The sequence below is a fragment of the Pleurodeles waltl genome, chromosome 8 (assembly GCF_031143425.1).
Source record: "Pleurodeles waltl isolate 20211129_DDA chromosome 8, aPleWal1.hap1.20221129, whole genome shotgun sequence".
NCBI lineage: Eukaryota > Metazoa > Chordata > Amphibia > Caudata > Salamandridae > Pleurodeles > Pleurodeles waltl.
This window is the reverse complement of record NC_090447.1, coordinates 91,567,141-91,711,319: the sequence shown is the minus strand read 5'-3', so window position 1 is coordinate 91,711,319 and position 144,179 is coordinate 91,567,141.

The window sequence follows — 144,179 nt, the reverse complement described above, 5'->3', positions numbered from 1 at the left end:
CGGCGGAAACAGACTACGAACGGGAAAACGCTCACCTCTACACACTCCACGAGGAATCTGGACAGCATGGAACCAGAACTACACATCCTACCAGCTATTGTCTACCTGCTCCTCTACCAGGAGCACGAACGCCGGCGCAGAAGACAACGGTGAGTACTGCACCTACGACACAGGGGAGGGGGGAGGCAAAAAATTACGGGGACACACATACGCCACACACCCACCCCCACCCTCACCCACTACAACACACACATCAATGCAGAGCAACAAGTCAGAGTGACACCCCCCAACCCCCCCGGAAGAATGCAAAGACAAAATAAAATGATCATTAAAAATGAAGTATATTATAGCATAATTGAAGTTAAGTGAAATATGAAATATATAAATAAAATATATTACATCATGAACAATATATACATAGGTCAAAAGTCCGGCCCATATTGGCTATCATCCATTGTTCGTGGGCCAATGGGCCTAAACACATGGGCCAAGCCCACACACGAGACCCGATTCCATTGGAGAGAACACTGCAGGGGCATCAGATAGTAAAACTACAGGCACCTCAGGGGGAAGGGAAGGGGGGGGGGCACCTCAGCCAGTTGAGTCCACGACGCCAGATGAAGGGCCCAGTGGAGCGGTGCTTGACAGGAAGGGCCCAGCGGAGCGGTGCTTGACAGGAAGGGCCCAGCGGAGCAGTTCAGAGACGGCGGTGCCCAGCGGAGCGGTGCTTGACAGGAAGGGCCCAGCAGAGCGGTGCTTGACAGGAAGGGCCCAGCGGAGCGGTGCTTGAGATGAAGGGCCCAGCGGAGCGGTGCTTGACAGGAAGGGCCCAGCGGAGCGGTGCCTGACAGGAAGGGCCCAGCGGAGCGGTGCTTGACAGGAAGGGCCCAGCGGAGCGGTGCTTGACAGGAAGGGCCCAGCGGAGTGGTGCTTGACAGGAAGGGCCCAGCGGAGCGGTGCCTGACAGGAAGGGCCCAGCGGAGCGGTGCTTGACAGGAAGGGCCCAGCGGAGCGGTGCTTGACAGGAAGGGCCAAGCGGAGAGGTGCTTGAGATGAAGGGCCCAGCGGAGCGGTGCTTGACAGGAAGGGCCCTGTTCAGCGGTGCTTGTCTTGAAGGGCCCTGTTCAGCGGTGCTTGTCACGGCGGGGCCCTGTTCAGCGGTGCTTGTCACGGCGGGGCCCTGTTCGGCGGTGCTTGTCACGGCGGGGCCCTGTTCGGCGGTGCTTGTCACGGCGGGGCCCTGTTCAGCGGTGCTTGTCACGGCGGGCCCTGTTCGGCGGTGCTTGTCACGGTGGGGCCCTGTTCAGCGGTGCTTGTCACGGCGGGTCCCAGTTCGGCGGTGCTTGTCACGGCGGGGCCCTGTTCAGCGGTGCTTGTCACAGCAGGGCCCTGTTCAGCGGTGCTTGTCACGGCGGGGCCCTGTTCAGCGGTGCTTGTCTTGAAGGGCCCTGTTCAGCGGTGCTTGTCACGGCGAGGCCCTGTTCAGCGGTGTTTGTCACGGCGGGGCCCTGTTCAGCGGTGCTTGTCACGGCGGGGCCCAGTTCGGCGGTGCTTGTCACGGCGGGCCCTGTTCAGCGGTGCTTGTCACGGCGGGGCCCTGTTCAGCGGTGCTTGTCACGGCGGGGCCCTGTTCAGCGGTGCTTGTCTTGAAGGGCCCTGTTCAGCGGTGCTTGTCACGGCGGGGCCCTGTTCAGCGGTGCTTGTCACGGCGGGCCCTGTTCAGCGGTGCTTGTCACGGCGGGGCCCAGTTCGGCGGTGCTTGTCACAGCGGGGCCCTGTTCAGCGGTGCTTGTCACGGCGGGGCCCTGTTCAGCGGTGCTTGTCACGCCGGGGCCCTGTTCAGCGGTGCTTGTCACGGCGGGGCCCTGTTCAGCGGTGCTTGTCTTGAAGGGCACTGTTCAGCGGTGCTTGTCACGGCGGGCCCTGTTCAGCGGTGCTTGTCACGGCGGGGCCCTGTTCAGCGGTGCTTGTCACGGCGGGGCCCTGTTCAGCGGTGCTTGACATGTGTTCCCAGGGAACCAGATCGGGCCAATATTTTCCGCTCAGTCGCCATCCGACCTTTCGCTTGCGGGGCCCTCCTGTGCTGGAGTCCTGGGCCCGTGGGTGTCCTCCTTCACACCCGAAATGGGGCTGGTGGGGCCCTCCTGGGCAGCTCGCCTGCTGCCGGACTTGTCCGCCCTGCTGCCCTTGCCCTCCTTCGACGATTCTCTGGGGCCCTTGCCTCCCTTTGTGGATGTGCCAGGTGACGGTGCCAGGGTAGTGCCTTTGGGGGCTGACGTCTCTGGCCTCTCGCACCGGCCCTTCCCTTTTTTAGTTTTTTTCCCAGGGGGTGGGCTGGCTGTCCCCTTGCTGCTGGCCGATGTTGCTGCCCTAGAAGCTGGTGGACTCCAATAGCACTGGACTATGGTCCTTGTAGGTGCAGGGCTTGTGGTGGCTGAGGTGCTGTTTGGACTCTTACGAGATGGAGGAGGTGGGTCAGGTGATGCAAAGAGGTTAATTTTGGAGAGGAAAAACTTTTTAGGAGCAGTGGGAAGGGTAGGTGCAGTGGGTATGGGAGTGGAGGAAGAGGATGTGGTTGTAGGAGAGTCAAGTGTGCTGTCTTTGGGTGCAGGTGCTTGTGACGGAGGCTGTCGTGAGGTGGATGGCTGTTGGGTGGGTGGCTGCCTGCGTTTGTGTGGTTTGGAAGAGGGGGTGACAGACACACTGGGAGAGGACACAGGGGACGTGTAAATGGCAGTGGGGGTGGTGACTGCACGTGTGCGGAGTGTTCTGGTGGGTGTGCTGGTGATGGACGTACTGGCTGATGGTGGTGTGCATGCAGGTGTGAGTGGAGACGTCACAGGGAGGGCGGAGGGAGACGAGGAGGAGGGGGACACAGAGGAGGCAGTGGCTGTTGACATGTCTGCATGTGGATGTTGCATGTGTGAATGCTTGTGTGATCTGTGGTGCTTATGTCTGGATGAGCTGCCCTTGGGTGTTGATGTGTGTGCAGGCTGGTCTGTAGGTGTGGCTGGGATAGGCAGAGGAACAGGGGAGTGGGACTGGGATGAGGAAATTGGAGGGGGGAGGCAGGAGACAGGGACAATGGCTGCCGTCAGTGCTGAGGCCAGAGCATTGAACGATCGCTGATGGGCAGCCTGGTATGCATTGCTCCGGTGCACCTCCCTTTCTACACCCTGGATGGCATTCAAAAGGGTAGACTACCCAACAATGAGCGTCTGGAGGAGGTCAATGATCTCCTCACTGAGGGCAGCAGGGGTAACTGGGGCAGGGCCTGAGGTGCCTGGGGCGAAGGAGATGCCCGCCTTCCTGGCCGAGCGGGCACGGGGCGAACGCTGAGGGGCTGCTTGGAGGTCGGAGCTGGTGCGCTGGGTGGCGGCTGTACCTGTTGGAGCGGTGGGCACGGATGTTGCCGTCACCACAAGGGAGCTCCCTTCCGAGGACGTGTCTGTGTCGCTGACGTCTCCACGGGTCCCCGTTGTGGAGCTCCCCTCGCCCTCCGTCTCACTGGTGAACTCGGAGTCGGTTGCATGGCCCTCCGGGGCCATGTGAGATGCAGCTCCCTCGTGCTCCGATGCCACTTCTCCTCCGCCTGATGATGCTAATGCACACATGAACAGGAAGACCAAAAGAAAGGGGGGGGGAGAAAAAATGACATGTTGAGTGCATGCATTGGCGACACCGTTGGCGGAGAGGACAGACACAGAAGCCCCCTGCACTACGCCGCGCTCTCGGTGTACACCACTCAATTATTGTGACTTGGCCTACAAGCCTATGGACGACAACTGCACACATAGGTGACCCAGGGCCATGGATAGCTGTACTTAGCACCTTACAGAGGTGGGGGGCGGGGGCACAGGGCCATGCCTTACGGAGGGGCCCAGCCTACAGAAATCGCCCTGGCCTAGAGATACCCACAGCCCTCCTCCCCCACCCAGACACCTCCACTGTGCGCTAACATAGCAGAATGTGCTGGTACTCACCCCCTTGTGTCTGCTGTGATGTCCTCACGCGCCCATCCAAATTGGGGTAGGCCACCGCCAGGATCCGGGACATCAGGGGGGTCAATTGACGGGAGCCACCCCTCCTATGTTGGGAGGCCATCCCCAGCAGAGCCTCCGCGGTCTTCCTGCTCCCGCGGCGGATGTCCTCCCACCTCTTGCGGCAGTGGGTGCCCGGTCTGTTGTGGACCCCCAGGGTCCGGACGTCCTTGGCGATGGCACGCCAAATGTCGATCTTCTGATGGGCGCTGACCTATGTGACATGGACAGGGTGGGAAAATAAATATCATCATTTTCTGCATGGTCGATGTGAGTGGCCCCCCTCCCCAACCTTGCCATATGGCACATGCTCTCATCTGTCGTGCGATGCATGCCTCATTCGCTCCCCTCCCCACCATCTTTCATCCACCCCACTCAACACAGGCATTGCCCACAAAGCATGGTCCCAGTGTACTTACCTGTTGGTCTGGAGGACCGTAGAGTAGCGCATACTGGGGGAGGACCCCATCAACAAGTTTCTCCAATTCCTCAGATGTGAAGGCAGGGGCCCTTTCCCCAGTCGCAGCAGCCATTGTATCTTCCAGACCGAGGTCACAGCAGCACTTGCAGTATAGATCCTCTCCTGTGGATGATCAGGTCTCGAGTGATTAAGCAGATAGAAAATGGCAGTCACGCCCGCGGCGGTGCGTACCGCGGCGGTGCGTACTGCGACCGCCGGCGCACATCGTCATTGGCTCCTGAGACCCATAGGGTTCAATGTTAACCAATGCTGCTTTGCGCCACGGTCTTCGACCGCCTACCGCCACGGTGTGCCACGCCAGCGCATTGACCTCACATCCCATTGTCACACTTCACAGGTCAGGCAGCCGCCATTTCAAGGGCCCACATGGCTTAATTTCTACTGCGTCACACAGGCCTAGGGCTTGCATTGCCACTCATACAAGCCATTCAATGCATAGCGAATCGTGTTCTGTGCAAGCTGTGGTTACGTACCTGTGGGTTGCTTGACTCTGTGCTCCATGTTGTCCTTCCTAGGCACCGTCCGCTGGGACTTGCGAGGAGATGGAGGAATGTTTCCGTGTACAGACCGCTGGTGGACCTGTCGACAATGGAAGAAAGACATGTCATACTGACATACAGACTTGCCGAGCCACTATACAGGAACTGTGTGCCCAGCTGGAGCCAGACCTGATGTCCCCCATTCGCCAACCCACAGGGATTCCCCCTCTGGTGCAGGTTCTGTCAGTGGATCATTCCAAACAACAGTGGCCATATCATCAGGGATGTCTCAGCCTATGTTTTCTAAGGTTTTGTCCAGAGTGTTGTCTGCCCTGATGAAATACATGCGGAGCTACATTGTTTTCCCTGAGGTGGGCGATTTGGCTACAGTGAAGGGTGATTTCTATGCCCTTGGCCATATCCCCAACATCATTGGTGCCATTGATGGGACCCATGTGGCTTTGGTTCCCCCCAGTGAAAGTGAGCAGGTGTACAGGAAGAGAAAAAGTTAGCATTCGATGAATGTCCAGGTGGTCTGTTTGGCTGACCAGTACATCTCCCATGTAAATGCCAAGTTCCCTGGGTCAGTGCATGACGCGTACATCATGTGAAATAGCAGCATCCCTTATGTGATGGAACAGCTACAGAGACACCGTGTGTGGCTAATTGGTGACTCTGGTTACCCCAACCTGTCGTGGCTACTGACCCCAGTGAGGAATCCCAGGACAAGGGCAGATGAACGGTACAATGAGGCCCATGGGCGTACTAGGAGGGTGGTCGAGCGGACCTTCGGCCTCCTGAAGGCCAGGTTTAGGTGCCTGCATATGACAGGTGGATCCCTAATGTACTCACCAAAGAAGGTGTGCCATATCATCGTGGCCTGCTGTATGCTTCACAACCTGGCTTTGCGACGCCAGGTGCCTTTCCTGCAGGAGGATGGTCCAGATGGTGGTGTTGTAGCAGCTGTGGAGCCTGTGGAGAGTGAAGAGGAGGAAGACGACGGGGACGTCACAGACAACAGGGACACAGTGATACAACAGTATTTTCAGTAGCACACAGGTACGAATCAACCCCGCCATTTTACATTTACTTAAAGTCTCCTGCCTCTCTACTGTCTGTGTTTCCCCCCAGTTCCTGTTAACTGAGTTGTGACTTTCCCTTCCGTTTTCAGAGCTGTGGGCCCCACTGCGTGACCTCTGCTTTGTTTGCCCATGGACTACAGCTGTGTGACAGTGGTATGTTGTCATCACAATGTAACTGAACATTTTGGCACCGTTATGTCTAATACATTTGTTCAAAATACAAGCAGACTCCAGATTTTTTAAGTGCAATAAGTGATTTTATTAAAGTGCAAAATTTAGGGACATGATTGTAAAACGGTGATGGGTGATGGTGGAGTAATGTCGATGGCAGAGTCCAGTTTTTAGTCTCACAGGTGCATTGTCCATATGCCTGTGGAAGGATGGAGCAGGGGCAGTTTAAGTTTGGACAGGGTGACAATGTGGGACAGTGGGATGACATCAGGGGTATCGTTTGCTGGCGGGGGTCTTGGCATCCTACTCTGTCTTCTTCTGAGATCTCAGGTACCGCTTGCGGGGTGGTTCTTCTTCTGCAGGAGGTGGGGTTCTGGTGGCCTGTCGTTGTGTGGGGGCCTCCTGTCCACTAGCGCCGGCGGAGGTGGTAGCCTGGTCTGGGTCCATGCTAGTGACAGGGGCCCTTTGTGGTGCCACATGGTCCCGCAATGTGGTGACTATCTGGTTAAGGGCCACGACGATGGTCCCCATTGCGGAACTAATGTTTCTCAGTTCCTCTCTGAACCCCATGTACTGTTCCTCCTGCAGTACCTGGATCTCCTGGAACCTGGCCAGTACCGTAGCCATCGTCTCCTGGGAGCGGTGGTATGCTCCCATGATGGAGGAGAGGGCCTCTTGGAGAGTCGGTTCCCTGGGCCTGTCCCCCCCCTGTCGCACAGCAGCCCTCCCAGTTCCCCTGTTTCCCTGGGCCTCTGTCCCCTGGACTGTGTGCCCACTACCACTGCCCCCAGGTCCCTGTTGTTGTTGGGGTGGTGGGTCAACCTGGGTGCCCTGTAGTGGTGGACACACCGCTGATTGACGTGTCCTGGAGACAGAGGCATGGGTCCGCTGGGTGGGAGCTTTGCTGGTGTTCCCAGAGGGGGTTAGGTCTGCTGTAGCCTGTGGCTGTCTATGGGGAACCGACTGTCCCGAGGTCCCCGATGGTTCGGGCTGGTCATCTGGGTCCAGGGAGACAGAGCTGCTGTCATCCCTGGGGGCCTCTTCTGGGGGTGGGACATCTCTGGACCCTCCTGGGCAGTGTGGTGGCGTTCGGGTCCTGCAGGGGTATAAGAGTATGGTTATTGCTTCGGTGTGTGCCATTTCGTGTAATGGGTGGGTGGCCGTGTACCCCAGTGCTGGCATTCCCTTGTGGGGGCTTTTGTGACGGTGGCTTGTGGGGGAGATGGGTATGTGCAGTGGGCATGCTTTGGTGATGGGTGTCCATGCTTTGGGGACGCATGCAGGGCTAGGTTTTGGGATGGGTGGGTTGTGATGGTGAGCCATTTGCAAGGAGTTGGTGTGATGAGGGTGGGGGTGAGGGTGGGGGTATGATTTGGCATGCAGGTGTGGTGGGGGGAATGAAGTAGTAAAGATTTGACTTACCGGAGTCCATTCCTCCGCCTACTCCTGCGAGGCCCTCAGGATGCAGGATGTGCAAGACTTCCTCCTCCCATGCTGTGAATTCTGGGGGAGTAAGTGGGGGTCCGCCGCCAGTCCGCTGTACCGCAATGTTGTGCCTTGATACCATGGAACGCACCTTCCCCCGTAGGTCGTTCCACCGCTTCCTGATGTCGTTCCGATTTCGTGGATGCTGTCCCACAGCGTTGACCCTGTCCACTATTCTTTGCCATAGCTCCATCTTCCTGGCAATGGTGGTGTGCTGCACCTGTGTCCCGAAGAGCTGGGGCTCTACCCGAACTATTTCCTCCACCATGACCCTGAGTTCTGCGTCAGAGAACCTGGGGTGTCTTTGGGGTGCCATGGGGTGGTGTGGATGAGGTGAGGGGTGGTGTATGTGTTGTAGAGTGTGGTGAGTGTGGTGGTGTATGGTGTTTTGTGCTTGGATATTGTGTGGATGATGTTGTGATTTGCCTCTGTGTGGTGGTCTACTCTATTCTGTGCTGTCTCTCTCTGTCCTTCAGTCGCAATTGTGGTCGTAAGGGTTTGTGGGTGATGTGGGTGTGTGTTTTATATTGTATTGGGTGTGTGGGAGTGGTGTGTGTATGTGTCTCAGGTGTGTGTATTTTGAATTGTCCAATGTGGTAGTGTTTTGTAAAGGTGTGTGTATTTTGACCGCGGCAGTGTGTACCGCCATTGGAATACCGCGGTTGAAAGACCGCTGCGGGATTTGTGGGTCGGAATGGCATGGGCGTATTTCTGTTGGCATCGCCAGTTTTTCGCTGGCCGTTGCTGTGGCGGAATTTTGTTGATGTCGGGTTTTTGGCGGTTTGCCAGTTGCGGGTCAGAATGACCGTGGCGGTTTACCGCGGCTGTGTTATGGCGGTCTACTGACCGGCGGTAAGCACCTTTTACCGCCGAGGTCAGAATGACCCCCTTTATCTCTTCCCCAATGGAAATTACACTTGTTAACATTTAAAAAGGTAATCCCAAAGATTTCAGATGGGAAAGATAGGCCTTGCTGTAGTGAAACAAGACTTTGAGTGACATGTATAAATTATGAGTACATGTCCTGCCTTTTAAATACATCGCAGCCTGTCCTCTAGGTTGTCCAGGGCCCAAATTAGGGTTGACCTATATGTATACATATTTAAATTTGAGGCCTGACAAAAGACTTATTTTGCCAGGTCGAAATGGCAGTGTAAACTGCACACACAACCTCTGAAATAGTAGGCCTGAGACAGGGTTAAATGGCTACTTAAGTGGGTGGCACAACCAATGATACAGGCCCACTAGAAGCATTTAATTTACAGGCCCTGGGCACATGAAGCACACTTTACTAGTAAATTAAGTATGCCATTTGGGGATGATCCAACATTGCCATTGTATAGGAGAGAAAGCACACATACTTTAGCACAGATTAGAAGTGGTAAAGTGCACAGATGCCCAATACCAGCAAAAACAAGGTTCAAAACGTCGGGGGAAGACCATACTAAGGCTGTCAGGCCTAAGAGTATTCATACTGAAAATCAAGACCAAGGAAGCTTTTGCTCTTTTACTCTGCTGGAGGTGTCTGTCCTCTCAGTGCTCTTTGTAGGACACCTGCCTTATCGTTTGACAGGTGTACCGCCCCAGTCAAACTCTACACCTGCCACTGTCTGCAGCAGGCACCAGGCACTTGGAGCCAGAAGCAAGAGCACCACGGAGATAGCCCCCACCTCACCTCGTAAGTGAAAAAAATAATTGGAGCTGTGGCATTTTACCCCCAGCCCAAAGGCCTCCCATTTACTATACACTTCTCAAGTTTCTTCACAGTACTAGATAAGAGTCGATCTCAACAGGACCTTCTTTACTCTGCCAAGCCTATTTCATTGGCTGTGATTTCACTAGATAGTAGACAGGGGCAGTGAAAATCTTGTTCATCCATTCATACAAATAACTAATTAGATTATAAAGCATTTGTCTATTTTGGATTATTATTACTGCACATCAGCATCAAATCAGTCTTACTTCACAACTCAGCAATTGTCATGAAGTGCAACTGTTGTGAGGGTACCTTAGCAGCTTTTTATGGGAATGTTATTTTCGTCATAGACCTGCAGCCTCTGCCCTTTAGCCTAGTTGCAAATAATTGTATACATTTTAATTTTCTGAGCGGTAGCTCTCTTCTTCGGTGATGTTTTATTTTCCTTTATCTTGTATACTTCTAGCACAGAAACGGTTTTCATTTTTTGCACTTCTGTGCTCTGTTCAAGGCTGTCTCCAATACGTTGCCGGCACAAAGTGGGGCACCGCAGTCTCTGCCATTTCACAGAAACATGCGTGTTTTACATTAAGGCAGTTTTCTTAGAATATTAGCAATTTTAATAGAAAAGATCTCTGTGCCCCTATATGTTAGAGGGAAATTTCAAGCCAAAACCATTGCCGACGCATGCTGTCGCTCCATTGCAGCTGTCTGCTGAGACTTGATTTTTTTCTCTGTCTTAATGAGAGAGGATGCTTAGTAGACTAACAGCCCTCTTCGCTACTACCAAATCCAGGTATGGAAGATGATGCCTTACTAGGGATTTTGAAGGGCAGATTAGGACTAACACTGCTGTGCTCTAATATAGTACATAGGAATTCAAACACTATGACACTACTTTGACCCTTTGGTGTGACTTTTCTTATGTTTCACTCTCTTTGCCACTGCATTATTTTGATTATGTTTTATCATCCTAATCATTGAAGTACATGCTATTTTGTCTAGAGCACAATTGATTCAATAAAGTATATTGGACCAATCTTTGCTTCTATTTGTCTTTGCATGTGTAAGACAAATGTAACTGGGAGAAAAGGATGAGATCTGTTGCACCACGAATCCCCTGAGAAGTCAGAATGTCATGTGCATGGCTGCTACAAATCACCACCACTTCCAGGTGAAGGTGAGGTACTGCTAGCTGGCCAAAAGGGTTAGGCCGATAGTTATCACAAGGTGTGGAATTGGATTAAATTCCCCACAGCCTGCTGGTGCTGCCACCCAAATCTAGCAATCTCATTAGTACAATGAGAGCCAACACCTCACAACTAACTTAAAGTTGCCCTCAGGGAAACATTTCCTTTAGTTTAATGCACTTTAAGGTCAAACATTTGGGTTTGGAATTTTTTCAAAGTATTTTATGCCATCTCCTTGAGCAGAGGGAATTTTCCATTTCTCAGATTCTTCCTTTCTCCTGTCACAGGATGCCAGTAATTGCAAAGAATAGTCCAGGAATCTGCTGTCTGATTGTTTTAGATTGTGAGTTTGATATTGTAATTAATTCCTGTGTACATATTAGCATTAGCAATGTACATATCTGGAGCTTTTCTGAGATATAATAGATTGTTCACTCTATTGACTCCTATAGTTGTAAACATTTTGCTATAACTAGGCCACTGTTTGACCTTTTTGAATACAACTGATCATCGCATGTGTATGCGTTTAGGTGGAGATATTTCTTGACATATTTCTTTATTGTCTGGGCTAGTTCAGCGAGAGTCTTTGCTTCTGACCCTCTCATTTCCAATCTGAATGACAGTTTAGGAACCAAATATTGACACAGTATTTCAGCCTTTTGTGTAGGCCTGAGGGGTAGAATGTCCAGCTTGTTTGCTCGTTCTGTTAGCATTTCATTTATTTTGTTGTTCTTAGTATGGCCTGTGTGAAGAACAAAGTTCAGTACAAGGTATCTCTCACTGTCACCTGAGTGTATGTTATTGGTGTTAGGTTTTTCAAATTCCTATAGTTTGCAATTATGCACCAGAATTTTGTTTTTGTGGCATCAAATGAAGAAGCCTTGTTTCTTTTTGATAATAATTTTGGACTAGTTAATTTGCTGAATTTTTTAACGATCTTCAAGTTAGTTCTCATGCCATCTCATGTGTTACTGAGTACTGGTATGTTATTTGCAAAGGATACAGCTATAATTTGTTCAATAAGTCCATCTGAGCTAAAGGTAGAGCCCATGTAATCTTTCTAAAGATCACACATTAGAGGGTCCCCCCTTCTTTATCCCAATGCACCCTGAGAGGGACTGGGGCAGTTGACAGGGGAAGGTATAAAGCCCCACAACCATGGATAAGCTGCAGGGGGGTGTAACACTCTCCGCTGGAGTGGTAAGCCACTTCCCATTCTGAAGATTCCCAGCTGACCCAGAGCTGATCATGGTGCACAGCCAGGAGGAAGTGTGTCCTGTGGGCATGGGGAACACCCAGAAGGCAGTCCACAGAGGGGATCCACCCTCCTGGGCAACCAACCTTCCCACTCTGTTTAATTTCCAGGGCAGACTGCACAGACCATAGCCTGTTTATCTCTTGATGGTTTGGCTCTCTCTTGAACTCTTTCTTCACTTGCAGTTCTTATTGGATATCGGTCTTGTGCCTATATTTAGCCTTAGATGGAGTTTATCATTCACTTCGGGCTGCATTTCCAAGCAACCTGACTCCAAGGAGAACCATTTCCGGGGGCTACTAGTGTTCATGGAGAGAGCCTCAATCAGAATGATTTTGGCCCCTTAAGTAACACCAAATAGTCATTCTGCTCTATACCACATTTCCTAACCCTACTGCCAGGCAGAGATTCGGTGCTGGGCTCATCCCTCCTCACTCACAGTTACTGAAGGGACCCTGGTTTGTTTCTTTTCCTCTGCTTACTTATATGCTTAAATTCAGCAGGTCAGGCCAGGGGCATTTTCTCCTCCCACCCCTTGAAGCAGTTCACACTGGCCTCAAGGGGCATGGCATCTCTAACAAGGGAAGCCAGGGTACCCTTGTGGTGTCAGCACCTTTTCATCCAGGTTACCCTGCCAACCAATTTAGAAAGGTGAAGCTAGTTTCACAGCCATAGGCAACACTGCTTGCGCTGCTTTTGTGTCAAAAAATGGTGCTAATGCGGCGCAAAAAAGGTATAAATCAGGCCCTAAGTTCCTGGAAATACAGTACAGAGGTAATATGGTAAGTCGACTTATTAAGTTATATTTCCGATTGGTTCAACTAAATTCTTCAAATGTTGGCATATTAAATAGGTAAATGCGTCAATTTGACACCCAAACAAAAGGACATGCTGTACTGATGGCCCCACTGACGGACAAAGCTCCATCTTAAATCGCCATGAAGGAAGAAAACCACACCAATTGCTTGGTGAAACAGAAATAATCAGTTTGTAGAAATAATGCAAACCTCTCCTAGACTAATCTAAATCAATGCCTGCATGGCTAAATACAAGACTCTGAATTTATAAGTAAAACCTGGCTTATCCAACAGTACCAGCAAACTAGGTGCCGTTCTAAGTGTGGAAAGACGCCGGGATCCTCCATCCAATATGTATATGTATCATTATCATAGACAACGGACAACTGTGCCCGTGGAACATAGTCCTACATAAATGTGGTGGCCATCTTGACACATATTAGACATGAGAGTAGTCAGTGTTATAAAACATAAACCTCTCCTAAATAAACCTAAATCAATGCCTCCATGTCTAAATACATGACTCTTCATTTATATGTAAAAGTGAGCTTAAACAACAGTATGGAAATGAGGTGGTGTCTTAAATGTGGAAAGACGCCGAGATCGTCCGTCAAATATGTATAGGAATCACTGTTATTGAAAACAGACAAATGTATCCATAAATCATAGTATTCCGTAACTGTAGAGGCCATCTTAACACGTTAGACATTGAAAGTAGTGAATGTCATCAAAAGACTAAAACAGATTAGTAGTATATGAGATCTGGACATATAATCTGAAATTAAAATCCATCAAAAGAAATAAATGATGATTAAAGCTCCATCTAATTAATGGGTTGAAAACAAAAAATCCAGTGTAAATGACTACTATGTTTGTAGTGACACAGTGCACTGTCGGCCGGCTTTAGGTAATAAACTATAGTTGTGTCAAGATATCTTGAGCCATCACATATTCACAAACTGGTGTGTAAAGTCGAAAGTCATGTAAGACACTAGACAGAACTGGCTCAATGTCCTGCAACTTCCGGACACACGAGAGAGACGAGAGAGAGACGAGAGAGACGAGAGACGAGAGAGGAGCTCAGGCGTACGGCGCTGGTGCCGGGTGGCTCGCGTCGCGGTTGGCTCACCGCGAGTGCAAGTGTGAGCGCGAGGTGCGCGGCGTCCGGCGTCCAGCACACACGGTCTGGGGGCTGCTAGCCGCTCCCCGTGTTAGCAGGAGAAACAGCCGCGGGAAGCCGGGAAGCTGAGAAGCCGAGTGAGCACGGTCCGGGGGGCAGAAGCTGCTGGCAGGGGGGAGCAGCTTCCGCGAGCAGGCGGGTGCGACCAGGGCTGCTGCCTGTTTTTCACCAGCGCCGTCACGCTGTCACGGTGCGGACTACGGCGTGGTCTGGACACTAAGTAAGCCAGTAAGCCAGAAAGGAGCACCAGAGGAGTACCGGAGTCCCAGAGCACGAGAGGAGCACTAGAGGGGTACCAGAGGAGCTTGGAGTTGCTGCCCTGCCCTGCCCTGCCATCACATGGACTAGGACTCAAGACAACGTTTGATTAAAGATGTAATATGTGTGTAAAGAAAATATTGTGATAAAGTAAAGAAGCAAGAGCCACCACCAAGTTGTAAAATAAGACAAAATTATGACAATAAATAAAAACTGATTGGAATAGGCATTTTTAAACCTATTTGTTGTTGTACTGAATGGTCAAGAAAACCAGATACACACTTTATTGACAGATCAAAGTAATCGTACAGTATGTAATCACCGAACATTATTGGACCATTTAAAAAAAAAATATATTTAGCAGAGCATTTAAGATAATGACAAAATTGATTCACGGAAAAACATGTAACTCCCTATCAGTGTTGAGACCTTTATCAACTATCAACTATGTCTCCTCCCTCGCATCATTGGTAACACGTGATATTCCGTGGAACCCAATCCCAATGACTTCTGAACTTGTATGCACAGAGTTGTAGTGGGTTACCAAGGGGTAGTTGGAATTGTTATTTTTTATAGCTCTGACATTTTCTTGAATGCATTCCTTAAAAGGATGGATAGTGCTCCTACATAGATCAAACCACATTTACATACAAAACAGTATACTGTAAATTTGCTGTTACAATTGATAAACTGTTGTATGGAAAACACATGTGCAAAGTTGTAAGAAAAATCAACTGTCTTATCCATAGCAAATTGACAAACATGACAACACATGCATTTGTAAAAGCCTGCAAGTTGGGGCAGGAATTATTAGTGGTCTGTTCCTGTGTTGTGGAACCAATATAACTGGGACATAGCCTATTTCTTAAAGTCACCCCACCACTGTAGGTAATCTGGGATTTGTCATTTACACATTTGCGCAAAGTTTTGTATAGTAAGAGCAGGTGCCAATGACATTTTAGAATACGATATATAGCAGAACTCAGTGCATTGAATCTTGTAATAAGTGTCATACAATTATCTTTGGACTGTTTGCCAGTCTTATGGGTCAGAAAAGATTCCGGTGAGGTGTTTGTGATCCTGTTTTTGGCTTTGGATAGAACGAGGTCAGTGTACCCCCTCTGATGGAATCATTGTTGCAATACGGCCAACTCCTGGGCAAAAAAGAGATTGTCACTACAGTTGTGACGTATCCTGATTATCTCCCCAATGGGACAGCATTGATCTGAGTAGAAGGATGTGCACCGTGAGCATGTAGAACAGAATTACATGCCGTAGACATCCTGTAGGAGTCTGGACATAATTTGGGAACCCTCATTGTACAAGACAAGATCAAGGAACTCATTTTATTTCAAATTCACATGTTGGGGGAAACTAATGTTGTATTGGTTGTCATTGAAATTATTAAACAAACACTCCAATTTCATTGAGCCCCCTGTCCGGATGACTATTATGTCATCAATATATCTGCCCCAATACAAAATGTGTTCTGATAGTTCATAGGGATATGACGACTAAGGATGATGCTTTTCAAAGTGACCCATGTATAAAATAGCATATAACGGTGAAAATGTGGCTACCATAGCAACGCCCTGTATCTGTTTGTACCATTTCCCATTATGTAAAAACACATTGGTGGTCATTACAACCCTGGCGGTCGGTGTTAAAGCGGCGGTAAAACCGCCAACAGGTCGGCAGACAAAAATTGGAATCACAACAGTGGCGGAAACTGCCAACATAGACAGCCACTTTAACACTCCAACCGCCAAGGCGGTACAAACAAACAACGTGGCGGTAACCACCAACAGACAGGTGAAGGACAATGTACCGCCCACAGAATTGCAACAGTCCAATCCGCCACCTTTTCCTGGGCGGATTCACCGTGAACAAAAACACGGCGGAAACAGGACTTGGAAGGGAAAACGCTCACCTCTACACACCCCACGAGGAATCAGGATGCCATGGAACCTGAGCTCCAGATACTGCCAGCCTTTATCTTCCTGATTCTCTACCAGGAACAACAAAGACGGCGGCGAAGACCACGGTGAGTACTGCACCTACGATACAGGAGAGGGGGAGGGAAAAGAGAGTGACACACACACTCAACTCTCAACACCCCCACCCTCACCCACGACAACACACACACTAATACATCATGATACATTACAGTTACACCCACAACCCCCCTGGAAGAATGCAAGGACAAAAGGAAATGAGGTGAATGATTGCAATATATTCAAATAGATGAATCAAAAATATATACATATATAAAGATATTCACACTATAAACAAATATATACACCAAGAATACAAGTCCAAGAGATTCCACCATCATAGTCTGTGGAGCACCGGGCCCAAAATGCATGGGCGAGGCCCACACTCAATACCCGAACAAGACAGAGAGAACACTGCTGGGGCATCAGATAGAAATAAAACAGGCACCTCACGGGGCAGGGAAGGGGGAGCACCTCAGCCGGATGAGTGCACGACGCCAGATGCACAAGGCGGCTCCATGCCCACTGCTTTATCCTGGGGAGTGCAAAGCCACAGTCTCTCAAGTCTCTTCAGTGGGTGGGTTGCCCACTGCTTTATCGTGGGGAGTGCAACGCCACAGTCTCTCAAGTCTCTCCATTGGGTGGTTTGCCCACTGCTTTATCCAGGGGAGTGCAAAGCCACAGTCTCTCAAGTCTCTCCAGTGGGTGGCTTTATTACTGCTTTATCATGGGGAGTGCAAAGCCACAGTCTCTCAAATCTCTACAGTGGGTCGGTTGCCCACTGCTTTATCCAGGGGAGTGCAAAGCCACAGTCTCTCAAGTCTCTACAGTGGGTGGGTTGGCCACTGCTGCATCCTGGGGAGTGCAAAGCCACAGTCTCTCTAGTCTCTCCAGTGGGTGGTTTGCCCACTGCTTTATCCTGTGGAGTGCACAGCCACAGTTTCTCAAGTCTCTCCAGTGGGTGGTTTGCCCACTGCTTTATCCTGGGGAGTGCAAAGCCACAGTCTCTCGAGTGGATAACAGTCTCCACTGGTTCTGGAGGGGGTTTTGTGCCCAGAGTGCTTCATCCTGCCAAGGACTGAGGTAGTGGATGGATCTCTCCACTGGTTCTGGAGGGGGCTTTGTGCCCAGAGTGCTTCATCCTGCCAAGGACTGAGGTAGTGGATGTCATTCTCCACTGGTTCTGGAGGGGGCTTTGTGCCCAGAGTGCTTCATCCTGCCAAGGACTGAAGTAGTGGATGGATCTCTCCACTGGTTCTGGAGGGGGCTTTGTGCCCAGAGTGCTTCATCCTGCTTGTGGCGGCCTCCGTAGCGTCGGAATCTTTGTCGCTCACTGGCCTGCGGTGCTTGTTGCGGCAGTGTCCTGTTCAACAGTGCTGGTGGCGGCGGTGTCCTTGGCAGCGGTGCTGGTGGCGGCGGTGTCCTGTTCAGCGGTGCTGGTGGCGGCGGTGTCCTGTTCAGAGGTGCTCGTGGCTGCGTGTCCTTGGCAGTGTTGCTGGTGCCGGCGGTGTCCTTGGCAGCGGTGTTGGGGGCGGCGGTGTCCTTGGCAGCGGTGCTTGTTGCGGTCTTGTCCGCCGTGCAGGTTTTCCCAGACTTGCCGGTTTTACTGCGCCCCTTCCCCACCTTGGATGGTGGTGCAGCTGTCTCCACACTCCCAACTGTACCCCTGGGAGCGGTTTTGGTGGCAGATTTTTTCCTCTCTCCCGCCGGGCACTGGCCAACTTTTTATGCTTTTGAGGTGGGGGACTGTCCATGCTCTGGCTCCTTGCCACACTGGCTGCCCTGCTGCCTGGCGCACTCCAGAAGCCAGTTACTACTGGCATCACTGTTCCCGCAGATGTTGTGGCTGAGGCGCTGAGTTGGGACCTGGAGAGGCGGGCCCTAGGAGACTGAAGGGGTGGGGGAGGTGAGGGAAAGAGGTCAAAGTTGGACAGGAAAAGTTTTTGGGCCCACTGGGACGGGTAGATGGAGGGGGTTTGGGAGCGGAGGAAGAGGTAGTGGTTGTAGGAGGTGTACGTTTGCTGACTTTGGGTGAAGTTGCATGGGCTGGAGGCTGTCATGAGGTGGATGGCTGTTGGGTGGGTGCTTGTCTGCGTTTGTGTACCTTGGGAGGTGGGCTCACAGACACACTAGGAGAGGACACAGGGGATGTATGAATGGTAGTGGGGGTGGTGAGTGCACATGAGCTGGGTGTGGTGGTGGGTGTGCTGGTGATGGAGGTAGTGGCTGACGATGTAGTGCATGCAGGTGTGAGTGGAGATGAGACAGGGAGGGAGGAGGGAGAAGAGGAAGAGGGGGACACAGTGGAGGCAGTGGATTTTGGTATGTCTGCATGTGTATGATGCTTGCGTGAGTGCCTGTGGGATGTGTGGTGCTAATGTTTGCCTGAGCTTCCCTTGTGTGTTGACGTGTGTGCATGCTGGTCTGATGGTGTGCTTGGGATAGGCTGAGGTACAGGGGTTTGGGTCTGGGTGGAGGAAGTTGGAGGGGGAGGCTAGAGACAGGGACAATGGCTGCCATCAGTGCTGAGGCCAGAGTCTGAAAAGCTCGCTGTTGGGCTGCCTGACCAGAATGAATGCCCTCCAGGTATACATTGGTTTGCTGCAACTGCCTCTCTACACCCTGGATGGCATTCAAAATGGTGGACTGCCCAACAGTGAGGGACCTGAGGAGGTCAATGGCCTCCTCACTGAGGGCAGCAGGGCTGACAGGGGCAGAGCCTGCGGTGCCTGGGGCGAAGGAGATGCCCACCCTCCTTGGTGAGCGGCCAGAGGGCAAACGCTGAGGGGCTGCTGGAAGGGCGGTGCTGGTAGGGGGGGTGGCCGCTGTACCTGTAGATGCAGAGGGCACAGATGGGCCCACCACCACAAGGGAGCTCCCATCAGAGGAGGAGTCCATATCTCTGGTCTCAGCTCCTGTCCCCGCAGTGGAGCTCCCCTCGCCCTCCGCCCCACTGGTGAATTCAGACTCCGTTGTGTCGCCCTCCAGGGCCATGTGGGATGCGACTCCCTCCTGCTCCGGTGCCACTGCTCCTCCACCTGATGATGATAATGCACACAAGAACAGGGAGACCCCAAAAAGGGGGGGGAGACAGAAGAAAGACATGTTGAGTGCATGCAATACTGCTACAGTTGGCAGACACTACAGACACAGAACCCCCCTGCACTACGCCGTGCACTTGGAGTTCCCTAATCAATCACAGGGACATGGGTTGCAAGGGTATGCCCGATTGCTGCACACATGGATGTCACAAGAGCCTGACTAGGTGTAGTGGCTCTGTACACAGGTGGGGTGGGGTGGGGTGGGGTGCCACAGGGCCTGCCTTCAGAAGAGACCTTGCCTACTAAACTCGCCCTGGCCTAGGGGAACCCACAGCCCACCTCCCCCACCCAGACACTTACAATGCACGCTGAATCAGCTGAATAAGAGTGTACTCACCCCCTTGTGGCTGCTGTGATGCCCTCAAGCGCCCATCCAACTCTGGGTACGCCACCACCAGGATCCGGAACATCATGGGGGTCATGGTGCGACGGGCACCCCTCCCACGTTGGGAGGCCATCCCCAGCTAGGCCTCTGCCGTCTTCTTGCTCCAGCGGCAAATGTCCTCCCATCTTTTCCAGCAGTGGGTGCTCCGTCTGTGGTAGACCCCCAGGGTCCGGACTTCCTTGGCGATGGCACGCCAAATGTCATTCTTCTGGTGGGCGCTGACCTACAGGAATAGTACAGGGGAAAAGGAGAAGATATAACCGTCTGCACCGTCACAGTCATTGGCCCGCATCCCTACCCTTGCCATTGACGCACATGCACTCACCGTCGTTTCATGCACTCCTCATTCCCCCCCCCTATCTTTCATCCACACCACTCCAAACAGCCATTGCCCATACAGCATGCTCACAGTGTACTCACCTGTTTGTCTGGAGGACCGTAGAGTAGCGTGTACTGGGGGAGGACCCCATCCACTAGTTTCTCCAACTCCTCCTTGCTGAAGGCAGGGGCCCTTTCCCCAGACACACGAGCCATTGTCTCTTCCAGACTGAGGTCCCAGCAGCACTTGCAGTGTAGGTCATCTCCTGTCGAAGATCAGGTATCAAGTGATTGAACAGAGAGAAAATGGCAGTCACGTCTGCGGCGGTGTGTACCGTCACCGCCGGCATACATCGTCATTGGCTCCTGGGACCCATAGGGTCGAATGTTAACCAATGCAGGATTGCGCCGCGGTCTTCGACCGCCTACCGCAACGGTGTACAACGCCAGTGCAGTTACCTCATATCCCCTTGTCCCACTTTACAGGTCAGGCAGCTGCCATTTCAGGGGCCCACATGGCATTATTTTGGACTACGTCACACATATCTGGGACTTGCTTAAACACTAATACAGCCATATGTTGATTTGCAAACATTTTCCGATTAAGTTGTGTTTACATACCTCAGAGTTGGTTGACTCTCTGCTCGCTGAAGGCAACGTCTGCTGGGGCAGGTGAGGAGATGGCGGCATCCTCCGGTGTACAGACCGCTGGTGGACCTGTCAACAATGGAGGAGCGACATGTGATCATCACCTACAGACTTGATCGTACCACAATCCTGGAACTGTGTGCCCAGTTGGAGCCAGACCTGATGTCAGCTATCCGCTATCCCACAGGAATCCCCCCTCTAGTGCAGGTGCTGTCAGTACTCCATTTCCTAGCAAGTGGGTCTTTTCAAACAACAGTGGCCATAGTATCAGGGATGTCCCAGCCTATGTTTTCCAACATGTTGTCCAGAGTGTTGTCTGCCCTTCTGAAACACATGCAGAGCTACATAGTTTTCCCTCAGGTGGAGGATTTGCCTACAGTGAAAGGTGACTTCTATGGCCTGGGACATATCCCTAACATCAAAGGTGCCATTGATGGGACACATGTGACCTTGGTCCCCCCACGCAGGGGTTAACAGGTGTTCAGAAACCGGAAGAGTTACCATTCGATGAATGCGGTGTGTATGGTGTGTTTGGCCAACTAGTACATCTCCCATGTGAATGCCAAATTCCCTGGCTCAGTGCATGACACTTACATTCTAAGGAATAGCAGCACCCCTTATGTGATGGGGCAACTCCAGAGGCACCATGTGTGGCTATTAGGTGAGGAGATGGACCCTATACAGTGTGAATAGGTGTCTGGGTCTGGGGATGTCCCTATGAGTTAGTGTGTGTCTAACAGTTGTCCCTCACCATTTGCAGGTGACTCTGGTTACCCCAACCTGTCATGGCAACTGACCCCTGTGAGGAATCCCAGGACAAGGGCAGAGTAACGCTACAATGAGGCCCATGGGTGAACTAAGAGGCTTATAGAGAGGACCTTTGGCCTCCTGAAGGCCAGGTTCCGGTGCCTCCATATGACAGGTAGTTCCCTATTCTACTCACAAAAGAAGGTGTGCCAGATCATCGTGGCCTGCTGTATGCTTCACAGCTTGGCTTTGCGACGACAGGTGCCTTTTCTGCAGGAGGATGGTCCAGATGGAGGTGTTGTGGCAGCTGTGGAGCCTGTGGACAGTGAAGACGAGGAAGCAGAAGAAGAGGTCATAGACAACGGGAACACGGTGATCCACCAATTCTTCCAGTGAGACACAGGTAAGAAGACAACACTGCCTGCTACATCTGATTTAATTCTACTACCTCTCATCTGTCTGTCATTTTCACCCAGTGTATGGTCACTGAGTTTTCACTTTCCCTTACGATTTCACAGATGTGGGTCCCACTGTGTGACATCTGCTTTGTTTCTGCATGGACTAGAGCTGTGTGACATAGGTATGTTGACAGTACAATGGACATTGCTATTTTCCTTAGTTATTGCAAATACACAATTGTGAAAGCACAGACTGACTCCAGATTGTTTTGTGATTTAAGGGTGTTTATTTAAGTGCTAAATAGTGGAGGGGGTTGTAAAATGGTCAGGGGTGAGGGTGGAGGAATGTCCATGGCAGAGTCCAGTCTATTAGTCTCACAGGTGCATTGTCCAAAGGGGCATAGGAAGTGGAGCTGGGGCAGTTTAAGGATGGATAGGGTGACAAAGTGGGACAGAAGGATGACATTCAGGGGGGTCTCATTTCTTGGCGGGGGTCATGGCATTGTTCTCTGCCTTTGTCCTGGATCTCAGGGACCGCTTGTGGGGTGGTTCTCCATCTGCAGGGGGTGGGGTGCTGGTGTCGTGGTCCTGTGGCGGTGCCTACTGTCCATTAGCGCCGGCGGAGGTGGTGGGAAGTTCATCGTCCAGGCTAGTGTCAGGGGGCCCTTGTTGTGCCACAGTGTCCGTCCTGGTGTTGATGAGTTCCTTCAGCATCCCTACAAAGGTGCCCAGGGTGGAATTGATGGATTTTAGTTCCTCCCTGAAGCCCAGATACGGTTCCTCCTGCAGCCGCTGGGTCTCCTGAAATTTGGCCAGTACCGTTGACATAGTCTCCTGGGAATGGGGTAGGCTCCCATGATGTTGGAGAGGGCCTCGTGGAGAGTGGGTTCCCTGGGCCTGTCCTCCCCCTGTCGCACAGCAGCCCTCCCAGCTCCCCTGTGTGCCTGGGCCTCTGTCCCCTGAACCGTGTGCCCACTGCCACTGCCCCAGGTCCCTGGTGCTGTTGGGGTGGTGGGTTAGCCTGGGTTCTCTGTAGTGGTGGACACACTGCTGATTGACGTGTCTTGGGGACAGAGGGATGGGCACGCTGGGTGGGTGCTGTGCTGGTGTTTCCAGAGGGGGGAAGCTCTGTAGTGGCCTGTGCCAGTGTGAGGGGAACTGACTGTCCCGAGGTCCCAGATGGGCCGGGCTGGTCATCTAGATCCAGTTGTACAGAGCTGCTGTCATCACTGTTGGCCTGTTCTGTGGGTGGAGTGGACATGTCTGGACCCTCCTGTCCGGTGACGTTGGGTAGGGGTCCTGCAGGGGTGTAAAGGCATGATTATTGCATCTGTGTGTGCCATGGTGTGCAATGGGTGGGTGACCCTGTACCCCAGTACTTGCATTCCTGTGTAGGACCTTGGGTGATAATGGTTTAGGGGGGTGTATGGGTATGCGCAGTAGACATGCTTTGGTGATGGGTGTCCATGCTTTGGTGTTACATGCAGAGCTTGGGTTTGGGATGTGTGGTTTGTGATATTGGGACATACGTGAGGAGTTGGAGTGATGGGGGTGAGGGCGAGGGTGGGGGTATGTGATAGCATGCAGGTGGGTGGGGGATGAAGTAGTGAAAGATTTGCCTTACCAGAGTCCATTCCTCCAGCTACTCCTGTGAGGCCCTCATGTTGCAGTATAGCCAAGACCTGCTCCTCCCATGTAGTGAGTTCTGGGGGAGGAGGTGGGGGTCCTCCGCCAGTCATCTGAACCGCAAGGTGGTGTCTTGAGACCACGGAACGCACCTTCCCCCGTAGGTCGTTCCACCTCTTCCTGATGTCATCCCGTGTTCTTGGGTGCTATCCCACTGTGTTGACCCTGTCCACGATTCTTTGACATAGCTCCATCTTCCTAGCTATGGTGGTGTGTTGCACCTGTGATCCGAATAGCTGTGGCTCTACCCAGATGATTTCCTCCACCGTGACACTGAGTTCCTCCTCAGAGAACCTGGAGTGTCTTTGCGGGGCCATGGGGTGGTGTGGGTGATGTGTGGGGTGGTGTGTGTTGTGATGTGTGGGGTGATATTTAGAGGTGTGTTGTGTGAGGTGCATGGATGTTGTGTGAGTGATGGTGTAGGGTGCTTTTGGATGCTATTGTTCTTTCTGGTGGTGTCTCTCTCTGGCCTTCTGTCACAATTGTTGACAGAAGGGTTTGTGGGTGATGTGGGTGTGTGTTTTATATTGTATTGGATGTGTGGGAGTGGTGTGTGTATGTGTATCAGGTGTGTGTATTTCGAATTGTCCAATGTGGATGTGTTTTGTAAATGTGTGTGTATTTTGAGCGCGGCGGTGTGTACCGCCAATGGAATACCGCAGTTGAAAGACTGCCACGTGGATTCGTGGGTCGTGATAGTGTGGGCGTATTCCTGTTGGCGTGACGGTGGAGGTTTTGTTATCGCCAGTTTATCACTGACCTTTGGTGTGGCAGACTTGTATGGGTGTCTGGATTTTGGCGGATTCCAAGCTGTGGGTCATAATGACTGAGGGGGAATTCCGCGGCCGCAGCGGTGTTTGGCGGTCTTCTGCAGGGCGGTAAGTGGCTTTTACCGCCAATGTTGTAATGACCCCCATTGTTCTTTAAAACCAGTCTGGTTAGGTCAATGAGCATCTCTGTATGTTCAAAGAGTGTAGCTCTCTGTAGGAAGGAGTGGAAGCAAGAACGGACATATACATCTCACAAGTATAGAGAGAGTTAACATCTAGTGTAACAAAACTGCAGTCAGTTGCCCATTCAACATCCTCCAGCTGACACAGTAAGTCCTTGGTATCACGGATCTATGAAGGCAAATTCTGTACAAAGGGCTGCAAATATATGTCAATTAATTCTGAAATGTGTTCTGTTGGTGAACCTATACAAGAGATAAATGGCTTCCCTGGTTGAAATTGGCCTGGTTTATGTATTTTAGGTAAAATGTAGATACACTGTGCACATGTTGTTGTGTTCAACATATACCTATATTCCAAATTGAAAATAATGCATAAGTCTCTCCAATGCATCAATTTCTTACTGATGATGTTTGTAATAGAACTGAGAGGATTAGTGGGAAGTATTACCTTACTCTAATTGGACTGATCTGAATTGGACTCATCTGAATTACTGAATAAAAGTAGACTGTTCAGGAGTGCTGCTGAATCTCTAGGATCATACACTGCCACGCAAGACAGGTCACTCCTCAATTACTCAAAATCAAGGTGGGCCAGGATCAGATATGAGATGGCCTAGGTGGCTGGGTCTTTTGGCATGCCAAACTGGGGAGGCACTGCAATTCGTTAACCCCCTAGGTACATGTTGGATGACTATGGATTCCATCTCAGGAGGGATGTCTTGCACATCACATACCTCCCAGAGATCCCAGGGCATCACCCATCCGTCTCTCATGTGTCAGTTGGGTCCTCCCAGGTGGAAGAGCCTGTTCCAGTGCCCAGCAGCCACAGACCACTCCACTGGGCAGTATGCATGAGGGAAGGGCAGGGCCTTGTGCTTGAGAGGTGGCCAACTGTTCAGGCTGTCTATGTCAGTCGCTCCAGCCACGCCACCATTAATGATCCTTCCTCAGGTTCATCTATGGCAGTGGTCTTCAAACTTTTTAATGCCCTACCCCCAACCCCAGTGGAAAAAAAAGTATCGCCACCCCCTACCAATTTTTCACAATTGTTCTGATAAATTGGCAATGTTTAAATATATGTTGACACATCCAAACATTGCGGTTGAGTTATGTTACTGTTTTAAAAATGCAATCAAATACCTGATGCCAAACATACTATTCAGGTCAGGCAGGCCTTACTTATGTGTAAAAATATCCACAGTGTGATTATTAGACGTGGGGGTTTTCAAGAGTATTTGGCATCCCTTCTCTTTTGACACATATACTCCCAGCTTGAATATACATGACAAAACATGTTAGTGATGTCCCATTGCAGGGCAGTTTACTGATGCTCATTTTGTTCATCTTAAAACAATGCCCTCTTATCAGCATAATGCTTCTTTTGCCCAGAGCCTGGCGCCCCCCACCCAGGGATTACTTGAGGATCTCATGGGGGGCTGACCCCCAGTTTGAAGACCCCTGACCTATGGAAACCACGTTATGACTTTCACTTCTTCTAGATAGTCAAGTTTGATTGTCTTTGCACTCTGTCAGAGCTGTAGTGTTGGAAAATGGGTTATTGGTAAGGGCAGGTAAGTACCTACACTTAGCAATAGGCCACTAACCTCCACTTAGGTCCAGTTAGGTCTCAGTAAATTAAACCCAGCTCAACCCTTGGTAGCTTGGCAACGAGCGACTTAACTTAGGAGACCGAGTGTAAAGCATTAAAATATCACAAAACAGCAATTAAATAAAACACAGGAAACAGTTTAAAAATCCTAAATCAATTTATAACAATAGATTATATTTTTATCTTTAAAATGACACCAAAACGAATACAATCGGATAAGGGGAACCGGAGATATGAATTTTTAAAGAATTATTATTTTCTAGCGTCTAGAAACAAAAAGCGCCAATCGGGTCATCTGGTCGCACTTCGACCGGGACAAAGTCGAAGTTTAACGCTGACCACGATGGAGCCCGGCTCGGCTACAGCCCGCGGGAGGCCTTGGTCAAAAGTTTACCTTCGGGCTTAGTCGTTTTTCTGAACATTTTCTTCAGCGGGACAAACCTGCCAGTCCAATCCGACCTCCTGGAACTCTTCCTCGGATACGGATCGCAGGAGTCCTCGTAAAGACCTTCGGATGTAGTCGTTTTTTCGAGGTGAAAATCCTTCGACCGGGACAAACCTGGATCTTGATCCGACGTCCTTGGAGCCCTCCTCGGATACGCTGGCTAGGAGGTCCCGGTCAACTTCCTACGTTCGGACGTATTTTTTTTTTTTTGAGATTTTCTTCACCGGGACGAACCTGCAAGTCAGGCCGGGTCGCAGCAGTTGAGGCAAGCTGGCTAGAGTTGCTGTGGCGGGTCGGTCCCTCTATGGAGCTTTTTCCCAAAAGTTTCTCCAAACTTCTGGATCTTCTTCCAGATGTTCTTTTAAGGCTCTTTTGGGGTCCACAGCTCACCCCAAGGTTCCAGGAGCTCTGAGATGCTCCTTGGGGGTGTGGACTACAACTCCTAGAATGCACCTGGCGCAAACTCGTTTTTGGTCAATGGACAGTGGTCAGCTGGTTGGTTTCTTCAGGAGTTGGTGCAGGGACTCTGGTTAGCAATTTTTCACCTGTAGCAAACAGGGAGTCCCTCCTTGAACCAGTTGAAGTCAGGCAAAGTCCTTCTTGTGGTGAAGCCCAAGTGTGCAGCTGGTGCAGTCCTTCAGAGTGCAGGGTCCAGGTGCAGGCCAGGGGTCCAGCAGGGCAGTCCTTCTTCTTCTGTAGTTCTTCCTGGTAGGGATCTGGTAGGGAACTGAGGTGTGGGTGCTGGTCTGCCAGTTTTATCCCTGCTCCTGGGTGAAAAACAGGGGGGTCCTGGTTCTCCAATCAGGTGCAGGGTCCTTCCCCCTGTGATGACCACTTCCTGGGAAGTGTGGCAAAAATAAATCCCAGGGAGCAACATTCCTCAAAAATCCATCATGGCTGAAAGTGATTTTTGGAGGTTAAATCTGGCTGAGCCCACCCACTGGTGTGGCTAAAATTCCTAAACACACCCCTCTCTTGCCCTCTCCTAATCTAATCAAGGGGGCACCTAATTGTCTGGGCTTGCAGGATGTGGGGATGTTGCTGGTTTGCTCCAAATGTCCTTCTCTGCCTTTGAAGACCAGTTTGGCAGCCCTCCCCTTCCTGCCTCACCATCTGCTGAGGGGAGATCTCCTACCACAGGCACATCTCTTTGTGTGAAGCCAGGCCACTTCACACCTCATCAAGGAAGCCTGGCCAGGCTGCCAGAGGCTGGCCAATCAGAGCACAGCAGCAAAAACACTGCAGGGCTGAAGTTGGCAACTTTTCAGGTAAAGTTTAAAATTCTTTACCTGAACAAGTTATATTAAATTCAACAACAGGAAGTTGTGGGGTTTATTATAACAATTAATTTGATACCAAACTTTTGGTATCTGTTACTTAAGGGGACTTTTAACATTAAAATAAATTCTAGCCTATGGAGGCCATTCACTACAACGAGGAAAAAACTAATTTGGCTGTTTTACCTCACCAGGGCTTATACAACTATTTTTATAGGGTCCCTGCTTATAGTTCCATGGCACCCAGCCCTAGGGGCACATAGGGCACACCTTAGGGGTGACTTACATGTAGAAATAAGGTAGTTTAAGACTTTGGAACTACTTTTAATTCCAAAGTCGAATTTGCATATAACTTTAATTTAAAAGCAGCCAACAAGGCAGGCCTGCCTTTAAAATGACACTGGGCACCTCAGCAGTGGGTGCACTACCTATTCTGGGGTCCCTAAACCTACATGCCCTACCATATACTAGGGACTTATAGGTAGGTTGACTTAGCCAATTATAATTAGCCTAATTTGCATACTGAATTTACAAAGAGCACAGGCCCTGGGACTGGTTAGCAATACCCAGGGCACCATCGGAGTCAGGAAAACACCAGCAAAAAGTGGAAAATGGGGGCAAAAAGTTAGGGGTCCTCTGCAATCAGCCCTGTTCTCTCACATGTAGCCAACCCTGACGGAGCTGATGTGAGGACCTCACTAAGGCATCCAACTGGTAATAGAGACGGGCGATGTGTAAAAAGGGCACGGCTTTAATCAACTCAAGCTTATCACCCTTGCTTACTTAGAATTCCTCATTCATAGGAAATAATTACAATCCCCAAAACAAACGGGGCTCAGCAATCAAATACAAGATGTCAAACATACTATTCAGGTCAGGCAGGCCTTACTGACGTGTAAAAATATCCACAGTGTGATTATTAGAAGTGGGGGTTTTCAAGAGTATTTGGCATCCCTTCTCGTTTGACACTCCCAGCATGAATATACATGACAAAACATGTTAGTGATGTCCCATTGCAGGGCAGTGTACTGATGCTAATTTTTTTCATCTTAAAACAGTACCCTCTTTTCAGCATAATGCTTCTTTTGGCGAGAGCCTGGTGCACCCCCCCGGGACTACTTGAGGCCCCCATAGGGGGGCTGCCCCCCAGTTTGAAGACCCCTGATCTATGGAAACTTCACTATGACTTTCACTTCTTCTAGATAGTCAAGTTTGATTGTCTTTGCACTCTGTCAGAGCTGTAGCCAATCCCGACAGAACTGATGTGAGGACCTTACTAAGGCATCCAACTGGTTGTAGAGACGGGCGACGTGTACAAAGGGCACGGCCTAAATCAACTCAAGCTTATCACCCTTGTTTACTTAGAATTCCTCATTCATAGGAAATAATCACATTCCCAAAAACAAACGGGGTTCAGCCGACTCCTCATAACTGTTGGCACAGGGTAGACACAAGCTGATCCATTCAGTGTAACACATGTGCCAGCCCATACATCTAAGGGCACCTCAGACCTGTGCTCAGTCTCTTGTGCCTGAATGCCACTTGTCCCTCTGAAAAGTTGAACGCCAACCACTGGGGGAGTCACTTAACTAGTTAGCAAGGAGGATTCACGTTTGTTATTCAAATTAACTAAACAAACCACTCCACTAACTAAGAATGGGCATGCACCACTGCCACAGAATGAAGAAAGCACTATCAATCCTTTCCAGGTTATGTTTCCCGTGTTTAGTCAAACTAAGCCCCAAGCTCCACACCAGGTGATGCCCTTCTATCAATTCCTCTAAGTTTCAGCTTTGCAACCATACTTCCAACAGAACTCAAATACTTTGATTTCCCGGAAGCTGCTTAGCAGGTCATGGGAATAACTCTGTTGGATTGATAGTTGGCATAATTTATGGTAAGAGCTACAGTGGTATCTGATCGCCTTTGAACCTACGACTTTCACTCTTGGTTAATCAATACATTTTTGACAAATGCTTTTATTTTGGTTCGTCTTACACTGGTCCGCAAATTTCACCTCTGGAAGAACAATGTAAATGCTCCCTGCCGTCCCTCTTAATCATACCATTATCAATAAAGATGGTCAATTGGTAGGAAAAAATATTATCTCTACTTCACATACAATGAGACTGTACATCTGTCATTGGTGATGCAATTTAATTATTTATCTTAATAATATCCACTGAAAGATGGCCGCCATGAAGAGATTACTTTATTCATTCTAAGATGGCCGACACAGAAAGGAAACAGTTTAACTTCCGTGTTTCACCATCTCCTCGGTAACATGAGGATTTGGCGTCCTGGGCGGACGAAAGAGGACAATCCATATCGGGCAGACCGCACTTGCACTAAGTAAGTAGGTAGCAAGTGTAAATGTAACTTTTTACACAGATTTGATGCACCGGCAAAATGATGTGTGGTATTCTTCATTTTTTGGCACCAGCAGGTTCAGGATCATTATGTATATAAAAAAATCAACATACTATAAAGATGAAATGGAATATAGAGAAGCATCTTTGTGGCCCGGGGTGAGTACTGTAAGAGGCATTATTTCTTCCTCGCAGCCCGTGGTAATAGTTAAATACTTCCGCTGTTCTTTTTTAAAAAAAATCTGTTTATTGTTTTTGTCAAATGCTTTACAGTGGGGTAAACATAACAGCAAATTATTATGCCGAGTCAGCTTACATCTAGGACACCACTTCTGTCTTCATGATGCATCAACAGATCTCTTGATCAACATTCAAAAGAAAAGGACTAACAATGAAACGCCATTTAAAAGAATAGTTGCTCGCCGGTAGTCCCAACACATGTCCGGGGGTGTGAAGGGGAGTGACAAGGAGGGAGGTGGGGGTAGATTATGGGAACATACGCTTTATCCTAGCTGGAGTAAGATATGTCTGGTGTAGGTAATTAAATTGAGTGCAACGAAAATGGCCATTTTGTGACACTTCTCGTGTAGTTGCGAGCGCTGTGTTCCAAGTTTGCGCAGGGAAAGGTGAAAGCCAGGCCACCTGGTCTTTGCCAGTGTCTGGGCCTCCTCTGGGTGGCCTTGTAATATCTTATATATCCAGGAAATATCGGATTGCGCACCCGGACCCAGCAGTAGATCATGGAGGACCGTTGGTGTGTGTGGCTCATTATTGCCGTTCCCCCATGTATTGCGCACCATCTGTTGCAGTGCCCTGTGTGTGAGAAATTCGCCCCTGCCCAAATCGAACGTGTTTGTCAGTGTCTCGTATGGTAGGAGGTGTCCTTCCCCAAATATACCTCTGATTGTTTGCACACCCTTTGCGACCCAGGCGGTTAATTTAAACTGCCCTTTTTATTCTGTTTGTTCCGGGGGTGGCGAGCAATGGGATTCGAGGTGAGTACAGGGGGGTCTGTCCATTCGTCATCACATATCGGCGCCACACCCATTCCGCCACTCCCATCAGGATGTTGCTGTGGGACGGTGGGCTTTCTCGGCCGATGAGCCAACTTAATACTTCAGAGTGTCCCAGCTAGGTATTTACCCCTTGTCCCTCCGAACCATTTGGGTTACACATCCAGTCCATAATCCAGTGTATCTGTGCCGCTGCATAGTACAATTCAAACTGCGGCGCACCCATCCCCCCCTTTCCAGTGGCAGATAAGTCTTGGCTAGGGCCACTCGGCGGCGCCCCCCGCTCCATATCAAGTCTATCAGCAGGCTGGATAGGGGTGCAAAGTAATTCCTTGGGAGCTTAAGTGGCAAAGCCGAGAAATAATACAAGACTCGAGGTAGTATGATCATTTTAGCTATTGCTACTCTCCCAAAGTGAGAGTGGAAGTGAGCACCAGAAGGGCATTGAGCCTCTTATAGATCTAATCGTCCGGTCTAAGTTCCCCTCTCTGAGATCCAGTTCGTCGTGGTATATTTGCACCCCTAAATATTTGAAGGTGGTGTGACACCACTGTAAGTTGTGCATGGAGAGTGTTTCTCTCTGGGGGCTCGGGATCAGTTGCATCGGAAACAGACATGATTTCAACCAGTTTACTCTTAGGTCAGATAGGCCCCCAAATGTATCTAGTAGTCGTAGTAAGTCCGGTAGAGATTCAGAACGATTGCGTAAGTCTATTAGTGCGTCATCCGCATATAGGGAGATAATTTTGTATTCACTTCCGTCAAGAATACCCCAGTGCGGAGCCGCGAATCGCAATCGCGCCGCGAGTAGTTCAATTGCCAGTACAAACAGGAGTGGTGATAGGGGGCAACCTTGTCTGGTGCCTCTGCCTATTGCGAACCCCTCAGAAATAATCCCGCCTGTCTTCACTCTTGCTTTCGGGTCTGCATAAAGAGTTGCTACCCATCGCATAAATGTATTTCCGAATCTCATGTGTTTCAGGGCTTCCATCAAGAATGGCAAGCCCAGCGTGTCAAATGCTTTTTCTACATCTAGTGAGACCGCCGTTAGTGAATGGTCTAATTCTGGGGTCTCAGCTATAATCCTTAGGAGGCACCTGATATTTGTGAAGGTGCTGCGGCCGGGTATGAAACCGGATTGATCCGGGTGAACTAATATCGGCATCAGTGGAAGGAGACGATTTGCTAGCACCTTCCCCAACAATTTGCAGTTGGAATTTAACAAAGACAGGGGCCGGTAGGACCGGACATTTATGGGGTCGCGACCTTTTTTATGGAGGGTTACTATTATTGCTTCAAGTTGTGATTCCGGGAGACAACCCCGTCCATATGCCTCTTGTAGCATTTCCAGGTATGGCGTTAACGTCTGTGCTGAGAAAGTTTGATAATACTCTGCCGGGAGACCGTCCCCCCCGGGGCTTTATTATGGGCCATTTGTCTCAGGGCTTGCTGGATCTCGTCCATTGCTATGGGTTTCTCCAAATCGGTTAATTGTGTTTCCGTCAAACTAGTTAATTGAGATGTCTGGAAAAATTCCCTCATCTGATCCACGGGCGGGTGGGCCCGCCTTGTACAGAATGGCATAGTATTGTCTAAAGGCCTCATTTATCTCCAGCTGTGTATTGACTATGTTTCCTGCATCTAAGCGGATGGTGTTTATGGTGGAGGGTTGTTGTTTGCCTTTCACCAGCCAGGATAATAATCTGCTGGAGCGGTCCCCCTCGGCATGAATTCGCACCGCGTAGTGTCGGTAGCCAAATTTCCTTAAGCGCATCAGTCTCGACCCATTGTTTTTTTAATCCAGTCATATCACTCATGTCTTCTCTGCCCGTCTCCACCCTCCTCACCACCTCCCGCAACTCATCCTCAATACTGTGCAGCTCCGCGGTCAACGTGCGTCGGACTCCGCCAGACGCCGACATACACAAACCTGGTACTACCACTTTGTGTCTGTCCCACTCAACCGCCCGCAGTGATGGCGACTTTGTATTTATTTTAAAGTATGAGTCTATTCCATCTGCCAACTCGGCTCGGAAGGGGGAATCTCGCAGCAGGGAAAGCTGCAAGCGCCAGGTACGAGTGCGTGTAATCAACCTACCCCATCGCACTGCGGCAACCATCGGGCAGTGGTCTGATGTAGTTTTAGCCAGGTATGATGCCCTGTCCAGGAATTGAGTAAGTTCGCTTGAGCATAGTAACAAATCTATCCGGGTGTGAAGTTGGTGCACCGGGGAGAAGAAGGAGTATTCTCTGTCTGTGGGGTGTAGGCTCCTCCATACATCGTGGAGTCTCCTCTCTATCAGCCAGGATCGCAGCGCTTGGGAGAGTCTTCTACTATGGGCGCCCTCAAGCGGAGGGTGGGATCTATCTATGGTTACGTCTGACACGCAATGGAAATCCCCTCCCCAGATGCTGGGTATTGACGGATCCCATGACAGAGCTGCGTAAGTGGACAGTAAGAAATCTCCCTGTTTAGTATTGGGTGCACATATTCCCGTTATAGCCAGTTTTTTACCATATAATTCTCCTATCAAGTGAACGTATCTGTCATCCATGTCTATTTGTGTGTGCTTAACTGTATAGGGGACCCCAGGGGCTATCCATACCAACACCCCTCTTGCGTATGCCGATGTTTTAGTGCCATATATCCTTCACGACCTCTTCCTGCCAATGCTACCCAGTTCATCAGCTTTGAGGTGGGTCTCTTGGAGTATTGCTATGTGTATTACATGGCGCTTAAGGTAATTGCATATTCTGCAGCATTTGGCGGTATTAGCCATTCCTTTCACATTCCAAGTTAAAATATTATATATAGCCATGGCATTAGATTTACTTTGCGCCTTAGTACCCCCTGTCAGACATGAACCCCCCACGTCTCGGGCCTCCCCCGGTCTTCCCCCCATCCGAGCATGATATGGCGTGTGTAGAAAAGGCATAAGGGTGCAATAAAACTTACAATAACCAAAACAACATTGAACTGTGTAGCACAACCGGTGCCAACAAATACGTTAATCCAGTCAAGGTCCATTCCGTAACCCATGTGTGTGTAGAGGCATGGTCGGGGAGAATCTGGGTCGAGGAGTGATCGTGGACCATATGAATAGTCATGTTTCCCTGACAGCCTCGGTCGCCCAGCCTCCCGGCCGCGTCCGGCCCCTTAGAGTGAGAACTGAACCAGTTTCCATTTCCGGGTCCTGGTCTGGCCCCAACCTGACCAGGGGGGTGTAGCATATTCAAGTCGCTGTTCTCAGGTAGCCACTGCAGCGCTGGTCTTTTCGGAGCCATTTATGTCTCATAGTATTCCTTTATGTTACTGAGAGCTCAAGACTTCGGTATTTCCGAGTCTACATGCGTTGTTACAAATGTCATCAGCTGTGCGTGGTGTCAGGGCGGGGCCAAATATAAGTGCCAAATCTGTGTCCCTGATTTCATTTCTGGACAGTGTTTGCGCTGGCGTGAATATATTTGCCTCTTTTAAGGCTTGTGCCTGTTTGTCCGCGGCCTGTGATTTTGATGGGCGTTTTTTTCTTCCGTCAAGGACGTTGTTCCAGCCAGTCCCCATTTCCATCAGCCTCTTCTACTGGGTCCACTAGGCCCTTGGCGTGTAACCATGTCCAATACATCTTCCGCTGATGGGAAAAAGAGGGTTCTATCTCCGTCCACCACTCTTAATCGGGCCGGTAACAAGAGGGAGTAAGTCATGTTCTTGTCTCGAAGCACTTGTTTCACTTTGGCAAAAGTGGCACGCTTGCGCTGGACTTCCACTGTGTAATCTGGATATGCTGTGACCTCGTTGTTCTCCATGCGGACAGGACACTGAGTCCGGAAGCCTTGTAAAACTTGATCTCTGTCACGATAATTTAAGAATCTTGCAATCAGCGGTTGGGGCGGAGCACCAGGCCAGGGCAGTCCGCCCGGGATCCGGTGAGCTCATTCTACTACCAGCATCTGTTATACGCTTTGGAGTAACACTGTGTCCTTTAGCCATCGCTCCAGGAAGAGTTCAGCATTGGGAAGCTCCGCTCGTTCAGGTATACCCAGGAACCTGACATTGTTCCTGCGTGATCTGCCTTCTGCATCCTCAGCTCTGCGTTGTAGTAGCGTTATTTCAGTTTCCATTCGTCTGATTTGAGCTTTCATTTCAGATATATCAGGTTGGGTCGTTTCGAGTGTCCATTCAGTGATGGTGACTCTGCCCGCCAGTTTCCGATGATCCGCACGGAGGAGATTAACTTCCAGCACCACCAAGTCTATTTTCCCTTCTAATGAGGTCTTAGTGTCCAGTACCACCTGCAGCACCTTGTTGAATTACGCTGACTGAGTGGCCAAAGTTTCGGACATCCTGTGTAGAGCGCAAGCTTTAAATCCCGGTTCCTCCTCAGAGGGAGGGGTCCCTGTGATGGTGTGTGCCCTCAGTGGCTTTGGTTTAACCATAATTGCTCGTGACGTATCTGCCTTGACTGCTGAGTAAAGCGCCAGCTGGCCAGTTCCTGTCGTATGTTGCAGTCCGCCCAGGTTTCACGGCAGGGCGCAGGGCCCTCCCCGGGCGTTTTCTTCCTAACCCGTTCCTGCGGTGTCTGTCCTCCCCTCCTCTCCCGCCCCACTGGGGCTCCATGCATGCCAGTCACCAACGCGGCTGCCCCCGTGGAGAGAGTGGGGGTGATAATTCCAGCATTATTAGATGGCAATGGCCGGGGGGACTGCTATGCCTGTTGCATTTTAGGTTTATTAGTGCTTGGGCCGATCTGCAGCTTGTCCGGCGTCCCTTCATGCCGCTGTGCGGTCCGAGGCTAACCGCTCGCTCAAGAGCTGGTGTCGTTGGGCCCCCCAGTCCTGCCCACTGGTGTTTGATTGAGGTACTGGGGGGGCAGGGGCAGAATCAAGGTCTCTTCCAGTGGGGCCGCGTTCAGCAGAGCACAGGTAGAACAAGAAGGGGGGGAGGTGAGAGATCTCAACCCCTCTTCGCCATCAGAGAGAGGGCCCCATTTAGCTTACTTGGGGATGTTCTTGCTTACTATGTTTCTCCGCGGTTGATCCTGACTGCTCTGCTGGTTTCCCCCGGGACCAGACTCGATTTTTCCTGCCTCTTGCAGTCCCTTTGGGTGCTCAGTTATCCAGGGGGGGAACACCCACAGGGCATTCCATTAGCAAGGCTGCTCACCTGCTCCTCTGCTCCTCTATTCGGTCGGGCGATCTGACCTCAGTCACTCGTGCGAGCTCTGCAGCGCCGGCGCGCGGGGTCCGCTTCTATTTTCAGCAAGTCTCCCGGGGTTCCGGACCTGCCCCGGCTGCAGCCCAGTCTTGTTCCTTTCCCTCCGGCCGCAGGTTGTCTGAGGGCTCAGCGATCTCCTCTCTGGCGGATTCTGCGGTCTCTGGTGAGGGGGGAGGCAGATCTGCCCGCGTCCGACGCTCGGACCTAGCGGGGGTTCGAAACTCCTCTTTCGGGTCTTTTCATATGTCGGGAGTGACACCGGTAGCGTTGGTGACTCCCGGGGGCTCCGCGCCACCGAGGTGAGCGTCCAGAAGACCTCAGGGACGGAGATTTGGGCAAATTAGTGATGGGCCGCAAGCGGAGCTCGAACTAAGCATCCGCTCCGGCCGCCATCTTAACCACGCCCCAATACTTCCGCTATTCTTTAATATTCACTGGCAGCCATGCACAGTTTGAGTCCACATTGAATTCTGAGAACGGTGTGGGAGCATGGAATCTTTCTCCTAAGTCACCAATTTAAATATATGTCATAGAGTGTTCTTTCTTTTGGTGTTTTAAAAAACAGTTGCACCGTTTTTCGCTTGTTTTAAATTGTTGCACCAAACTCTTGTGCACTTGATGTCTACTTTGAGGTGAAGGGTACTATCAGAGTCTGGACTCGATAGTTTAGAGTAACAGGATTGTTTGTATCTAATAGGTTTGGCTCTCTCCATTAGTCCTGAAGAGGCCCATAGGTGAAAGGGGCCAAAACGCGCCGACTGCCTTTACATCAAGAGGTTGCAATGAAAAGTGAATTCATCCTTTAAGGATTTTCTAGTACAGTTCTCTTTCTTTCCCTTGAAGTAGGGATACAAGTAAAATCGATTGAGGACTGGGATAAGTTAGACAACCATCTTTGATATGCGGATTCTCGGTTGAGTTATAATTTGGCACTGCATGGTTTCATGAATAAAGGAGAGGAATGTTGGACTACCAACCTATGAATACTAAGGGACTACTAATTTATGTGCAATGTGGAATAGGTTTTGTTTGTTTTGCTCAATGTTGATAGCAATGTGTGTATTTCTTTATTTTTATTGTATAGATTATCGTAACTGTTGGGAATGACATAAGTGATTGAATTATTAGCAATTAAGTTGCATCACCAATGACAAATGTACAGTCGCATTGTATGTGAAGTAGAGATATTATTTTTTCCTACCAATTGACCATCTTTATTGATAATGGTTTGATTTTACCCAGGTCTGGTAGGGTAATTGGGGTAGACCCCCTCCTGTTTGAGTGTTCCTCTTAATCATGGCATAAGTTCTATAAATCAACAGAATAGAACCGAGTCTTATTTCATTATTCTTAGCTGAAGTATTCAAACAACCACCCTGTTTTTCACAGTAACCGCTTCTGACTCTCAGCACACTCAGTCAAGAACATCAAAGAGGCACTGAGAGGCAGGGGCAGGTGATACACACCCTAGGGCAGACCACTATTTTGATCCCAAGGTCCAACTACAAGCTGAAGCAACTTTGATATACACTATTGGAGCTAGAATTACCGTGGCTGCTGGCATCGGCCTTGCTCAGAAATGGATCCTCATTAAAGGATTTAAAGTGTACTCAATCAAATTATTGTACCTCAAAAGAGTTCCATAAGTAACAGAGGGAGATATCGAAGGAACCATAACTGATTTAATGAGCCATTCACAGTTACATTGTACCGGCTATGTGTACTTGCACATGCATGGCTTAATCTTTGAGACAAGCTGATGCTACTGGCATGATAAACCAGATAGCGGCACCTGCTGAATGGGACAAGGAGTTTTGTGCCCATCTTGGACTGTTGTTCAAACCTCCTGAGAGCCTGCTTTGGGGGCCCCTGCTTGCCTGCACCGTCGGGCTTTGCCTAGTCCATATCAACAGAAGGGAGAGACAGGCCAAGGAGTAGCCTGAGCAATACACAGGGGTGCAAGGGCAACTGGGGCCACCCCAGGGAACAAGTCGTTCCAAACTACTGGAAACGCACTGGATGAAGAAGGGCAATGGGCAGGCACAAGGAACGCAGAACACCAGGCAGGCACCAGGACAAGCAGCACACAACCCTGTCAACTCTGGTAAGATCACTTCACAAGCTGCCAGGGGAGTAAAAGCTCAGTGTTTGAAACAACATGCAAGGCTGGCCAAGCAGTCTATCCTTTAATAGACCAAGGCCCATATGTATACTTTTTTAGCACCGCATTTGCCTCATTTTTTGACGCAAAATCGGCGCAAACTTACAAAATACAATGGTATTTTGTACGTTTGCGGTGATTTTACGTCAAAAAATGACGCAAATGCGGCACTAAAAAAGTATAAATAGGGGCCCAAGTGTGCCAAAACGATCAGAGTGTTGTGCTGGTTTAAACTCCCTTGAGCAGATTGCTCTACACGGAGGTGTCACCTTTGCATCCCTGCCTGCTCTCCAGGAAGGGCCCATCAGACATGACGAGAAGGCAGCAACAGACCCAGGTCCCTGGGACACTGAGTTGGGTGGTCCCAGGCCCTTACCGCACCCGAGAGAAAGACCAGAGGAAAAAGGTGTCCCTCACACCTTGTCTTTAATAATCCAGAGGAAGGCTAACTGCCTTTCTTGTTATCTATGCACACTGAGTGAAAATAGTCCATTGGAACGAACACAAACAGCATTCTGGAGCCCTAGCTGGGCTTAGAGAGTCAAATGAACCTTCATCTGGACTTCCAGGTCAGCCTGACCATTGCAATCAGGGTACACCCTCAAGCTCAAAGAATCAATTGAGCCCTCTTTGGGACTTCCAGGGCAGGCCAGTCTGGGTATGCCATAGGAATGCATGGGGCACACTCAGGTATCCAGGGCTCGGAGGAACCAGATGCCTGGACCTGGCAGAAGGCCATCGGGCTGCACCATGTCTTATGAAATAGGATTCATTTTGTCCTTAAAGGAGACTGGGATTCTGAGGCCCAGCATCTCAGCACTCATGCTGGATCATCAAGAGGCTTTAGGGGGGCCTTTCGGATCTCTGACTGCAGGGCCAGCTAGGGCTCTGATCCATGGCCCAGTCACAGCTTCTCAATCCAGACACTCTGGTGAAGACTGCCCGGTGCCTGCAGGACCCCCTCCCAGGCATTTTGTGACATGGCATTGCCTATGGTGGCTTCCATCCCAGGTTCAGCAAGAACTGTAACCCAGGGTCTGGTCTCAGCTTCTTGAACCAGACACAGGGAAGGCATACCAGTACTTGCAGGACCCTATCCCAGAAATTTTTCAAAATGGCAGCCTGGAGAAGGGAGCTCAGGGCCATGGGCGTCCACTCTCAGGTAAGCCAGAGGACTGTCCTAAAGCCTGATCAGAGCTTCCAAACCCAGACAGGTAGGGGATGCCTCCCATTGCCTGTGAGATGCTATCCTGGGCACTTTGTGACATCATGAGTGAGAAAAGGGAGCCCATGGCCAGAGCTTCACACCACAGGGTAAGCCAGAGCTCGTACCCAGGGCCCGGGTTGAACTTCTTATCCTGGACATGCAGGAGGCCTCCCCGGACCTGCAGATCCCTGTCCTGGTCTCCAAGTAACATGGCGGGCCATGGAATGAAGTCCAGTTCAGGTGGCTTCCTTCCCCGTGCCTACTGGAGATCTAATTGGTGCCTAGTCAGAGCTTCTTATTCGTGCCAAGCAGGTGGGCCTTCTCGGGATGAGGGGTTTCTACCCCCAGGACAACCAGAGCTCTGACCTGTGGCCTCATCAGAGCGTCTGAACCCAGTGAACCATAATAAACAGAGGAGCCCTCTCTGAGCCAGCAGTACCTTGTTCTGGGAACTTTGTGACATGGTAGGCTAGAGAAGGGAGCCAAAGGTTGGTGACTTCAACCTCCAGACCAGCCCAGGCTCTGAGTCGGGGCCTGATCAGAGCTTCCCCGGAAGGCCATCCCGCTCTTTGCAGCACTGTAGGCCAGAGAAGGGAGCCCAGGGCCAGGGGCTTCCACCCCAGGGCAAGTGGGAACTCTGACCCTGGGGCCCAGTCATAGCTTCTTATCCTGGGCAAGAAGTGACACCTTCCTGAGCTTCTGGATCTCCATCCTAGGCACTTTGAGACCAATGGGCTGAGGATCAGAACCCAGGATGGAATCAGTTCTACTTCCGGATTAGCTGGAGGACTTACCAGGAGCCCGTCAGTGCATCTGAACTCAAACAACCAGCGAGACTCCCCTGGGCCTGTGGGACCCATCCCTGGGTACTTTGTGACACATAAAGCCAGAGAAGGGACGCCAAGGGCTTGACCTTCCAACCCTGCTGCCAGCTGGAGCTTTAACCCAAGGCCTGATCAGAGCTTCTGAACCTGGACAAAAGGGGAATACCTCCAGGTGCCTGCAGGGCCCTGTCCCACACTTTGCCATATTGCAGGCTGGAGAAGGGAACCCAGAGCTGTGAGTTTCCACCCCCAGGCAAGCAGGAGCTTTGACCCAGGTCCCTGTCAGAGCTTTTTATTCCAGACAAGCAGAGGAGGCCTTCTTTGGTCTGCAGGTCTATAGCCCATTCACCTTGAGACTCACAGGCTGGAGAATGGAGCCCAGGGCCGTGAACCTCCACTCCTGTGTTAGCCAGAGTTCTGAACAGACAAGCAGAGGAGACCTCATGGTTCGAGCTGGAACCCATCCTGCATTTTTGCCACATGGCATTCTGGCGAAGAGCAGGGAGCCTCCCCCCAGACCTGCAGGAGTTCTGACCTTGGGCCTGGTCATAACTTCTTGTCCCGGGTAAGCATGGGAGTCTTTGGCAGGTCTGTGGGTCCCTGACACTGGGCAAGTCATTGTCACAGTCGCAAGACAATCATACTTACCACTGCGACTCACTATTAGGAAGGGACTCCCTTGGCACGCCCCTTCTCACAGCGACTCCCAAACCCATTTTGTGATTCAGTAAATAGATTACTGAATTGTAAAATGCGGTTTGTACATTGGAAAACGCTTTTTTTGTCACAAATGGCTTGATTGTGGGAATTGGGCCATTTGTAACCAAGAAAAAGTTGTGTGCATCTGCCCCTTAGTTACCTTAGGTACTTTAAAAGCATTCCAATGCCATGTGTGTGCCCCTGAAAGTTAAAGCTTAGGAAGCTGCATTAGTAAATACATAATCTTAGCAGTGTGGAGGGTAAGCACTTTTTTGTGGAAGCACACAATTTCTGTCCAATCAAAGCTAGTACTTCACATTCCCAACATGTGGGTAGACCTAAAGCCCCTCTCTACTGATACTTACATATTGTCTGGAGACAGATTTGTTATCAAGCCAGACCATAAAACTTTGCATACTATTCAGCAAGTCCCAGAAATTAGGGAGACAGCATTACATGTATCAAATGTCAAGAGTTGAACTAGAAATCATTCACATTCCATAAAACTGTTAAATGTTTGGATTTCTCTTCCATTTCTAATTTATGTTACTCATACACAATTGTGGATGACTTAGGACTGATCAAAATATTTTATTTTATTTTGCCATGTGTTGTAAATGCTTTTTACCAATGCAGTACAGTATCCACGTTACTGTGAAGCATGGCCAAAGAAAACTAAACGTAAAGCCTATGATGTACCCACCCACTTCTGTTTTTTAGGCATGTGCACCACGGATGCTAGCTCCTACAAAATAAAACGTGTTTTTTTCTCCTTCTATTTACGGATCCTAGTTAGATTGGTAAATAAAAAGAAAAAATAACACAAACATTTTGTATTTTTGTGAAAGCACATGGAGGGAAGCAACATGGGGAGGCAGTACCAACAAGAGGGGACAGAAAAAATATAAGAAGGAGGAACCAACAAAGGGTGAGGCAGAGGGTCAAAGGAGTCAAGCAATATGGAACTGGGGGAAATCATAGAGGGGAGAAGGCAGCGCAGGGGAGAAAGAACACTAGGGCAGTTCTTCATGGTGGGGGTGGGAAGGAGAACTTGGGCAGAGACAGCAACAGAGAGGGCAGAGGGGGGAAGACAGATAAGCTAGAGAGACAGCTAAAAAACATATGCACCCTCCTGGACTATGTAAGACAAAAAACAGGTGGTTCCATAAAAGTGAGCAGTGGAGGGACACATTTAAATTGGTAATGCTCCAGGGCAAGGACAGACAACTGAGTTTGTATATTTCTATAGTAAATAGGAAATGGTACTAGAGAACTTAGAATGTATTGTAGGGTGGTTCTAAATATATATATATATATATATATACATATATATATATATATATGAAAGTTGCCATGTCTTTTCCAGCAGCGTGGCACACAGAGACGGAGTCACGACCCCCAATAAATCAAGGAACAAACATTTGAACACCCGGGTGAGCCGTGTTGACTCCCCCCGGACGTAAAAATGAGTCTCCGTCACAAAGGTAAGCTGAAATTGGGAATTTATTGGTGTGGTAAAACCCAACGCGATTCGGAAACAAAGTTTTCTTGTTCACGGGTAATAGAACCATTCATTCAAACATTTAAATACACCAAGTGTAAAGTGCAAAACCCCAAAGACATTCAATTGCACTGAAAACAGACTAAAGCACAACAACAATAGGTTTAACCTGAAACATGTTGGCCATCTTAAAGTGACTTAAACAAATAACTAAAAACACAATCCCTGTTCGGAAGCAAAATATTTGACAACAAAATTATGGCAAACATCCTTATAGTAAATATCTTTATATAACTATTCATAAGAATCCACTCAACATGTCACCAAGCCCCAATAAGGCCTCTATACTCAATTAAATACATGAAAAAAGAGATTATAATGAGACAGTTGTCTATTACCCACTACATAGATGTGAAGCATAACAAAATCTGATCATGTACATTTTATAATCATATAAATGTATTCATATTTCATATATTTCTCTCCCCAGTATGAAATAAGTTGCAATGGGCTAATAACAAAGTGTTCCAGCAAAGTTCAGTCACCAACCACGATGACCAATGTTACAATGATTTTTATATTTATAAAAGGGTATAATAGCTCTTTTGCCTCTTCTGAACATGGGACTAAAAGTTCTTATTAATCTTCAGTATTCAATACACCCCCATTAAATACACCTATGAAATGTGAATAAAAATGAAATCACGATTAAAAAAAGATTTGCACTACAAATACTGCTATACACTAAAAAGATTTAAAATATACCGCATCAAACAATAGTTGACAAAAGATGAAACAATGTTTAAGGCCCTTAATCACCTATATGTATTGCCAATTCCTCGTCCATATTAAGGCCTACAGGTTGGAAAGTATTCATGCCTATTATTAATCTAGATTCAAGTCTCCTCAATTCCAATACTCCACCTCTTTCCTTTACTGGAACTTGATCCAAAACAACAAATTTTAACAAGTCAGCCCTTTGGCCATGGAAGTCCCTAAAATGTCTGGCCACTGGATAACTTTTGTCACTTTGACAAATGGCCCTCATGTGTTTAAAAAGCCCATTTTTTTGCAGCATGAATGGTGCTGTCTATATAAGATTAGTTGCAAGGACAAATTAAGGTGTAAATGCAATGATCTGACATACACTATAATGTTCTTGATTACAAAAGGTGTGGAAATATTAGGAAATTAAACTTTCTTAGTATTGCTACTATGTCTGCAAGCCTTGCACCTGCCACAGACATAGAATCCCTGGACTGGATTCTTAACTTGAGGTTGCGGTGTCAAACACTTGCTAAGGAAATCATTCAAAGAAGCATTTCTTCTAAAGGTAAAACGCAGGAACTCATCTAATGTTTTAGAGAAAGTTTCATCTGTTTTTAAACAGGCCAATATTTTCTAAATATCTTTCTCACCTCATTACTACTACTGTTATATGTAGTGATAAATCTAATGGGTTGTTTCGCTTGTGGGCTCAAATTTTTCTTTATCAATAAATTGGGTCTGCTAATTTGAGACACCCTCGCAATGACTTTATCAATGGCACACCTCTTGTAACCTCTTTGAAGGAATCTTTGAGTCATGATCCTAATTTCACAAAGAAAAGCCGCATCAGAACTACAATTGTGGCGAGCCCGTAATAGTTCACCGTATGGAGCGCATTGTATCAAATTCTTAGAATGACTGCTGCTCGCAGGGAGTAAACTGCTACCAGCAGTATCCTTACGGTAAAGAGTACTAGTCAATTTGTTATCCTCTTTACTGATCCGAACATACAAAAAAATCAATAGAACTGGAATCAATCTGGCTCGAGAATTTTAACCCCTTCGCTGCCAGGCCTTTTCCCCCTCCTGTGCCAGGCCTTTTTTTGCCTATTTGGGGCAGTTCGCGCTTAGGCCCTCATAACTTTTTGTCCACATAAGCTAACCAAGCCAAATTTGCGTCCTTTTTTTCCAACATCCTAGGGATTCTAGAGGTACCCAGACTTTGTGGGTTCCCTTGAAGGAGGCCAAGAAATTGGCCAAAATACAGTGAACATTTCGTTTTTTTCAAAAAAATTGGAAAAAGTGGCTGCAGAAGAAGGCTTGTGGATTTCCCCCTGAAAATGGCATCAACAAAGGGTTTGTAGTGCTAAACTCAGCAGCTTCCTAGCTTTCAGGAACAGGCAGACTTGAATCAGAAAACCCAATTTTTCAACAAAATGTTGGCATTTTACTTGGGCATACCCCATTTTTGCAATTTTTTGTGCTTTCACCCTCCTTCCAGTCAGTGACAGGAATGGGCATGAAACCAATGCTGGATCCCAGAAACCTAACCATTTCTGAAAAGTAGACAAAATTCTGAATTCAGCAAGGGGTCATTTGTGTAGATCCTACAAGGGTTTCCTACAGAAAATAACAGCTGAAAAAGAAAAATAATGAAATTGAGGTGAAAAAAACACCAATTTTTCTCTACGTTTTACTCTGTAACTTTTCCCTGCAATGTCAGATTATGGAAAGCAATATACCGTTACGTCTGCTGGACTCCTCTGGTTGCGGGGATATATAGGGCTTGTAGGTTCATCAAGAACCCGAGGAACCCAGAGCCAATAAATGAGCTGCACTCTGCAGTGCGTTTTCATTCTATACCGGGTATACAGCAATTCATTTGCTGAAATATAAAGAGTAAAAAATTGCTATCAAGAAAACCTTTGCATTTCCAAAAAGGGCACAAGATAAGGTGCTGAGGAGCAGTGGTTATTTGCACATCTCTGAATTCCGGGGTGACCATACAAGCATGTGAATTATAGGGAATTTCTCAAATAGATGTCTTTTTTACACACTCTCCTATATTTGGAAGGAAAAAATGTAGAGAAAGACAAGGGCAATAGCACTTGTTTTGCTAATCTATGTTCCCCCAAGTCTCCCGATAAAAATGATACCTCACTTGTGTGGGTAGGCCTAGCGCCCGCGACAGGAAACGCCCCAAAGCGCAACGTGGACACATCCAAAATTTTGGGAGAAAACAGAGGTGTTTTTTTGCGAAGTGCCTACCTGTAGATTTTGGCCTCTAGCTCAGCCGGCACCTAGGGAAACCTACCAAACCTGTGCATTTCTGAAAACTAGAGACCTAGGGGAATCCAAGGAGGGCTGACTTGCGGGGCTCGGACCAGGTTCTGTTACCCAGAATCCTTTGCAAACCTCAAAATTTGGCTAAAAAAACACATGTCCCTCACATTTCTGTGGCAGAAAGTTCTGGAATCTGAGAGGAGCTACAAATTTCCTTCCACTCAGCGTTCCCCCAAGTCTCACGATAAAAATGATACCTCACTTGCGTGGGTAGGCCTAGCGCCGGCGACAGGAAACACCCCAAAGCGCACCGTGGACACATCCTAAATTTTGGAAAAAAACAGGTGTTTTTTGCGAAGTGCCTACCTGTAGATTTTGGCCTCTAGCTCAGCCGGCACCTAGGAAAACCTACCAAACCTGTGCATTTCTGAAAACTAGAGACCTAGGGGAATCCAAGGAGGGCTGACTTGCGGGGCTCGGACCAGGTTCTGTTACCCAGAATCCTTTGCAAACCTCAAAATTTGGCTAAAAAAACACATGTCCCTCACATTTCTGTGGCAGAAAGTTCTGGAATCTGAGAGGAGCTACAAATTTCCTTCCACCCAGCGTTCCCCCAAGTCTCCCGCTAAAAATGATACCTCACTTGCGTGGGTAGGCCTAGCGCAGGCGACAGGAAACACCCCAAAGCGCAACGTGGACACATCCTAAATTTTGGGGAAAAACAGAGGTGTTTTTTGCGAAGTGCCTACCTGTAGATTTTGGCCTCTAGCTCAGCCGGCACCTAGGGAAACCTACCAAACCTGTGCATTTCTGAAAACTAGAGACCTAGGGGAATCCAAGGAGGGCTGACTTGCGGGGCTCGGACCAGGTTCTGTTACCCAGACTCCTTTGCAAACCTCAAAATTTGGCTAAAAAAACACATGTCCCTCACATTTCTGTGGCAGAAAGTTCTGGAATCTGAGAGGAGCTACAAATTTCCTTCCACCCAGCGTTCCCCCAAGTCTTCCGATAAAAATGATACCTCACTTGCGTGGGTAGGCCTAGCGCCGGCGACAGGAAACACCCCAAAGCGCAACGTGGACAAATCCTAAATTTTGGGAAAAAACAGAGGTGTTTTTTGCGAAGTGCCTACCTGTAGATTTTGGCCTCTAGCTCAGCCGGCACCTAGGGAAACCTACCAAACCTGTGCATTTCTGAAAACTAGAGGCCTAGGGGAATCCAAGGAGGGCTGACTTGCGGGGCTCGGACCAGGTTCTGTTACCCAGAATCCTTTGCAAACCTCAAAATTTGGCTAAAAAAACACATGTCCCTCACATTTCGGTGGCGGAAAGTTCTGGAATCTGAGAGGAGCTACAAATTTTCTTCCACCCAGCGTTCCCCCAAGTCTCCCGATAAAAATGATACCTCACTTGCGTGGGTAGGCCTAGCGCCGGCGACAGGAAACACCCCAAAGCGCAAAGTGGACACATCCTAAATTTTGGAAAAAAACAGAGGTGTTTTTTGCGAAGTGCCTACCTGTAGATTTTGGCCTCTAGCTCAGCCGGCACCTAGGGAAACCTACCAAACCTGTGCATTTCTGAAAACTAGAGACCTAGGGGAATCCAAGGAGGGCTGACTTGCGGGGCTCGGACCAGGTTCTGTTACCCAGAATCCTTTGCAAACCTCAAAATTTGGCTAAAAAAACACATGTCCCTCACATTTCTGTGGCAGAAAGTTCTGGAATCTGAGAGGAGCTACAAATTTCCTTCCACCCAGCGTTCCCCCAAGTCTCCCGATAAAAATGATACCTCACTTGCGTGGGTAGGCCTAGCGCCGGCGACAGGAAACACCCCAAAGTGCAACGTGGACACATACTAAATTTTGGAAAAAAACAGAGGTGTTTTTTGCGAAGTGCCTACCTGTAGATTTTGGCCTCTAGCTCAGCCGGCACCTAGGAAAACCTACCAAACCTGTGCATTTCTGAAAACTAGAGACCTAGGGGAATCCAAGGAGGGCTGACTTGCGGGGCTCGGACCAGGTTCTGTTACCCAGAATCCTTTGCAAACCTCAAAATTTGGCTAAAAAAACACATGTCCCTCACATTTCTGTGGCAGAAAGTTCTGGAATCTGAGAGGAGCTACAAATTTCCTTCCACCCAGCGTTCCCCCAAGTCTCCCGATAAAAATGATACCTCACTTGCGTGGGTAGGCCTAGCGCCGGCGACAGGAAACACCCCAAAGCGCAACGTGGACACATCCTAAATTTTGGAAAAAAACAGAGGTGTTTTTTGCGAAGTGCCTACCTGTAGATTTTGGCCTGTAGCTCAGCCGGCACCTAGGGAAACCTACCAAACCTGTGCATTTCTGAAAACTAGAGACCTAGGGGAATCCAAGGAGGGCTGACTTGCGGGGCTCGGACCAGGTTCTGTTACCCAGAATCCTTTGCAAACCTCAAAATTTGGCTAAAAAAACACATGTCCCTCACATTTCTGTGGCAGAAAGTTCTGGAATCTGAGAGGAGCTACAAATTTCCTTCCACCCAGCGTTCCCCCAAGTCTCCCGATAAAAATGATACCTCACTTGCGTGGGTAGGCCTAGCGCCGGCGACAGGAAACACCCCAAAGCGCAACGTGGACACATCCTAAATTTTGGAAAAAAACAGAGGTGTTTTTTGCGAAGTGCCTACCTGTAGATTTTGGCCTCTAGCTCAGCCGGCACCTAGGGAAACCTACCAAACCTGTGCATTTCTGAAAACTAGAGACCTAGGGGAATCCAAGGAGGGCTGACTTGCGGGGCTCGGACCAGGTTCTGTTACCCAGAATCCTTTGCAAACCTCAAAATTTGGCTAAAAAAACACATGTCCCTCACATTTCTGTGGCAGAAAGTTCTGGAATCTGAGAGGAGCTACAAATTTCCTTCCACCCAGCGTTCCCCCAAGTCTCCCGATAAAAATGATACCTCACTTGCGTGGGTAGGCCTAGCGCCGGCGACAGGAAACACCCCAAAGTGCAACGTGGACACATACTAAATTTTGGAAAAAAACAGAGGTGTTTTTTGCGAAGTGCCTACCTGTAGATTTTGGCCTCTAGCTCAGCCGGCACCTAGGAAAACCTACCAAACCTGTGCATTTCTGAAAACTAGAGACCTAGGGGAATCCAAGGAGGGCTGACTTGCGGGGCTCGGACCAGGTTCTGTTACCCAGAATCCTTTGCAAACCTCAAAATTTGGCTAAAAAAACACATGTCCCTCACATTTCTGTGGCAGAAAGTTCTGGAATCTGAGAGGAGCTACAAATTTCCTTCCACCCAGCGTTCCCCCAAGTCTCCCGATAAAAATGATACCTCACTTGCGTGGGTAGGCCTAGCGCCGGCGACAGGAAACACCCCAAAGCGCAACGTGGACACATCCTAAATTTTGGAAAAAAACAGAGGTGTTTTTTGCGAAGTGCCTACCTGTAGATTTTGGCCTGTAGCTCAGCCGGCACCTAGGGAAACCTACCAAACCTGTGCATTTCTGAAAACTAGAGACCTAGGGGAATCCAAGGAGGGCTGACTTGCGGGGCTCGGACCAGGTTCTGTTACCCAGTATCCTTTGCAAACCTCAAAATTTGGCTAAAAAAACACATGTCCCTCACATTTCTGTGGCAGAAAGTTCTGGAATCTGAGAGGAGCTACAAATTTCCTTCCACCCAGCGTTCCCCCAAGTCTCCCGATAAAAATGATACCTCACTTGCGTGGGTAGGCCTAGCGCCGGCGACAGGAAACACCCCAAAGCGCAACGTGGACACATCCTAAATTTTGGAAAAAAACAGAGGTGTTTTTTGCGAAGTGCCTACCTGTAGATTTTGGCCTCTAGCTCAGCCGGCACCTAGGGAAACCTACCAAACCTGTGCATTTCTGAAAACTAGAGACCTAGGGGAATCCAAGGAGGGCTGACTTGCGGGGCTCGGACCAGGTTCTGTTACCCAGAATCCTTTGCAAACCTCAAAATTTGGCTAAAAAAACACATGTCCCTCACATTTCTGTGGCAGAAAGTTCTGGAATCTGAGAGGAGCTACAAATTTCCTTCCACCCAGCGTTCCCCCAAGTCTCCCGATAAAAATGATACCTCACTTGCGTGGGTAGGCCTAGCGCCGGCGACAGGAAACACCCCAAAGCGCAAAGTGGACACATCCTAAATTTTGGAAAAAAACAGAGGTGTTTTTTGCGAAGTGCCTACCTGTAGATTTTGGCCTCTAGCTCAGCCGGCACCTAGGGAAACCTACCAAACCTGTGCATTTCTGAAAACTAGAGACCTAGGGGAATCCAAGGAGGGCTGACTTGCGGGGCTCGGACCAGGTTCTGTTACCCAGAATCCTTTGCAAACCTCAAAATTTGGCTGAAAAAACACATGTCCCTCTCATTTCTGTGGCAGAAAGTTCTGGAATCTGAGAGGAGCTACAAATTTCCTTCCACCCAGCGTTCCCCCAAGTCTCCCGATAAAAATGATACCTCACTTGCGTGGGTAGGCCTAGCGCCGGCGACAGGAAACACCCCAAAGTGCAACGTGGACATATACTAAATTTTGGAAAAAAACAGAGGTGTTTTTTGCGAAGTGCCTACCTGTAGATTTTGGCCTCTAGCTCAGCCGGCACCTAGGAAAACCTACCAAACCTGTGCATTTCTGAAAACTAGAGACCTAGGGGAATCCAAGGAGGGCTGACTTGCGGGGCTCGGACCAGGTTCTGTTACCCAGAATCCTTTGCAAACCTCAAAATTTGGCTAAAAAAACACATGTCCCTCACATTTCTGTGGCAGAAAGTTCTGGAATCTGAGAGGAGCTACAAATTTCCTTCCACCCAGCGTTCCCCCAAGTCTCCCGATAAAAATGATACCTCACTTGCGTGGGTAGGCCTAGCGCCGGCGACAGGAAACACCCCAAAGCGCAACGTGGACACATCCTAAATTTTGGAAAAAAACAGAGGTGTTTTTTGCGAAGTGCCTACCTGTAGATTTTGGCCTGTAGCTCAGCCGGCACCTAGGGAAACCTACCAAACCTGTGCATTTCTGAAAACTAGAGACCTAGGGGAATCCAAGGAGGGCTGACTTGCGGGGCTCGGACCAGGTTCTGTTACCCAGAATCCTTTGCAAACCTCAAAATTTGGCTAAAAAAACACATGTCCCTCACATTTCTGTGGCAGAAAGTTCTGGAATCTGAGAGGAGCTACAAATTTCCTTCCACCCAGCGTTCCCCCAAGTCTCCCGATAAAAATGATACCTCACTTGCGTGGGTAGGCCTAGCGCCGGCGACAGGAAACACCCCAAAGCGCAACGTGGACACATCCTAAATTTTGGAAAAAAACAGAGGTGTTTTTTGCGAAGTGCCTACCTGTAGATTTTGGCCTCTAGCTCAGCCGGCACCTAGGGAAACCTACCAAACCTGTGCATTTCTGAAAACTAGAGACCTAGGGGAATCCAAGGAGGGCTGACTTGCGGGGCTCGGACCAGGTTCTGTTACCCAGAATCCTTTGCAAACCTCAAAATTTGGCTAAAAAAACACATGTCACTCACATTTCTGTGGCAGAAAGTTCTGGAATCTGAGAGGAGCTACAAATTTCCTTCCACCCAGCGTTCCCCCAAGTCTCCCGATAAAAATGATACCTCACTTGCGTGGGTAGGCCTAGCGCCGGCGACAGGAAACACCCCAAAGTGCAACATGGACACATACTAAATTTTGGAAAAAAACAGAGGTGTTTTTTGCGAAGTGCCTACCTGTAGATTTTGGCCTCTAGCTCAGCCGGCACCTAGGAAAACCTACCAAACATGTGCATTTCTGAAAACTAGAGACCTAGGGGAATCCAAGGAGGGCTGACTTGCGGGGCTCGGACCAGGTTCTGTTACCCAGAATCCTTTGCAAACCTCAAAATTTGGCTAAAAAAACACATGTCCCTCACATTTCTGTGGCAGAAAGTTCTGGAATCTGAGAGGAGCTACAAATTTCCTTCCACCCAGCGTTCCCCCAAGTCTCCCGATAAAAATGATACCTCACTTGCGTGGGTAGGCCTAGCGCCGGCGACAGGAAACACCCCAACGCGCAACGTGGACAAATCCTAAATATTGGAAAAAAACAGAGGTGTTTTTTGCGAAGTGCCTACCTGTAGATTTTGGCCTCTAGCTCAGCCGGCACCTAGGGAAACCTACCAAACCTGTGCATTTCTGAAAACTAGAGACCTAGGGGAATCCAAGGAGGGCTGACTTGCGGGGCTCGGACCAGGTTCTGTTACCCAGAATCCTTTGCAAACCTCAAAATTTGGCTAAAAAAACACATGTCCCTCACATTTGTGTGGCAGAAAGTTCTGGAATCTGAGAGGAGCTACAAATTTCCTTCCACCCAGCGTTCCCCCAAGTCTCCCGATAAAAATGATACCTCACTTGCATGGGTAGGCCTAGCGCCGGCGACAGGAAACACCCCAAAGCGCAACGTGGACACATCCTAAATTTTGGAAAAAAACAGAGGTGTTTTTTGCGAAGTGCCTACCTGTAGATTTTGGCCTCTAGCTCAGCCGGCACCTAGGGAAACCTACCAAACCTGTCCATTTCTGAAAACTAGAGACCTAGGGGAATCCAAGGAGGGCTGACTTGCGGGGCTCGGACCAGGTTCTGTTACCCAGAATCCTTTGCAAACCTCAAAATTTGGCTAAAAAAACACATGTCCCTCACATTTCTGTGGCAGAAAGTTCTGGAATCTGAGAGGAGCTAAAAATTTCCTTCCACCCAGCGTTCCCCCAAGTCTCCCGATAAAAATGATACCTCACTTGCGTGGGTAGGCCTAGCGCCGGCGACAGGAAATACCCCAAAGCGCAACGTGGACACATCCTAAATTTTGGGAAAAAACAGAGGTGTTTTTTGCGAAGTGCCTACCTGTAGATTTTGGCCTCTAGCTCAGCCGGCACCTAGGGAAACCTACCAAACCTGTGCATTTCTGAAAACTAGAGACCTAGGGGAATCCAAAGAGGGCTGACTTGCGGGGCTCGGACCAGGTTCTGTTACCCAGAATCCTTTGCAAACCTCAAAATTTGGCTAAAAAAACACATGTCCCTCACATTTCGGTGGCAGAAAGTTCTGGAATCTGAGAGGAGCTACAAATTTCCTTCCACCCAGCGTTCCCCCAAGTCTCCCGATAAAAATGATACCTCACTTGCGTGGGTAGGCCTAGCGCCCGCGACAGGAAACGCCCCAAAACGCAACGTGGACACATACCATTTTTTTAAAGAAAACAGTGCCTACCTGTGGATTTTGGCCTGTAGCTCACCTGGCACCTAGGGAAACCTACCAAACCTGTGCATTTCTGAAAACTAGAGACCTAGGGGAATCCAAGATGGGGTGACTTGCGGGGCTCGGACCAGGTTCTGTTACCCAGAATCCTTTTCAAACCTCAAAATGTGGCTAAAAAAACACATGTTCCTCACATTTCTGTGGCAGAAAGTTCTGGAATCTGAGAGGAGCCACAAATTTCCTTCCACCCAGCGTTCCCCCAAGTCTCCTGATAAAAATGATACCTCACTTGTGTGGGTGGGCCAGGTGCCTGGAACAGAATAAGGCCCAAAACCTGAAGGGATAGAAGGGATAGTTGGGGGAGCCACGCAAGCCACACCTCCCTGGACTCCTTGGGGTGCCTATTTTTAAAAAATTTCTGGGTTTTGTAGGTTTCCCTACATGACAGCCGCACCCTGGACCAAAAACATAGGTGGGCCCTCCCCCCCCAAACACAGGCATTTTTGGAATATATCACTTTGATGTGTGCACATACGTCCGTGATGTGCCAAACACTAAAATTGTGAAAAGAAACACACTTAGGTTATGTGAAGAAGACCCCTCACCCACCAACCAAGTTGGTGGCATGCTTCATCATCGGGGTCCCACCCGAGGCACCTAGCGTGTCACAGGTGTGCTGCGACGCCTGATTACAGCGGAGCAGGTTTTGTCTTTTTTTACAACACATACTGGTTGGATTTGGCACGAGGGTGAGTGATGGTTCAGTGAATCAAATTTTATTAACAAGAGATTTCACAAAAATGAAATGCACTGCTAATAACTGAAAGGCAAAAAAGTGAACCAATGACTCACAGCTCGTGAGCTGTAAAGCCGCGACAAGGCACCAACCGCTTTACAGGCCATTCACACACCTTTCATACATGACACGCACAAGACCATTCACACCGCCAGCCACGGGCCCAGCACATTACAACACTCACATCGACAGACCGCGCCACTCAAGGGCCCATCACTTACATACGCCCACATGCCTGATACAAGAATCACACCAGCTGATGGGAGTGTGGACTGCCGTTCGGCTGGCACCGCCAGCCAAGCGCCACCCCACGCACACCGCCAGCCATGCGCCACCCCACGCACACCGCAATCACTTTTTTTTATTTATAAACAACAAAGAAACTACTAATTATAAAATAAGCACAAAACTACAAACACAAAAGCTCTAACTAAATACACAACAGATGCCAACCGTGAAACAGATGAAAATATAAAACAGACAGCTTACGCTCAAGGTATTTCCCAGATTTTTTTTGGGGTATGGTAACTTCTGTAACAGCCGGGAACACACAGCCCAGGCTTTGAAGGGCATTCGGGGCAGTACATCCGGCTCTCCCTCCGGGCACATACTCTACATTTCTTTGTGGGCATGTCTTTTTTGGGAGTGGGAGGAATGTGATCTGGAAAGTGCCGATCTTTCAATCTAGCCACATCCTCCACCACTTCTACTCTAGGAACTCTTGCCGGTTCCACCACAATAAGGCTTTCTATCACCGACTCCTGAAATTTAACAAATGTCATCCTTGACTCGGGTGAACAATCCTTGTATACAATAAAGGCATTAAAAGTTGCCAAATGAAATAAATGTAGGGCCAACTTTTTATACCACACATATGACTTACGAAGAGCAGTGTAAGGTTCTAACCTCTGATCTACTCTATCAACACCACCCATGTGCCTATTGTAGTCCAAAATGCACGCAGGTTTGCGCACTTCCGCAACCTGACCCCAAACAGCCACAGGGGAAGTACTCTCATCATGGATGGTCGATAGCATGTACACATCCCTCCTGTCTGAAAATTTCAGAGCTAGCAGCTCATTATTCCGCAAGGCACTGCACTGTCCCCTCTCAAGTTTTTTACAGACAAGCTCCCTTGGATAGCCTTTCCGGTTAGAACGGATTGTGCCACAAGCAACAGTGTCCACCCTAAACAACTCCTTGAACAACTGCACTCCAGTGTAGAAATTATCTACATACAAATGGTGACCTTTGTTAAACAGCCGTCTAGCAAGTTCCCACACAATTTTTTCGCTAACTCCAAAAGTGGCCGGACAACCAGGAGGGTCAATACTGGAATCCCTACCAGTGTAGACCCGGAAATTATACACATATCCTGTAATGCTTTCTGACAGCAGATACAATTTAATCCCATACCGTGCCCTCTTACTAGGAATGTACTGCTTAAAAACTAAACGCCCCTTGAAAAGGACCAAAGACTCGTCCACACTTATCTCTTTGCCTGGGACATAGACCTCTGAAAACCGATCCACAAAATGATCAAGGACAGGCCTAATCTTAAAAAGGCGGTCACAATCAGGGTGATCTTGTGGCAAGGCTAAAGCATTGTCTACAAAATGCAGCATACGAAGAAGAAGCAAATACCGATTACGTGTCATAGTTGCAGGAAATATAGCAGTTGCCATCAAGGGACTAGTAGACCAATAAGAAGCCAGTGACGGCTTCCTGATCAACCCCATCAAAAAAGACAAACCTAAAAACCTTTTCATCTCTTCCAGATATGTGGGAACCCAATGAGTAGCTCTAGACTGAGGTTTAAGTCTGGCAGCGTTGTCCCGCAAATATTGCTCTGCATACACATTTGTCTGCCCCACAATCTCTTCCAAAAATACATCGTCCATAAACAAGTGAAAGAAATGGACAGGCAGAAAGTTTCGGTATTAACTCTACACCCTGAGAGACCAGTAAATGCAGGTAACTGTGGCTGCTCCATGTTTGGGGCAATCCAGGTGTCAGGTCTTCCAATGGGAAACCCTGCAGCCCCAGGCTGCTGCACTCTTGGCACATCAATGTCCTCCTCTAACACAGGCCCTTCATCTGCACTGAGAGTAGCTTCCTCATCAGAAGAATACTCTCGGACAGAAAACTCACTTCCAGAATCTCCTGCTTCCTCCTCTGCCTCAGATGCAGAGTCAGTGTCGTTATCATGGTCTGAAGACGACTCAAAGAGCATGCGAACAACCTGCTGAGCGGTCACTTTGCGGCTAGCCATGATCCTAACAACAAATGGATTGCCAACAACAACTAGCACTAAAATAAGTAATAAACAAAGTGTAGCTTTATCACAAAGAGTTATGTACTACAAAAAACAATACCACACAGTTGCCTGAAATAGCTACTCACCAAGCAACTACTCTGCAATCACCAATGATATCCCACTAAAAAGAAAAAAGAAAAAAGCAATTTAGACATATGACAACACAAACACCACTGTGCTCAAATCTAAGGACAATGTCAAACACACAATACTGCATTTAGTACACCACCTACAAACATGTCAACAATACTCCTTTGGAGTAAATTGCATTCACTTACCTAAAACATGCAACTATGCAAACCGCAGGACAACTACTGCCAAAACCGCAAAGATCCACAGCAAAGGAAGCAAAAGCGTTGAACTAGAAGAAAAAGAAGAAATAAATTGTTATAATCACAAATACAAATACTTTGCCAGTTGACAAACACCCCACCACCAAGAACTTAGCAGTTGTCCCTGGTACCTAAGTGGATCCTGCCCCCCTCGGGGTAGATGGGCGTAAAAGATTTGGCCAATCTGACCCCAAGGGGGGCAGAAATGGGCAACACCTCTGTGCCCCCTTTCAGGTGGCGACCCTTCCCCAAGGGGGCACCCCCAGCACAACACAAAACAAAAAAAATCCCTGCCCTCCTTGGGGGCAGATGGCCCTACAAAATTACGGGCAGAGATGGGCAATACAAATTTTCCCCACCTTAGGGGGGCGACCGTTGCCCAAGGGTGCCCCCAAACACACACCAAACACAATCCCTGGCACCTAGTGTGCTTCCACCACCCCCCCGGGCCAGATCGTCCAAAAAATGGCTGGTCTGCCGTCGGGGGGGGGGGCGAAACAGAAAAAAAAAAGCTCCCCAGGGGAGCGACCCTTGCCACAGGAGTTGCCCCCAAAATAAACAATAAAAACAAAATCCCTGGTGTCTAGTGGTTTTGGCCCCCCCCCCCCGGGGGCAGATCAGCCCAAAAATCGGCTGATCTGCCCCCGGGGGGGGCAAAATACAAATAAAAATTGCCCCCGGGGGGAAGGCGACCCTTGCCCAAGGGGTCGCCCCCAAAAACACACATAAACAAAGATATCCCTGGTGTCTAGTGGTTTTCACCCCCCCCCCCGGGGGCAGATCCACTGAAAAAATGGCGGATCTGCCCCCAGGGGGGGGCGAAATACAAATAAAAATTGCCCCCGGGGAGGGGCGACCCTTGCCCAAGGGGTCGCCCCCAAAAACAAACATAAAAAAAGATATCCCTGGTGTCTAGTGGTTTTCGCCCCCCCCCCCCCTGGGGGCAGATCCGCCGAAAAATCGGCAGATCTGCCCCCCGGGGGGGGGGCGAAATACAAATAAAAATTGCCCCCGGGGGGGGCGACCCTTGCCCAAGGCGTTGCCCCCAAAAACACACATAAACAAAGATATCCCTGGTGTCTAGTGGTTTTCGCCCCCCCCTGGGGGCAGATCCGCCGAAAAAACAGCGGATCTGCCCCCGGGGGGGGCGAAATACAAATAAAAATTGCCCCCGGGGAGGGGCGACCCTTGCCCAAGGGGTCGCCCCCAAAAACAAACATAAAAAAAGATATCCCTGGTGTCTAGTGGTTTACGTCACCCCTGGGGGCAGATCCGCCGAAAAATCGGCGGATCTGCCCCCGGGGGGGGGCGAAATACAAATAAAAAGTGCCCCCGGGGGGGGCGACCCTTGCCCAAGGGGTCGCCCCCAAAAACAAACATAAAAAAATATATCCCTGGTGTCTAGTGGTTTTCGCCCCCCCCGGGGGCAGATCCGCCGAAAAAACGGCCGATCTGCCCCCAGGGGGGGGGGCGAAATCCAAATAAAAATTGCCCCCGGGGGGGGCGACCCTTGCCCAAGGGGTCGCCCCCAAATTTAGCCACAAAGAAAATCCCTGGTGGCTAGTGGAGATTCCTGCTCCACGATCGCGGGCCCTGCCCGCGATCGTGGAGCAGGAATCTTGAGAAAACAGACACAGGGGGAAAGGAAAAACCCTTTCCTTTCCCACCGTGTCTGTTTTCTCAACCCCCCCGCCCCCCAAAAACGGAGAGGACTCACCTTTGAGCTCCTGCTCCGAAGACGCGCTGGAAGCAAATGGCTTCCAGCGCGCCGGCAACACTAGATGACGTCAGCGCGCTGCGCGCGCGCTGACGTCATCGGATTGCCGTGGGGGGGGCGGGGTGGAAGGGGAAGGTCTTCCCCTTCCATCCCCGCCTGGAGGGGGAAGGGGGGTGCACGGGGGGCGCGCTAGCACGCCCCCAAGTTCCCCTGTGCCTAGGACGAGATGATCTCGTCCAAGGCACAGGGGAACTGTAGCCTTGGACGAGATCATCTCCTCCAAGGCACAGAAGGGGTTAAGTTCAATGAGTTATCATTTAGAATATCCACAAACTTTTGAGCCGTATTGATATCACCTTGACAGATACAGAAAATGTTGTCAATAAATCTAACCCAAAGAATCACATGGGTCTCAAACAGATCAATATTTCCAACTATTTGTTCCTCCCACCAGCCTAGAAAAAGGCCCGCATAACAGGGAGCAAAGCAAGTTCCCATGGCCGTCCCCTGTTTTTGCCTGTAGATCACTTTATCAAAGATGAAAAAATTATTCATGAGATATATCGAGATCATATCTAACAACATTTCAGTATGTAGAAGGTATGATAAAGATCTAGCTCTCAAAAAATGTCTAACAGCCTTTAACCCTAAACCATGGGGGATACAAGTATATAGGCTGTTCACATCAAGACACATAAATAGAAAATCCTCCTCCCAAGGAATATCATTGATAATCCTTGGAAAATCAGTAGTATCGCTGATGTATGAGGGGAGAGATGTGACAAAGGATTGCAGAAAAAAGTCAACATATTTAGAAGTGTTTTCCAAGAGGCTGCCATTAGAAGAAACAATTGGTCGACCAGGAGGGTTAGTCGGATGTTTGTGTAGTTTGGGAAGAAAATACATAGCTGACATTCTGGGGAAATCTACACTCAAAAATTGGTATTCTTCTAATTCAAGAAGTCCCCTATCTCTCCGTTCCTCCAATTTCATCCAATAAGTTTAATTGGCCTTTTTAACAACCTCCATATTGGATCTTTCATAGCTACTGACATCATTAAGCTGTCTCAATCCTTCATTCAAATATTTGGTAATAGGCAAAATCACCACATTACTTCCATTGTCTGATTTTTTTATCACTATACTTTTGTTATTCTGTAGAGATTTAATAGCTTCTCTATGTCTATATTCCAAATTGTGATGGAGACTCATTTTTACGTCCGGGGTAAATCAATACGGCTCGCCCGGGTGTTCGGATGTTTGTTGTTTGATATATATATATTCACCTGTCATAGTTATAGTTAGAGTTATCTTAAGTAACTATAGCTCGCACCCTAAGGTAACTATAACTCCAGCCATTCACAGTTTTTTTGCCAAAAGTTGGACTGCAAATATTACATTGATATTATCAATGATGTTATCAAAGCATAATTTGTGGGGCAATTAACAGTGCATGGCAAGGGCGTGAGTTGTAGTTACCTTGGGCATGAGTTATAGTTACTTGAGATAACTCTAACTATAACAGGTGAATTTCTATGGTTTTGTACGTTAAAAATGTAAACCTAACTATAACTTGCCTGTAACCTTTGTTTTTTTTAAAGTGAATTTCTATGGGTCTTTCAAGTTTATTTCATAACTATAACGTCACTGTAACCTTTGTTTTTTTTAAGTGAATTTCTGTGTTTTTTTGTGAAAGTAATTTTCATTACTATACGTTAATCCAACCACCACCATGCATGGCCTTTGGTCTTGCACGGCAGCGGTTGGCCGCATAGCCTGCGGCCAACACCTATAACAACCAAACCCCATGCTGTCCACAGCCTTTGGCCATGCACAGCGGTGGATGGCTGCAGGGCTTATGGCCAACCCCTATACCAACTGAACTCCGCATGGCCCCTCCTCCCCAGGCCGATTTCGGTCCAGGGGACCCCATCCATCAGACTAAACATTTAATTTTTTTCTCGGGAGGGTGCTCGCGCACCCCCAAGGCTGACCCCTGCCCCAGGGATCCCATCCCCTGGAACCCGGCCTAAACATTTAATTTTTTTGGGGAAGGGAGGTCACGCAGCCTCCCTTCCCACACCGATCTTGGCCCCAGTGACCCCATTCCCTGGGAGCAAGAACAAAAGCATATAGCATGAAAACACAAAGTAGGAATAGAAACTAAGGGGCATCTATCACCCCATCCCTTTAGGGACAGGCTCTTAATTGTAGCCAAGATTAGTCTGCATTAGACTGGGCGCAGTTTACAGCTCCATACTATCTGGGCGTTATGATAATGTTGTTGTAATTGTGTCTAAACAAGTACACTCTAGTGTGCTGCAGTGCTTCATGAATGCGCTGCTGACAACACCTACTTCCTGTATTCTAGGTCTGACGTTATGTGGCCACGTACAAATTGCCGGTCTGTTCTTTCATGTATTTCTAAAAGGCTCATTACTCCATCATATTGCACTGTGCACTCAGGCTGAAACAATGGATTCCCATAGTGTTCTGCGATACAAAACCTTGGTGTACTCTGTTATGTATTTATAAAAGGAGTACTACTGCCTCCGTATTGCGGTGTATGCTCAGGCTGAAACAATGGATTCCCATAGCAATGTAACACTGGTGCACTCAAAAAGTAGGTTTGCACGAAGCTTAATGTCACTGCCACATTATGGTGTACGCTCTAAATGGGGCAAAAGATGCACCTGATTTGAAATCACAAGTGTGCGAGAGGGCAAAGATACGAATTTGGTGGGGCTACTCTTACCTAGCCTCACCCAGCTAATGAGAGAAAGCGATCTATTTGCCTCATAATTCGGGATGCACCAATAAGTAAAAAGTAGACTAGACCACGCACATTGCCTTCAGAATCTTAACTTTACGGTATACATCATCATTTGCATATTAAAAACATGTATACCAGCTGATTGGACATTTTGAAAAATTCAAATACACTAATATTGAATTGATAATCAATATTGAGCAAAGGGACAAAATAAGATGCACTAACAGAGATTTGAAGATCTAAGGGCCAGATGTATCAAACATTTTTGCATTCTCAAATGGTGGGAATCGCAAAATTCGGCTGTTTGTGAATACAAAAATGCCTTTCAAGATTTATGAAAGGCATTTGCAGTGCAATTTCAAGGAATCGCAAAAATTGCAATTCCCTGAAATTGCGACTCCATTTAGGGAATCGCGAATTGTGATTCTCTAAATAGGAAATCGCAAACAGGGAATTCCTATTTGCGATTTCCAACGCACATGTATCAAGCATTTCCTAAATGCAAATTGGGCTTTTAGGAAATGCAATTACCGCCAAATCCAATTTGTTGGTAAGCATGTGCACTTTTAAAAAATGCATTATAAATGCATTTGTAAAAATGACATGTAGCGCACACATGCCTTCACATGTCTACAAATATTTTTTGGGGGGGCATCGAAAGGGGGCCTTAGGCCCCCAGCACCCTGGGGTTTGCATTACCTAATTTGCAAATTCCTAACAGGAATTCGCAAATTTGGAAATGCAAAACCATTTGCACCTATAGGGATGAATGGGGTCCCATTCCCTAATTGCGATTCGGTAATATCGATTGCGATTTTTAAGAAATCGCTATTACCGAATCGCAATTTTCATACATCCCATTTTGCATTTCTTAAATAGCGATTTTCTCAAAATTCGCTATTTGAGAAATGCAAACTGGGAGCTTGATACATCTGCCCCTAATTCTCATACGTTCAACAATGCCTAGACTTCCTCATGATCATTCAATCCCTGTGAGACTGCATGGAATCTTGCTATTAGTCTTGGTTAAATTCTCAAAAGATTAATCTCTATCTGTGATTTATGAACTGCTTTGGGTATTCGATATAGGACAGTCCATTCCATATAATTCTCACAGTGTCCTGCCACAATATAATGCTGCACCAAAGGAGCCCCCTGTGTTTTGCATTTGGTGGAAGATCTGTGCTGCAGAGTCCAATTTTGCACTGGCCTCTATATATCTTTTTGCAAGGACACATACAACGTTTCTTGTATTGCAGTTTAAAAAACGTTTTAATGTATCTATGCCATGTTCTGATATATTCTTTATTGATATTGTTTAGCCCATATACCTACAGGTCTTAGAAATAAGACAGGTAAATATTCGCTATTTCTTGTGCAAATGCACATCCCATTGCTACTCTTTTTATCTGCAGAAACAGCTCCTGCTTGAACAAAAAGAAGTTCTTTTTCAGAAAAAGCGTTGCAAGTTCTAAGAAAAAGTCTGTTGGTGCTTGATGGGGAGTCTTCTATTTTTCCCTATGAAGTCCATATAGTCGCAGATGAAGGCTTTGGTTTCCACCGGTCAGCCTAATGGGAAAGTCATAATCAGGCTGGCAGGAAGGTCGTCAGCATGGTGGCGACCACTACGTTGGCAGTTTGCAGCACAGGTGCTCCCGTCTGCCAAACTTGTAATTGGCCCGTAAGTGTCCAAAACCTTGCATTGAAGTTGGCCAATGGGTGAAAGTAAAGAAACCTGGCAAAGTGCCTAAAGAAGTGAGTACACTTTATTATCCTTTCAAAAGTGATTTGGAAAGGGAGAATTCTGTGCATCTGGAGGATGTTGGCATATGAGTTGCATTACTATCCATGGTGAAATGAAGAAAGAAAAAAAATACTAAATTGGTAAAATCTAAATATTGGTTTGATGATGTAGTTGAAGAAGGTGGAGTGAGAAGTGGAGATATTGAGCAAGACAGTTTGGAAGGAGCTCACTTTGAAAAAGCCAAAAGTATGCATAAGAGAGGGACATTTTGGAACTGAGGATCGTGAATGGGGGGTGGAAATCCTATGTTAGTGTACCTTTAGAAATGGAAACTGTGTATCCCCAGCAAGAATTGAGAATGTGGATGAATTAGTGAATGAGAGTTTGAATGGTTGTGTGCAGTGTGGAGTAGTTAAACCTGATGATTCTAAAAATGAACAAGGTGGATCAAAGAGGCAAGTATAAAAGAAGAGTTACAAAACCACCGAAATGGTTACTAGATTACCAATTTGATATGTAAATGGTATTTTAGTTATTTTTACCTTTCGAGTCCTTTTTGTTCAAAAAAAGGGGAGAAGATGTGTTGTGTTTGTACGTTTATGGGGTAAATAGGAAATTGAAATATAGAACCTAAAATTGGAGGGTGGGTCTGTGTATGTATGTGAGAACATGGAATGCTGGAACGAGAATGAGAAGCCATTCTCTGGAGGCTGTTTCATCTCAGGTCACTGTACTAGAAAAGAAGAATAAAGGGAAAATATACACCTTACTCCAGTGTGTGTATTTTCGAACACTACACAGACACACCATGGACAAGGAAAGCCATTAAAAAGAAAACAGGCAAATGAGAGTGACAGCAAAGACAACCAATGGTAAGTAATGCGTGGGCTGAAAAGGCCATCTGTCTTGTTGGCAAGCCCCACAATATGTCATTCGATATTGGAGAGGTGCATTATTTTGTTGCCCAAAATAGTTTTGACAATTCTTTCAAATGAGCATCCACTACTCATTTTGTATATATCAGCTGCCTCTGCCCAGAGCTAATATAACTTGTATCAACATAAGAGGGTGTGCCCTCTCATAAAGTGCTCACTAACGATTACTAATCAAGTAGAGCCATGCTTCTGCCATCCAGCTCGATTGCAGAAGCCCGTCTCTACTTAGTTAGTGTGCGTGGAAGGTACAATGAGTAGATGTACTCCCACACGAATAGCAAATATCTGACAATGTGCATGTCACTATCACACAAGGCTTTATAGACACTTACAGTGACACTCCTCTCCCTTTACTTGGACACCAGGTGTGCATGACAGCTGGGCCCCCATGGTACAAACACACAAGACAATCTTACAAGTTTAAAATGCTGCACTTAAGAGGTTTTTTTTGATTGGCTCTGCATGTCTAGGTCTTTTTGTCCCTGGTCTGGGTTTTTTTAATTATATGGTGCTAAAGTAGGAAAAACACCTTGTTTTTATTTTTTTGTAATGTTTGTTTTATCCAATTGATAGGTTCTTTATTCTTCCACAGTCTTGAGGAGGCCCATAGTAAGGAAGGGCCGAAACGCGCCCTTCCTTACTATGCTTAGAGAGGAGTCAGTTAAATCATAAATACGTCCAATAATACTTTGGACACACATTAAAAAAACAGAGGACAGGATTGTCCTCCATGTATGACCATTTCTTAGGGAAGCAACTACTGTGCTCAAGAGGCCAGTTTCGCCAATACCCAATGGCCAATTATGTTAGCAAGCCCCTATTAGGTAGAGGTTTTTCCCTGTGCATAGCTTTTTATGATGAAATCCCATTCTCAACACACCTAATCCTCTTTAGGACGCCTAGAATGTTGAAAATACTTACACTTCTTAGCAATAGAAAGTGTATAGAAAATTTTCCCAACATGTAGCTCATTAAATACCGCACAGTATCAAAAGCGTATAGCAAAATGTCACACTTGTTTGATGATGTCATCAGTGATTTCATCAATAATGTCAATGAACATGTCATGGATGATGTAATATGTGAGGTCATCAGCAGTGCATGGCAGGGGTGCACGTTATACTTAGCTCAATAAACTAACTGGCAAATTTCAGTGGTTTTTCATGCCTAAAGAATAACACTAGGACAGACATTGTTAGCAAACGGTAACATCCCTTTAACCTATAGATTTAGTTTTCTGAATTTCTGGAGTTGTTTTTTAAAGTTATAGTGTAATATGTACATTGCACCTAACTGTAACATCCCTTTTGTTTTTTTCAGTGACCGTCTATGTGTGTTTTAACATACAGTAACAAGGAATATATTTTGCATGGCAGTTTTTTCACCTTGGCGTCAGGTTAAAAAAAGAATAATTGCTAAAGTTGGGCAATGCAGTAGTTGCAGTAGAAATCTCACTTGGGCGACAGGGAAGAAATAGTCCCATGGAGCATACAGTATGTGGAAACACAGTTGAACAATCAATCCTAAACAGCTGGAAAAGGTAAAGAAGGAACAAGATGGACTAAACGCATCTACATTTTCTGCTGGACCATCATTAGCCTCTGGAGACATTGTTCCAACTGAGATGACCCAGAGACTTCCTGCCAATGTACCCGAAAAATGATCACCCACTGATCAGTGTGCCGTAAAGTGGTCAGTATTGGGGAGCAGCCTGTGCCTATCATTATTAAGGCAGTCACTGATGACAGGTGCTAAAACCGTTTTTGTTATGTTGAGCGCTGCTTTTCTGACGTGTTCTTATCTATTTGGGCTTTTAACCAGGCCCACCTCCTGCCCATCACTATTGCTCTTTCATGGACTTGCCCTTCAAAAATCCTCTATTATCAATGGTAAATGCTTTACATTTGTCCCTCCTTGGGCTGGTTTGGTTACCGCCTTGGACACTGACCCTGTTACATGGCTAATTGCACTTTTGCCGACACGTTTGACTGTGAGCGAACTTCTTTTTCCTTTTGTGTATCTCCTTCATGCTCATGGCATGGCGCTGTGAATCAGCTTGCTTATGTGAAACTGTATTACTTATCATTTTCAATTTATGTGGCAAGAAAAGTCCGGTTAGGAGTTTACAATGCTAAAGCTCTAAATCAAGCAAATGTGAGACCTATTGCATTGCAAATGCTTGTTTCTTTTGCACCTAAAATTTCAAAGTTACATTACCATTGTTTCAATTTTTGTTAACCCTGTTATTGTAATGACAAAATAGTATCCAACAAATATACAAAACTTTCAAAATTAACCTAAAATGCACTTTTCACAATCGCCTATTTTGGTTAGAAAAATAAAAATGTTTGTTACTGTTTTAATCTGTGTGACCATAATTGTTTTTGTTTGGGAATTTTACTGCGTGGGAGTAGAAGTCTGTGCGTGTAAATATATTTGAGATGGTATGACTGTGTTTGTGTGCAGGAGTGACTGTTTATAAGTGTTATTCTGTATGGGTTTGTGTGTGTGTGTGTGTTTATGTGCACACATCAGTAAATGTGTGTGGAAACGTGTGTATGTCCATGACTGAGTCTGTGGGCGTGTGTGTGTTTGGGTGTAGTTCTGTGTGTGGGAGGGAATGTATGTAGTGACGTGTTTCTGGCTGTGTGTAAATGAGTTTGTGGGGGTGTTTGTGTGTGGTTCTGTGTGTATGTGGGAGGGAATGTATGTGGAGGTGTATGTAGGTATGAATTTGGGTGTGTATGTGACTGAGTGTGAGAGTGTGTTTCTTGGCGTAGTGATGTGTATGGAGTTGTGTGTAAGTGTGTTTAAGATTCTGTGGGTGTATGAGTGTAGTTGTGTGTGTGTATGTGTATGTGTGTGTGTCATCGCAAGGACATGTATGTTGAGGTGAGTGGGCCTGAATGTGACTGAGTTTGTGGGGATGTGTGCGGGTATAGTTTTGTGTCTATGTGTGTGTTTATGTGGGTGAAGGTATGTGTAGGAGCATGTTTTGTGTGTGTGTGGGTGGGTGTATTTGTGTGTGTGTGCAAGAGATGTGTGTGATAGTATGTAGGCGCATGTTTGGGAATGTGTGTGACTGAGTGTTTGGGGGTGGATGACTGTGTGTGTGGAGTATGTGTGTGGGTGTAGTTTTGTGTTTGTGTGTGTTCATGAAGGAATATGTGTGCAGATTTGTATAAGTGTGTGTCTGGGTGTGTGTGTGACTCATTGTGTGGGTCTGGGGGTGTAGTTATGTATGTGTATCTATTTTTTTGTAAAACTGTGTCTGGGGAATGCAAATCCATCGCATAGTTTCAGTTGGGAGACTCACTGAGGCCTGGAACAAATCTGCAGACCTGCCACATTGCCAAAAAAGAAAATTTTAATATGTTTTCGCCAGAAGGGGGTCTCACTTTGACCTCCCCAATACCGTCCAAGGGGATCAGAGTACCCCATTTCCTGCCCCGTTATGTTATATTAACTTTATATCTTTAGGACATGTGGACCGAGTACTAAGATGTCGTCTACAACATTTCCCTCAGGTTGCAGCCAGGCAATCACAAAGCATTGTTTGAGCTTGTGGTTCTGTGGATCCTCCACAAGAGACTTACAAAGGTACCACAGGGTGAAATATACATACAAATTGATCCTTCATTTGTCAAAACCCACAGAATGGATATACACCAAATCATGAAAAGCACACTTTCTGGATCAAGATCTAGTTTTCTGAAAAATGTTGTCTAATTCAGTTCAGCTGTTTTGCAGTATGGCGGTACAATTAGCCTGTAGAAAATTGCATGGGGAAAAAAACATTTTCGGACCCCCCTTTTTCTCAGCTCATGCTTCGTGAATCACCCTGAAACTTTCCAGGAAGTTCGTAATCCGACATAATCAGCACTGAACTAACCAACCTCCTCAACATTTCCATTTCAACAGCATCCTTCCCAGATGGATGAAAGCACGCAGACATCAGACCCATCGTAAAGAAGCCCTCAGCCAACACCAGTGACTTGAAGAACTATTGGCCAATCTTCCTGCTCGCATACCCAGCCAAAGTACTCAAGAAGGCCATCAACTGACAGGTCACCATCTACCTAGGATGGAACCACTTACTTAACGCATCACAATCAGGTTTCCAGGCCAACCATACCATCAAGACTGCATCATCACTGCAACAGATGACATCAGAACCCTCCTCGACCAAGGAGAAAGAGTGGCTCTTATTTTCCTCGACCTGTCGGCAGCATCCAACACCGCCGCCAACCACATCCTCATCATTAGACTCCACAACATCGGAATTCAACAACACGCCCTGAAGTGGATCACCTCATTCCTCTCAGGACACACCCAGAGTGCCCACCTTCCTCCATTCTCCTCCGCCCCCAAGAACATCATATGCGGCATGCCCCAAGTATCATCACTCAGCCCCACTCTGTCCAACATCTACATGACCCCCCTCACGGACAATATCAGAGCCCACAGACTCAACATCATCTTCTACACCGACAACACCCAGCTCATCCTCTCACTCACCTAAGACCCCTCTAAGACCAAAACCAACTTTTGCCAATGCCTTAACCGATGTGGCCAATTGGATGAAAGACAGCTGAACCCTCTCTGTCAAACTTCAGAAAGCAACTGAAAACTTGGCTTTTTGACGCAGACACAGCAACCTAAGCACCCAGATAGTCCTAGGGGTGATAGCGTTGCACTCTACAAATGATTGGTTGGTTGATTGTTTCAGGTGGTTGAGACTTTTTTGGGAAAGTTTCATGAAGATTTTTCAAACTGTGCCACCGCTAATAGCAAATCAAAAAATCAATTTCCTATGCCCCCCCACCCAAAAAAAAAAGTTTTAAAAAAAAAGATTATATATATACTTACCTTACATATACTTACCATGTCTGATAAAGGCAGACATGATAAAAACAGCTGAGTGGTAATGGCTGTGTGGAAAAGGCATGCATGCAATTTGTCATACATTCTTCTGTCAGAGAAAGAAAGGATGTAAGGAAGTGCATATGGGCCTCTGCTGGAGCAATGAGGTTTCTATAACTTAGCATTTTCACCTGTGATCATTGAATGTGAAGTCAGAAGTCACCAATGACCGGACTGAGTACACAAAGGACTGAAAAGCTATCTAAAATCCCAGCCCACATAATGAACACCTGTCTTTGGCTTTTCAACAACATGCCAAAAGAGAACAGCATCAGTGAGTTCTTTTATAGTAATGGGATCACACAGATATCCAGAGACATCACAGCTTCTGAGAAATAATGAGAAACTTTGTCCCTGATTTAAGAGGGCCCAGCGCCAATTTAGCACCACCTTAGCATCATTTGTTTTTTAGGCTAAGGCAGCACTAAGGTGGCTTTTTCACTGGGCCAGATTCACAAAGTGGCGCAATGCGTGCATCGCTGACTTTGTAACCCTTTGTGCTACATTATGCCTCCACCAGGCATAATGTATACAAATGGGACGTTCCTCCGTTAGGGGGCCAATAAAAATGGCTCAAAGAAATCTAAGAGATTTCTTTGCGTCATTTTTTCTGCACTTTTAATGCCTGCTAAGAGTAGCTGTTAAAAGGGGGCACACAATTTTTTACAATGGGCCCCTATGTACTGTTCAGGGAATAGTACATCAATAGAGTAAAAAATGTTGACGATATTGGCCATACCCTGCGCCATGGTGTGCCGTATCTTAGATACGGTGCACAAATGGTGGCGGTAGGGAGCGCTAAGGTGCGCAAGGAAAGTGGCTCTGCACTGGATGTAGCACCACTTTCCTTAAATCGGCTCCTTTGAGTCAAGTATTTCCATTGCCATTTTGGCAAACTGTGTATTGAGTCCTTGTGGGGTTGCCGTAAGTACCACAAATCGATAATTAAGATAGGAGAGAGCTGTGCCGGAATTTTATTGTGATTTAAAGGGATGCTGCTCTGTTTCTCATCTTGCAAGGAGAAAGCTGTTACTTCTCTGTGCAAGATTGTTTTAACTGTGTAGGAGCTCAGACACAGCTCATATCAAGACTGAGGCCCAAACTACTCCATACTTCCACTACTTGTTTTACTAAGTCTCCCTAAGGGGGTGGGTACAGCTTGTTCTGTTAGAACGCATCCTTTCTGAATGTGAACAGAAGAAACCAATGACACAATCCCAATACCCGAGATAGGGGGAAGAAAACTGTGTGTCCTCATGAGGTTGAATTGGAGGAGATGTGAGCTCCACTAATGTCAGTGATAGTTCTGACTGGGTCACTGCAGGCTCAGCATGCTGTGCAGTCTTCAAAAGCATCTCTGCATACTAGCCTTCTGGCTGCAATGTTCTCCCCGCTCGTGGGTGGCTTACACTCTATAGTCACTCTCCATTAAGAGCCTCAGGCCTCAAATGTTCTCCCCACTCATGGGTGGCTCACGCTCTATAGTTATTCTCCATTCAGAGACTCAGGCCTCTGGACCATGCGCTAGTCTTCATTCGAGTTAGAGGCCAGCATCTCTCCTCTGCTCGGTGGTACAGCTTCACTTTCTTCCAATTAAGTCAACTCCTAGCCATGTTCCAGGAAGAGGGAAAGAGCTACCCAAAAAGGCCCAGCTGTAGCAGATGTCCTTTCTGATCTGATGCACAGTCTCCAATTTGTCGAGAAGATTTATAAATTCAATTTACAAAGTCCTGGCCTGGGTGTAAAGGAAAGTATTTATCCATTTTTATGGGCACTTGCAAACTAGCATGCATGCATACAACATACAAATAAAAACTCCATTCAAGAGGAAGTACATATTCTTTCATTGCAATCTTCTATTCTGTGCTTCCCACGAAAGCAGGTATTGGAAAGATGGTACATTATATTCAAAATCACATACACACACACACACTGTAAGTCTTATCTGGGTGTACAGAAGCTATAAAAAAAACGGGAGATATTCCAACTCCTACCTTAGCAATCTGTCTGCCACATTTAGAGCTAACGTTTGTGGCAGAACATAAGCCCCAGTTAGTCCACAGTGTCCACCAATACTTTTTAGACATCTTGCTGGGGCTTGGTGAACAAATGGCCAAAGTGGTGACAGTCTCCTGAGTCTCCTTCTCCATGTAGACTGATGGTCCTCTCACAGATAGCCAGTAGAAATTACATAATAAAACATTAGTAGCAAGACACAGGCCACAAGCACACCCCAATAGCAGCATGGCCGTAACTCTGCACAGAATTAGACTGAAACAGAGGAAGAGAGTTGATCTACTGGCTGCTTTGTTAACAAAGAACGTTTAGGCACACACAACACAACTGCATACACCTACACAAACCCTACATTATACACAGTTTAAACAGTGTGTGCATAGTGTAAAACATGCACAACAGAAATTCAAGTTTTAAACATTGTCGGTTATGAAGGTCACGCATCGAATGTAGCAGAAACCTAGATGTGGTGTGAGATTTTCACATGCAAAGACAGACAAGGTATAACTAAAAAACAGAATGTACATGACATGAAGTGCAATAAATGTCACTTGAACTGTCGATAAATGACACTGCCCCTCAGTGCAGCAGTATCTCAAATTGCAACATCTGATGTGACCACTGTGTATAAAGTTGAGGATGAGATGAAGAAAGCAGTTTATAAGAGGTCACGCGACCACACAGTTTTAGGTTAAAAAATGAAAGCAATCCCAGCACCACAATATTTATTCATTTATTTTTATCATTTTTTCCTTTTTTCTTTTTACTTTATTTTATTTGTTTTCTTCTAAACAAATCACCTACTACTACTACTACTACTAATAGTAATAATGATAATAATGATACAAGAAGGAGAAAAGCGACAACACCAACAAGAAGCATGAGAATAAATGTAAAAATAATGGGGAGGCAAAATGTGATGTGAGTGCTCATTAAATAGAAACCATATACACGGCAGGAGATTTTTTGTCCTAGGTCTTCGTGGGCACTGTTGCCTTCCTGGCCATCAGTCTTGTGATCAATGATCAGCCTCTGTCACGGTTTCGGGCGGTTCTGATCAGGACTTTGGTTGGGACACCCTTTGAGGTCACTGAATATCCTGAAGAGGTAGTGTGCTGGGGCAGAAGAGCAGCTAGAGGCGTACACAGAAAGGACAGCTATAGACAGGCACAGGAAACAGGAAAGTAAAAGCAGAGCAACCGTTGTGTAAACAAACAGGAAACAGATTACTAGTGGACAAACACGCTGGGGTTGTACACAGAGTAAGGCGCAGAACCTCCCACAGTGACAGAGAATGTCAATGCCTTTGTGCAGTTGGCTCTTACAGATAGTCACCCTGCCAGCCCCATAGAAAGGAGGCAGCAGAAATGATTCTGTCTCTGGACCCTAGAGCACAACCAAGGATAGTACTTACATACACACGACAAGCTCTTGTAGGTCCAGCTGGAAACACAGTGGCGATTCCTGGAACAGCAATAGCACACTGTCACTGTTAGGCACAAAAGACAAAGTATAACACTAGACAAGGATGGGGCTGGAATTGCCTCCTGGAAACTAGGAGCCAACCTCAGTACAAAGGAGGGCACTTATACACTGGTGAAGACTGATAGAACACTTACCAGACACAAATACCGAGAGGAAACAGAAACAGAAGGGACAAGCTAAGAGACAAAAGCTGGAACTAGGAACAGGCTCAGGCTAAAGCAAAGGCAGGACTAGGACTGGAAAACAGGGTGCAAACTTCTGGCTGGAACAAACAGAGATAGGACAGTGAACTGAGAGCCGGGTCTGGCTGGAACAGGCAAGGACAGGGCTGGAATACAGGGAGTAGGAAAAAGCAGTAAACAGGACTGAGAAACAGAGAGCAGGATCAGGCTAAAACAAGGCAAGAGCAGGACAGAGAAACAGGGAGCAGGCTCTGGAGGAAACAAACAGGTACAAGGCTAAGAGATAGGGAGCAGGCACTGGCTGGAACAATCAGGAGCAGGGCAGAGAAACAGGAAACAGGTTCAACCTGGAACAGATCAGGAACAGGAACAAAACTGGAACACCATCCGATAAAGGGTCTGTAACACAAAGGAATCGAACTCCAATGCACGATGGGGATCTTGAGGAAATGGCAGCCTATAAGCAGCTCCAAGCTGGGCTGCACAGGAGAGGTTTAAGGTGTGTGTAATTTCAGACACTTGCAAGTCCTGGAGGAGAGGATCCGGTGAAAAAGAGCAACTGGACTTCTACCATACAAAACAATGGGAAACAGAATCCAGGCTTTCCTGACTACCAGGCTGTGTATTATGGAATTTGCAGTCCCAGGAAGCAAGTGTAGTACTACACAAGTGTACCATGGAGAAAAGAGAAACACACAGAAGTCAGCAAGGGACTCTAAATAACTGCTCAGGGTGATTCCCAGGCTTCCGACAGTCCCCGTACAGCGCCCCTAGAAATGGGATGACAGAGTCGTAACAGCCTCAGGGCCCCCTCTTCACCAGTGGAGCTGTTGTAATGGCCTGGGAGCCCCAAGACCTAAGGAATGTTTGGGGAGGAAAATGAAAGTAAAGTTTTGGGGGAGAAGGGCGATAATCAATGGTTTGTTGGCAACAACACCAGAGGTGGGAAGTCCTTTCATCCCGGAGGTTCCAGCACTACACCCTCCTCTGTGCTGCACAGCTAGCAGTGAATACATGCCCTCCTGGAGATCCACACAACGATACTCCTGCAAGGTCATCATCTCTGCGGTCTGTCCAGCAGAGTGTCCCCAGTTTGGACAGAACTTTCTGGGTGCAAGGAGGACTTGAAACATGCCTTGAGATGTCACTTGTAGAGGAGGTCTCAGCACAAGCCCCTTAGGTTGGGGGCTTGATTTTTGATGAGGGATGTGGTATTGGAGAGGAAGTGCCTTCTGGAGCAGGTGGAATTGACTCTGCCACCAACACTGGGGTCCGACCAGGTGCAGCAGATTTGGAATCTTAAGTGTTGTCTGGGCCTGCACTTCCATACCAGCCTCCTCTTTCTCTGCTCCACTCAGGAGATGCTGTCACACTTCAGGCATCTTCTGACTCAGGTGGCACAAACTCCATGTCTCTGACATTGCCAAGAGACTCTTCCTCTTGTCCACGGTGTGTTACTGAATGTAGAATATATACAACAATCCCTGGTGTATCCACATGGATACTGTAATTTAAATTAAGACCTATAGATACATCCAAAACATACACAAAAATGTAATGCATGAGACAGACATGTGGAGACCGAACTATTCATGCTGCTGGTAGGACCTCGCTAGTTCCATCACAGGTATTTTCAGCGATAGGTACCACCCCATACCACATTTTGGATGAGGTTTGAACTGTGACATAGTTTGATGACCCCGTGACCTCTTTCACCCTACAAAGCACACTTGACCATAAAAACGATAATTGTCATCAAGCATGAATCATCTAATCACACAAATGTGGTGAAGTGTGTTACACAGAACATGTGAAGATGTTCACTGGTGTACCCATTGAGCTGCAAATGTGGCAATGTCAAATTCACACCTGAAATGAAAACGGATGCATGGGAAAATGTGTCTGACACAGCTGTTTTGATAAATTCATGTAATGAGTATGTGTCAAATATAATTGTCTCTCAGTGAAACCTTTTACCTCTGGAATAACCATACAAAAGAAACACTAATTTGATACAAATTTGCTAATCTCCTCCCCATAGGTGCTGCTTTTCTTGAACCTCTGTGCTATCTCAGAGAAGGCCACCTCCAGGATCCATCTCAACTGTGGGACCATCTGGCACCGCACCTTTTTCCTTTGCTGGGTGGACTTCCACAGCAAGTCTAAGCCCTTCACATGTGTCCAGCTGTGCAGGTTCTTCCATGGTTTGTGACACTGTCGGCTGTGCTAGTCACAGACGCCCTTCTCCCACACCTCTCTGCAGATGGCCATGCTTTGCATGGCAGTCATTCTGTTGGCCGCCTCCCATACATCTGAGAGTGATGCTGTAGGGCACACTCTGCCTACACCTGAACCTGTGACTGAGTAAAGTTAGGAGCCTTGTTGTAGCCACCCCAAGCTATTTTCACTGACAAGCAAAGTAACTGACACTGCAGGTCCAGAGACCGGTCCTCGCACTTTGGGTGAGTGTTCAGCAATGAATTAATGGGCATTTCTGCTAAGAGATGCCAAAATGTGCAAATTCCTGGACATTACACAAGTTCAATTGCCAAGAAAGGTGCTTGTGCAACAAAAGTAGAATGGACACTGTACACAGTGGAAGATCCTAAATCACTGCCTGCCATGTACAAAATTACTAATTGGAAGAAAATGACAGTCAGTCTTGAGGGAGTGTCTGCCATGGCAGATATCCATGGTGTTTGGGCCATTGAGACCGGGTGTCCAGGGCAAAATGTAGTCAGCTATGTCATAATGCCAGAAAGGTACTATTTCGTAAGTCGCGGTCAATACATAACAAAAAACAACATTTTTGGTTCTTCAAGCAATGTCTATGGGTGCGTATAATGTCACAGGTGAAGACCAGCTTGTTTGTCCTGGTGGTGACTGATATTCTGTGACTGTGTTACAGTAGTTCTACAAGACACTGCTATTATATACATGAACCAAACTATTTCATGTGGTTAGACAAACATCCTTCAAGGGATCTTTCTTGCAGGGACACTGAAAGTTTCATCACAAAGATCATGCCATGCCCTCTATGAGATGTGACAATGATTGCTGTGTGCATGCTGAGGAATGTGATCTGTCACTAGTTTAAGTGTTCTGAAAACAAGCAGCAGCATGCATCTGGTATCCAGGAATATCAATGTTCACGAAAATGCAAGGCAGGTGTGCACATCTCGCCTGTACAGATCTTGACATACCAGAGATGACATTATGAACATTTAGAGACTGGATCATTCCACAATGTGTGAAGTGAGAGTCAATGTACAATCATCCGTCAGGTCTCAAGTAGCTATCATGACTGTGTTATCACTAGAACTGGGAGAAATCTTAATTATGCTTGAGTAATCTGAGTAATTTTGGTCATTTTGATGACGCAGAAAAAGAAGGTCCAACATATATTCATACATATCGTGTAATCAAAACATATAATGAAATGTGATTTTAGTAAAGACAATAATGTACGAGGGAAATTGTGCCCTCGGGTAGTTCGCCATCATTGTAAACGAGCTTTATTAATCATGAAGTATTGAAAATGTAGTAATCCGTCATAATTGCAAATGTATGCCATGATTTCTTGTTTGAAAACTGTTTTGCTTAGCTTAAATTTAGTACAGGCTTTGGCCTAGTTGCCTGGTCTCAAATTTTAACTGCGTGGCTTTTTCCTTGAACTAATGAAACATATATTCTTGCTTGAAGTTGTATTTTTCCAGTAGAGCTGATGGATACACTTATCTCCAAGGTTTCGTACTAGGCTGGTTTCATCCCCTTTGATACAAGGTCAGTCTGCAGGTGCAGACAATGAAGGTACAGATAGTAAAATAATTGGCAACCCATGTTACAACTTGTGTTCCAAGGCTCCAAGAACAGTGTATGCATAAATGAGCGCTAGTAAAAGACAATTTTCATTGGACAATTTGAAGCCAACCTATGAACCCTCCAATGGAAGACCCTGCAGAATTTGGAATGTTTCTTACTTAAACCCACTGGACAAAGAGAGGTCAGCCATTTTTCCTCGATGCCAGTTTGAAGCCAGATGCCAGACTCCATTTTGGACGACACCCTGATGCCCTTTTCTCTATCTGAGAGAAAGAGACTTTAAGAATTCTCAACCTAGAGACTTTAACTTTGATTTGCCCCGTCTTGCCTATGCAGTAACTTTGCCCCATTCTCCTTGCCGCTGCAAGGAAGCTTGCCCTTAACTTTGCCCCTTTGAAACTTGCCCCATGCTGATCAACCGGTACCTGAAGGACGAAGACTTTTCTTGAATGCTGATTGTATTTGGTAAATATGAAAGGATAAATGTATTATGCATTGTGTTTTTCCTTTTATGTACCAACTGCTATTTTTATAGGGTCCTAGTTAGAAGTTTTCCAAATTTGTGTTGACTAAATTCGTTTTGCATGAAGCCCCACATGCCAATGCTAATTAGAGGTTAGTCGAGGTATTCATTCAATGTATCATGCTAAATTGAAATCTTGTTATGCTGACCAATGTATGAAATTAGTCAAATACAGTTAGTCATATTAGTGATTTGTATTGCCATAACTGAGAGTATCATTATCCAGATTTTGCGTAGATTGCGTTTCTTCCGCCGTTATGGACAGCCAGTAATGTTCATATACATATATCATTTGGTTTTGAGACTTATATACATTGTGTTAGCTTTGTTAATATAGGGAAATAAATTCACTAACTTTTAATAAACTGGTGTGGTTATTCATGACTGAAAGGTCATGGTGCGCCGAAATTCCAACTGTTATTGATTTCTGATGTGTTATATTGATCTATTAATTGAGTATTGATTACCGATTACAATAGTTATTGATTATTGATCTGAGTGACCCGACTATTCTAGGATGAGGAGAGCCCAACTCGGTTAAAAGATCCACCGACCTCCAACGTGTCCAGGTACAGGTAATTTATAAGGGCTGGACGCGTTATCAATTTCACATTACTCACCTGATGCAAAGTTACCATAACTCACACAATTACCCCCTCTTTCCTAAAGTTATGCAATTTGGGTGAAAAATGCCTTCCCCAAGAGCACAGGAACAGAGATTTAGCATTATTTTCTGAGCGCAAAACACAGCCTCGGTTACGTTTTGACCTATGATTATGTGAAATTACAAAAGGAGCAGACGTCTGCGTTTATTCTAATTATGTAGCAGTAAATTTTGGGCTAAGATTATTCAGAATTACAAAAGGAGCATACATTTGCATTCTCAGCTAAGAACGTAGTGCTAAATTAAGGCTTTTGCTCCTTTTGTAAATCTGCATAATCTCTCGCAATTTTGTTGTAATTTTGTGTAATTATGCTGCAGCAAATTAATGTATAACTCCCAACCCTGGTTATCAACATTAGCCAAGGTGCTGTCTGTGCTGCACTTCTATGCATCAGGCTCGTTCCAGATGACTACAGGGCAGAAGAGTGGGCAGTCTCAGCCTACCTCCTGCAAGCCATGGAGAGGGGCAAAGGGGCAACTTTGCCAAAGCTGCATCCTTAGCTCCCAAATGCTGCACTGCATGTGGCATGGAGAGCATGTCAGCTATTGGTTGTACATTTGTAAGGGTCATAAATGAAAATATCTGCAATAAATATGCAGTGGAACCACATGTGTGAGGTCACATACTCCAGGAGAAAGATGGGCCCATGCTAGGTGGGCTGAACTCAGAGGAACACTAACTAGGGAAGTAGACAGAATCTTAGTTATTTGCAGGACTACAGAATAAATGCATGAACATTTCAGTGTATGTCTGCAGCCTCTCCTTATCATCTCACAAAATCACACAGCAGGCAACAGTTACAGTTAGTACTGACTGTGTGTTAGCGCCTGTGAGGCTGATGCCAGCACCGAGGAGCAGGGCTAGAGTGACAGGTGCAGAGAGATGGGTGAGAAGTGGAGGGCTGAGGAGGCAGACTGCAGAGAAGAAGAGGGGCTGGCAGAAGGGAGAGGAAAGACAAAGGCCCCGACTGAAGAGAGGAATTATAGAAGGAGAGGGAGTAAGAAAGAGACTGCAGAGAGAAAGGTTATCAGTGGAGTGACAGAGAGAGGGATAGAAAGAGACTACTGGCAGACAGGTTATCAGAGGAGTGACAGAAAGAGGGATAGAAAGAGACTGCTGGGAGAAAGGTTATCAGAGGAGTGACAGAGAGAGGGATAGAAAGAAACTGCAGAGAGACAGGTTATCAGTAGAGTGAAAGAGGGACAGAAAGAGACTGCAGAGAGACAGGTTATTGGAGGAGTGTGAGAGAGAGGGATAGAAAGAGAATGCTTCAGGACAGGTTATCAGTGGCATATCAGTGGAGTGACGGAGAGAGGGATATAAAGAGACTGGAGTGACAGATAGAGAGCTACAACGTGACTACTGAGAGAAAAATGATCAGAGGAGTGAGAGAGAGAGGGATAGAAAGAGACTGCTGAGAGAAATATTAGTGGAGTTATAGTAAGTCTGATAGAAACAGATGACAGCGAGAGAGGGGGATGTTAAGAGGCTGCTGAGAGAAAGGTTATAAGTGGAGGAGCAAAAGGATAGTAAGAGACAGTGACGTTATAGAGAGAGGGAAAGAAACAGATGACAGAGAGAGAGAGAGAGAGAGAGGGAATTAAGAGACTGCTGGGAGAAATGTTATCAGAGGAATTACAACGTCAAAGAGAGGCTGCAGGAAAGAGGGCTGCAGAGTATCTCAGAATGAAGGGGTGCACAGATGAAGGAAGGTGAGCAGAGAAAGGCAGTGAAAGAAGGATAGCAGAGTAGGGACAGAAAGAGAGACTGCAGAGGGGAAGGTTATGACATGACTTGAGATACCTCAGGGAGAAACATTAGCAGAGCAGCACAGATGGACAGACCTCATACAAGAGGCACAGAGAGAACTGCTATCACTGAAGAGACTGACTCATCTAGGAAGGGCAGCTGACTGTAGACAGACAGAGAAAAAAGTAAACAAATAAAAGATCGCCAGACGGACTGCAGAGAAAAAAATTAGGAACAGTTGGGCCGTTTAGAAAGAAAGGTTAGCAGAGCAGCATGGATAGACACACTGAATAAATAAAGGACAGGAGATGACAGACATAAGGGGGGTATTAAAAGAGTAGAGAATGAAAATAGATGCAGTGAAGAAGATTAGGGAAGGAGAGAGAGAGACAAAGAGAGAGGCTACAGTTAGAAATATTGACAAAGTAGCACAGAGAGATAAACTTCATACAAGAAGATGAACACAGGATAGAGAGGCAGCGAGAAGAAGTATAATAGAGAAGCGTCAGTGTTACAAGCTGCAGAGAGGAATGAATGCCAACAAGAGTTGATAGAGGGGGCATCTGAAGGGACCAAAGGGTCGATGGACAGTCAAGATATGCCCTAGAGACAGACACAAGGGAGAATGTTTATCAAAAGAGAAACAGACCTGCTGAGGAAAGACAGAAGAGTAGAGACAGACTGCCAAGCGGTAGTATGTAGTAGGGTGGGCCTCTATGTAGTGTACAACGCTAGACAAACTGTGCAGGGGGTCCAGGCAACCACATATTGGTTTACAGAGGTAAAAACTAGACCACCTAATGCTCTAATTTTTATGGTGGCTCGGTCGGGCAGTTAGGCCAATCCTGGAGAAGTGCAAAGCATTTGTTGTACTCACAGTAGCAATAAATCGAGGCCCATACTTAAAAGAATAACTCAAGACCAATTTACAAAATACTTCAGATTTTTCTAACATTTTGAAGACAAAAATTATCCAAATTAGGTAAGCACTTTTTATGAATTTTTAAAGTTTTAATAAAGTTAGTCTTTTTGTACGTAATTACACACCATAGGAATCAGTAGAAAAATACACAGTAACTGAGGCAATGCGTTTACCAATCTCTCCTTTTGCAGGTAGGTGGAGGTCATTGTTGGGCCAGATGGACAAGATCGGGTTACTCCCGTTTTTTGTGGAAGTAGCTGCAGAAAGTTGATGGAGCTGGTGCCAGGCCACTGGGGGGGGGGACCACTTGGAAAATCATTGCGGGTGGACTTAAAGGTTAGTACCGTGGGTCCCCTCGAGGTTGCAACGGGTGTGGGACCCTTAGGGTACAGCTGGATCTTTGGTGCAGGGCATAGGGTGTCCGGGTGCAGATCAAATCGGTGAGCCAGTAGCTGTGAGCAAAGATGCCCTTGGAAGCAGGAGGTAGGTCACTTTGAGAGTCGCTTGCAGGTCAGCACTCTGATGGGAGGTCCAGGTGGTTCCTTTAGTCCCTCAACTGGAGCTTCCTCTTGGTCCTTTTTCAGTCCGGAATGGACTGTCCTTTTGGGTGTCCAATGTGAGGTGACCAGTACCTGGGGCTATTGCACGGTCTGGCGACTGGAGGTCGCAATGCCAACAAACCAGGCTCACTGGCAGGTTTTGTCCTCTTGGGCCAATAAGTGAAGTTTGGTTTGGCTGTGGCATCTGGTTCCTTGGTCAGCAGACAGTCAGTGATGTGGCCTTCACTGGATCTTTGGTTCCTTTGGGTTGCGGACTGATGCCTTCACTCTGGAGGGAGCTCTTTGGCAATTTTCGAAGACCAGAGGTACTCTGGGGGTTTGTAGAGTCCATCCGACATCCATGCAACCGCTCAGTGGAGATTGTTGAGTCCTGGGTGCAAAAGGCAGCGTTTGGCACCTTTTCTTGGTGCAGCAAGACTTCAGTTCTTGAGCTTGGGTCTTATTTGTTGTTGGGCTTCTTTTGTCCTTAGAATCTGATTTCTTGGTCTAGGGATGCCCACTAAATACTATATTTAGTGGACGTTTTAGGGAGGACCTAGTAGTGAGCAATGGGCCATCTACCTTAGGGTGGCTACACCCACTAAGTGACCACTTCCTTTCGGCAGAAGTCACTTCCATACACCTGATTGGCTATTTTCCTTCTGTGCAACATGGAGGAAAATGAAATGAGAGGTCACCTCGCATGCAACACCTTATTTAGTATGGCCAGAATGGTAATGCAAAATCCTGCCAGCACTGGTTGTGCCACCCACTTAAGTAGTCCCTTCACCTTGTCTCAGGCCTGCCATTGCAAGGCATGTGTGTGCAGTTTCACTGCCACTTCGACTTGGCATTTAAAAGTACTTGCCAAGCCTAAAACTCCCCTTTTTCTACATATAAGTCACCCCTAATGTGTGCCCTAGGTAACCCCTAGAGCAGGGTGCTGTGTGGGTTAAAGGCAGGACATGTACCTGTGTAGTTTATATGTCCTGGTAGTGTAAAACTCTTAAATTCGTTTTTACACTACTGTGAGGCCTGCTCCCTTCATAGGCTAACATTGGGGCTGCCCTCATACATTGTTGAAGTGGCAGCTTTTGATCTGAAAGGAGCAGGAAGGTCATATTTAGTATGGCCAGAATGGTAATACAAAATCCTGCTCACTGGTGAAGTCGGATTTAATATTACTATTCTAGAAATGCCACTTTTAGAAAGTGAGCATTTCTTTGCACTTAAATCTTTCTGTGCCTTACAATCCACGTCTGGCTAGGTTTAGTTGACAGCTCCTTGTGCTTTCACTCAGACACACCCCAAACACAGGGTACTCAGCCTCACTTGCATACATCTGCATTTTGAAAGGGTATTTCTGGGCTGGGAGGGTGGAGGGCCTGCCCTCACACAAAGGACTGCCACACCCCCTACTGGGACCCTGGCAGACTGGATTGAACTGAAAGGGGACCTGGTGCACTTCTTAGGCACTCTTTGAAGTCACCCCCACTTCAAAGGCACAATTTAGTATAAAACAGGGCCTCTGCCCTACCACATCAGACACTTGCTGGAGAAGAAACCTGAACCAGAACCTGCATCCTGCCAAGAAGAACTGCCTGGCTGCTCAAAGGACTCACCTGACTGCTTTCTACAAAGGACTGCTGCCTTGCTGTTGGCCTGCTGCCTTGCTGAACTCTTGACTTGCTGCAAAAGTGCTCTCTAAGGGCTTGGATAGTGCTTGCCTCCTGTTCCCTGAAGTCTCAGGACCAAAAAGACTTCTCTTTTTCAACTGGACTCCTTGTGCGCCGAACAATTCGATGCACAGCTTGCTCCGCAGTGAAAAATTCACTGCACGCCAATCCAGAAAGATGCTGCTCGACGTGACGCCTGCGGTGCGACCGGAACTTCGACGCACGGCCCCGCCTGGACAATGCTGCCCGACTTCCAGAGAGGAAATCGACGCGACGCCTGCCGTGAGGAAGAAAATTCCACGCACAGCCCACCGGAACGACACGCAGCCGGATAACAAGCCTAGGATTTCACGCACAGACACTGGGACATCTGGTAATCCCATGACCCACAGAAGGAGACGGTCCGCGTGCCGGAAACGGCGCACGTCTTCCCCGAGTAAAAAATAACGACGCAAGTCCGTGTGTGAAGGGGCGAAACCGACGCACACACCATTTTTCTTCCCGTAGAACGACGTACGTCTCCCCGCGTGGAAAATAACGACGCAAGTCTGTGTGTGAAGGGGCGTAACCGACGCACACACTATTTTTCCACGCATCTTCTCCTCTGTGGCCCTCTGCGGAGATTTTCCACTCCAAACCAGGTACTTTGTGCTTGAAAGAGACTTCGTTTGCTTTTTAAAGACTTAAGACACTTTGGGGGTTATTACAACTTTGGAGGAGGTGTTAATCCGTCCCAAATGTGACGGATATACCACCAGCCGTATTACGAGTTCCATAGGATATAATGGACTCGTAATACGGCTGATGGTATATCCGTCACTTTATTGTCACTTTTGGGACGGATTAACACCTCCTCCAAAGTTGTAATAACCCCCATTATATCACTTTTCAGTGATATCTTTACAAATTCATATTGCATCTTTTATCGTTTTGACATGCAAATACCCAGATAAATATTATATATTTTTCTAAACACTGTGGTGTATTTTTGTGGTGCTAGATTGTTTTATTGTATTATTTATTGCACAAACGCTTTACACATTGCCTTCTAAATTAAGCCTGACTGCTCAGTGCCAAGCTACCACAGGGTGGGCACAAGATAATTTGGATTGTGTGTGACTTACCCTGAATAGAGTGAGGGTTCTTGCTTGGACAGGGGGTAACCTGACTGCCAACCAAAAACCACATTTCTAACACTTACCTATAGCTATGGCTTTCTTCACTATACACCTATCTGCACACCTATCTGATGTATAGTGAAGAGGTCACCTAACCACAGAGAAGAGAATCAATCCAAACTTAGGGAGGGATAGGGCTCCAACGCTGTAAAATTATTCTTGTAAAATTTGCGAAGTTCTAAGGAAAGCTTTGCAACTTTGCAAAGGTTGTAAGTTTACGACTTTGCAATTGGGCATAAAAATACACGGCCAAATGAAAAAACTAAGAGAATTCTGCAAACATTTGTCGGAAGTGCGGAAAAAAATTGCAGGTTAACTTGCATAGCAATAGTCTGCTTACATTTTGCAGCTTGGCTGGGTTCGATTACAGTGGAAAGTATCTTGCTATACAAGGAAAATTATCTCGCAATGCAGAAAAAACTGTTATAGGCAAACCGAGAAACTGTGTAATCTTTGAGAAAGACCAAAATCGGGACCTTTACAAAACGTTGCTGATTGAAAATACTAACACGCACTCAAACTTGATAAGAAAAAGTAAGCTAAGTAGCCAGGCAAACAAAAATGTACCACTCATTCCTGAAATGTTGATGCATTTATTACAAGTTGTGCCTCATGTGAGCATTCCAGACATGCTCAGCTTTCCAGCCCCAAGTGTCCACCTAGCATACATTCAACAACATGCCAGGGGGGGTGGAAATCGCACCTGCACTCACCCCTGGGATGGCCATTCGATCTGCCCTTAGTCCCTCCAAAGAATCCTGTTGCTGAAGAGGGGCTAGGATCAAGGCAAGAAGTGGAATATACAGAAACCTTAACGTTGATACTTTCGGTTTCCTGACTCCATAAAGGGATAGCAAAAGTTGCATCAAGAGGCAAGTCAGGATTAGCATCTGCTACTCCTGGCTACCCCAAATAGGGGTCCAGGTCACCATCAAGCAATAGGATGTGACATTGTATTCACTGGATCATAGAGGATTATTGATTCTTCTCTAGACTGCAATACAGAAGGAACTAGCAGAACAGCACCATGTGAGCTTGATTGTAATACCAGAACACTTGATAAAAACATGTAACAAGTGTCACATTAAAAATCCCGGTTGTACAATGGTCTGAAAACGGAAGGCATCAGAAGGTGATATAAACTATTGACCGTGATATATAAAACTCGCTTAGTTCTCTGTGTTTATGTGCCTTTTTGGCACTCACTTTGTTGACTGCTTTTTTGTGCTTGATCTGCAGCGCATGTGCTGCAGCAGCACTGATTATGTCTCTGTATCAAAGCAAGCAATTCAACTCTGTGAATCCTTCCAGTGTCAGCACAGCCACATGCCACCAGGCAATCAGAACGAACATGAAAATGATGGAAGATTTTTGTTCACATCAGTATATTTAGCAGCTGGAATCACACAATTGATTGTAAAAAAAGAGTCCCTTTTGTCACTGAAGGCCAATTGATCACACTACGAACTGTCTCTGCCCTTAGGAAGGGCTGCTGGTAAACTATTGTTCCATTGCTTCTAATTTTTCAGGTTAAATATGGATTTGTCATTGTTGGCGCATATTTAATCACTTGCCTCATATTATTCAGTAGCACAAACGTGTCACAAGGGCATCAAAGCACTTTACATAAGAACAAAACTAAGACTTTGGATAACAATCAATAAAAAAATAACAGATAAGCAACAAAGAAAGCCGATAGAGCCGGCAGCTGAATCAGGGGAGTAAAGTCAGGCAAACTGTATCTGGATACATAGCATATGTCAGAAAGAGGATGGAGAAAAGCAAGCATAGCTTCATCCAAAGTCTTTATGAAATAGGAGGATTTTGAGATCCTTACAAAATGAGGAGAGCTGGTTAGAGGGAATTCCAGATCCTTGCTGCAAAACCAGAGAATTCTTGTATCTGGATAGATAGCATAAGTCAAAAAAGGGCTGCAGAGAAGTGATCATAGCTTCATCCAAAGTGTCTCTCATATAGAAGGATTTTAAGATCCTAATAAAACGTGGAATGTCACAAATCTTTCTTGCAGGAATGCTGGAGGTTCCAGCAGGAGGGCTCCAGCATTTCTCAGTCCTCACTTAGTGCCAGAGATATTCAGTTTTCCTGTCAGGTAGGAACATGTGGTGTTGTAGAGAGTTTTGTGGTGATGCAAGCAATCTTAAATTTGGCTCTTGCTTCATTGGGAAGCCAATGGATAAGAATAGGAGAAATGTGTTCACATGTTTTGTGGCAGCTGCATGAACAAATGCTCTCAGGGGTTCCAGATGTGCTTTGGGGAGACCAGAGAAGAGAGTTCCCATAGTTCAGTCTGGGTGGTACCATTGCCTGGACTTCAGTTTTCAGGTCCTGCCTGGTGTTCCAGAACAGCCTAAGTTGATAGATGGTACTCTTGGCCATGAATGAGATTTGGTTCTGATGGTTAAGGTGATTGTCAAGTATAAATCCCAATGATTTAGCTTTCTCCACAGGACCATTTTATATTTCAGTGGTGAGAAGCTGATCTCAACTAATCTTGTTTTAGCTCATAATAACACAAGGTACGCCACTGGGTTTATTCTTTTGCAACTTTTAAATGGTTCAGCTGCTGATGACTGAATGTATGCACTAATACAGGACACGTTTTCCAACATGCTAACATCTGCTGTTAATGGACCGACGAAAGGTTTTATGTCAATAGGAAATAACACTAAATACTTGAATGCCATTCACAGAATTTAAAGGAGAATTTCTTCTTTGGAATGAACAGGATTTTAAGTTATAATTCAGGTAAATTATGTTTTATATCACAAACACTATTCTGAATATCACAGGTATTTTAAAAGAAGGTAGTTGCACCTTAGAAGCATCCCAGACATGTTACACCTCTTTTTAAGGTCCAATCCCTTAAACTGCGTTCTAGTCAGACATGTACAAATAAATATACTATTCTTTTCTGTCTGGCCTTATTTTAATACCAGAGGCTGTGAGTAGACACTAAACTGAAGACAGATTCTAGAACTTTACTGTATACTATGAATTTATCGGACCAATGTTTTAGTTACAAAAGCATGCCCACTTGGCCTGTTTTCTGAAAAGTGAACCATTGTTTGATTTTTATAATACCTATGTCACTATCAGAGGTAAAATGGGCAATAATAATACAATGGTGTTTTAGTGCTTCCATGCAATACAAAATTGTAACTTGTTGGTTAAAAATACTTTTATTATTATCTGTTGAATGTGTCTTTCCTCTTCTTGGGTTACCTATGTGTTTTATAGCATTGAAATCAATTTGGGATTCATGAGATGTGATGTAAAAATAGCTAGATATCCATGTAAGAGAAATGTGCTGTACAATTTTCTTTTAATCGGATGGTATACTGTAGAATGTGCCTTTCTTTATCACATAATGTAGTCAACCCTGCTGCATAATACTACTTAATTGCAATGCTACTAATTGAAGGTCACCAAAGAATGGGATGTCACACCACCAGCACAGAAGTATCCTAAACACAGAATGAATTTCATGTACTGGTATGTATTTACTTCTCTATCATGTCTCATCTACCTTGAATTTGTAGTGTAGACCTAATAGCACAAATGGAATAATGTCTAGCTTGCTGCACTCAAACTAGGTTTGACCGAAATGTCAGGACTTCAATTTTGCAAATGCCATGCTATTCTTTTATAAACAGTGCAAGCTGAATGAAAATGCCAAAGATTTAAAATTGTGGGAGAAACCACCCTTATAAAAGTTGGTTTTAAAAAAGAAACTGACAAAAGCTTCGCCCATGAGCAAAATTGAAAGAAGTTCGCAGTCATCACAACTGCATAACAACTTCATGAAGTTGGGATCTTCACATACGTTTGTCAGTTGCATTTAATTCTACCTCACTCCAGTCCATGTACCTTAAATTCTAAGGCAAGTTTTTATATACTGACTCAGGAAATGTATTTGCCTGTTAAGAGGAGACTTTTTAGCTGGGAAGAATATTGCGTTTTGAGCGTGGGGACCAGTATAGGTAATTGTTCTTGTCCAAATTACAGTTCTACAAATATGACACTTCCTGAAATACACAGCACACAGAAAAAAGAATAAAACACAAACCAGATTAGAGATAAAGGGGGTCATTCCGACCCTGGCGGTCCATGACCGCCAGGGCCGGGGACCGCGGAAGCACCGCCAACAGGCTGGCGGTGCTTCCTGGGCCATTCTGACCGCAGCGGTAAAGCCACGGTCAGAAAAGGGCAACCGGCGGTTTCCCGCCGGTTTACCCCTGGCCCAAGGAATCCGCCATGGCGGCGCTGCTTGCAGCACCGCCTTGGGGATTCCGACCCCCTTCCTGCCATCCTGGTCCTGGCGGTAAATACCGCCAGGAACAGGATGGCGAGAACGGGTGTCGTGGGGCCCCTGGGGGCCCCTGCACTGCCCATGCCACTGGCATGGGCTGTGCAGGGGCCCCCTCACAGGGCCCCATAATGATTTTCAGTGTCTGCAAAGCAGACACTGAAAATCGCGACGGGTGCCACTGCACCCGTCGCACACCAGCAACTCCGCCGGCTCCATTCGGAGCCGGCTTCATCGTTGCTGGGCCTTTCCCGCTGGGCCGGCGGGCGGCCTTTTGGCGGTCGCCCGCCGGCCCAGCGGGAAAGCCAGAATGGCCGGCGCGGTCTTTTGACCGCGGTGCGGTCATTCGGCGGTAACCGCAGGGCGGGCGGCTACCGCCGCCCGCCGCGGTTGGAATGACCGCCAAAATATTTCAAAAACAAGAAAATTGGGTTCTTGGTTGACTGGGAGCAATAGCACAGTCACTTGCATGATGAAGCACAAAAAGTCAGTATATTAACCTGTGTTGAACCCTGGGTAGCGTGCCACAAAAAGCAGTCAGGCTTAACTGAGAGGCAATGTGGAAAGTATTTATGCAGCACACAAACAGTAGTAAAGTGGAAACACAACACAAGAAAAATCCCAAACCAATTTAGAAACAGAGTATATTTTATTGAATTATTTGACACCAAAACAACAAACATCAAACAGTGGAACTGGAGTTATGAATTTTTAAAGTTTAAGGTTCAAAATAGAGCCTAAAAGATAAAAGTGCCAGCCGCATACATCTGGGGCCCTTTTACATATAGGCTGGACTTTCCTTGTTTGCACCACAGCGCACCTTCAAACAGGTGCAGTGTGCGCAAACAGGTTTAGTGAGCCCTAGTATTTTGAATGCGCTCCCCTCAGAGCAGCCGCAAACTTGTGCTGCCCTGAGGGCAGTGCATTCAATTGAAATACGCAGCAGCTTTAAAGCAGCAGCTCCTTGTTTCACTTTGCAGGTGGCAACCCGCCTACACTTTTAAGAGCGCATAGAGATCCTTTGCAGGTGGGTGCGATAAGTGACTGAACCTGGCTGCAAGGGGATGTCTGGGGGGTCCTTAGGATCCCTTTTCGCCCCTTCCAGAGGGCTGCAATCAGCGTACCCACAGACAGAGCACCTCCTGACAGCTTCTTTGGCTTTGCACCCTCGTTAATAATATGGCGAGAACGCATAGGCAAATCGTTTCCAGCATTTGCATGGGGGAATGACCTCTGATGATATCGCTGGTGCCACATCAGTACTGGCCCTATCTGTATCGCAGAATGGGCACACACGCGTCTGCTGTAATACCAAAGTGCCCTGGGGGCATGCAAAACTGGAGCAAATGCCCATTACGCCCTGGGGCACTTTGTGTGATACATCCCCTGGTCGCACTAGACCAGGGCAAAGACAAAAGTTAAGACCGACCACAATGGTGCTCAGTTCAGATAGAAGAAGTGGATTGAGCCCGGTCAGTGCTTACCTTCAAACTTTGAAAAATATTGAAGAGAAAATAGCTGGGAAGGTTACAGGAGTGTCTGAGAAAGAAGCAAGGCTACAGGAGTGTCTGAGGAAGAAGCTTTGACGTCAGATGGCCGTGGAGAAAAGCTGCTCTAAAGGTTTGTACCTTCGGACTTAGTCACTGAAATGGAACTCGAAAATCTCTAGCGGGATGAACCGGAATGCTGTAGCTGAAGACAGTTCTGCGAGGTCGAATACCGGCCAGGCGAAGGACCATTGAAATGGATTTGCTCTTAGAACCAAGTGGGAGAAGCCACAAACTCAATCTGACTGGTGATGCACCTTGGGCAGATAGGCAAGCAGGTTGGTCCCTGTCTCTTCCTTGTTCTTAGAGCACGTTTAGGCTACATGCTCAGTTTTGGATAGTGGCCATCTGGTCACCTTTAGCACCACAACCAAGGGTCCATGAGTGGATGGAGACTCCTTGGTGGTTCAGGACTCACACAGGCTGGGTCCAGGGGCGGGTTCAAGATGGTGGGAGCCTGTTACATCCATGTGGCTCTGAACAGGACACCAGCAAACTAATCCTTGGAGTCACTTCTGGAAGTCCTGGGAGAAGGTGTAGTTGCAGGGCTCAACAGCAGGGCTGGCCTCTGACAGTTCTTCCACAGATTCAGTAGTGAACTGAAATGTGGGTCTGTTTTTATACCCTGGTGTCCTACTTCTAGAAGATGGGAGAGTTACTTTTGTCAATTACTGATTGCACCTGCAACAAGCTAGGCCTCATGACCGTTGTTATGTAACATGTGATTTTCCCCAGGTTCACTAGAATATTCCACGCTTCCGAAGCACTATGGGTTTCCTCTATAAATAGCCCCTTTTAACTTGCATCAGTTCTTGGCCTCGAACCTGTACCCGGCATGCCCAAGCATCTTTCCAGCTCTCATGTTACAGCTATCCAGTCCTGCTCAAGTCTCTTCCCTGAGTTCATCTCCTGAGTTGCCAGCTTTTTAGTCCTCCAACCCTTTTCTGATGATTCCGTGATTCTAGCACCGGTGACACTTCAAGTGTCTTCCGTCATGAGCTATGATTCTGCCTCTTCTTGAGTTTCGTGCATCAAGTTTCCTGCCACCTTCGGATTCCAGTTTAAGTACTGTGAAAGCTAAGTCATTTAATCTCAAATTAGTGTGCACTAATCCATATTCTAGTAATATTTCTAGGGTTATTCCTTGAGGGCGTGAGCATGTTTTACATTTTGAACTTTGTTGGAGTACTGAATCCTCCCCTTCTGGCCCAGCACTTTGGACTCTTTCTTTGAAGCGCTCTGAACTCTTTATACTCATACTGAAAGTTTGTCGTGTGTTTCAGGACATGTTCAATCTAGTAACTTCGGGCAAGTTCCTGGAGTCTGAAGCTGTATTTGTGTGGGATCTGAATTCTGTATGCTGAACAGTTCCAGAAAATCACAAGTTACTCTTGAATAGTTTGCTGCTCTTTCATGCAATGTTTTTGATGATGCCCCTAAGTGTACTAGGCCTGGCCAAAGTGGGCTGAGTTCTGCACCACGCAGAGTACCGCAGGCGGGTGGAGTTCCCCATTGCTTCCGTTCGTTTTGTGTTTTATGTCAAACGCATTGTGAAGTATGGTATTGCAATCAAAATTGCGACCGAATGGCACCACGTGGTTCACATGGGCATGGCCATCTTATTTATCACTCTGTTTATTGTTTTTTGCCTGTTTTTTCCATTCCTTCATTAATCTTTTCAAACCTCCACCCTTCTAATGAATCTACCCCTCATTTTTTTAAATTATATTACTGTGTCTTTTTGTGCCTATTTTTATGTTTTTTTAAAAATGTTCCTGCTTTTTGTGACCTTTTGTGTTTTTGTTTATTTTTCCCTTATTTATGTTCTTCCTTCCTTCTCCTCCTGTTTCCTTTCTTCTTCACCCTACCCCCCAGCACCTCCCACCGCACAGCCAGCAGCAGCTGTTTACCTTGTGGACTGCATCACCGCCAAGGGGTGCAGCCTCGGCCCATCTTTAGTGAGAAGGAGGTGGCAGCACTGTTTTTTTATGTTCAGGGCCACATCCCCTCCATGCTGGCAGCAGGATGCAGGCCTGAGAGTGGTTACCTCCTGTAAGAGTGTCGGCTGTGTTCGACGTACCACCCATGTCCAGCACCCCAACCAGCAGCTGATGAACCACTGGGCGGACATCATCGACAGAGAGCAGGACCTGCTCGACCTCCTAGGACTGAAATTCTGGGGCTCGGTGAGTATTAATTATATTATTTGTTGTGTTTGTGTTCTACAGTGCTAACTTTATTTCCGCATAGCATGCTGCTTACACTCAGAGGTAAATTACGTTTAGTTTACATTAAGAATATTATTATGTGATTCAGTTTGAGATAGGCAGGTGCTTGGTGCTACCTAATCGTATTTGTTGGCGCTTGCTTTGGCTGAATATTTAAGAAGCCATTGCAATGCATACTTCTCTGTCGACCGGTCATCATAGTGAATTAATGATATCAGTGAGTTAACATTCTCTGTGACTTTCTTTATCGAGCTCATAGAGTCCCAAGAAATTTCACAGTGATGTCTAATACTAGTATACATCTATACATTGTAAAAAAGGGAGACTGAGTTGGTCCATCAAGGGGGTTGAGAACTGAGAAAAGAATCAAAGATCATTCTATGCAATGTATTAGTTCCAAATGATGTTTTTGTTAAGGAAATTTGGAATAGGGATTTTAGGAGTACCACTAACTCAACCATAGCCAATCATACTAGTACCACAGGTGATCTGATTTAGATAAGTGCAATGTTACTGCGTTAGTCTCTTATAATAAGTTTGTGGATAGTAACTGTACCACTAATCCATTTTTTTATCTTCTTTATTTCTTACATCAGCAAGGGAAAGAAGAGCGGCACCACAAAGACAGGTTCGGCAGGAGCTGGGGACGCGTCGACCACCAGCGCAGATGCTGCAGGCTCTGCTCATCCCAGTAAATCATATTATTTAATATTATTATTTTCCTAACTTTTACCTCTGCTCACTATTATACTACTTTTAATTTTGCCTTGTTTACTTATTTTATACTGTCTCATTTTTTTCCAATCCCCTATCCAACATTTGTTTAGTTTCTCTTATCCCTTCATTATCTTTTTTTTCTGTCTTCCATTGACAATTTTTATTCTACCCCTTCACTGGGCTTCAATGATTCCCAGTCATCATCATCATAGGCTATAGCTCTGCCTTTCCATTACACACGGTTTTTGTTTGGCTTGACTACCTGGCCTTTCTAACATTGTGAACCAACAAAATACCCAGAGTGATATTTTTGATAGAAGATTTTGCAGTTCTACCGAACTGTAACAATGTATTGTGGTTGCATTTTTTTATTAACAAAAATTAAAGGGAGGTATATTTTGCATCTAAAAACTGTATAATGTGTTTCTTTTAGCCACCCCGACCATCAGTGGAGCCAGCTCAATTTCTGCTGCAGGACCAGATGGAGCAGGGGGAGAAGCGACAGCAGGGATGGGCTGTGGTAAGTCAAATTGCTTGTTTATTGACATTTACTATTACTCACTAGCTACACAGGCATCATCGTGATTGAGAAGCCTGTGTTACACCTATATTGTTGGCTGGGTTACTTATGGCCTCTTCTATCTGCAACTCAGGAAAAGCCCCCAAAATGATGGCTTGATAGAAATGGGAAAGAACAGAAGGTTAAAAGAAAGGATGGGTGAAATTAGCTAAAGGAAAGTATGTGTGAGTGGGTGGTTGGGTGAAAGGATGCATGGGTGAGTATTGGGCAAATGAATGGATGAGTGAAAGGATGATTGAAAGAATGGGTGGATAGTGGATACTGAATGGATGGATAAGGGATTGTCAATTTGGTGAAAGATTGGATGAGAGAAAGTAAAATTTAAAACATCATGGCTATGGTTGAATATAGTAGGAAGAATGAAAAGATGATTGAGTAATTGCTTGGATGAATATACAAGGGAGCTCTTCTGGAGAGGGGCATGCTGCTCACCTACTTCGCTTACTTTATGTTATAAAGTTATCAAAGCTATGGTTCAAAATGCTGGGATTTTAATTTGTGTTCTATCCCTTGACTCACTGTATTTGTTAAACGAGGCAGATATTTATCCCACCCATCATCATCATTCATCAACCCCCTCCCTGCCCATGATATTTTGTCACCCATGACCGGAGAAGTGCAGTATGGTTCAATTCGTGCCTGCAGTGTTGGCTGTGCATGTGCATCTGCTTCAGTTAATGCAGCATTTACAGAGTTTTCAGTGCACTGCAAACAAAACTCATAAGGTGTGTTGTTTTCCCTTCGCCCACTTAGTCACCTCTTAGTACTTTACTCCTTTATTCTTTACTAAGTTCTTCTGTCCCAGCCAACTAAACAAATTGAAAAATCCATTCTTGGCATATGCCACATTTTTATGGCTATGTGAAGTGTTTTCAAAATATATTTAATGGTTTCCCAAAACAGATTTATTTTACGCAAGTTCAGATTTCTACCTTTACATTTTCGTCTACAAGGTGACTGAATAAGCCAAAGCCTAGACACATGATGGATTGATGATCGTTGACACCACTCTATTCTACCGCAAAGCTCTACCTACCCACCTAATCCCTCTGCCATACTCTGCAGTAGAGTTAGTTAAGTTTCCTTTCCTTACTGCCCAGGGAACAAATTTGTTGGGAAGGATTTGTGGTGGTGGGCGAGGCCAGTGAATAAAGTGGGACTAGCAAGTGCTCAACTTTATTCAAGTTTGGCATAAGGGATACTCTGTGACGAAGGTGCCATATACAATCAATATAGCCCGTTCCTTTCCTTTTAGTGCAGTGCATCGTTTTCTCCACCGTCTACTTATGGCAGATAGGATAAATAATATATATGCATTTTATACATGACACGAGTGACATATCTCATTTATTCATGTGCTCCTTTGGAGTCAGAGTGGAAACTAAGGGGAATGCATTTAGGGAACAGCAGGGCCATTGAAATTAAAGATAGATATTTGTCAACTACAACTGCCCTCGCTGCAGGCAGTAGCAAAGTACTCAAAGCACTGGCTAACATACCTCCATTAATTTGGCACAAACTTGTACTCCATAGTGCAAAGTGACTTACTCATAAAAGAGAGGTTATTCATTTTTATTTTTCCACTTAACGTGTTTGTTTAGTTACTAGAAAAGCCTTTAAAAGAAAAAAAGGTGAAATCACTGTTTTTTTAATCTGGTGTTATTCTGCCTTAATTCTTTTCTACCAGACAGTCATTACTTTTTATGTGAGCCATGTGTTGAAAACAAATAAAATTGGCCCTGTGATTCTTCTAATCATAATCACATCAAATTCCAGTGTCCATAGGGCACCAGCATGTAGTGCTAATGTGCCACCCACTACCTACTTTTGAAGAAGTGTTTGTTCAGAGCATTGTTTATAATTTGTCATTTTTATTTTTGTTTTTATCGATATAGCTACTCCTGCTGGACGACCACCAACCAGGCAGGAGATAGCGTCCCATCTGCAACAGCAGGGGTTGGAGAACATCCAGGCGGAATTCCAGTGGGTGGGGGTCCTGCGTGAGGAAGAAGCTGAATAGCTGCCTCAGACCCAGGACCCAGCCCAGCTCCATGCCAACACCAATCTCCAGCCTCCCGGCCACTACATCGCCAGCACCACCTCTAGGGGTCAGGGTCCCTGACTATCACTGCCGCTACCCCCTCCCACTCAGACAGGCTATTCCAGGTCCACATAGTGCAGTGGCTCAATGGCATTGAAAGCCGGGTAGGGAGCATAAAGCAGAGCCTGGACCAGCTCCAGACACGTATGGACAATGCCCTCTTCTAAGCCCCTTGTTTAATTTTTTGTTTTGGTGGGAGGGACTTGTTGTGGGTGAAGAGGGTGGGGAGGGACTAGGGACTGGACTTCACCTTGGACTTTAGTTGGACTTTTCGGGGACGGTGCTATTTGGGGAGAGGGGTGGGCCTGCTGAGGGTTAAAAGGGTGGGTTTTTGTATTTGTTAAAAATAAAAAGGGGATAATTTATTGTACTTGAATTATGCCCCAAATGTTTATTTTGGTGCTTTAGTTTGCACTGCTGTCCTTAAATGTACTCTGCTCTCTAAATCTGCTAAGAAAAGGGTGTATGGCATTTACTTATACCCTTGCACTACTGACCTCTGCAACTATATTGACCACTAGGGGATGATTGCCATTGCCTAGTTTGCCTACAAAAACCTAGATATACACAGACATCTTCAGTAGGAGTTAATTACTAACTAAACAGGTTAACTTCATACCATAATTCTTCTCTTACCTGAATAGATGAAGTGAGGGACTCTTCTTACTGCAGGGTTTTTCCCAAGGTGGCATCTTAAGGGGGTGGTAGGTAGAAATAGCAGTAGACTAGCACGCTAACAGGAAAGAAAGAAGGTACCACTCCCACCTGGGTGAACTCCAACTGCAGGATTATTCAAAGGGTTATCCATCACTGTCATTATTATGAATTAGTGGGTCATATTATATCATAACTTTAAGAAGACTGACTACCACAATGACAGTATTTGACACACAACAGAGAATACCTGACATGATAATAAAAACTAGCATTATCAACTTCTTCTGAGCAATGGTGAGGAAATAGTATTTAAAAACTTAACTCAGGAAATGAAATCATGGAGTCAGGAGACGTTGGCTCAGAGTCAAAAGTGGTAGGACATGGTTAAACTTTTATGTAACACACAGCACAGCAGGCCTTAATGTTGATGTTTATGCAGCAGGTTTGGCATATTGCTCAGGTAGCAGTAGGTCATGCTGTGAGTTGGTGTCACTTTCATCACATCCGCCCAGCAAGTGTGTGATCCATTTATGGTGTAAAATTAAGTCACACCTCAATAAATCTCACACCCTGGGGGAAGAAGGTTAGGTGGCTCAATGAATGGATGAGAAAGGAGATTTGGGTAAATGTGTGACAAAGACAAACACTACACAAAAGAAACCATGACAATATTCATCGGGGCACTAAGCAGCACACCATCATCAATCTGTTGTCGAAGGAAACGATGAGGGGATAGATATGATACAGTTCAGTTACATGCATTGCAAACCATCCTTCTTCTGCCCCCCAGAGACCCAAGATAGTATATCTCTAAATGTTATGTCTTCTAGGTTTGAAAAATACAAATTATGGAGGTCTGAAGTTAACCTACGTAGTTCTAAAAATTATGATTGTCAAAAGGTAAATGATACTGTATTGCCAAATTAGGCGGTGCATCTCCATTGTTCTTGGAATGTCAGTCACTCTTGGGTGTCTGGTTGAACCTGTCCGGTAGGAAACCTGGAGTCTTGAGCTTTCACCAAGTTTTGTTTGTGCAGGAGAGGACTAGAAGAAGGCCTGCATATTGAAAAAAACTGTAACTGTATCATAGATTAAATGAGAAGGACAAAAGGAAGCAAGGTAAGCTTCATGAGGAGTCAGGAGGGTACCAGGAAGACTCAGAGGCAAATAAAAAACATAAGAGAAGTTTGACGTTTGAGCCAGCAATGCAGAAAACACATACTCAGCAGCATTTCTCAACGAAGAACCTCTCTCCAGTTCATAGAGCTGCGTGAGTACTAGGTCTCAGAGTCTCCTTCATCATCATGGTTTCTCTTTGACATTGATAACGTTCTAGCTGTTGATCTAGTCCTGCCCTGAGCCCTTCCATCCTCCTTCTCCTGATTCTGAGGACCTCTGAACCAGTCCCAAACCGAGCAAGTAGACCTTAAAGAAACATAACTGGAGTATTTTGTGTAGATTTGTGTTTGATAACTAAAGTGACTGGTTTGGTCTTAGGAACCGGATAAAAGTGGACTCTGCAGGTAAATTTCACTAAGTTTGAAAGACCAATCACTTTCAGGAAAAAATTAACATCAGCCCCCAAGCATTGCAAATCATCAGAATAAAGTTTACAGATGTGTTGAACTCCCTCCCTCAATGTCAGCCACCACATACATCACCAATCATCACTCACCATCACTCAATATATCACCACTCATTGGTGCAATAGTTAGTATTTAACTCTTTCAATCCAAGCATGTTGTTGAACAAAATATTATCTCCTCCATTGGTAGCAAGTAGCAACACAGACTTTAACAGTGGCACTGGGAGTCTTTTATTAATGATCCTCTGGGGCAACCCTGCTAGGTGATATTAAAAGAAAGAATAGGCAATAGCATGTGAGGTAGACAGGCATCATCTCCAATGCCATGAAGGGAATGTGGGGGCTACTTCACTGCACACTGGTCCAAGTCCAATCCAGTCATATAATAATATGTGACTGAAAAATGTTAGGGCAGCATAAATCCGACACAAACATAATGTTCCTCTGGCTATTTTTTTTATTTTGCAAAGGAAGAAAGAAGTTCAGCGAGAAATAATGAAAAGGTTCTATGGAGGCACTTGCATACTCAGTCTGGGAAGTAGAGTTTATTCTCAAACTCAGGTGGTTCACCCAAAATTGGGTCAGCAAACATACTTGATTCTGACCGATCATCCGGTTCTTCCTCCTGTGGTATTTCGGGAACAGTGTAATCAGGTGGTATAAAGTGCTGGTTCATGTTGATCATGGTTAATAATACTTGGATTTGTATATGGCGGCTAATCACCCGTGAGTGTATTGAGACGCTGTCTTTGGGCACAGTGAGGCACAGTGAAATGAAGTGATTTGCCCAGAATCACAGGATGTTGAGCTGAGGCCCAGACTCAAACCTGGATCCCCAGTTCTAGGGTCGGCAGCTTTGACCGTTGTGCCACATCCTCTTCCCGCTCTTCTCGTTAATCTCTCCACATTTTCAAGCAAGACACTGGTCCTTCTCACTGTAACAACTGTACCAGCTGCACTGAACACATGTCAAGCAGGCACCCTGGCTACAGGACAAGCCAGTTACTTTATTTCTAGCCTGCTGAGCTCTGGCCATTGGTGCATCTTCCCATACCAATACACCAATGGTTTTTGATCCACATACCACTCTTTTGGGTCATCCAGATACTCCTGGAACATCCTCTAAAGTGTCATTGGTGCTGCTACTTGCTTGACCTCTTTTGCCTTCGCTTCTGCACTGGACTTCAAACCTGCCACTTGAAACCAAGCCGAGGTTGGGTCTGATTCTTCTGATGCTGTTGTTGCTGGTGTTCTTGCTGCTAGTGTGGCTACTCTGAGACAAGACTGCCCTCTCTGGAAGTTGAAGCTGGCACCCCAGGACTGTGGTGTGGGACTCTAAGTTCCAGTCGTTCTTCTTCCAGTGCTCCAGCTTGCTCAGCAATCCACCTCTTGTATTTTGAAACATCCCCTTTAGAAAAAGGAATGAAAGAGGAAATAATTTTTTTGCAGCGTGGATCAAGTTGGGTGACACAGATGTAATCTTTGGATGAGATAATGTCATTTTGCAGCCTTGTATTACAAGTCAAGCGATAGCTTAGGCTCTCAACCAGCGCATGCACTTCTTAGTTTTCTTTCACACCTCCAAATACAAATCTTTTCGGACACCTTTTTTAGCTGGCCCTGTAGCACATGCAACTGTCCCATTGTACTGTCTTCCTTGATAACTTCCCATGTGAAAACCTGTGTCAGGCATTTGACTAGGCCCCATTTGTCCACATCCATGTTCATAGCTTTCCCAATTGCATCCCTTCCTCTTAGAATGAAATAATCATTGTTCTATCTATACCGCTCAAACAGATGTTGCAACATATAATCGGTTGAGTTCCAATGTTTTGGCACCTCCTGTATCAGGGATTTACCTGGTACTCTGTTACCACGCTAAATAATCTTCAACAGTTTCTGGGCTTTAAAAGAATGTCTGAAATGAGTGCAGATTTGTCTGCAGGTCATCAGTATGTTGCTGAGTATGTCTTATTTTTTGAGGAAGTCTTGCACAACCAGGTTGATGCAGTGCGCCAAACACAGGACCCTGAAATAGCCACTGTCTGCCATGGCCTTGACTTTGTAACTGCCATTTTCAGTGGCAAAAAATCCAATTCGGGGACCTCTGGGTTGTAGCCATTCAGACACCGTGCTATTAAATTCCTCCAAGATGTTTGCAGCTTTGTGTGATTTCTCCATGGCAAACATGGCTACTGTTGCATGCCGCCAAATGCTCTTAAAACTTTCTTCAGGGCCAAGACCAGTAGATAGCTTTTACTTTAACCCCGCAGAAGAGATCCAGTGTGCAGTGATGCACAAGTAATCCGTCACCTGACAACTGGTTCAAATGTCTGTCGTCAGGTGGCTAGTGTGAACAACACTTTGCTGCAAAGCTTGTCCAACCAATTGCAGCACATCGTGATGCAGCGCCGGAAAAGCAACTCTGACAAAATAGGGCCGGCTTGGAACCTTTCATTTTGGGCAGATGGCTGCCACAAACTCTAAGAATCCCACTTCTTTCACACTAGAAAATGGGAGGAGGTCCAGCCCTAATATTTTTGCCAGCTTCCCATTGTACAAACGTGCCATTGGGTGGTTGTAGTGCCCCTCCTGACTAAACATGCCTGTAATTGTAGCCTGGATTGTCTTTTTTTGTGGGGCCATTGACGCAGGTGACTTTTGAGAAGCAGGTGGTGGCAGACTTAATGTGCATTGCTGTGCAGTCACTGTATGCCATGGTCTCTTCATTTGACTCTGAGGCTTCCTGTGCCGCTGTGAGGTCACTGAGGTGGGTGACCTGGTGCACTGCCGGGGACCGAGCTGCTTTGCATAAGGATGTCACCCTCTTCTTCCTCACATTCCACTGTTATCTAACCAGTTGTAGCTGATGTTTACTGGCTCTCTTCAACTTCACTACTGCAACAATTTTCAGCATTTTTTTTAAGGTTCTTCTCCACTGGATTACAAAAGGTTTTTTTCATATGGATCGTCTGACCTCCAGTACCCTAGTGTGAACCAGGCTTACCTCAACGAGCACCTGAGCGGGAAATGGAGCATATCGCAATGTTCTCCTCCTGCTTGCTAATCGTAAAAAAGTCCCAAACTGGGGAGAAGGACTTTCTTATAGGGTCACTGTCAATGCCTGAAGAAGAAGTGGAGGTAGGAGTGTGTGTTGATTGCCTCTCTGCAGTGCATACTTCTACTGAGGTACGGGTTGGTGCAGGTCTCTGCTGGGGCCTTACAAATATGGGAGCTGGCAGTGCTGCCTGTGCCACATCCCTCGGAGCAGGTTGGTTAGTAATGTCACACTCCTCTGTGCCAGCTTCCTCAATGACTGGCTCCTTGTCATCATCCTCCTCATCATCATCCCCTTCTAGGATTCTAAGTCTTACTGGAACTTTTATTTTCCCTGCCTCTCCTGGCGTCTCCCGGAATCTGCTAGGGTCCACTCCATGTCCCTATCATTGTCATCAGAAGTGGTGTTTGGAGAAGATGGTGATGTAATATCCTTCCTTTTTTGCTGGAGATCTGGGAGCCATTTATTCTAAAAGAGGATGTTCTTGCTCAGCAGCAAGCTCTCCCTCCTGTTCTGCTCCAGCTTTGGGAAGATCTACAATTGCTGGCTGCGGCTGCTGTTCACTTTGCTCTGTTTCCTGAAATGATTGGGTACTACTTTGTGAAAAGGACAAATCCAATTCAACATCAATACTCGTTGGCGACGCCATGATTGCAATGGCTGCTTCACTGACAGACATAGGCCCTCATTATGAACATGGCGGTAAACACCGCACCGCCGGCGGTGGCAGTAACAACCGCCAACAGACGTGCGGTCCGAACCGCCAAATAATGAACCAACTGAAACATAGGCATCCTGAAAACCACTCACTGCCAGCAGAGGAGTGCCGACAACGACGGCAGAGTCCACACACAGGCCGACGGAAAGGCCCTACCCGCCCATCAAATAATGAAGCACTAGACTGCCGTCAGTTCCGGGGTGGGAACCACCGCCACGCAAAGCCAGGTGGAAACAAACCAAATATAACGAAACACTCACCGGATGCTCACACAACATGCCGAAGCAGACATGGAGAGAGAGTTGCAGATCATGCCAGCCCTACTCCTTGCCAAATACCTCCACGACCGAGACCGCCGACGAAGACGACGTCGAAGTACCGCAACCTACAAAACAAGGGAAGAAAAGGCACAGTTAAATACCCACCCTGCAACACTCCCAAAACCATTCACAGCAGCACAAGCCATACACCCCACAGCAAGACGTGCTTACCCGACACAAGGCAAATCCAACCTGCCCAAAGTACAGACATGTGCCCCACACCCACAAACAATGAAACGAGAGACCACAGCTCCAGAGTGTGCCTCTAACAACACAGGCCGCACATTAACCTTTATTATGCTCACTGAGCAACAGAAGTGCATGGAAGGCCAATGGCCAGTCCATTGTAAAATAAGTCTGATGGGCCACAATGGCCCCAACTTGACTCCCACAAGTGCTACGGTACTCCACCTCATAGGGGCAACAATGGGGCATCCAGGCACCTCAAGGAACAGGGGCAGGGTTTAGTGGGGATTTACGACTGGGGGGCTTAGGTTTTTGTTTGGCAGGTGGAGTGGGTTTGGTTTTGCCCTTGGAAGGTGGGGGAGTGGGCTTGGACCCGGGGTGGCAGATGGACTTGGTTCAGCACGGGGCTTCTTCCTCTCTGGGGAAGGGGCACGGGAATGGGAAGGGCGGACAGGGGCTGGCTGTGACGTGGGAGGAGTGGACAGGGCAATGAGACAGGGTGAGCCAGTGGGTTGGAATAGGTCAACACAGGAGAGGAAACGTTTCTTAGGTTCAATTGGGGTGGACCTGGAGGAAGGCGTGGGAGTGGAGGTAGAGGGAGTGGTCGTAACAGGTGTAGGTGTGCGTGATGTGGGTGCAGGTGACTGGACAGTATGCTGAGGTGTGGTGGATGTGTGTTGGGTGTGTGTTTTGGTGCATTTGAGTGTCTTGGGAGGAGGGGGGCTGGACACAGTAGGACAGTGTAAATGGATGTTGTCTGGGTGTCTGCTAGTCTTGTGAGTGTGCTGCATGTGTCAACTAAAGTCGTTGTGGTGAGTGCAGGTGTGGTGTCTGGGATGCATGAATGGATGTCTGTTATTGTGCTGACTGCAGGAACAGGGTCAGCAACATTGAATGAGGGTGCAGTGCCTGTGGGTGTGCATGTACAGGGGACAGACAGGGAGGTGGAAGAGGTGGGCACACTGGGGGAAGTGGATGTTAGTGTGTGTGCAGGTGTATGTTAGCTGTGTGTATGCTTGTGGTGGGAGGTGTGGTGCTTGTGTTTTGAAGTGTGCTTCTTGTGTATTGAGGTGTGTGCCTGCGTGTAAGAATGTGTGCTTTGGACGGGTGAAGGGAGTGGGGTGCTGGAACAGGTAGAGGTGGTTGGAGGGTGGATGGAATGACCAGGGACACTAGCTGCCGTCCAAGAGGAGGCCGGAGCCTGAAAAGATCTCTGTAGGCCAGACACAGCACCGTGAATGCCATCCAGATAGGCATTGGTCTGCTGCACCTCTGATGCTAGCCCCTGGATGGCATTGACAATGGTTGACTGCTCTACAGAGATGGTTCTCAGGAGGTCAATAGCCTCCTCCGTGAGGGCAGCGGGGCTGACTGGGGCAGGGGAGGAGGTGCCTGGGGCAAAGGAGACCCCCACCCTTCTGGGTGAGCGGGTACAGGCAACTCGGTGGGGAGCAACTAGGAGGGCGGTGATGGTATGGGGTGGCAGAAGATGACACAGTAGGGGTGGGCCCACTAGGGTCCGCCACCGCCAGGGACCTCCCATCAGAGGAGGTATCGGAGTCACTACCTCCAGTGGTAGTTGCCTCCCCCGTGGTACTCCCCTCTCCCTCCAACCCACTCTTCCCCTTGGCATCGGACGACTCTGCCTCTGAGGATCCATGGACCGCTGCATCTCCACTCGCCGGTGCCTCAGCTCCCTCGCCAGATGATGCTGATGTACACAGACAACACAAGAGAACAGCGATGGGGAGACAAAACAGGAGAGAAATTGTAAATAGCTGAATGGAGATACATTACTGGTTCATACATACACTCACCCAGAAAACCCTCCAACAGGCAGCACCTAACGCTATAAACATGGTTATGCCCCTGACTAGTGGTCAGACCCCTGCTCTACAGCGATTCCCCAAATATCTTAAGGACCTGACGTATTGCAGACTTGACCCAAACACCCCTACTCCCCACGGGGCCATTATGTAGATGGACATCAGTCACAGTCCATGCCACTAGACAGCATAAATAGGAATGCACACACACACATCCATCATATGGATATGGTATGTGTACTCACCCCCTTGTGACCCCTTGTGACTGCTGTGCAGCCTTTAAGCGCCCATCCAGGTCTGGGTACGCCACTGCCAGGATGCGTTGCATAAGGGGGGGTCAGTGCCTGAAGGGCACCCCTTCCCCATTGGGATGACTTCCCCAGCTGGGCCTCGGAGATCTTCCTCGCCCAGTGCCGCAGGTCCTCCCACCTCTTCCTGCAGTGGGTGCTCCGCCGGTTGTAGACCCACAGGGTCCGCACTTCCTTTGGCGATGGCATGCCAAAGTCCCCTCTTCTGGTGGGCGCTTACCTATAAGAGACACACAGAAAAATAACGCTGAGGTCAGACACTGGCCAATCATGTACAGCTAGCTATACGTCCACTAAGGGACGGACATTTCAAACCGCAAAACAGCACACACACATGCAGCATGTCAGGAACCCTGGACCATACAGTGTCACAAGTGAACACATGTATGCAGCCAACAACCACCACCACACACATCCATGCCCCCCAATCCTCCTACTCACCTGTACCTCTGGCCGACCGTAGAGCTTGGCGTACAGGGGCAGGAGCGTTTCCAATTCCTCGTTGGTGAAGGCCGGGGCCCTTTCCCCTGCAACACGTGCCATTTCCATGACCAGAGGCAGGACACAGCAGTACACTCAGTGGAGTACCTGCATGCACGAGATCAGGGAGTCAAGTGAAGTTGGGGTGATGAGTTCGCGTACGCACCTTGGTGGTGTGCACCGTCACCGCCGGCAGCGATCATGATACACTAAGAATCCCCATTGACAACCATGTTAAGCAATGAATTTTCACACGGCGGTAAACACCGCCTTACGCTATTACGTTAACCGCTAGCGGTATGAGGTCACTTCCACCATGACACTTCTGGATTACAGTGGGCAGACATTTTGGCCTTAACTACGCAGTTGCAAAACTCTCATCTGCACAATGCAGGCCCTATTGTCCCCTAAACACCCATAGGCATGAACAATATACATTACCTCACCTGACCAGCCCTGATACATCATTGTGGTCATGTTGCTGTAATGTCACACACATTTCTGTCGTCGACAATCATGCCAGCAGTGCTGAATGAGAAACAATGTGTGCAGATGTATGTGTGCTCCTCACACATGTTTTCAACTCCTCCTAGGTACACACCCTTGTGGCGAGGAAGGGCCCCATTGGTGTACAGACCACTTGTTGATTTGCGGACCATGGTGGAGCGTGACATCATTGTCAATTACAGACTCACTCCTGCAACTATTCTTGAACTTTGTGCATTACTTGATCCAGCACTGACACCGGCAAATTGTAATCAGCATGCCATCCTTACTGAAGTGCAGGTGCTCTCTGCACTCATTTCCTGGCCACAGACTCATTTCAAGTGACAGTGGGCATGGGTGCAGGTTTTTCACAGCCAATGTTTAGCATTATACTGTCAAGATTCCGGAATGCATTTGTACGACACCTACAGTCTTATGTGAGGTTTCCCCAAAGTGCTGACCTTCCTGCATCAAGTCGGACTTCTATGCCTTTGCGCCTTTGCCAACATACCCCATGTGATAGGTGCCATTGATGGCACCCTCATAGCTATCATCCCCCCAAGAGTCAGTGAACAGGTGTACAGAAACCGGAAGAACTTTCATTCCATGAACATTCAATTGGTGTGTACTACAGACCAGTACATCTCACATGTGAATCCCATGTTCCCTGGTTCAGTCCATGATTCCTTTGTGCTGAGGAACAGTAGTGTGCCACACACGATGGAACAACTACAAGAGGGCAGAGGGTGGATCATAAGTAGGTGTTTCTGACACTTATTGACACATAGCAGACAGCCAGGCTGTCTGCCTCTGAGGGTTGTCAATGAAAGTCCTGTCTGGCACCTTTTTCTAGGTGATTCTGGCTATCCCAACTTGCGTTGGCTCTTGACACCAGTGAGGAATCCTGGAACAGATGCAGAGAGGAATTACAATGAGGCCCAAGGATGTACTGGGAGGGTGATAGAGCGCACAATAGGTCTCCTGAAGGCTAGATTTTGTTGCCTACATATCTCTGGCGGGTCCCTGGCCTATGGCCCTGAAAAGGTGTATAGAATAGTGGTGGCCTGCTGCATGCTGCACAACGTGGCTGTGAGGAATTCTATCCCCCTCTTAGAGGAGGAGGGTGCTGTATATCCAGACCAGCTTCCTCAGAGAGGGGATGAGAGTGATGGTGATGATAAGGAGGGGGAAGATGTAAATACCAGGACCCAACTGATACAACTCTACTTCCAGTTACATTGTGGGACAATTGGATGAGATTGCTGACTGTGCATCATACTGTTAGTGTGCCTTGTCATCTAGGGGGGTGTTGGGTCAATACTAATTGCCACTGTGACCAGGTCTGCATAGGACAGATTACAATTTAGTCTAATATGTCAACACATCTGTAGGCACAACAACATGTAAGGCATGTGGTGCATTTCCTGCTACTCAAATAACAATAAAAGAGTTATCATACAGTTGCATCCATACTTCACTTTGTTTAAACTTAATGACAAGGGACATTGTAACAGGTGAAAAGGTGTTTAATTTGGTGCAGGGATTAAATCGTGCAGATTACAGCGATGGTAGTGGGCTACTGGTGGTTGTACAATATGGCAACATGGTCGTAGCATTGTTGGCAGTATGGTAGGCCCAGCCGTGCTTACAAGAGTTTGTTGTATTTTTCACACGGTTTGGTGGTTGATTCAGTGGGACACTTGGAGGACAGTTTTTGGCAGAGTCACTTCTTTGAGAGGGCCTTGTTCTTGGCAGGTGTTCCTGTGCCATATCTGGGCCTGAGGGTCCGTTTGGGTGCCTGGTGTTGGCCAGTACTGGTTGAGATGGATGTCCCCTGTGTGTCCTGAGAGGGTGGTACATGTGCAGTTGCTGCTGATGCTGTTGTTGTCCGGTCTGCATTCTGGCCTGTAGTAGGGGCTTCCTGGTCTGTGTGGGCCTCAGGCTGTGTTGGGACAAGCTGCAGCAGCGCACCTGCTATGCTGGCCATTGTGGCATTGTGCAGTTTCCACTGCTCCATGGCCTCTTGGTGGTGTGCTAGCTGCATCCTTTGACTCTGCTCCAGGGTGGATACTATCTGGGCCAATCTGTCCTGGGTATGGTGATATGCTCCCAGAACCTCAGAGATCAGGTCATGGGCTGCTGGATCCATCCTGTGGCCTCCCCCCTGGACCACTGATGCCCTCCCACTGGGACTAGTCCCCTGTGCCTGTGTCCCATGCACAGGCCTGGCGGTACCACTTGTACTGGGGGCACCGTCTTCCTGCCTGTTGGTAGGTAGTGACTGTGGCCTCTGTACCTGTGTTCCACCAGTCTGTAGCCTGGATACACAGGTGTGGAACGGTTGCCCTGGGCTGATCTTGTTGGCTGGGTGGTAGGGGTGTCAGTGGTATCCTGGGTGGCGCTGCTGGATGGTGACAGTCCAGGACTGTGTGAGGGGCCAGGGTGATCATCAGTGTCCAGGGTTCCATCCCCAGTGTCCTGGGAGGTGCCTCTGTCTCCCTGTGGGGCACTGCCACTCCTTGTCCTGTCCGTCAGGGTGGCATGGGTGGTGGTGCCTGTTGGAAGGAATGGACATGTCTGTTACATTAGCATGATCGGATGGGGTGCACAGGCCTGGGCAGTTTTGTGCAGGTTTCACACTTTGGGGCCATGCAGGATGCTTCTGTGAGGTTAGCATTGCTTTTTGCTTAGGATGTGGAGGTGCATTGTGGGTGCTGTAGGCCATTGTAATTCCTTGCAGGGGGAGGGATGTGGGCCTGTTAGTGGGTTTGTGGGCATGCAGGGGGACTGGAATAAGTGATTGTGGCCTGGGTGGTGTTGTGGTCCTGGTGGTAGTTGGAGGGGTGGGGTGGTGCATGCATTTCAGGTGTGATGGATATGGGGTAATTGTAGATGACTTACCCAAACCCATTCCTCCAGTGAGTCCAGTGAGTCCCTCAGGGTGCAGGATGGCCACTACCTTTTCCTCACAGTCAGTGTAGTCAGGTGGTGTTGTTGGAGGTCCTCCCCCAGTCTTCTGGACTGCAATGTGGTGCCTGGATGCCATGGACCTGACCTTCTCACGCAGGTCGTTCCATCTCTTGCGGATGTCATCCAGGGAGCGTGGATTTGTCCCACTGCATTGACCTTGTTGACTATGGTCTACCATAGCTCCATCTTCCTGGCAATGGGTGTGTGCTGGACCTGTGCCCCGAATAGTTGTGGCTCGCAGTACACCCTTGATTCCGGTTTTCCTGGACCTCAGGTTTTATCGCATTTCTTATGTGATAGCTCTAAGACCTTTACTCTTCTGGGCACGAATTTGGACCACTCCAGAGCTCACTGTTTATAGGGACTCCCTTCTAGATAGTCTAGACAGACCTGATGCAGCTTCTATTCCCTGGCTCATGCATGTGTCGAAGTGGCTTTACATCTTGGGACTTTTTGGAAGAATCCCCACAATTTGGGGAAGGCTCAGAAACCACATTTGAAATCTGTCTACTGGTCCTATGTTAGGAGCAACTATCTCTTATGTACATCTCATGGTCGATTGACAATACAATTTCTCGATTTTAAATGGTACCCTCAGTTTGAACCTTACTTGGATTCAATCCCCGATTTACTATGTAAGAGTTTGTATGTCCGTTTTAGATTTGGGTGTTTACCGTTGAAGTCCCTTACCAGTAGCTGGCGATTACCACCAACACTTGATTTATGTCCTAGTTGTAACTGTGTATCTGAATCTGTAGCACATTTTATGTTTATTTGCTCAGCTTATGCCCATGCTCGATGGAAATGGATTCGTCCAGTTTGTAGGAACATGGGCATAAGACAATGTAAAGTTGCACTTAGGATGTTGACGAGCGACAACTCTCCTGTTTTAATTTGTGCAGTTAGCAAGTTCCTTCGGCCGCATGGTATATACGCACTCGTTTTTTTAAAAAACGTTCTTATTAGTGACTGCTGTTTTTAAAAAAAATTATAATTACTTATTTATTACGTATATAAATTTTGGATTGTTGTGATTTTATGCTTTGATGGTTATTTATCGTGGCTCGACCTTCAGGATCTCGTCCACCATGGTCCTTAGCTCCCTTTCTGTGAAGCGTGGGTGTTTGGGGGGTGCCATGGTGATTGTTGTGAATGGTGTCTTGTGTGGATCTAGGTGATGGTGCTCTTGTGTGGTTGGGTGTAAGTATCGTGGACTGTGACGTTCAGTGTCTGCTTCTGGAGTTCTTTTTATTAGTTGGCCTACTTTCATTGCAAAGGATTGTGGGGTGTGTCTGTGAGTGTTTTATAGTGTTGTGGATGTGTGTCAGGTGTGTGGGTTTCAAACTTACCAACGTATGCATTTCTTGCTGTTGGGTCCACTCGCCGCCCATGGCCGTCTGCACCGCCAATGGTCGTTCGGCTTCCACTGAGCGTCGCTGTGATTTGTGCTTCCTTATTTGAAGGGCGGGGTGTTTGTGTGCTCGGCGGTGGTGGGGTGGGAGGTCCAGCATTTCCGCCAACAAGGTCCTGGCGGTGACTGGTGGCAGGGAGATTTTTGTCGGTTTCTGATTTTTGCATCATTATATGGCAGGATTCTGTTCACCGCCAATGGCGGTCTTCTGTTCGTCGTCGCCACAGTGCTTACCGCTGTGTTCATAATGAGGGCCATAGTCTTGGGCTTCTGTTGGGGTGGTGCTGTTGATGAGGGAGTGCTGCTCCCAGGTTCCTCCCTGGAGGGAGGCCAGTGTGACAGGCACACGATTCCTGGAAAAGGTTGTGGTTGGCACGCCACTGTTGGAAAGCTGCTTTTGCTCACTGGCTACTTTGTTGGAAGCAACTTTCTTTAGGGCCATGTTAAGCTCTAAGTTGGCAGTGGCACTAAGGTGCACAAGCAGAAGAGTTTGGAGGACCAAAGTAAGTATAAGGCCTTCTCTTTGGCAGTACTATGGGTGATGTGAGGTCTCTTCTGTTGTGCACCTAAAAGCAACCAAGCAAGAACAACATGTAGTTAGTGAAATGTGGCATTGTAGCAGGTTGAAATAGTACAGACAAATGCAATCCTAGTGTAGTTGGTAACTTATGAAATAAATATCAATTTAATCAAACATTTGAAAGTCAAACCACACCAAAAAATGTAATTTCAAATCAGGCAGCACAACATGCAGATATAGCTCTTTGCTTATTCTCCATCTGTTTTAAAGTGGACACCTGGGGTAGTCAGAGAGAGGTGCATGGGTAAATAGAACAATCATTTAAAAAACCATTGCGGCAAGGTAGTCCAGGGGAAAAGGAATAATCATTAACAAAATTAATTATGCTGTTCATTTGTCCACAGTTCTCCCCAGCCAGGGTACCCAGGAGGAAATGGAATTATTATACACCTAAAGAAACTGAATACTGTAGTGCAGCTGTGCGCCTTTGGTGGATGAATTGAGAAATGGATGTGGATGAATGGATCAAGGCAAAATGGAGAATTGAATAAAATTAAAATGAAAAATGTAAAAAATGTTTTTAAAAAATCTAAAAAACTACAATACAAATTTGAATAAAAAAAGAAGAAATTAAAAACGTAAAATAAAAAATGAAAATAAATATATGAAAATTAAATTAAAATTAAAATTGAAACAAGAAACTAAATAAACAATTGAATTAATAAATAGAATACAAATAAAAATTAAAAATAAAAATATAAAATAAAAATTAAAAAATTAAAATAGAAACTTAAAATAGAAATGATCAATAAATAACACAAAATAATTAGTACAAAATGGCTGCCAGCCACGTTGTCAAACAACAACTAGGAAGCAAGGAGGCATGGCACACAAAGAACACATAAAAGCCCATGACAAAAGGACACCTGCTGGAAGGACAAAATGGCTGCCAGCCACATGGTCAAACAACAACAGGGAGCAAGACGGCATGGCAAACAAGGAGCGCATGCACGCCTATGGCAAAGGGACACTAGCTGGATGGACAAAATGGCTGCCAGCCACATGGTCAAACGACAACAACAAGGTGCGAGGAGGCATGGGGAACAAAAAAAGAACACATGCAAGCCTACGGCAAAGGGACAGTGGCTCCATGGACAAAATGGCTGCCAGCCACATGGTCAAACAACAACAACAAGGAGCAAGGAGGCTTGAGGAACAAAGAAAGAACACATGCCAGCCCACAGCAAGGGGACAGCGGCTCGATGGACAAAATGGCTGCCAGGCACATGGTCAAACAACAACAGCAAGGAGGCATGGCAAACAAAGAAAGAACACATGCAAGCCAATGGCAAAGCAACACTGGCTGCAAGCACAAAATGGCTGCCAGGCACATGGTCAAACAACAACAAGGAGCAAGGAAGCATGGGGTACAAAGAAAGAACACATGCACGTCTATGACAAAGGAACACTGGCTGCATGCTGAAAATGGCTGCCAGCTACATGGTCAAACAACAGCAAGGAGCAAGGAGGCATAGCAAACAAAGAACATGCAAGCCTATGGCAAAGGGACACTGGCTGGATGGACAAAGTGGCTGCCAGCCACATGGTCAAACAACAACAACAAGGAGGCATGGGTGTAGTGAATCCATAGTAGCTTTTATTGGGTCTCAGGAGGGTAGCTTAGCCGTTTGACTTGCAGGCCTGTGCCCTGCCACCTACTGACTTTTAACCTACTTAGTTTGCTCTGTCATAGCCTTTTTATTGTATTATTTAATTAAAGATGACTGCTATTGTTGATAGTTAGCAAAATGTTTTGATTTGCATTATCTGTGCCAGTCTGTAAAGGCGTCACTATCAGCATCATAATCAAGTGATGTATGTAGGTATGCACATCATACCCCTTTCTCACTTAGGTGTGACAGGAACATAATGTACACTTGTTGGGGATTGTTTACAAAATTGCTGCCACAAGTCTGCCTCCTTTTCATTGTTTGGGAACATACCTGAGTCAGGGGTCATACAGGATCTGTATAACTACATCTCACATGGACAACGTTATCAGAGGTATTCCTTCCAGATGCCATCTACGATATCGATGCTGCAGTCACCTTGCTGCAGAAATCAGTTTTGTGTCATCACGAAGTCTGACCTAGAGACCTCATTCCAAGGTAATGAGGATTGGGGGGTGCTTCTCATGGACATGGTACTGGCAGATTAGGCTTATCACATCTAGCTCTCATTGGGTTTGGGGATTAGGTTCTCTATGCTAGGGGTTTTACACTTCATGCTGATTGCAAGATGGTGGGCGTCTTTGTACTCACGACTCTCATCCTCACAATCATGTTTCTTTTATTGTTCAGTATCCTAATCATTGCAGCACATGCATTTTACAGTAGATTGCAGTCTTTTTAATAAACCTATTGAAATCTCTCCTGCGTTTCCTTTATTGTCTGTGTGTGACTGAGACTTATTACTAACGTGAGAAAAGGGTAAGTTCTGTTCCACCATGACTCCCCTGAGATGTTGCACTCTAGAGTCCATGAGCAAGGCTGCCAGAAAACACCTTTTACTGTTTGGGTTGGGTGAGGTACTGCTTGTGACCCGGTAGGGTTGGGCCGACAGTTGCGAATTATTGTAGGAATGACTTAGTCACATACAAACAAAAGTGCAGTCATCCCTAAACCAGCAGTCTCACCTAGGAGCGAGAGGCCTACTACGACATGGGGAACAAAAAAGAACACATGCAAGCCTATGGCAAATAAAGGAACACTGGCTGCATGCACACAATTGCTGCCAGCCACATGGTCAAACAACAACAACAAGGAGCAAGGAGAACAAAGAAGAACACATGCAAGCCTATGGCAAAGGTACACTGGCTGGATGCAGAAAATGGCCACCAGCCACATGGTCAAACAACAACTGCCAACAAGGAGGCATGGAGAACAAAGAACACATGCAAGTCTATGGTCATAGACTACACAAAAGGACCCCTGGCCACACGGCTTGGAGAACAAACACAAATGGTGGACGATGACACACAAACACACACACACACCCACACACAGACACTGGCCATAAGGAGGCAAGGTGGTAACACTGATGAAAACACTAACATTAATTCAGCAATGCAAAACATGAAAATTAAATCAGCTATAACAATTGCACAACAGCAGTACACACATTCTCCTATGCCATCAAATATTACCACACTACAAACACACTTTTTGCACAAAAGATTTGAAATGCAAAAAATACACAATATTCTTAATTTAATCTAATGCCATAACTGCCTTAAATGAAGTTTTAAAAACGTATATCACTGAAACATTTGTGTCATGCATTGATGTATTGAGCCTACTGGGTAGCTGGCCATTTGGATATATAGGGCACATAGTAAAATAATATTGCAAATGTTACAAACATGTAGACAAGGTACCTAGCTGTGCAACAATTTTCCTTTACAAAAGATGAAAAATCAATTAAATGCAAAATGAATAATTAGGCCCAAACTTAAACTCCAGCCCACCCGCCACTATAAAAACGGTAAAATTAAATTAAAGTACAAATAAATACTGGTGCATGCACAAGCAAACAAACAACACCCTTATTCAATAGTGTTTTAACTTACTTGTGTGATTTCACAAAAACAAAGCCCTTAAATCCCAAGTTAGATCCAGAAGACAAAGAGAGTGATCCTTCTACCTTGAAATCCAAGTGGAAAGTGACCAGGAGATGGACAAAGCACTGGGAGAAGCCTGCTGGACAGGAACAGGAAGTTTGAGTCTCTGGCACACTTCCTTCCTGTTTGAAAAAAAGGCTTCTCATTCTAAAAAAAACAACTTGAAGGGTCCATTGGAGTATCTAAAGCATTCACTCTCGCAAGCTGGACTGTTTTTGCTGCTGTCATGGCCAGAAGCAGCGCGAGTGAACACAGAGTATCGTGCCCGGAAACAGAGCAATTGAATGCAAAGGCTTGTCCGTGCGCCCTACTGGTCCAGGAGTACTGTGGTTCTCATGAGAGACCACCAAAACCCAATCTGATGCGTGCGAATGAACTCTGCTCTGCACTGGAATGCGGAATGCGGGAACTCCGCACTACACTGTGTAGCGCAAAGTTCCTGAATTCCACAAACTTCACTCACAGAGTGGATTTCTACGCACTGGCCTAAAGTGAGCCAGATGTGTAAACCACTGACACAGATTCTAAGTAGGGACCCTATAGGTAACATTGGGGGTGATTCTTACCTTGGCGGGCGGCGGAGGCCGCCCGCCAAAGTACCCCCGCCAGAACACCGCACCGCGGTCGTCAGACCGCTGCGGTGATTCTGGGTTTTCCACTGGGCTGGCGGGAGACCGCCAAAAGGCCGCCCGCCAGCCCAGTGGAAAACAACCTTCCCACGAGGACGCCGGCTCTGAATGGAGCCGGCGGAGTGGGAAGGTGCGACGGGTGCAGTGGCACCCGTCGCGTATTTCAGTGTCTGCAAAGCAGACACTGAAATACAAAGTGGGGCCCTCTTACGGGGGCCCCTGCAGTGCCCATGCCATGGGCACTGCAGGGGTCCCCAGGGGCCCCACGACACCCCATACCGCCATCCTGTTCCTGGCGGGCGAACCGCCAGGAACAGGATGGCGGTATGGGGTGTCAGAATCCTCCATGGCGGCGCAGCGAGCTGCGCCGCCATGGAGGATTCATTTGGGCAGCGGAAAACCGGCGGGAGACCGCCGGTTTTCCACATCTGACCGCGGCCAAACCGCCGCGGTCAGAATGCCCTGCGGGGAACCGCCAGCCTGTTGGCGGTGCTCCCGCCAACCCTGGCCCCGGCGGTCCATGACCGCCGGGGTCAGAATGACCCCAATTGTCTTTTGTTGTGTTTAGTGTATCGCAACAGCGTTAAAGAGTCCTGACCCTTCTAGGCAATGCACGAGGCAGCCGATGCCGAGCCGTTCCCACAGTGATGTGGGTTCATCTTTTTCTTGTTTTATCCCATCCCCGTTTCTCCCTGGGAGCAGTCTGTGGAAGTAGACAGTCGTTACATGTTAAACAAGGCTGCCCAAGCTGGGATTGGATGTCCATCATTGCCCCCGCAGTTGGAAGCAGGTGAGTGCATGACAGGAGGAATTCACAACGTCTAACTGTCAGGTACACACAGTCATGTTACCCAAGACAGGCTGCAGGCACAAAGGGCTAAGGACAGGAACATGCCAACTTTCTAAATGTGGCATTTCCAAAACCATTAAAGAGGGTTTATCATTTCAATTTCATAAGTACCAACCATGAAATATCCACATCCTCTCATTTAGGCATCACAGCCTACTAAATATAGTAAGGAATCTCCAATGATATCCTACGGGAGGGGTAGGCCTCACTGTAGTGACCAAAAGAATTGGGTGTTTTTCACCACCAGGACATGTAAAACTTAAAACTAGATGTCCTGCCATTTAATTACAAAGCAACCTGTCCTATGGGCTACCTAGGGCCTACATTAGGGGTGACATATGTAATGAAAGGGGTGGTTAAGGCTTGGCACGGGGCCTTAAATGGCATGTCAACATTGCAGTATGATACTGCACTCAGGGTTCAATGGCAGGCCTGGACATGTTTTGAAGTGCTCCTTAAGTGAGTGGTACAATAAGTGCTGCAGGCACACTAGCAGTATTTATCTAGGTGCTGTGTATATGATATGCCACTCTTCTAGGGACTTATAAGTAAATTAAATATGACAATTAGGTATATGCCAATCAAACCATGTTTAGGGAAGTGAGCGCAAGCACTGTAGCACAGGTTAACAATGGTAAATAGAAGAAAAAATCTGAAAAAGTGGAAGTAACCAGGCAAAACTTCGGGAGGAGACCACCCTAAAGATGACAGGTCTAACACATGGTATAATCAATATGCCATATAAAGGAGGAAGGGAGCACACTGCCTCACACCCCAACACTCAGTTTGTGCAGGTGGGTAATGGTAAATCAGTCCATGGTACCACTTACTTCATTAAGATTGTTAGTTTGCGCCATTGTTGGTGTAGCCAGTGCTGTGTATTTCCAGACACATGTTTCAGAATTGTTGTTCTTCTTCAGCAGAGAGTGACAAGCTGTTTTAGAGGTGCTGGAAATGCTGCTCACAATCTTTCTAGGTCTCTGTACCACTCACTGAGTGCAGGTGCATCCATCAGAGCTCGGGTGACAACTGCTGCAGTTAATCAGAAGTGACTACTAGAAGTTTGGGGTAAGAAAATGGTCACTTTCTAAAGTCGCCTTTGCATTAAAAAGCTATTTTAAATCTGACTTCAGCAATAAGTCAGGTTAAATGTAAAAATTAGTTTGATACCTTAAAGTACTATATTTGGTGGTTCCAGGTTAGTACCTAGTGCATGGGCTAGTAAAACTGCACATTAACCAATAGGGTCACCGGCCTCAGTAAAGTGAAAATTTTGAAATTTCACTGTCAGATCATTTAAATACAATGTCATTATTCTTCATATCTGGCACCCTGCCTTTTGGGCTGCAAAGGCCCGCCTTAGGAGTCATTTACAAATATTAAAAAGGAAGGTATGGGCATGGCAGAAGGGTTCTTTTGCCATGGTGAATTGGCAGCTCACAAGCTGCCCGACTAGGCTCAAGTGGCAGACCAAGCACCATGCTTTCACTTTGTCAGAACAGTGGTGGCATTATAAGGGCTGAAGTTAACTGATTACATTTAATTTACTAACCATGAGTATCCATTTTACCACTATGCTAGGCATTTATAGGCAATTTAAATCTGTGAATCACAGATTAGCCAACTGAACACATGCCTTTAGTGGTCCAGAGTACATGCACTAGGTCCTGTTCAGCAAGGCCCAGCGCACTTCAGAGTCAAAATGCCAGCAGCATCAGTCCAAAAGTTGGGGATAGGGGTAAACACGGAAAATGATCCCTTTCTTTCCAAATGGGATGGTCTGCTTCATGTTAAAAGTGCCCACAATGTGGTACTAATTACCCTCATTACACTAGAGCAAGCATTATGCAGTAATGGGAATCATCATGCTGTGAATGCCCACAATATGACAACAAAAGGTCAATGTTTGCTGTCACCTTTTATAATAGGTGAGTTTATAGTGACTGTCTTCCAGGCACATATTTCTCTCCACTGCTAAGAGGAGATGTACTCATTGATATGAGACTCTGTTGTCAGTGGGTGGGAGTGGGCGAGTAAGCCCCAGTACTCAAACAGATAAGTACTGAGCATAGCTACTGGCTGTTACACTGCAATGAGAACCTTGCTGACCAAAAGCACAAACATTTTGTAACCAAAATCAAACTGTTAACTATTTGCCTCATTTTGAAGAGATGATTAGAATTGTTGTTGTCATGCTGCACTACAAACACCTTTTCTCTGTTATATTGGATTTGTGTTAATGTAACTCAATTCCATCACTGTTCCCAGTGTCCAGAACAAAAGTGAGTGCTCAACTGCGATGGAATTTAAAAGTTAAAAAGAATGTATGGCCAGTCTAGGCATCCACCAGGGCAGGCAAAACATGTCTCCCTCAGGCATGATTTGGATGTGCTGAGGGAAATGAATTGAGTGATTCTGGGTTGACAACTATGGCTGTTACTACAACTACATATTTGTGTACATGCCATTATCTATAAGAGGATCCAAGAAAGGCCTAGGCCAACTTCTGAGGCCAGACAAGCGTAGACAAGATTTGGGTATACAGACCAGCAGATGGAAACACTCTTTGGTTGTCCTAATGTACACGTACTCCTAAAGGAAAGTTTACAGTCAAGGCATAGGTTCTGCTCTTTTGAGAGCACAGTTGATAAGGAATATTACATATGGACCATTTAAAAGCTTGCAATGTTCAGAGGGGGCATAGAATAGAAGTGGAGAGTCCCTTGGTGCTAAGCAGTTAATGAAGTAAGAACTGCAAGGAAAAACATCTTGGTCCATTGTGAGAGCTTTTCTATTTTGTTAATCACTAATAGCGAAATAGCTCACTGAATTCTATGTGTCTTATGCAGGCAACAGAATAAGCGCTTCACACTTCTAACTTTAATAAATTAAGAATGTTTGAATGGCACTGCAGGAGCGCAAATGGAAGCGAAGGTCAGTGTTCATCCGATGGAAATTGTAGTAGACTGGGAGGCAAGGGAGTTAACAACATATCAACAATTTACAATTTTGTAAAGGTCGTTTGGCCACTCAATGAGGACCAGGAATCACTATGAAAAGTTTATGATGTTTATTAAAAATTAGTAATCAATCCAATATAGGTGCATATCAGAATCAAATTGTAAAGGTACAAGATCCGAACCGGCAAGCTGAAACACTGGAGTAAATTCAGTCTCAATAGCATAAGGCATACAAAGACTATAATTAATCACAGCAATACAGAAACTAAGAAATAAGATTTGACATTCCTTAAAGGATGTCGGATTGTCAGATTGTTCCTCCTAAACATAAACAGGACTAAGCACATCAATTATGTTCCAAGCTAATTGGAAATAAGAGTCTAAAGGCACTCAGGGATAGAGTAACGTAGGTATCAGCATCGTGAAGACTCCAGTAGAAGTCTTCTAAAAGGAAAATCAGTGTTAGCATAAAACTACTCACTTGAAGGGCATCAGGAAAGTAAAGGGGTCCTTACCTCTCAGAGTCCAAAAGAATCTGCCGTAATTCTAACAGTGTAAACACTAACTAAAATTAGAACATTGGAATGTTGGTAGCTCCATTGAAAACAATGGAGTGTTGCAGACTTTTACTGGCCGGTAAAAGCCCGCAGCGCCAACATTCCAATGTTCGCTTTGTTCACAGCAACAGCTGTGAACAAAGCCTCACGGAGCCCGAGGGGAGTTTAATCCCCTCGGGCTCCGTGAACATTTTTTTTTTTAATAGAACATTCTGCCCTGATTGGCAGAATGTTCTAATAGCCTTAGAACCCGCCGTAGCAGGCTCTACCGGCTATTAAAGTCCCTCTCCGGCTCGGGCATTTAACGCGGGGAGCGGGCCTTTAATAGCCGGTAGAGCCCGCTACGGCGGGTTCTAAGGCTATAGTGGAAAATTCCAGGCACATCCGTATCTATAGTCACATCATGCAAAGACTCCAATTCCCACCAGACGCATCCACAACATGTTCAGATTTTCCCATCCCACGGAGCTCAAATTACCAAGCTAACCTTGAACACCTTTATGCAAGATACACAATGAATAGGAGACTTCTTCTGCTCATTAGGTTGTTCTGTACTTGCCAGGAGTTCTTTTCTCAGGCTCTAAAACACAATACTCCTTTCTCTAGATAGGAAACAATGAATGTGCCCCTGCAAAAGAAGGAACATGAAGAACACGCAAAAATACATCTCCTGTTAAAGTGAAGGTCTCGTTATGCCATCTTTAATAAATCATTGGAAATGTGCACTTCTAAAAAGCAATACATTAATGCATAATATCAGAATAAATGCAAAACATGAATAAATGAATTTTTCGTGATTACATATGCAGCATACTTTTCAATAAATGCAATACATCGAGATACAAATGTTAATGTGAATGAGAACTACAAATCTTCATGTTAAAGTTAAACATTAGAACTCATGCATAGAGTATGTATAGAAATGTATAGGAGTTGCAAGTCTTTTTTTGGTTACTACACATATCTTACCAGGGCTGCTACCATGTCAAGAATTCAACCATCACATACCTATGGGCAGTCATAATTTGCCAAACAACCATGCAATGCTGCCAAATTACACAGTGAAGTAACAAAACTTGAGGACGCCCTCCCTGCAAAGTACATGGAGGGGGCTCCCCTTCAGATGTACTCAGGACTTCTCAGTTGTGGGTACTGTGCTGAGGGGTCCCCCTTGAGGTCAGAGGCACCCCCACACCGACTTACACCACTGTAATTACAATGCACAATATCCACTTACAGTTCTTGGTGTCATCTACATCCCCACTTGATTAGACACGGACATGATTGGAAGGTTAACTAGGCTACATGAATCAGGATAGCATCGCCTGCAGCAGTGCAGGCCATCATAGTCATGGGAGAGGCCCAGTAGAAGCAGCAGCAGCAACTTTCCTCACCACATACTGCAGAGAATGAACGGAGAGTAACAGTGCAAACCTTAAAGCTGGGGCTCAGGATGGCACAAATTTATCAAGACCAGACAGCTTCTCCCTAAAGTACAAAATATTCCATTACACATGTTCCAGCTGGCAACACTTATGGTGGAAAAAATATATGTAGGCAGACTCAGATACCTCAAAGTGACACACACACACCAACAGCAAGATGTGATGCACAGACATTCTTGCGTGTGTTGAATAAGGCTAAGGTGGTATTCAAACACTGCTCAATACCGCCATTAGTATGAAGTTTGACATAATTATTGAAAGAGGTGTTGATTAGGTACACATTGTCTTGGATTATTGTGCTAGCCTATCAGATTCCACATGCTTGTCAGAGTGGCCCAAGTTACGCTCACATTTTGATTCAGTATCACAAAGCCCAATTGAAGAACAATTTTCCGTTCCAAGTAATATGACATGTGACAACTGCCAATCAGCCCTTACAAGAATACCACCTGGGGATGGTGCTAATGTGTGAAGGAAATATCCTAACACTTTAGGAACTGCTAAGCAGCTGTGATCCTTTACAAGACAGATAGCAGCTAGTCATGGTCTATTAATCCTTGAAGTATATCACACTTACCTCTGCGTCATCCTTCAACTTCCTACTAGTTTAACATTCTGTACCTTCAATGTAAATTATTAGTCACAATATGGCAAAAGAATGCATGTGGAAGGTATCAGGGGTCCACAATGGGTGGAAAAAGAAAGACATACACAGATTTCACAGTAGCCATATGTTCTTTTTTTCGTCTTACTCTCAGCCAAAAAAAAGTATTTTGGGTTCAGGGATTTGCGGTTTTGCTACATAAAATGCTGTTGGCTAAAAAACATATGACAAGCTGAAGATGCCCCTCATTGAATGTGGCAGTGTGTCATGATTTACACACTGCACATTGACTCAACACTATCAGCTGCCATTTTAAGCACATCCAAGAACTGGGGCACAGCAGACAAAAGCTATTTGTCCAATATCACAAAACATGCGCATTTCAGGGTTTAAACCATTATTTTTATTTGAAGCCTACAACTTAGAAATTAGCCACATTTGTTTTTCAAAATGTACATCTTGCACTGAAGTACTAGTGAGTAGAACTGCCCAAACAATTCCTTCTCTTCATTCAAGGATTCCTGTTTGCTTACAAATAGCAAACACTCCTATGAGAATATGCCGCTGTAGAACATTTCCTTTTATATAAATAAATGCACATTTTATAATGACAGCTCTTCTGACTCCAATTGTGACAACAGAAAAGATATAAAAAGATACAAAAAGCTGCTTGTGTTACTTGTGTTTAAGCACTAGACAAACCACAGCAATCTTACAACACTAATTGCAATAAGGGATCTGCTATTGGCCAGTATAAGACCAGCATTAATGAATGGATAATGAGGATTCTCAGAAGATTACACAAGAGGCTGCTCTGCCACATGATAAACCTGAAAAGAGTTCAATTCAAACATCTAAAAAAGTTAAAATAACCCTTCTCATCCCTGACTGCAACAGAGGCCTGAAGTATGGTGAAGACCATACTCCTTCATAACAGTCTTGACCCTGCTCCCCATGGGAATGGACCAGCCCGAACTGCTGTACCAGGTCCTTACTGGATCGGAAACAAGCATCTTTTAGGGGTAATACCCCTCATCAGCCAGGCCAGCTTGAATCCATGGCACAGCGAGCAAGGGGCCTATGTCTGGGCATACCCTGGCCAATTAAGGTGAACATAGTAATACAATAAGATGATGGAAGGAATGCTGAAACTTCCCTAACACTCACCCCCAGTCACAGATCTAGGTTGAATCCATTGTGTTTTGCTCACCATGCCCCCCCCCAGTTTGGACCAAGCCATGTGCAAGTCTATCTTGACCCTGCGCCCCATGGCAACAGTCCAGCCAGAACGGCCAGGTCCTCCTTGGTACAGAAACAAGAAACCTGGGACCGGTTTTGGGGTATTACCCCTCATCAGCCTGGCTAGCTTGAATCCAGTGGCACAGCGAGCAAGGGACTGATGCCTGTGCATGCCCTGGCTACTTAGGGTGAACATAGCAACACAACAAGATGATGGAAGGAGTGCTGAAACTCTTCAAACACTCACCCTCAGTCACAGATTTGGGTTGAATCCATAGTTCTTTTGCTCGCATGCCACCCTCGTTTGGACCAAGCCATATGCAAACCAGTCTTGACCCTACTCCCCCTGAGAACAGTCCAGCCCCTACTGCGAGGCCAGGTCCTCCCTGGACCAGAAACAAGCCTCCTGGTTCCTGGGAGGACCTGGCTTGGCAATTCGGGATGGACAGTGCCCATGGGGAGCAGGGTCAAGACTGATTTGCATCTGACTGGTTCCAAACTAGAGTGATGTTGCAGCCAAAATAACGATGGATTAAACCCAGATCTGTGAGTGGGGGACAGTGTTTGAAAAGCTTCAACACTCGGTCCATCATTTTATTTTGGTTTTGCAAACAACCTATGTATGCAGGAAGAAATAATTAAGAAGTGGAATGATCTGTATGGGAGAGTACATTCCCTGGCTTCCAAGAGCCACCCGGAGGCCCAGAGGTCTGGTGGTGGTTCTCCCAGGCCCCCATTACAACTTTTTCCCTGGGAGTAGAAGGCCTTGCAGATCCTACATTCTGAAGGCTTGACCGGAATCCCTGGTGGAGTGGAGACTAGTAAGTTAGACTTATGTATGTATAACTAAACATAAATGTAGTTTTTGCTCTTCAGTTAGCTGTTCATGATGTGTTTTCATCTTTGTAAAACATATATGTACAAATGTAAAAATCACAAATCTATTGTCATCATCAAATTAATAGCATGATTGTGCCATCACTCCTTTTACTATTGGGCAAAATATGTGGTCAATATGTGTGTTGGTCTTCATTGATAATCTCTTGTATATGATTGTTTGTTTGTTTGAATGTATTTTGTTAAGATAACAGACTCAAAACCCCATCCATTATACCATGCAGGTATGATGCTTGTAAGTCTTTTTCCATTGCTTAATAAATTTCACATATGTCATAATTTTGTAAATGTGTGTACATCTTCACAGCCTATATTTTACTAGGAATATTCAACTTACACATTTCCAAGTGTTGGCAATGTCATATTAAAAGGACTACAACTACCACGATGCCTTGTTTTTGTATATGGGAAATATGTTTGCAATGTGATGTTGCTCCTTCTCTTTTCTTCCTTATATGCACATATGTCAAAATGTCAGGCATTTCTCAAACCACTTTTATGCAATGAATAAAAAGTGGATTGTTTCATGTAATTTTTATATGTCATTTTTGTTGTAATTTCATTGAAGTGATTTAATTGGTTTCACAACTCAAAGTATGTTGACTTAAAGATTGTATATCATGTTATGTTGTATGCAGAATATAAGTAGTAGTGATAATAACTTTACTTAGCAAGGTCCGTATGATGACCAAGGTCATTAATCCTCCTAAGTTGTATATTGGTCTGAATTTTTGCCTGCTAGGCCTTGAAATGGTTAACTTCTCATTTCTCATCTATACTGAGTTGTGTTGAATATGTGGTATCATCTAGGTAAACTTCCTAAGTAATCTTTTTCTTTTCAGGACATCTCTTCACATACCTTTTTTTAAACTTGCATGTCTGTAATTTATAATGTTTGGGAAATTACCAAAACACACAAATATACTATAAATATAAATTTATTAATTTTAGTTTGCTCCATTTATAGCTCAAAACACACTTGATGCATAATCCAGACTTTTACAATTTGTTTTCTTATAATTCATATTACGTCCTACACCCAGAGTTTGTGGACAACCATCTGCCACTGAGGATACCTTCACTCCAGTCCAGGATCAAGCCTTCAGTGAGGACTCCATTCCTGCAAGTCCAGATTATGTGGAGCAGCCTGTTCCAGCTAGTCTGTCTGGGCAGACAGCTCCAGTGAGTCTCACTCATCCCACACCTACACTTCTTACCCCAGCTGTTACAACACCTCAGCCTAATGATACCTGCACTTCCTGTGTCCAAAGGAACATCACCCTAATCGTATGCCCCCCAGTCCTGGCTGCTGTTCATCCAGCACTAGCACCATCTCCAGTTCAGCCAGGACCCAGTGGAACGGGGCACACTGACTCAAGGGCAGAGGGTAGTGCTGGAAGTTTACGTGAGAGGGAATATGTGGGCCAGCAAAGTTAGGCCACTGGGCTCACTGTCACCCAGACCACTGTTGATCAAGTCTTGAGATCCCTACATCAGTCCCAAGACATGATGGGCCAGATCCTTACAGAGCTCCGGGACATTCTGCAGTCGCAGAGGGAAAACAATGTAGATATGTAGACTCTAAACTTGAATTTGACTGGAGTGCTGTTTAACATTTACCACCATATGTGCACAGCTTTCCCAGCACCATCTACCCATTTCTGTGGCCCTACAACATCTAGGTCCACTACACCTGCCTCAGCCACAGACAGGGAGGCCCTGCTACAACCAGAAATACCTGCAACCACATCAGTCCCTGCAACTGCGGACACCCTCAGGAGGGGACGGTCATCCAGACCACCAGGAGAGGATGGCAAGACCTCCACCACCACCAGCAAGAGACGAAGAACCAAATTTCCTCCAGGGTGTGACTACCATTCACTCTGTGGAATAGATTCTGGACACATTAAGCTTATAAATGCCAGTTGTTTTTTGTACATCAGACTTAAAATAATTTTGCATCTAAAATAATAGTTTCACTCGCCATGATTGACTCTTTTTTTGACTTTCCACTTTGTTATTTGGTTTTCATCCTGTATCAGCTTATTTATGTGTGTAAAATACATTCTAAAAACACAAAGGGGGTCATTTTAACCCTGGCACCCGTCGCACGGCCGCATCACCGCGGCTCCATTAGGAGCCGGCTCCTATGTTGCGGGCGCATCCCCGCTGGGCCGGCGGGCGTAAACTAGGTTTGCGCCCGCCGGACCAGCGGGGATGTTGTAATGGGGACCGCGGGAGTGCGGCCGCATTGGCGGCCGCACGGCGGTCCGCCGCCCACCAAGCTTGTAATGCCCCCTAAGTCACAGACTGGTGTTGCATTTCTTGTGGTATTCACTTTTTTTATTTCTTTCTTCCATCATTATTTTAAAAATGCAAATAAGCAAAACAATTTTAACCCTAAAAAAAATTCTATTTAGGTAATATTTCTCCCATGTTCAAAAAAGTAAAATATAACAAACATCAGAAATCATACATTAGTAAGTAAGAATAGTTTGTCTAATAAAAAGAAAATAGAACACATACAGAAGCAAAATAGTATGTGTAATTTTTGTTTTTACAGTTTCAGGCCTTGAAAGCATAGAAGAATAGGATATAATCATATAAAACAGATTCAATGGGCAAACTATTATTGATTCATGTCATCAGGTGGAGTCAGACCTCCTGCCTCACAATAGGAATCCCACATCAATAACACCAATAGTCACAATCATGGCAGTACACACTTTTGTGACCATAGGATCATTCCAATACGCTGTGGCAATATCTAGTGGCATGTCACAACTTTCTTTCTGCAATGATGACGCACATCAACAACTTCATACACTTAACACAAAATGAGGATTTTACAAGTGTGAAGGGAGATTAGTATGCTATGGGTCAACTTGCGCATGTGGTCAGAGCAAGTTAAGCAGTACATATAGCTTTGGTGGCAAAAAAGTAACAGAAAACAAGTTTAATGCAATCTTATAAACTTCTATTCAATCATTCTACAAGTTGTCTTTGTACAAGCTATGTACATCCAAACTGTGTGTGTTTTTCACAGGATAAACCCATGCTCCCTTTGTACTTTGCAACAGCAGCATATAACAGCAAATTTCACAACTTTGAAATGTCCAAATGAAGATGACATGGTGAAGGATCCTAAAACAGAATAACAAGAACAAATAATTAATTTACATGACAAAATAGACACATTACAAGTAATGAGGACACATTTACTTAGAACAATCAAAGATAAACAATGTAATGAACACTGCAGACAATTTTTCAGAAATTTCATCCACAAACGTTTTTGCCCTGGAATTTCCTAAACTACCCAGCCCTAAAAAATATCCTACACAGACTGAAATGCTCTTTAGATTACAAGTTCTTTGGGCATTTAATATAACATTAGGTAAAGATATATTTATACTCATGCGAAGAAGTGGTCAATAACATACGTCAATTCCTTCATCTTCACCACTATCATCTTCATTTGGCATTTCATCATCCTTATCGGGGGGCTCATCATGGTCTCCATTCTCTGCAATGTATTGGATGTTCCATTGCAGGGCTATGTCGAGCAACATGCAGCAGGCCATTGGTGATTTTGCATACCTTATCGGGTGAGTAGAGGAGGGCTCAACCAGTTTTATCCAGACAGCAAAATCTGGCCTTCAGGAGCCCAAAAGCCCACTCCACTGGCCTCCGTGTTCTTCCATAGGCCTCATTGAAGTGGACTTCTCCTGGCATTGTTGGATTCCTCAGTAGTGCTAACAACCATGGTCGGTTAGGATAAGCTGAGTCTCTATATGAAAAAATATATATTGAGGAAAAATATCTAAACCCTTTGTACATTCTTAAACTAGATATTAACCAAATAATCATATTGACAGATTGTACTTACCAACAAGCCAGGCCCTCTCAGGTCCAATTTGTGACATTTGCAGGGGTATGCTGCTGTTCTGTAGTACAAAGGAATCATGTGTTGACTCTGGGAAACGGGCACACACGCTTGAGATGTACAAATCAGAGAAGCAGCCAACTTGCACATTGATTGAATGGAAGTTGTTGTGATTATGGTCGACCTGTTCCCTGGTGTTTGGTGGCACTAAGGCAATACGTGTGCCATCATTTGCTCCCTCCACATCTCCCTCCACATTTGCAAACTCCTCATTTCGTGGAAACTCGATGAAGCTGTTGATGTGTCTCATCATTGAAGAAAGGTCGTCTTGTAGCACACCACTGAAAGGTGGTTGTGACATGCCTCCAGATACGGTAGGACAGTTCTTACATCTCCGACAGGACTGTTTCGATGTAAAGGACTATAAGACACTTGCAGGCAAAACGTTCCATGAAGCTTGCAGCAAAGAATTATCCTCCCCAGTTGATACCAAGAGCTAACAAAAGGGCACTTATTAACAACAGAGAACAATTGCTCGTAACTTTCAAGGAGTTTGAAATGGATAAGCTGGTTTGTGTTACTGCCTTCATCCCCCTGTTCAACCACCTGCAGAAAAATATGAAAAAAAACTGGAGAATCCTCAGTCTCCCACTAGCAAAAGCCATGCACTCTTTTAAAAGAGCAAGAAGCATCAAGGATATGGCCATAAATAGAAGCCCTAGTGGAGGTACCAAGGTGATTTGGGTACATGGTTATTAATTTTTTGACATTAATAGAATGTCTTGTGACTCCTCTTAGCAACAGCCACCAGGTGGATCCACCCAATCAAAGGATCTGAGTATATGCTCAGTAGTTACTGAGGCCTTCTTATTTTCCTGAGCCTAGGAACTTGTAATCCGAACAATATAACTGATAATAGGTTTACTAATGACTATGTTTCCATACATTGGCTGACTCATTGCTTGTACAAATCTTTCGCTTTATGCAGAGTTACCTCAGCTTATTAACCAAGAAGGGCATGAGCATGATCACCTGGTCTAAACAGCCTTCTATTGAAGGGCTTGCCATGTCTTCAAGATGTATTTACCAAAGATGATCCTCTGGGTATAACACCCCTGAATTTGAGTATGAAACTTCCTTGTGAGAATCTTTGATCTTTTCCTCATTCATATAGTGTGTGACTAGAAAAAACACTGTCCTCGTCCCAAATCAGGAACAAGTATCCCCTATACTTTAGTGTAATGGGTTATTTCTTTATTTTTAGGTCAAATTGCTCCTTGCCTAGTCTTAGCATCTGTTGTCTACGTGATGAATAAAAAACGGGAATGAGCGTTTATAAAAAACTATTTTCCCCCTCATGCTGATTATTTAGTGACAATATAACCATACAGACAGGAATGTATGTTTTCATGGCACAGTAGTTGCACTTTGTTTGCAGTGATTTGGAAAGACTATCACTACAAATACTAGTGAGAAAAAAGAATACACCTTGGCTAATTTTATCTGTAAAAATAGTTTTTCCAAATAGGCCCTTACATCAGCTCCATTTCTCAGGTAGGACTTGTGTGTTGTGTAGGATAGGCCCATTGTGAGGGCAGAAACACATCAGCGTTTTGAGACGGCCTGAGCCAATAGTCTCAGCAATACCGTCCGTCTGTTTTTAGTTATACCTGTTGACACTACCATTAAAGTTTACTATACCAGTATTCCTCAAGGTATTTTTAGTATATCTGGATCCCCTCTATTGTCCAGTAGTGTTTTATCTAAGAAGTCCCTCTTGCCTAACTTCATCAAGAGGTCGAGTCCATGCTGGTGGCATGGTCCTACCAGGGTAGGGAGGGGAGGCCAATGTTGAAGCATGGCATTACTAAGTGTGTGAGACTTCCTCTTCCATAAGGAATAACTTCCCTTTGCTATGAAACCTAGCATTCCAGTTACTGCCTAAATTGGGACCGAATGCAGGCAACAACTTGTATCATATTGTATCATATCATATCATATCATATCATATGCTACCATACCTTTTGTGATAAGTGATGCTTCCAGATACTGCCACAGTGTATTGGAAGGATCCTGTGGCCACAAAATGGAGTACTGCCATCATTTTCACTATTAGTGTTATTGAGGTGGGATTCCTATTGTGAGGCAGTTGTGAGGCAGAAGATCTTGCTCCAGCTAATGACATAAATCAAGAATGGGCTACCTATTTTATCTGATTAGTTTTTTATAATATCCCTTTCGTCCATGGTGGCAAGGTCTGGAAATGGTCTAAACACTTAAGGCTGTCATCTTCTACCTCTCCCTGGGTTCATATGTCTGCATTTAAGAAAAAAGATAACACATCTCATGCCTTTGTAAAATTCCATATGTTTTTGTGACATATATGTACACATCATTTTTCAGTGATGTTGTAACTTAGAATAACAATTTTTTACGTCTGATATGTTTTAAGAACAATGTGTAAATAACACATTTGTAATGTATTGTATTGTAATGTTTACACATTATCTTTTTTTGATTTTTTTCTAAAATTCCATCAACAAAGTATAAAATAAACTGTGCCAGTATCACATTTAAATGTAGTAATGCGCATGATCACCTGCATTACATTTTGCTGTTTCAAATGTTTAAAAATACAGTAATGCACACATTTACATATGTAAACAAACTAGCCACCATTTCAAGTAGTGGTGAAGCATTTAACTTTAATAATACACTGGTTCACATTCTAAAATGGTGCCACCTGACCTTGCCGTCAGAACATTTGCAATCTGATGGCCGCTGTTAGAAGTTGACGCCTAGTCGGTGTAACACTCCATGACGGACACAGCCATAGGCTAACGTGTGTGACAGCAACTTGCGAAAGCCAATGGCTGTGTCCGTCTCAAATGACTAACGAGTATGTTGTGTACATGTAGGTGTTGTTACAAAAAAGCTCACTTACCTCCTAACACTCCAGCCAACAACACCTCCTCCACTTTTGCTGCTTTTACGACCTCTGAGACCCTCAATGCCTGTCAAAGAAGGTATCAGCCCCCCTAACTTCTCAGCAGAGGAGTTGGAACTGCTGACTGCAGAGGTCCTGTCCCTGTACAGCCAGCTGTATGGGAACGCAGAGGAACAGGTGTATGTTTGAATTAAAAATTAAGTTCTAACGAACTTGTTTTTTATAAACACATGCTAAATTGTCCACTTTCAGTTCTTGCGATTAAAGTGTAGTCAACTCAATAATTTTGCTGTGGCACAATGATGTTTAACAATGTTTTCAAATGTCTGTAAATTGAAATGAAAAGTTATCTGGATGAATAAGGTGACTTTTCATTTCAATTTACTACCAAATCAAAATTTTCTTTTTACAAACTTCATGCCCCTTACTTCCGGTGGCCAGTAGGCACTGTGCCATCAGTATAGGTGAAAAATATAGCCATATGTTGAAATGAGATAAATATAAAGTGTAGGAAACAAATTCAAGTTATGAACTTGTCTGATTTTGTTTGCACTTTAAATTTATCCCACTTTCAGAATAATAAGTATCTTTATGTATGATAGATGCAGTGATGCCACATATGGGAAAAGGTATATCCTCTGCTGCAAGTACATATGACACAGGCTCTCAGTCACCCATACAAATATGTCCCATTCCAAAACACACACATTCATAAATCACCAAAAACAGTGCTCTCACTGACACACATGGCAGACCTTTCATACTGCCCTTAGTCATAGTATGTGGTTCTAACCACAGTATCTGGCTCTAAAAACATTAGGCATTAAGCCAATGAAGCTGGCCATGGGGGTCTGTGCTAACAATGTACAAGTTATTTAGCCTTCATAAGCTCACAATGGTTTGTACTGATCAGAAGTAGCTCTCACTACAGGCAATGTTTCAGACCCCCGACCTACATGATGTATGTGGCCTGGATTTGTAACAAGAGAACATGAAAAGTGATGAGGGTACTCAACAGGTCACTACAAATCAGTATTTCCTAGGAAAAAAATAAATGTCAGAAAATAATTTGTGCTAACCTTTTAGAAATGCTTGTGATAGATTTTACAAAATTGTATAACAGCAATACAAACAAAGAAAACCTTGCCAAAATGTTTTTCTTTCTTTTTTCGTATCAGAACAGATCAACGCTCATAAGGAAAAGGAGATATGGAAGGCCATCGCCAAGAAGGTGCAGACCCTGGAAGTCTACATGAGGCATAGCTGTCACTGTCATAGGAGGTGGGAGGACCTATGATGGCGGACCCAAAAGAAATCTGAAGTGCAGCTCGGCCAGTCTTCCCCAACCTGGGATGTGGGTGTGCCGCACTCTGAACCCCCAATGGCCCACATACTTGCTGTGGCCTATCTGGAACTTGATGGGCAGTTGAGAGCCCCGGCAGCATTAAGGGATTAAGTAATTTATTTTCTTCTTTTTGTTAGTTAACCTTTTTTGTTACAGCAATAATTTATGGAATCAACATAAAGGTTGACACACATCCAACACACAAGAAGAGTTCTAGAAGGTGTACATTTTGCACAAGTGTATGGTGAAGTGCTTTGTGTTTTAATTTGTGGTAAATGTTGCCACTAGATTCATTATCACTACCAAAGGACTGTTTTGAGCAGGCACATGCCTGCCTAAAAAAAAAAGAGGTACCTGGATTTTGTCTATGTTATGAGGGACAGTTGTACCAAACAGGCCACAATTTATGATTTTCAATTGTGAGGAGGTTATGTTGGTGCTATTCAAGGTGCCATACCATACAATGCACTCATGGTACAGTAGATGTTCCAAACTTCACATTGGTGAGTTGGTATAATTACCAATCAATATTGATCATGTCATCCAATATGACTAGGAACACGAGAACAATGGCAACATTATTTAGCAAAAACATTTAATAAACATATTTTCACTGCAAAATTCAAGTCAGTTCTAGATAACAGTTGTAGATTGGCATGAAGCTCCTTTACAAATGTGCTTGTAAGCTAGTCTGTTTCTTTTTTGTGTCAATTATTTTATTGATAAAAATTATGAATAGAGAATTAAAAGCAATTACAGTGACACGCAAGGTTAGCTTATACCTATATAGAGATATAAATATTGCTGTGATGCACATACCAATAACAAATGATACCTATGTCGCATAGTTAAGAGAGGAAAAGGAGGATGAGAGAATAAGAAAGGGAGAGGCAGGAATGGGTAGTGAGTACAGTAGTGATAATGAGGAAGAAGCAAAAGTCCAAGTGAACTATGGGGGACAGACTGGGCCATCTTGCAAAAAGGGGGTCCATGTAGGAAGAAAAATATCTGCTTTGTAAGCCATTCCTCATGGGATGGCATTTGTGGAGAACGCCAATGGCACAAAATACAGATTTTGTAAGCTGTAGTGGCAGTGACAAGTAACCAACGAGCATAGTGGGTCAATTCAGGAGTGTCTGATAAGTAATGGAGGAGAATTATTGGGTTTGAAAGTTATGAGGGCAAATCCACAGTTTCCCAGAGCATAGACTCTACTGCCGTCCAGAAGGGGTGTATGGTCGGATAGTCCAGCAAAATATGGGCAATATCACAGGGTGCATAACCACAGCTCCAACAGGCAGAATGAGGGAGCAATCCTGCAGCCTGGAGCTGCCATGGAGTCCAGTGCCAGCCCTGAAGGATCTTAAAAAGGCTGAGTTTCATCCATGCTTCACGTACTACTTATTCTATGGCCTCCAAAAAGTCTGCCCATTCTTCCTCATCGTATTCCAACTGCAGATGAGCCGCCAGGTCATCCTGAGGCTAGCCAATTGGGGCTGGGAGTAGATGATGAATCAAGAGGTTATATAATCCGGGCATTGCGCCTTTAAAGTGACCCCAAGTGTTGTGGTACGAGAGCACTGAGGAACAGGGAATGGTCCAGGATTGGCGACCCAATTTATTCAGCAGACAGTGATGTAATTATATATATAACCATTGTTGAGTATATAGCATTTCAAAGGACTTCAGTTTCCCACCAGAGATCAAGTGCATAAGATTCAGAATCCCAACTCTGCACGAAGGGCCCCAGTCAAGCATGGTCCCTTCTATGCAAATGTCTGCATTGTTCCAGATGGGAGTTTTGTCATGTAGGTGTGCGTCCACCGAAAAGAGCTTGTTGGCCTGCATCCAGCCAGCATGCATGGCTTTTGGCATGGGATTGGGCAAGTCGCTGGCAGCAAGGCAAGGAAGATAGAGGGCCTGTAACCCCAGCAATGCCTCCCGGCGCCTGCACTCAATCATAACCCAGAAAGGATGGTCCTGGACTTGAGGGTTCATGTATTTCCATTTGTACCAAATGTAGGGATAAACAGTAATGTTCCACAGATGGAAAGCCTATTTCTCCTGCTGATCTACGGGCAATAAACTTCTGAATTACCAGACGCGGTCTCCCTGAGCCCCAGATGAAGTCGTTAATGGCCTTAGTTGTCCGACAGAGGGTTGAAAGAGGAAGCATGCTTACCACGTATGTGATTCATGGGAGGGCAGCTATTTTCACCGCCTGAGTCTGTTCCCAGAGAGAGAGATTTGGGTGAGACCACTTTGCAGAGTCCATTCGCATTTGTTCCATTAAAGGGTTCAGATTATCCACCACTATGCATTCCAGGTCTCTATTTACTACAATACCCAGATATTTCAGGGGGGAATTCTTCCACAGAAATAAGTAATCTACTATGACGGCGCAGGTGGTGATCCATGATAATGGCTAGGCCTCACTCTTTCCCCAAGTCACTTTGTAGCTAGATACCACCGCAGATGCATCAATAGTCTCCAACACCGCAAGAATGGAGGAGGATAAGGCCAATAAGGTAAGCAAAATAACATCTGCATACAGATACAATGTTGAAGGCCCTCTGGGTGTTGGCATACCTATTATCTAATCCGATTGGCGCACAGACGCTGCTAAAGGTTCCATTGCAAGGAAAAATAACAGGGGGGAGAGTGAGCAACCTTGACGAGCACCCCTGTGGATCATGAAGGGGCCTGAAATAAAACCACCACAATTGAAGAATCGTAAAGCCATCTCACTTTGGAGATGAAGTCTTCACCAAGGCTGAATTTCCAGTGGGTGGCAAACAAATAGTCACATTCTATCCTGTTGAACGCTTTTTCTGCATCCAACGACAGTGCCATGGCTTCATCAGGGAGGTCCTGTGCTAATTGAATTACATGAGCTAATGTGCGGAGATGATTACGTGATTAGCAACCAGGGACAAACCCTGTGTCCAAATGATGAATAAGAGAGGGAAGAACTGGCTTAAGGCCACTTACTAGAATGCCTGCCATTAACTTGATGTCCTCATTGAGCAAGAATATGAAGGCCAGTCTGTGTCAACAAACATGTATTTAGTAGGCAAATATTATTAAAAGAAACTGACAGGAATATCTACACATTGGTAACAGTGTAACACATACCCAAAACAACATTTTAGTGTCCTTTATTATGCCCAGATGATAAATCAATATTGAAGTAAAGGAGTTATTGAAAGGGACTTTTGTGGATGGACAATGTGCATAGTACAAAGATTTCTTGGTAGATATTATTTTTTTGTGACATGAGTTCACTATTCAAAACAACCAAACTGTACCATTCAGAGGTTATGAGCAATTCCATGAGAAATGTGAAGACTTTAAGAGAAAATATATAAAATGAAATGAGAGTAATGATGGTAATTTTCTAAACTGTGAGCAAATTGGTACATAATATGTTCCATACATACATTGGGCAATGGTAAAGTTTACCTAAGTTGTATAGCCTTGAAGCATGTAAAAACCTAAAATTATAAAATGTTTTGTTAAAGAGCATCATGATCATTTATTTTTGTACAGATATAATAAAACATGTTGTATGTGTCTTTTCAGCATCTACAGGAGCAGGTGAAGGAGTTATTGGCCACAAAGGCGGGGAAGCAGCTGGCCATTGTGTATCAGGTGGAGAAACATCAGACACTGACAGACATAGTGGCTTGGAAGGTGAGGGGACTGACATGGAGGCCACCAGCTTGACATCTTCTTTGGAGGCCTCCACAGGCAACCAGTCCGTAGTGGTGGTGGACCCTACAGGGTCTGTTACATTGTTATCCTTGCTCGCCACCCAGATTCCCATCTCCTGCTCTTCCCCCCAGATGGCCCAACCTGCCCCCCTAAAAGGGCCGTGGTCTCCTTTGCCACAGGTACCTCCCACCGCCCCGTCCCTCCGGCGGTGCTCAGTAGGGAGGCTATTGACTTCTGTAAGCATCTCTGTAAGCCAGATAACTATCATAAATGGCATCCAGGGGCTTAGTTCCCAAATGCAACAGATGGTTGCATACCTGGATGACATTCATAATTGAATGACTGGGTTCAATGACTGGCACGCAGAGATTGCCAGCGAAAATAGCCTCTTTGCTGACTACAGCCCCCCCAACCGGCCCAGCCTTGTGCCCCTACTCCGGTCCCTTCCTCATCTCAAATCCCAACTCCGATCCCAATCCCAAGCACACTCACTTCCTTGCACAGACCCACTCTAACAAACACAAGCAGAACTCCCACACAAACAAACCAAAATGCACAAACATACACCCATACAGCATACACACACTACTGACACTACACCCACAGGCACCATAACAACCACCACACCCAGAAGCACCACCACCACAACCACAACACCCACCACCACAGACACAAGTACCACCATCACAATCACCACCACACCCACAACCACCAACACACCCACAAGCACCACAACATCCACCTCAACATCACACCCATCCACACAGTCACACACACACACCTGCACGCTTAACAACACCCACCAAAACTGCATGCTCACAATGACCTGAATACAAAACACCTATAAAACCACACACATCCAAACATACACCAGACACATATGCATCTACAACACATCCAGGCACACGCACCACATCCACACTAGCCACCTCAACAGTACACTCATCCAAACAAACACACTCACAGAAAAGAACACACACACCAACACCCAACAAACACACAAACTCACACGAACACCACACACCTTCAAAGAAACACACATCCAAACATACACCACATACACCAGACCCACAAGCACCTACAAAACTGACAGACACACACAACACCCTCTCCAGCTCCCTATACCTCCCAAAACTGAATCCTCTCCCACCCCTTCTAACCCTTCTCCTCCACCCGCTTTTACTGCTTACTTTCCCTTAACCCCTAAGTAACCCAAACCCACCCCTCCCAAGAAGGATCATTGGGTAGGCTGTCCCTTGGCAGTGTCATTAGGAGACAAATTCTGGGCCAGCAAGCCAACATGTTCATTTATCACTATTATGTGCGCATTTATTATTTTATGTTAAATGAATTGATTATGAGAGAAGTATCTCATGTGTTAATAAAATATCATTTCTTTTAACACAGTCTATCCTGACATTATTTTTAATGAAAAGTAATTTATTGATTACAATGTTATTTATGAAAATGAGAGTAAAATGAACTTAATTCCATTTATGACAGTGATCAAAACATTTTATTTTTGACATATCTTTATAGTGCATACATAAGTGATGAACATTTGTAATGAACATGGTAATTTTGGTGCAAGCATTCATCATGCCAGTGGACACATACACCAAAATTAAATATGTTTTTATTTTTGTAACTTGTGAATGCAGGCATGTTTACTCAAAAATGATAAGTGGTAATGATAAACACATATGCCTTACACATAAAAACACTTTTGAGTTAAATGAAATGTAATGATTAACACAAAATGCACTAGACAAGGGTAAATGTGACATTGATACATATATGAAATGTTTTAAGTTTAGAGGTGGCATTGAATGTACATTTTTTTAACCAACTTGTTGCATTATGTAGTGCAATTACTACATTTTATTAGATTTATGTAGTTCAAATAATGTGTAATGCATATGTATCTGTTTTGGTACTTTAGGCAAAATGATTAAACACACCTGGATGGACACATTTTGATTTTTGGAATAGCCCCTTCGCTGCCAGGCCTTTTCCTCCTCAGGTGCCAGGCCTTTTTTTTGGCTATTTGGGGCAGTTGGCGCTTAGGCCCCCATAACCTTTTGTCCACATAAGCTACCCACGCCAAATATGTGTCCTTTTTTTCAACATCCTAGGGATTCTAGAGGTGCCCAGAGTTTGTGGGTTCCCCTGGAGGAGACCAAGAAATTAGCCAAAATAAAGTGAATTCTTTTTATTTATTTTTAAAATGGGAAAAAGGGCTGCAGAAGAAGGCTTGTGTTTTTTTCTTGAAAATGGCATCAACAAAGCATTTGTGGTGCTAAAATCACCATCTTCCCAGCGTTCAGGAACAGGCAGACTTGCATCAGAAAACCAAATTTTTCAACACAATTTTGGCATTTTACTGGAACATACCCCATTATTACTACTTTTGTGCTTTTAGCCTCCTTCCAGTAAGTGACAGAATGGATGTAAAATCAATGCTGGATCCCGGAAAGCTAAACATTTCTGAAAAGTAGACAAAATTCTGAATTCACCAAGGGGTCATTTGTGTAGATCCTACAAGGTTCTCCTACACAAAATAACAGTTGAAATAAAAAGAAATATTGAAATTGAGGTAAAAAGGCTTTTTTTCCCCAAGTCTTACTCTGTAACCTTATTCTGCGATGTCAGATTTTCAAAAGTAATATACCGTTATGTCTGCTGGACTCTTCTGGTTGTGGGGATATATTGGGCTTGTAGGTTCATCGAGCACCCTAGGTTCCCATAGCCAATAAAGAAGCTGCACCTTGCAATGGGTTTTCCCTGTATACCTGGTATACAGCAATTCATTTGGTGATATATAAAGAGTGAAAAATAGGTATCAAGGAAACCTTTGTATTGCCAAAATGGGCACAAGATAAGGTGCTGAGAAGCAGTGGTTATTTACTAGCATGTGAATTACAGAGCATGTCTCAAATATACGTCTTTTTTACACACAGTCTTACATTTGGAAGGAAAAATGTAGAGAAAGACAAGGGGCAATACCACTTGTTCTGCTTTCTGTGTTCCCCCAAGTGTCCCGATAAAAATGGTACCTCACTTGCGTGGGTAGGTCTAATGCCCACGACAGGAAATGCAACATGTACACATCACATTTTTACATTGAAAACTGATGTGTTGCTTTGGAAAGTGCCTAGCTGTGGATTTTGATCTCTAGCTCAGCCGGCACTTAAGGAAACCTACCAAACCTGTGCATTTTTTAAAACTAGACACCTATGGAAATCCATGATGGGGTGACTTGTGGGGCTCTCACCAGGTTCTGTTACCCAGAATCTTTTGCAAACCTCAAACTTTAGCCCAAAAAACACTTTTTCCTCACTTTTCAGTGACAGAAAGTTCTGGAATCTGAGAGGAGCCACAAATTTCCTTCCACCCACCGTTCCCCCAAGTCTTCTGATAAAAATGGTACCTCACTTGTGTGGGTAGGCCTAGTGCCCGCGAAAAGAAATGCCCCAAAACACAACATGGACACATCAAAATTATCAAATACAAAACTACCTTTTTTTGTTGGGGAGCACCTGCGTTTTTGGTCCTGGGCTCAGTAGCCATCTAGGGAAACCTACCAAACCGAAACATTTCTGAAAGCTAGACACCCGAGGGAGTCCTGGGAGGTGTGATTTGTGTGGATCCCCCGGTGTTTTCTTACCTAGAATCCTCAGCAAGCCTCAAATTTAGCTAAAAAATCAAATTTTCCCCACATTTCTCAGTCTCCCGGTAAAAATGATACCTCACTTGTGTAGGTGGGCCAAGTGCCTGTGACAGGGAAGACCCAAAAGCATGTCAAAATTGAGGAGGGGACCAAAGCGGGTCCAAAAGGTCAGTTTGAAAAAAAACATTTTAGGCTGACAAGTGGGGCAGACTTTTTATCGGTTTAGATGCGACAATGCTGAGTGGTAGGAATTTTGTGGATTCCTGCAGATTCCAAAAGGTTCCATCACAAAAATGTAGGAAAATGTGTGATTTCCAGCAAAGTTGGAGGGTGGCAGGGCATTGTGGGTAAGAAAATGGTGCAGGTGCATGTGAGGCACACCACTCTGGACTCACCCAGATGTTTAGTTTTCAGTTATGTCTAGGTCTTGTGGATTTTTCTACATGGCAGCATCCCAAAGTCCAAACAGTGCAGCCCTCACCAATCCAAGTGGGACAATTTTGAGAGTTAGCCAAGCTCTCATGGTCCAAATGTAAAACCAAAACCCAAAATAATCAAATGTCCTCTTGCTTGCCGGGGGATAAGATGTTTTAGTGTGTGGGGGAGAGGTGAAAGACTGTTACCCCTTTCAGTTGGGGTGGGGGGCATAACCATGCCCATACTGGTTGGTAGCCACCACAGCACTATTTTATATTTATTTTTTAATTCCCTGGCATCTAGTAGGCTTTCTGCCTCCTCGGGGAGTGGATCGGGGGTAATTGCCCCATCTGCCCATCGGTGGGCAGAACAATTTGGTTCTATTTATTTGGCCATATCCCCAACCTCTTTTTAAAAAAAAAAAATCTTCCCTGGTCTCTGGTGGGCTTTCTGCCCCCTTTGGTGGCAGATGGGCCTTCCAAAAATAGGCCGATGGGCCTTCCAAAAATAGGCCGATATGCTCCCAAGGCGGGAAGGTATGTCCAACAGTAATGTGCCCCCATGGGAAGTGACCCTTTCTCAAGGGGCTGCCCCCCAAAACAAAACACACACATATCATTACCTGGTGCCTAAGTGGTTTCTGCCCCCCCCGGGGACAGATCGGCTTAATAGAAATAGGCGGATCTGCCGCCAAGGGGGGCAGAAATGGTCCAAAATAAATTTGTCACCCAGGGGAGCGACCCTTGCCTAAGGGGTCGCTCCCCTTCAGAGACATTGTAAAAAAAATTTAAAAATCCCTAGCGGCTTAATAGAAATAGGCTGATCTGCCCCCAAGGGGGGAAGAAATGGCCTAAAATAAATGTGCTCCCCTTGTGTGAAATTGGCATAAAAACACAATCCCTGGTGCCTAGTGGTTTCTGCCCTCCTTAGGAGCAGATCAACTGAATAAAAATAGACCGTTCTGTCCCAAAGGGGGCAGAACTGGCCTAAAAAGATTTTACTCCCCAGGGGAGCAACCCTTGCCTAAGGGGTCACTCCCCATCTATAAAAAAATGTTTTAAAAAATCCCTGGTGGTTAGTTGGCCAATTTGCCCCCAATGGGGACAGAAATGGTCTAAAAATAATTTTACCTCCAGGGAAGCGACCCTTGCCTAAGAGGTCACTCCCCTCCTGCAAAAAAAAAAAAAACCCTGGCATCTAATGGTTTCTGCCTCCCCTGGGGGCAGAAAAGGCCTTAAAAAAAATGTCCCCCCTAAGGAGCGGCCCTTGCCCAAGGGGCTGCTCCCCTTATTTATATATAATAAAATAACAAACTGCCTGGTGTCTAGTGAAGCAAGCTAAGGCAAGGCAATTTGCACGCTGACGCCATCAGATGTCACTGGGGGATGTGGGGGGGTCAGAGGTGGAAGGGGAAGCGATTCCCCTTCCATCCCTGCCCCCTTAGGCTCATGGGGGGATCGCTAGTGCTCACCCCATGGGCCGGGTGCAGGATGAGCTGTTCTCATCCCCGGCACATGGCGACCGTGGCCAAGGGCGAGACCAGCTCGTCCAGGGCACCCTATGGGTTAATGTCACTTTTTGTGTATGTGACCATTAGTATGAAGGCAGATTTGACCAACTTGGTGAATGTAAATAAAATATATAGGTGTGTTTCTTTAAATTTCTTAAACTACCACATTACACACATATGCGTTGGACATTACTGTACTACTGCTCGCAAGTATTTATTAAAAATGCATGAGTCCACAGCTAATGTAAACAGACAATTCCGATGGTAACAGGTAAAACAGTCACTTACCTTTGGGTCCGGAGACGATAGGGTTGATTTTCGTTGTGGCCCAGTACCAGCAGTAAAAGTAGGACATGTATGATCAGGTTCATAGAGGCAAGGGAAGTGAAAAGTAGAAAAAAAGGTAAGTTCGACCCTATATGCCTTCAAATCGGCCAACTCAGATGTGGAGGTTTAGCCACCACAGTTACGTCGGTGGGAAGGCACATCTTGATTGGCCAAGCGGGAAAACTGGCTGTGGTCCTGCCACCAGTCCCTTTTGCCTATGATGCTGTTGATGCAGGTGTAAAATGTTGGCGGTGACACCTGTTCGCCGACGGACTTTCGTCACAAGAACTGTCAGCATCTAAATAAAGTGAGAGGACAACCTAGTCTGCGGATGGATTATCCAACCGAAAAACAACAGCGGAACAGAATTCCTCCAAGATCTAAATCAGACCCCTAATCTTTTGACACTACTTCTTGTAATAGCTCAATAAAATTCAGTTCAGAGAAAGACAGCACAACCCATTGAATCAGAACATGCGCCTGTCTCGTGAATCCTGGTGCTGGGGAGGATTCAAAAGGTGTGTTGCGAGGCAACACCTTCTGTGATGGGAAAAGTTGAAACAGTTGCAGTTGCAATTGGTGCCTGTCCCCAGCAAGCAAAGCGCAGAGCACCTTCTTTTAAAATATCCCACAACCGTGTTGAGTTTCGCTGCCTATGCAACCGGTTGTCAGGGGTCTTAAGGGCACTGCCAGGGGCCAGCATGGGGCAATCCATGGGTCACAGTTGTGAACTCTGGTGACTCCTAAAGGAAAACCATCAGCCAAATGCATGAGGTGAGAAAGAAACACTCCTCTGGGTGGAGCCAGGCCCTACTCTATGTATATTTTAAAGACTTGGAAAAATAGCCTGCCAGCAGCTGCACTGTCAAGTCAGACCTAAAAACCTAATATAATAAGTACTAAATGTGTGCAAGATACCGGCGATATAGGATTGCACATTGATTATGAAGAACTCTCCATCTTGTAGACTGAGCTTTAAGGCTCAGGTTTTGGGTAGAGCTATGTCTATGTAGTTTCTGCAATTCTAGACATTTGCTGATTTCCCCCCTCCGAGCGCCATCTTCCAACCTTTGGGGTTTTGTCACAAAAGCTGCTAATTCGCATCCATGTGCCCAGTTTATAACCACACTATGGGCCTGATTCTGACTTTGGCGGGCGGCCGAGGCCGCCCGCCAAAGTCCCGCCGACAAATGACCGCACCGTGGTCAAAAGACCGCAGCGGCCATTCTTACATTTCCGCTGGGCCAGCGGGCGCTCTCCAAAAGAGCACCCGCCGGCCCAGCGGAAATGCCCCTGCAACGAGGATGCCGGCTCCGAATGGAGCCGGCGGAGTTGCAGGGGTGCGACGGGTGCAGTGGCACCCGTCGCGATTTTCACTGTCTGCTCAGCAGACAGTGAAAATCATGGTGGGGCCCTGTTAGGGGGCCCCGCGGCACCCCCTACCGCCATCCTGTTCCTGGCGGGAGACCCGCCAGGAACAGGATGGCGGTATGGGGTGTCAGAATCCCCATGGCGGCGGAGCGCGCTCCGCCGCCATGGAGGATTCTGCAGGGCAGCGGGAAACCGGCGGGAGACCGCCGGTTTCCCGCATCTGACTGCGGCAGAACCGCCGCGGTCAGAATGCCCTGCGGGGCACCACCGGTCTGTCGGCGGTGCTCCCGCCAACCCTGGCCCCGGCGGTCTCAGACCGCCGGGGTCAGAATGACCCCCTACGTCATGTATATCAAAAAAAAACAAGGAGCAAGTATGTTAAACCTTTTCAGCCACAAAGGGCCCCATTCAGACCTGCATTTTCCAGTGCGTCAATTGGTAATACATTAGTACTTCTTAGTTTAAAATGCATTTGACATACCTGCAAGTGGAAATGTTTTCCTCTTCTATGTTTTCTATGGGGAGATCCCCACATATTTCTGGACTGTTCATAAAAGTAACTTACACTTGTGAGTATTTTACACATTAGTTTACGGTTACACCTTTGAGTAACTTTAATACTTTTGGCTGTTCACCATTTATGGGGCACATTCACAAACTATATTTTGTGGTAAATTCTGTAGTAACTACTAAAGTAGTACAAAATGCTATTAGTAAACCTAAGAATGTAAACCTCCACCTCTCCTATTTTTCTATTGGGAGATCCTCACACATGTAAGTTTATCACTTAGTAGTACATGTGGTAGGGACATGAGGGCAAAACAGAAAGTTGTGCAAGACTTCCTTAATCTACGGCCACCTTGGATTTGAACAGGATCTAAAGAAGCATTTCCACTGTTCGCATTTGCTAGCCAACCAATACTTTTGTTTCACATGGACATCTTATCTGAGAAAATCTTCTGAGCACAACACCTTTGATTTAGGCCTGGATGTCTTATTATAGTATACAACATTCACTTGCTTGGTTGGATTTCATCCCTCGCCTGTGCTGGATTGGGAAATACCTCTAAAAAAAGAATAGATGGCAAAACGTGGATATAATCGGAAATCTGGTCATGCATTGCTGAACTTAATAAACAATTTACTGAGCTTAATTTAAGGATGAAAACAGATGTAAAGTCAAGATTTTTTCCTGTGAAAAGAAAAGGGAGGAACAGTTGGAGATCTGAAGAAAGATATAAACAACTGAAAATGAAAGGTTGAAAAGAATTTGGGCAACTGTTGATCTGTGAAATTTGAATTTTATGAGCTTTTGGTACAATTGCTACATAATCAATAAACATATGTGATCTTAAAGATTATTAAAATGTAAGATGCTAATATGAAAGTAAGATTTGAACGCATCCAAAAAGTATGATCAGAAATAATAGTGTATTATTTTCACATGTGTTTCTTTGCATTAATTATAGAAAGAAAGACATTTTAGCTAATAGAGAGCTTTTGACAACTTGTGGCAGAACAAGTCTGTGCCTCTTTCTTTTTCCCGTTCCCCTGAAATACATTGTGGATTCCAACTTTTTCACTGGCACCAGAAGGGAGATGTGGAGTTTTCATTGCTCTTGCTGGACTAGTCACATGCAGGACAGTTCAGTTTAGAAATTAGAATGTCTCTTGAAGGTCTCCTGGCACTTGCAGTGTGGAAAGTTCAGTCAGCAGAAGCACAACATTAGTGGAAGAGTAAAGTTTTAAGGGACTTCCAACAGGAGAGATGATCATGTGTGGTTCTTTTGGCAGGTTGTTCCACCAGTGCTGCATCCTTCTGCAGTGTTAGTCCCAGGGCAATGTGGCAACTGTGCAAGTCTCTTTAGTGCTGTAGTTTGCTATTAGGGCAGTCAGGGAGGGCAATGAAGCAAGGGTGAAAGTCTGTCGTTAGTGCTGTAATCTGCTGTAAGGTCTTTTGGCAGTGCTGCATTCTGCTGCAGGGCTATTTTCTAGCATTTACTTCATGCAAGTTGTGGACAATGCTGTATTCTGCGGCTCTACTAAGTACCAATACCAGAGCCAATCACATAGTGTGTTTCAGAAGCAGCATCCTGCCTGGAATTTACTCTATTTCCCTTCAGGCCTCATCATCTATGGGAAAATGTGGGGAACAGAGGCAGAGCAGGCCACACTGCCATAGCGTAAGACAGTCTTGGAACAAAAACATTTCAATGCAACTCACTAGCAATGAATGCAACATACGTGTCTACTTAGGTTCAGGCGATGTGGGCTATTCCAGGTGCACACAGTGAGAGCACTGGGGTGTAATGGGGATATAGTGCAAGCAGTTGTTTTGCCAGTGAAGCCTGTCAGGCAGAGTGGACTGACGATGGCCAAGGGCACCGCCTACAGCTGGTTGGTGTGAACATGCTTCTCCCACAAGGACTTCACATTGGCAAAGTTGTTTCTCGGAAACAATGGCCTTGGAAGATTTTCAATCTGTGTAGGGTAGCAAAGCAGATCTCACAAAACAAGGCACAACTATTTCCATGATTCTTATACAGACACCAAGCTAGTCTAAGCTTTGTAAAACAAGCAGTGGAACTGCAACTTTTGAACATTATTTTCCATAGTACAACACCATCCCGTTTGTTGAGGCCAGAAGTTGTAGCCTTTGTGTGCTCTCCGAACACCTTCAGTGCAGCAGGAAAAGTGGTCCTGTGACCCAAGGAGCCCATTACGGCAGCTGCTGCCTTCAATTGTGGTTGATCTTTACTGCCCAAACAGGAAATAGAGTGACCAATTTTCCATGCTCCAATTCACATGAAAACCTTGCTACACCATTGGAGAGCAATAACCTTACGGACTGCTGTGCTGCACTCTGGCTCCA